Source organism: Eucalyptus grandis, chromosome 2 (genome assembly GCF_016545825.1).
Source record: "Eucalyptus grandis isolate ANBG69807.140 chromosome 2, ASM1654582v1, whole genome shotgun sequence".
Lineage (NCBI taxonomy): Eukaryota > Viridiplantae > Streptophyta > Magnoliopsida > Myrtales > Myrtaceae > Eucalyptus > Eucalyptus grandis.
In genome coordinates this window covers 18,205,408-18,349,586 of record NC_052613.1, presented here as the reverse complement: position 1 = coordinate 18,349,586, position 144,179 = coordinate 18,205,408, and the positions used below count along the sequence as shown (strand labels likewise).

The window sequence follows — 144,179 nt, the reverse complement described above, 5'->3', positions numbered from 1 at the left end:
TCAACTCAAAACCTTGTCCCTAAGTTCTAGGTCATCTTAAAACCTTGTCCCCAAGTTCTAGGTCAACTTAAAACCTTGTCCCCAAGTTCTAGGTCATCTTAAAACCTTGTCCCCAAGTTCTAGGTCAACTTAAAACCTTGTCCCCAAGTTCTAGGTCATCTTAAAACCTTGTCCCCAAGTTCTAGGTCAACTTAAAACCTTGTCCCCAAGTTCTAGGTGATCTTAAAACCTTGTCTTTTAGGTTCGTGGGTCTATCCTTAAACCACTAGGTTCGTGGGTCCATCCTTAAACCATTAGGTTCAGGTTATCCTTAAACCTTGTCTTTTAGGTTCGTGGGTCCATCCTTAAACCACTAAGTTCCAAGTCATCCTTAAACCACGTGGTGAGATTTTCCTCTCAGTCGAAACCCGTTTGTATACGGTGAGACTATCATACTCGGTCGAAACCCATTTGTAAATGGTGAGACTTTCCTCTCAGTCGAAACCCGTTTGTATACGGTGAGACTATCATACTCGGTCGAAACCCGTTCGTATACGGTGAGACCTTCCTCTCGTCGAAACCCGTTTGTATACGGTGAGACTATCATACTGGTCGAAACCCATTTGTAAATGGTGAGACTTTCCTCTCAAATCGAAACCCGTTTGTATACGGTGAGACTATCATACTCGGTCGAAACCCGTTCGTATACGGTGAGACCTCCCTCTTAGTTGAAACCCGTTTGTATACGGTGAGACATTCCTTTTAGTCGAAACCCATTTTGTATATGGTGAGACTTTACTCTCGATCGAAACCCGTTTGTATACGGTGAGACCTTTCTCCTAGTCGAAACCCGTTTTTACACGGTGAGACTTTTCTCCCAATCTAAACCATACAGTTTGTAGGTTATCCTTAAATCAGTCATTTTCCATTTAGTGATTTCATTGTCTTCATTCTATTCCACGAGAGAGAGAGAAATAGAGATAGAGCGAATAAACCCTAGCAAGAGTTTAGATACCAACGATGAGCAAAGGTAAGTATTAGGTACGTCCTTAACCAACCATCATTGCTTTTGTCAAATTCTATTTTCCAAAGTCAAGTTGACTAAAAATTTCAGGTATCAATTTTGTCTTTGAGTGGAACCTCTTCGAGCTCCCACCCAAAGAGGGGCAATATGTTGACACCCGAAATTTTAAATCGACATTTTAAACAATAATTTGCAAAAGTAAAAAAATTGTTTGAAATGAAAAGATAAAAAATTAGAAATAAGGAAGAAAAGAAAAAAAAAGAAAGAAAAAGAAAAAAGAAAGAATAAAGAGCCCAAAAGATTAAAAAATGGATGAAGGAAAGCATAAAAAAAAAAAAAATGAAATGAAAATGAAAAGAAAACAAAAGAAACAAAAAGAATAAAAAAAAAATAAAAAAATACGGGGGCCGGAGGAGGATGGTTTTGGGGGTTTTTCGGTCTCTCTCCCCGACACGATCTCTCGCTCTCTCTCTCTGCGTTCGTATTTTCTGTGGAGTCATCAATGGAGTTCGAGGCGGTTGCAGCAGAACCCCTAGCCCTCCCACGACGTCAATGGCGGCATCTTTCTTGCATTTCTTCTCGGATCATCTTCATGCCATCTCTTGAGCTCGGAGCCGGGGACTTTCTCTCTCGGACGCCCGCAAGCTCTCTCTCCCTCTTGGGGTTTCACACACGAGGCCGGGGGAGGATTCTAACTCGGGAGGAACGGTTTCTCCGGCCTTTTCACGCTCTCTCTCGGGGTGTGGGGAAAGCCGGACGGTCTTCATCTCTTGTTCGGTGGAGAGCTCACGAGGAAGAAAGGGGAATCGAGGAGAGGAAAAGGATCGATCGTCATCACTCCATTCCTCGGCCTTGCGTGCGATTTCGATCGATCGGAGGCGACGGCGGTTACGGCGACGACGATGCCGGTGGTTCTGTTCGCTGGATCGACCCGATCTAAAGACGGCGGAGATCCGCTTTATCTTTCGCCATTCTCGGACTCGAATCTCGGGGATCGGGCTCACCGAATCGGTGAGCTCTCTTTCTCTCTCTTTTGATCCGTTAGGGTTTTGGTCTCCGATTTCTCGTTCGCCATTTCGACTCGAACGATTTTCTTTCAACTCTGTCTCGCGCACCCCGCTGGAACGGCCGGTTGAGGGATTTGGAGTTTAGGGCTCGAATGGGCTTCGATCCTTCGCCGATTCATTCAAGGTTGGTATAGTTTCTTCAACGGTAGTTAATCCCCTGTTTATGCTAGCAATAGTTGCTAAGAGAAATGGGATGTGGTTCCATATTGATGCTGCATATGCTGGAAGTGCTTGTATTTGTCTTGAATATCGGCTATACATTGATAGCATTGAAGATGCTGATTCGTTCAACACGAATGCACATGAGTGATGTCGACAAATTTTGATTGTTCATCTCTCTGGATAAACGTAAATTATACGTTTTCTTATGTCACATGCTGATGAGATTGATGTCTCTGTTTGAAATAATGGCGTTTGTTCCGTTCGATACACGGGAGTGGGAATTTTGTTATCACTAGTCTTCCATCATCTGTGGTTTTAGAGTATGCTGATTCGAAGGACCGAATCATTTGGATGAATGCGTTTGATTGTCTATGCTCAAATTTTTCCAAGTATCTCGTTTAGATCATGGAACCTGTGTATAGGTTCGAACTGTCATTGTTGCTCGTCTTGGCAATATTTCCTGGTTATAGATAAAGTCTTTGAACATTATATGTAGTTCAATTGCACATGTACTGCATTACTTTCCTTTCTACCTATATAGAATAGTACGTGAATCATGTAAATATCATTTTTGTTGCTTAGATTCTTGACTGCAGCATGCAGCAATAGATTTTCATATCTACTAGTGGATTCACAATATCTTTAGCGTTTATTCTTGAGGAGCTTTCATCCTTAAAAAGAAGAGAAGTGCTGCATTGTAAAGATATCCCTGCTCTTGAATTTTTTTTAGAAAAGGATGCATTGCGAATCTGATTAGAATCAATACTTGATTGATTTAGAGTTTGATTACAGTTAGATCTTTTGGTTCTATGATTTTGAACTTGGATGACAACTGTTCTGCAACCTCGGATTCCTGACAGACCTCTTTGTGCGTATGCCCAGAATTGAGTTAGTATATGTGCTTTTTGGTGCTCGATGTCTTCATGAAAGTCAAAGATGGTTTGATTAGCTTTCTAACGAGCTATAGCACGTCTCGATCCGATATCATTAGCTATCTGAAATCTTCTTCGAAAATTAGGAGATGATTCTGAAAACTGATATATTGTAGTTTACTGTTATGCATTGTTCGACCTTGACTGTTTTCCCGATTTTCTACTGAATTTTGTACTTGAATTCATAGATCGGTGTCTCATGAAAAGTTGCTTGAAATGTCCTTGGCTACAACATATAATTTTTCAGAATTTTCTGGAGTTGATTTGATTAGGAAAATGCTCATTAAATCGTCCTTAGTGTGAACTGTCTTGTCTGTGACCTGATTGCTGTTTGCCTTGAATGAGCTAGTAGATGTGTCCAATTGCCTTCGATGTGTTGTAGATATTCATAAAGGGCATTTCAGACTTCGGAAAGACGTATGGCATATCATATTTGAATCTCGTTTGATGTGAATATCATGCATTCATTTGGCTAATTGCAATTGAAATTTGTCATGCATGACATTCTTAGTTCTAAGTCACTTTGCAATGTTAATGACTGTGTGATTTCTTTGCATTCTGATTCGGGTTAAATGTTTACCCAAACTTTTTCCGCATTCAACCTTATGTCATGTGCAAGTTTCACATTTTTATGCATTGTCTAGGTGGTCTTACGAACCATTAAACATGCATTGTATTTTGTTTTGTTTGTGACTGACATGCGCGATTTCACAAATATCAATTTTTGACCATCAATTAGATCTTGATTGGACTTGAACCCTATTAGGAAGTCTTAGGATTCATCTTAATCTTTCAGATGATGTTAATTTTGCATCATTTACATACCATTTGATTTAGAAATTTGTTTCTTTCACTTGTATGCACCTATTCATATGTTTCTTAGATTAGGTCTAGATTAGGACCCCGAAGATAGAGAAGGTGTAAGGCGTGAAGATGGTGGAGGTCGATGTCCATTCCGACCATTGTCATGTACTTTTTGTTTTCCCGACACATGTCTCGGGTTTTATGCATTGTATAAAGCCCGACGAGTTGCGGGTTTCCTTTCTTTCTCGTTTGTTTTCTCTTTTATATTTTTTAGGATTGCACGATAGATTTACTGTTTTTCCTTGATTGCTTACTTAACGTTTTGCAATTTCAATTTCATTGGTTGTTTTCCTTTTTATTTTTAGAAATAAGAATAGCATGAAAATGATCAACCACGCATGATCACTTAGTATAGAAATTGATGATCCTGAAAATATAAAAAGAAACGCATGGACATGTTAGGAAAAGCACAACATACTGTTTAGGTACCGAAAGGGCGCTAATAGCAATATTAGCGTAACCCAAGTCCCCGAACCTAGATATCTGGTTGCGTAGGAATCGAAGGAACACTCCCGACCCTCGATTGGGTTTCTAGCCGACCCCCAAAGTTGAGGCTAGTGGCGACTCTGTATATTTTTAGGTTGTTAAATACCTAGATCATATAAATAAATCCGTTGTCACGCGGGGTATGAGTTTCGATGAAACTCACTATGGTTTAGCATACTGATGTGGGAATAGCCCAAAGGATGAAGTGATGCCATCCTAATGGGTGGAGCTAACTATCGAGAGGGCTACCATGGTAAAAGTACCCTTAAATTCGATATCCACATTTGACTCCTTTTTTAGGTGTGTCGCTTATGTGGGTATGGATCGTGACAACGAGCTTGGGAGAGCTCGCGATCTCGGGAGTGAACTCATGAGAGGCTTGATCCAAGGCGAGGTGATGACGAGCTTGGGAGAGCTCGTGATCTCGAGATCAAGTACCCCTAAACCCGACCTTTCCCATCCTTGGATACCATTTCGAGGGGTGGCGAGATCGGGTCGCGACACTGATATAACCACACACTTGACGATGAAATATAGACCATTCGGCGTCGCTTTATTCTCTCGGGTTTCTCTCTCAAGCAAATACAGCAAATAAAAATCTTTCACATATAAAAGATCTTCTATCTTCCCTTTCCAGATATGATAATTTGAACCATTCAGTGTAACCATTCTACTCGTATTCGTTTCCATTGTTTAACACAAGGCAGAAAAATCAAGCAATAACCTGTTGCTCTGATACCACTCTTATGGGAGAACGGTAATAATTCGAACAATATCGAATCAATGCAGCAGAATAAAATAATCTCTCCTCTTGTGTAAACCTAATAGGAATCGATATAGTACAGTAAAATAAATATGAAACACGCGAACACAAGACGATTTTTTACGTGGAAAACCTTCCTCATCGTGAGGAGATAAAAAACCACGGGACCAGAGTCCACCTGAAAATCTTCACTATCAATAAAATTGTTCTTCTCTAGCAAATACTAGAGGTACATAGTAGCAAACACCTCAAGAACATAATTCTTGGCAATACACATGAACTTCACAAGAGATCAATGATAAATCTGACCAAAAACGCAGGTTTTGATCAATTCACGAAAAACCTGATGTATGGAGCTTCAAACAAAAATCAAACCGTTCAAATTCGATTAAATTGCGCCACGAACATGCTAACAAAATTTCAGCTCAATCGGACCACGAATCGACCTCCGACGCCAGTTTGATGTAAATCAAATATTGCCCCAAACCCCAGATTTTATGCTTTCTCTTTTTCTCTTGTTACTATTTCCTTTTCTGCTGCTACCTCTTTATATAGATAGTGAGAAACCCTATTTACTCATATAACTTAATTATATGAGCTCAAGTCCTTTTTGGGCTTGCAACTCATTGAGCTTCCTCCACATAGGAGTGAACCCAGCTAACAAACACGGCATTCTCCTCAATTACAAACTTTACGTGCTTTGTTAAATGATTTTGACCACTCATTTTACCTAACACAAAGAAACTTTGAATATCACGAGCTACGACTAAGTATCACCGATATTGACACATTATACAACACAATACACTAACACATCATTTATCAAAAATAAAGAATTCCGACACGTTGAGATACGTTGTATATTAAATATATTTTTTTATATATTCATAATAAATTATCATTTTTATCATTATTTTAATCAAATTAATTTGATTCAAATTCACAAATAAATAAATTACAAAAAAAAAAAACCTAGAATGAATTTATAATAAAAAAAAATAATTCACTATTTATTAATATTATTCATTATTTCAATTTAAAAAAATTCAACTTCATTCCAATAATCCACAAAATGTGGAGAAAAAATGAGCAATTCACATCTTTGAATTATATGTCAGACAAGTCAGAAGAAAAAAAACTTTGGGGTGAATTGTGCATAATAAGAAGTAAGAGTCAGAAGAATAGAGAATATTATATTTTTCTTCTTTCCCCATTTATTACTTTCATTATTTTATTTTTCACATATATATACATTTTGACTTTTCATTTAATGAAAATTTTTAAAATTTATCTTATGTATCGGAATCATATATTGAAAACGCATATGTCGAAATTTCAATTCTAGTATTTGAGAATATTGGAAAAGTTAACTAGTTATTTAATTTTCCGACATGTGTTGATCGAATGTCGAACAGTATTGAATATGTATCGAAGTGTCCAATATGATACGAAGACTCATAGAAAAGTCTAAAAAATGGAGAGAGATGCAGTATTCTTACCATGTTACTACATGTTGGATCAAAGTTCAAAAATTATTCGTCTCATTATCCTAATTGGAAAATTGGGAGAAGAGCGTCGGTCCTCGCCCCGAGCAAACTGGATCCGGCCATGACCCGATCCACCGACTGCGAACTGAGCCCAAGACCGGATCACAGCTTCTGGAGGACATTTTCGTCATTGTGCATCCCCCTACCCTGCCTATTTAAATCACGACCCCATTTCCAATCGAAACTCCAAAAGCTTGCTAGGGTTTCCTGGTGCTCCCGATGGCCGCCGCATCCGAACGGCCACCCGAGGCGGAGCCGGCGCCTCTCTCGACCCTTCGATTTGGCCGTTCTCGTTTTCGATCTTTGATAGATTTCGTTTGTTGTTGATGTGTTTTCCGCGATCGACCGCACGTAAGTTCTTCCTGGAAATCCCTCGGCGCGAGCCGTCGGGGCGAATGATTTCGAGGATTTTATGTGTGCGCACAGCGAGATGATCCTGATCTGCTTGAGCCTTCTCCTCTTGTCTTTCTCCCACGGAGATGTGCTCCAATGTAATCGGATTACAGTTCTCCTCTTTCTTCCTCTCTGGTTCTTCACTGCTTCTTCCCGTTCGTCTCTCGACGGGGATGGGCTTAACAAATTTCGAGCTGATTATTCAAGAAAATGAGTTTTTTTTTTTTATTTAGTAGCAGTTTTTTTGTCTAAATAGTGAAATATATTTTGACCCATTTTCCTAAATAAGAGACACGATCGAATTAGAGAAAACCCATTTTCCAAAAATCGATTTTTCGTGAAGTAAACCGAGTACTTAAGAGATTTAAACATTTTTGGAGTTCCTGAATTTTATGAATTCGTGTTTGTTTAGTTTGTATTAGGCGTAATCAAGAGATTTATCTTTTCTTTTTCTTTTTTTTTTGGGGGGTGGGGAATCTGCCACTTTTGTTTTTCAGTTTTTGAAATAAAAAGTTAATCGTTTCATATTTTATGGATAAATAACGTTCATGTCTATTGCAGCGTTTCGTTTTCGATTAACTGTTTGCATCTTTGACGATGGAAATGTCGTTTGGCTCTCGTCATATACAGCACGCCCCGAGTTCGGTAGTACCTTTGTTTTTTCTTGAGAGAGAGAGAGAGCGCGCAAAAGGAATATGGTAAAGAAAGATAAGCTTTAAACTCGTACTTACGCTGCAAATTGCTTTTCCTTGCACAAAAAGTCAAAAACCATTACCGACATATTTAGTGATATCCATTGACGCATTTGCGTCAATTGAAAATGACCCTCTGTGATAATATCCAATGTAGAAAATTCAAGTATGTTGACATGTATGTATTTTAAAGAAATATCAACCATTCTTATAAGATGAAAATTAATTTGAGAGAGTGGGAATATTTGTGAAACTAAGAAATAGTTTAGTCTCCATTTGCTTCGTAAAAAATAAGTGATTTGGAAGACATTTTTCAAAAAGTGATGGAAGTTTATAAAGTTCTTATGTTAAGCCCTCATCAATCAATCTACAAAATTCTTTAAATTGTATCTGATTAAACCTAGGTATTATAGACATTTCCTCACCTCCATCCCGAGCATTTTTGTGACACTCCCAGAAGGTCATCCCTGTGCGGTTAATCTATTCTTTCACCTTTGCAAGCATAAGCATAAATGGACAATCAACATTCAAAGGAACACACGCCATCTATCTTTTGGCACTAGTACGCTTAAAAATCGTTGCCCGAATCTCGAAAATGCTACTTCACTTTCTTACCCTTGCCTTGGTCTATCGTACTTCCATCATCGTCATCTCCATCACTACCTGGATGTGGGATCAACCCCACAAGATGTCCTCCGACACATGCATAAATAGTAATGAACCCCAAGAGTACTAGGCCCATCGGGACTCCTACATCAATGGTCAATATCAATATGCACTAGATAAAGGTGACGTGCAAAAAATTCAGATCTATGAACTCGGACATGTTCCGAGTGAGGTCCACCAAGGCACTGTAACTAATGGAAGAAAAGGCAAGAAGGATTGGTGGCATATCTACTATTGATCTAAAAAATGATAATCAACAACAGTAAGCCTAAACTTAGGAAGCAGAAAGTCCATCAGTCTATACTACATAAACCAATCACTGTAATGGCAAGGAAAGCTTCAATATAAAGCATAGGGATTCATTTGAAAATCAGCTTGTCTGAAAACCTTCTTCAAAAACAACATATCAGATTAATAAGAAAGAAAGATTTTCTAAAGCAAGAAGACCAGTAACTTAAATGGAATTTGAAAATGCCAAGACCATGTTCGAAATGAATTCAACTGCATGATCTTTAGGAGATCCTCATTACCAGTCGAGCATCTCGCATCCATCCGGCATTGTGAGGACATTTGGGGAATTGCTTAGGCATCCGAAAGAATCCAGTTACCCCTCCAAGCATCCCTATTACAATTCGGGTATTATTGTCCCAAGGACCAATGGTATTCTCAAGTGACACACTCATATTATGGTATAGTAATTCAATAATTCAATTCAAAAATACCATTGACCTTATTATTACCACGGAACTCAAGTTTGGAACCAACAAATTGTTATCCGCTTATAGACCACCGAACTTGTATATAACTCATTAGGAGGCAAAACCAAATAAGTCGCGAAAAGAGTTACATCCCAAAATCCACAAAACTTGCACTATACAGGTGTTTTGCACACTTTTTGAAATTGCAAAGGTGGTCTAGGTAAATGGGTTTAAAAATAACGAAATTTTAACATAAGATACACAAAATCCAGAGTAACATTTTCCGTGAAGGTCCCAAAGTCAATTCAGCTTATACAGTGTTATATAATTTTTAGTAACCCCAACCGAAACAGTAGGAAATTCCCGAACATGACAGAGCAAAAAGATAAATGTTTTGCCAACTAAATGGGTTCTTAATAAAAAAAAAATTCTGTGGTAGTTTGGGATGTACTCTATAACTATCATGAGGGATACTCATTTAGATTCTTAATAAAAAAATTCTGTGGAAAATGGAAATTGAGGATAGGTCGGTTTCATGTCCGAAAAACGGAGTTATGGACTTGGCCGTTTTTCAAATATATATTTATCATACGAAATTCGTTTTTCAAATATATATTTATCATACGAAATTCGAGAAATCCGAATTTAAAGTATGTCATAGAACAATAATTAAGGCATGAATTTTATGAAGATACCCTAAGGCAAAATTAGCAAAATCAAGGTCGCTCCAAGGCGGAACCGAACCTAGGCGATATCCACGATTTTTGCTCAAGAACTCTACATTAGAGAAATATGATCTGTTCATGAGTAACAAGTTTACTTTGTGAAAAGTCTCAACAATCAACAACATGAGTTCGACAGATACCCAATAAGTATATGAAGTTAAAATACATGCACTGAGAAGCATTCGGAAAGGTCGGTTTCATGTCCAAAAAACGAATTTATGGACCTGGTCGTTTTTCAAATATATTTTTATCATATTAAATTCGAAAATCCGAATTTAAAGTATGCCATAGAACAACAATTAAGGGACAACTTTTATGAAAGATGCCTCAAGGAAAAATTAGCAAAACCAAGGTCGCTCCGAGGCCAAACCTAACCTAGACGATATCCACGATTTTTGCTCAAGAACTGTGCATTAGATATATATGATTTGTTCATGAGTAACAAGTTTACTTTGTGAAAAGCCTCAACAATCAATAGCATGAGTTCAACAGATACCCATTAAGTATTCGAAGTTAAAATACATGCCCTGAGAAGCATTCGGAAAGGTTGGTTTCATGTCTGAAAAACAGATTTATGGACCTAGTCATTTTTCAAATATATTTTTATCATATGAAATTCAAAAAATCCGAATTTAAAGTATGTCATAGAACAACAATTAAGGGATGAATTTTATGAAAGACACCCCAAGGAAAAATTAGCAAAACCGAGGTTGCTCCAAGACCAAACCGGACCAAGGTGATATCCACGATTTTTGCTCAAGAACTCTACATTAGATAAATATGATCTGTTCATGAGTAACAAGTTTACTTTGTGAAAAGCCTCAATAGTCAATAGCATGAGTTCGACAAATACCCAATAAGTATACGAAGTTAAAATACATGCACTAAGAAGCATTCAGCTTGACTTTCAATCTTAAATTTCAGTTCTGAGGCTATTGTTCAATTTTTCAGTAATATAGACGCATGCTTATTGCACACACGCAATCGCATGTTCGATCGCATATCACTTTACCATAGCATATAGCACACCTAACCATAAACTTTTCCGAATTTTCCAACTAGATACGAACATATATGACATTTATAGGATTCACGGAAAATCTGAGGAATCGCCAAACAACAAGCGAATCATATAAGGAGAAAAGTACACTACAAGTATCATAACTTTGCCCAAAGGGACACTTAAGTGACATAACTTACGAAAGATACACTTAAGTGTTACATTTGAAGAAAAGTGGGACACATGAGTGTCACCTCCAGCAAAACCAGCCAGAAATTATACGTGGCATTTAAATATTAATATTTCTCGCTGGAGAGTTGAGTCAGCTCTAATTCACCAAAAACGACGTCGTTTCGAGTGTTGGCCAAAATAAAACCCTTAAATCGGCCAAAACGACATTGTTTTGGCATAATTTGAATTTTAATATAATATAAAAATTAGTTAAAATAAAAATAAAAATAAAATAATAATATAATTTATATTTCTTAAATAAATAAATAAATAAATAAATAAATAAAAGGGAAACAGAGGAGGAGAAAGGTAGCCGGCGGCGGAGGGCTGAGCCCTCGCCGCCATCACCGGAAGGTGGGGAGGGTCGGCCCTCGACCAACCACCGGAAGCGAGGGCTGCGTGCCCTCGCCCCAAATCTGGGCAAGGGCACGCAGCCCTCGGCTAGGGCTCGACGGCCCCAGCTCTCGCCGCCGGTTGCCTCCCTCCTCCTCCTTCCCCCTTTTTTTTTTCTTCCTCCTCCTCAGCTGCTAGTTGCTTTCCCTCCTTCTCCTTCCCCCCCCCCCCAGGCGAGGGCCACAAGCCTCGCCGATCTGGGTGAGGGTCGCGGCCCGCCTAGATCCGGTGATCGTCAACGGCCCTTGGCTCGGTCGGACGAGGCCGGTGACCTCGCCGCCGGTCGGTCGAGGTCACCAGCCCTCGGCTAGGCCCGGCGACCCCACCGACCCTCTCCCTATGTCGCCGGCCCTTCCCCGACGGCGGAAGGTGGCAACGGTGGCCGCCTCCCCATTTTTTTTTAATTATTTTTTTAAGTATTTTAACTAAATTTAATTTTAAGTTTAATTTAATTAATTTTTATATTATTTTTTACCACGTTAGCCTAAAACGATGCCATTTTTGTATTATTTGGCCATGTCAACATGCAAAACAACGCTGTTTTGCACTCGCTTCACTGGAAAAATGCCACGTATGTAATTTGGCCGGATTGACACTCAAGTGATAAATTTTTCCGATTTTAGCACTTAAGTATCCCTTTCTGCAAAGTTATGGTACTCCGAGAGTCCACGTTTCACCATATAAGATAGAACGGAGGATATATACTTGCCTCTAGGCGAGGGCCACGAGCCCTCGCCGATCTGGGTGAGGGTCGCGGGCCTCGCCCAGATCCGGTGATCGTCGATGGCCCTTGGCCCGGCCGGGCGAGGGCCGCTGACCCTCGCCACCGGGCAGTCGGGTCACCAGCCCCGGCTAGGGCCCGGCGACCCCACTGACCCTCCCCCCTCCATCGCCGGCCCTTCCCGGCGACGGCGGGAAGGTGGCGACGGTGGCCGCCTCCCCCATTTTTAATTATTATTTTTAAATATTTTAACTAAATTTAATTGTAAGTTTAATTTAATTAATTTTTATATTATTTTTTACCACGTTAGCCTAAAACGACGCCGTTCTTGTATTATTTGGCTACGTCAAGTATGCAAAACGACTTCGTTTTACACTCGCTTCGCTAGAAAAATGCCACATATGTAATTTGGCCGGATTGACACTCAAGTGAGTCATTTTGCTCCGATTTTGGCACTTAAGTATCACTTTCTACAAAGTTATGGCACTCCAAGAGTCCACGTTTCACCATATAAGATAGAACAGAGGATATATACTTGCCTCTAGTCCCGAAACGTGGTGTCGTGCTGCTTGAGCTGAGCTGCTGGCTGGTGAACGGAGGGATGTGCGGCGGCTGCTTAGTTTAGTACGAGCAGAGGGAAAACAAGTAAGCGGCTGAGGAAGAATGGACGAAAAGAGGTGAGCGGTGGCTTTTGCATTCGAGCCGCCTCCTTTGGTGCAGTCGAGGGGTCTTCCTTCAGCAGCTGGGATGCGGTTTGGTGCTGGCGGGAGGCAAGACCACCAGCTGTAGGGTACGTGACTTGGAGTGGAAATTGGCTTGGCCTTCTCTCCGTGCGTGACACAGTAGCAGCAATTCGTGGCCGTGAACAGAGGATTGAAATAAAAAGTTAATTGTTTCATATTTTATGGATAAATAACATTCATGTCGATTGCAGGGTTTCGTTTTCGATTAACTATATTTGCATCTTTGACGATGGAAATGTCGTTTGGCTCTCGTCATATATAGCACGCCCTGCGTTCAGTAGTACTTTTGTTTTTTTCTTGAGAGAGAGAGGCAAAAGGAATAAGGTAAAGAAAGATAAGCTTTAAACTCGTACTCACGCTGCAAATTACTTTTCCTTTCACAAAAATCAAAACCATTACTGACATATTTACCGATATCCATTCACGCATTTACGTCAATTGAAATTGACCCTCCGTGATAATATCCAATGCAGAAAGTTCAAGTATGTTGACATGTATGTATTTTAAAGAAATATCAACCATTCTTATAAGATGAAGATTAATTTGAGAGAGTGGGAATATTTGTGAAACTAAGAAATAGTTTAGTCTCCATTTGTTTAAAAAAAAAAAAAAAAAAAATTAGAAGATATTTTTCATAAAGTGATGGAAACTTATAAAGTTCTTTAAGCCCTCATCAATCAATCTACAAAATCCTTTAAATTGTATCTGATTAAATCCAGGTATTATAGACATTCCCTCACTTCCATCCGCCAGCATTTTTGTGACACCCCTAGCAAGTCATCCCTGCATGGTTAATCTATTCTTTCACTTTTGCAAGTGTTGGGTTGAGATTTGGGAAACAGATTCCAAAACGGTGATTCGACACAAAATCAATCACAAACGTAGCGGAAGCGAAGCCCAAGAAATTCATGAATCACCGATCCTAAGGCACGTCACATAAACGAACGTACCTTGTTTCCACAGACTAAACCCCAGTGTTGCAAATCAAAGAGGGATAAACTACGCCGTTCTTCAGAGGATAAATTGTTCTTTAGGAGAGAGCGGTCTGAAAGGACATAAGTTCTTCTAAGAGAGGACATGCGTCAGAGAGCGAACGTAAGTCAGAGAGCAAGAGAGCATAATCTCTCTTATTCCTTTTTAGAATACGTAACCCTTCAATCTCTTATTAATTGCCTCTCTGATTTTTCTTTATTTTTAAATAACTTCCTCCATGGGCCCTCAACTCACGGGCCGGGCCTTTTGGACCCAACATGGGTGGACGAGCCAACTCAGGCCCATCAAAAAAAGAAAAATCCATCATCTCCCACTCGCACATGGTGGTCCAAAACCAACATGGGCGGACTGGCCCTACTCAGGCCCATCAGAGAAAATCCATCATAGACTCCCACTTAACATGGTGGGCCGAACAGAATCCTCTTTTCCTCACTACAACATTCATACTGGTGAATAGTCCGTGCAACCAGCATACTTTAAGAGCTCGTTACCATACATCTGTTAAGAATATATAGCAGCTCATAATGGGCATCACATCTTGAATAGATTTAGTATGCAGTACCCTAGATCGATCGATCACATTTATATCTCTCTTGATCTCTTTTAAACAATGATATATATATAATTGTATTCAAAATTATGATTATCGCAAAGACAGTTATAATTGGTTAACCAGTGAATACAAAACTACAATGTGATTCTCCAAATTCGATCTTCCGCTTTCCTTCAAACTCTCAATTTCAGTTCAACTTGTTTTTCTAGAAATGTCCCATTAGTTCGAATCAACTCATGACCATTGGCAACATCCTAAGATAGCAAACACTAAATAGAAATCTTGAGAATAAGTAAAAGTCATGAGGGCACTATAATTGATGAACTCTTTTCCTCAAGAGTCTCACATGGCATAAAAGTTGAGATCAAACTTTTGCCACTCTTATTGGTCGTCTCATGCATACGTAGTATGAAATACGTATTACGATATTAACTCATTTCCCATGGAGCGTATGTCTACACCTTCAATACCGTACAGATGATAGTTCAGACATACCCAATGTCTAACTTAAGTTCACATATCTACTCATTCATAAAATTCATTAAAACTCACATCTAGCATCATAGACAGATAAAGTAAAATATGTGGGTTATTTTACTTTTGGACATAGTAAATATTATGTCATCATCTTAACACTCAGTTAAGGCGACAAATATATTTTAAGCTTGAGCTCTCAATTATCACCTAGATAATAAGTTTAAAAAACAGTCACATCTCTATTTATCACACAGTAAATAGATGCGATTACCCGTGTGAGTGGACTAATCTTTTATCTGTCCGACATACTTTCTCAACTTAAAGTAATGCACTGAGCATTAAGATGCATAAAGATCAAACAAAGATTCATAGGCATTAATGATGAAAACACAAATTCATCAAATGTGAACACTTAGGGAAATTACAATCCAGTACATCAGACTCTACGCAATCCTAGAGATTTCATATGGCCACAAAACATATCTTTAGGTATTAGCTTTGTCATAGGATCTGCTACCATTCTATGCGTAATATGTACTGTAAGTTCACATCTTTTCGTGCAACCATATCCTTGAAAAAATTATACTTAGTATCTATGTGTTTGGTCTTTCCATGATATTTTGGATCTTTGGTGTACGCTTTTGCTGCTTGGCTATCACTATTAACGACGTGCGGACCCCTCAAGTACCTTAACTTTGCCCAAAGGGACACTTAAGTGCCATAACTACGAAAGGTACACTTAAGTGCCAAAATCGGAGTAAAAGGGATCACTTGAGTGCCAATCCGCCAAAACGCCAACGTGGCTTTTTTTTTGAGCGCCAAAAAACGCCGTTTTGACGTTGACGTGGCCAAAACGGCGTCGTTTTGGCTCACATGGAACAAAATAAATAAATAAATAATTAAATTAAATTAAAAATTAAATTTAGTTAAAATATTTTAAAAATAATATTTAAAAATTTAAAAAACTTTAAAAACTTTAAAAAAATTAAAAAATTAAAAAAAAAAAAAAAAAAGGGAATAGGGGGAGGCGGCCGAGGATCGGCCCTCGGCCGCCGCCACCGCCGGAAGAGCCGGCGACGGCGGGGAGGGTCGCCGGGTCGCGCCCTCGGCCAGGCCCGCGACCCGGCCGACCCTTCCCCGCCGTCGCCGGCCCTTCCGGCGGCGGCGGGCGGCGACGACCGAGGGCGATCCCTCAACCGCCTCCCCCATTCCCTTTTTTTTTTTTTTAATTTTTTTAAATGTTTTTAAATTTTTTTAAATTATGATTTTTAAAATATTTAAAATAAATTTAATTTTAAAATTATTATTTTTAAATATTTTAACTAAATTTAATTTTAAAATTAATTTAATTAATTTTTTAATTTTCTTTTTTGCCACGTCGCCCAAAACGACGTCGTTTTGGCCACGTCGCGTGCAAACGGCGTCGTTTTGGACGCGCCGGAAAAACGCCATGTTAGCGTTTTGGCCGGACTTTGGCCGGAGTGGCACTCAAGTGATCCGTTTTTTTTTCGAATTTGGCACTTAAGTGTACCTTTCGTAGTTATGGCACTTAAGTGTCCCTTTGGCCAAAGTTATGGCACTTGAAGCGTTCTTTTGCCCACTATTAACCAACAATGAATCTGCAGCACTTCCAATAACACCTAATTGATCCAAAAATCTCTTAAGCCAAACATCTTCTTATACGCTGCTGATAATGCCACGAACTCAACTTCCATCATGGACAAGGCTATACACATTTGTTTCTTCCTGCTCCAACATATGGCGCCATTATTTAGTAAGAAAACAAATCCAGAGATAGATTTCCTTTCATCTAAATCTCTTCTCCAATCAGCATCAGAATAGTCTTAGAGTCGCAGATCCTTTCCTTGATAACTTAACGTATAATCAGCGGTTCCCTTTAGATACATTAGTATTCTTTTAACGGCTTTCCAACGTGCTTGACCTAGATTGGATTGGTATCTACTCACCATTCCAACTGCAACACATATGCAGGTCTTGTACACATCATAGTGTACATAAAGCTTCCAACAACACTAGCTTAAGGAACATTTTTCATTTGTTCATTCACTTGTGGAGTCCTTGGACACAGTTTATGGCTCAATCATTCACCTTTTGCAATAGGAGTGTATATGGGTTTACAATCTTGCATACGAAATCGTTCAAGAACCTTATTTATATATGTTTCTTGCGAAAAAGATAACGACATCTTCGAACGATCTCTTGAAATCTTAACTCCAAGAATGTATGCAGCATCACCCATATCTTTCATCTCAAAGTTGGAAAATAACCAACTCTTCACAGTATTAACAAACTCCCTATTACTTCCAGCTATTAGTATATCATCAACATATAATGATATGATCACAAATTGATCTTTGGATCTTTCCTCATCTATCATTGTAAAATCATATGTCATTATGGTATTATGAAAACGTATATACCATTGTCTCGATGACTGCTTAAGGCCGTATATCGATCTCAAAAGTTGACATACCTTTCCTTCTTGGCCTTCTTTTATGAAACCAGCAGGTTGTTCCATATATATATATTTCTTCCTCTAATTCTCCATTGAGGAAAGCAATCTTTACATCCATTTGATGTAACTCAAGATCCATACTAGCCACTATTGCCAGAATTATGCGAATCGAGGTAAATCTCATTACAGGAGAAAATGTTTCTTCATAATCAATTCCTTCCTGTTGATTATACCCCTTCGCCACAAGGCGAGCCTTATGCCTTTCTATCGAGTCATCAGCTTTTCGCTTTATTTTGAGAACCCACTTATTCCCAATAGCTTTGCGTCCCTTTTGGAAGATCAACCGCTTCCAAACTTGGTTTGACTTCATTGACTCCATCTCCTCTTTCATTGCATAAATCCATTTTTTCCTTCGGGGCAATTTAGAGCCTCATTAATATTTCTTGGCTCATCCTCATTTTGCGGAGCAATCATAAAAGTTTCCCCTTCAATGTCAAAACGTCGACAAGGAATACTTTGGCGACTTGTTCGCCGTATGGGAGATTGTACACTTTGCACGCCTTATGCCTTTCTATCAAGCCATCAGTTTTTCGCTTTATTTTGAGAACCCACTTGTTCCCAATAGCTTTGCATCCTTTTGGAAGATCAACCAGTTTCCAAACTTGGTTTGACTTCATTAACTCCATCTCCTCTTTCATTGCATAAATCCATTTTTCCTTACTAGGGCAATTTAGAGCCTCATTAATATTTCTTGGCCCATCCTCATTTTGCGGAGCAATCATAAAAGTTTCCCCTTCAATGTCAAAACGTCGACAAAGAATATTTTGGCGACTTGTTCGCCGTATGGGAGATTGTACACTTTGCACGCCTTATGCCTTTCTATCGAGCCATCAGCTTTTCGCTTTATTTTGAGAACCCACTTGTTCCCAATAGCTTTGCGTCCTTTTGGAAGATCAACCAGTTTCCAAACTTGGTTTGACTTCATTGACTCCATCTCCTCTTTCATTGCATAAATCCATTTTTCCTTACTAGGGCAATTTAGAGCCTCATTAATATTCCTTGGCTCATCCTCATTTTGCGGAGCAATCATAAAAGTTTCCCCTTCAATGTCAAAACGTCGACAAGGAATACTTTGGCGACTTGTTCGCCGTATGGGAGATTGTACACTTTGCACATCATTCCCCATTATGCTCCCACTAGGATTAGATAATGATGATGTCGTCTCATTCATGTGGTTGTAATTGAGAATGAGTTGAATTCAATTCATCATTCCTCATATTACTCCCACTTGGACAAACTACACTAATATCATTATCTTGATCCAATGTTTCAAATAGGGAGTAATATTCCCCTATTTCACCCTTCTTAGGAAATTCATCCTCTAAAAATGTGACATCTCGTGATTCAAATTCAGTTATACTCCCACTTTCCTGCTCACCTATGAACACATACCCTTTCGAGTGTTCGGAGTATCTCATTAAAATACTCTTCTTTCCTTTGGGACCCAATTTCCCAAACTTGTGAGAGGACTCATGAGTATAGGCAGCACAACCCATGGCTTAAGAAAATTTAAGTCCGATTTTCTACCTGTCCATAACTCATATGGAGTGAAAGTAACTGATTTGAAAAGCACCCAGTTAAGTATATATGTAGCAGTTAACAACGCATCACTCCGAAAAGTGATAAGTAAGTTAGCATGCGCCATCTTGGACCTAACCATTTCTAGTAGGGTTATGTTTCTTCTCTCCGCAACACCATTTTGTTGAGGAGTATATGGAATAGACAATTGTCTTTCTATTCCTTTTTCATTACATAATTTTCTGAACTCATCAGATAAATATTCTCGACCTCGATCGGATCTTAATACTTTTATTTTCTTGTCTAATTGATTTTCTACCAAGTTCATAAACCTTTTGAAACAACTTAATGCTTCATATTTATGAGAAATCAAATAGACATATCCGAATCGAGTATAATCATCTATAAAAGTGATGAAATAAACAGCCCATTGCCTTCTTCTCACATTCATTTGGACCATAGACGTCAAAATTGATTAAATGCAGAGGAGATTCAGCTCTTTTTACCTTTTCCAAATAGTTTCCTTGTCGTTTTCCCTACTAGGCAATGCTCACATATGGACAAATCGACTTTTTCAATGTTGCCCAACAAGCCCTATTTGGCTAGTCTATTCATACGTTGTTGGCCAATATGATCAAGTCTAGCATGCCACACATTCACATCATTATCATATGAATTAGGAGACGTGAGAAGGGAATAACAAACATTTGCATTAACATAGTCAATTTTAATACAATGAAACCATCCAGAAAAATAACCACAACCATAGTAGTTTGTATTCAAATACAAATCTACACCTCTATTATGGAAGTTCATATAAAAACCAAGCTTAACCAAAACCAAAACAGACACTTAATTTCGACAAATCTCCGGAGCATATAGAACATCATGTAAGAACAAGGTGCGTCCACCACGCATGTTCAATTGGCAGGTGTCAATCCCTTTAACTTCAGCTCTGGAGTTATTTCCCACATAGATCCACTTAGTTCCAGTTGGTACTCGTCGGAATTCCACGAAGGATCATCTATCCTTCACTACATGGTCTATTGCTCCTGAATTTACAGTCCATAAAAGATTGGATTCAGCCAATAATACAGAACTTGACACATAAGCAAAGTTCTCAAATGTACAAGAGGTGTTTACCTTTTTCGGCTCACAACAGTTGCGAGCATAGTGACCTTTCTTGTCACAATTGTAACACCTCACCCTTGACATTTTCTTCACTTGATGACGTTTTCCTCTCTTGTGTTGGTTAACTCTTGATTTCTTGCAATAAGGACTTGATCCTTTGCATTCCCACATATTGAACGAATCAATACGCTTGCACTTAGAGCTCAAAGCCCTTTCTGAACTAGAACCAGCATTACAAATATCTATTTTCGGCTTAAATGCTGTTAGGCGGTCCTCTACTAGCTCAAGGTAGCGCATGGCATCCTTAAGATCTTCCATAATTTGGTCAAGAGCTTCTAGTGCTTCTTGCTTTTCCAGCACATATTGAATCTTCATATTCAATATTTCACAATTGTTGCCGTTCATATCAGTAATTACGTTCTTCGTTGCTGAAACCATCGATCTGAACACATTAGACATATATGCACGAATAATTAATGCCTATCATGAATGCATCCACTTTGCACAGACCCATCATATCAATGAACAATTTTAAGTAAGGTTTCAGAATCAAAAGATCACTATGTTTCCAATCATCATCCAAAAATCCTAACTTAAAACTATTATTAATATAATTGTCTTATGCAAAATAAATTTTATGAAGTTACAAAAACTTCTATGAACTACCCACAGCAGTCAACAATAACAGAAAGCAAATAATATTTGACATCCAATAGAATAATAATGCTTTCACATAATACAACTATCCACTACACTAAGTAATATATACGAGAGGAAAATAACAACATAGAAAGAGATATTTACACCCAAAATATCTCAAACTAATCTAAGAAATAAATAGGAAATGTCTCTTCTAATTTATCAGTCAAAATATCTAAGAAATTTGAAGGCACATTTGCTAACCATGGAAAAACTTTTGGAGAGCTTTCATGTCGCCTCCAAGGCGCATTCACTCTGCGCCATGTGGTGCTCAATCTAAGGGTTGAAGTTTTGGTTAACTCAATCCTACAGTACTCTCTTTAAAAATCTACTACTAGCCTCCTATAACCCGGGACCACGTTAACCTCCCATAGGCGATCTAACACTACTTGCCATTCAGGTGGAAGAGTGTTCATCAAGGCCGGCACCTTCTCAAAATCCGGCATAAGATAACAATTCCAGATGATTTCCTGTATCATCTGATTGACCCTGACCACATGTGATACTAAATCACCGTCATGCCACCGATAATTAGCTAACTCTATCATCAGCCTTTTAAGTCTTGCTCTTCTTTCGTTCGTTCTTGGGAATGCAGGTATCCGTGCATAACGCATCATAGTTCCTGCAACAAATACAGAACCAAAAAATGGATCACTTATAATCCCTAATGTACATAAGGGAAAATACATAATTTTCCATGATTCATGCAACAAATGCAGAATAAACAATTGATTACTTATAACCCACATAGACATAATTGAAAAAGAAACAGATTCTTTTCTTTTTTTTTTTTTGTCAATGGTCAACGGTAAATCAACGCATGTCAACGGTCAACGCATGACCGGGTCAAGTCAGCGGGTCGGTCAACGGGTCGTCGGGTCAAACGGGTCGGGTTATGTCGGTCGGACTGGTCGGGCCGACCGACCGGCACGTGCCTTGCGCGTGCATGGGTGACCGTAGAATAGTACGAGTCCTAGACACAACCAAACACTATCATACTGGGCGACCGTAGAATGGTACGAGTCCTGGGAAAGCAGTCTCTTTACAAAGCCATGTTACTATTCTCGGGGGCGACCGTAAAATGGTACGGGTCTCCGACATGTAACAACAACTATCTTGAATCACTCTACCCTCTTTGAAGGTAAGTTATTCCGGGTAAGTTCCTTTACCATTTGCATACAAATTGCATTCCAAAATTTTGACATCTTAGTCTGGATCTGGATGTCTCAATTCTCTTCGTTGAATGTTTCACTCTGGATGTGAATGTTTTTCGATCTTTCTCGTTATACTTAGTCTGGATCTAGGTGTTTCGAGCTTCTAAAATCGTGACATCTCCAAGTTCGGACTTGGATGTCTTGATTATTTTCATTCAAACATTTCACTGATGTGAATGTTTGTCAATCCTTCTCATTATACCTTAGTCTCGGATGTAGGTATTTTGAGATTTTCAAAAATCTTGACATCTCGGTCACGGATCTAGATGTCTCAATTTTTTTTCCGTTGAACATTTCACTTTGGATGTGAATGTTCTTACCTATTACGCTTTTCAAGGAATCTGAGTGAGAGTTGGGTACTTGTGGAGTAAATAGGGATTTATCATGTACCTCAAGATGCTTTACCACACTGACTGGTAAGTAACTGTAGGTACGTTCTTTCCTTTGACATCATGCATTAGCATTTTCATGCATCATATTAATTGCATTTTAAAATGGAATTTATTTTCCAAAAAAAATCAAAAATCGAGTCATTCAGTGCATGTACATGGTCAAAATTTAGGTTTCAATTTGTCTTTGAATGCAACCTCTACGAGCTCACCTTCAAAGAGGGGCAGTGTTGACACCTAAATTTTGACGATTTAGTTTATTTATTTATTGCATAGGAAATTAGGTTAATTTTATTAATTGCATAGCATATAGATTTATATTTGCATTTATTTTGTTATTGGCATTTTATTTATTGGACCGGTCGAACGGGTTCAAATTAGTTGGACTAAGCCCACGAAGCGAGCTGGTTGGCCCAAGCCCATGTTTTTTAATTATCTCGTGAAAATAAAAGTTTTGAAATTTTTCCGAGATATGAATATTTTGGATAAAAGCACATGTGTGAAAAAAATATTGCGATTTATCTTTGCGAGATTTGGATTTTCGAGAAAATATTCATCGTAATCTTAAATCTTTATCAATAGTGATCGGTTGGTGAAAATGTATCGCGGATGTAGATTTGAAGGAAAAATCGAAAGCTTATCTCTTACCCCCTATAAAAGCAACCGTGTGTACACGACCCGCCGGGGGGTTCTTTTCTGGACAAAGTAAAAAAAAAAAAAAAAAAAAAAGGGAAGAGAGTTTCGGTCTAGGGTTTCTCTCCGTTTGGAAAAGTCAAAAAGAAAAGACAAGAGTCAGCAAAAAGCAGAGGAGAAAGGACGTGCGGCAGGAAGAGAGAGAGAGAGAGAGAAAAAGAGAAAAAGAAAAAGGCTCATGTTCATCATCTTCTCCGAGTCTCCCTCACCGGTTCCACCTGCCGCCTTTCACCGCGCCGGTTGACGCGCCGCCGAGCCGAAATCCAAACGCCCAGTTCCTCGCCGCAGCCGCCCGAGTTCTCTACTCCGTGACTGGGGCAGTGCCCGACGGCCCCTCCGTCTCTGCCGTTGCCGACGACCCACCGTCTCTCGCCCGTTGTCCGAGCACCCGCCCCGCGCCGCGACGCCCGACCCGCGACGGACGACCCGCTCGCTCCCGCAGTTCCGCGACACCATCGTTGTCCCAATCTCGGCGATCTGCAGCACCAAGTCCAGCGCCCTTGCTCGCCTCTTCCTCGACGCTCGGCTGCCGTGTGCCGCTGTTCCCGCGTGACCCGACGCCGCCCAGCCCACATCGCTGTTGCTCGCGCCTCCTCGGTGCCCCGAAGCAAAGCCCCATGCCAAACGCCCACTTGCTTTGCCTCGGGGAACCCCCTTCGCCGGCGATCCCCGCTGACCCGACGCCCGATTCCGAAGGTGACTTGCCACGAGCAAGCCGTGCTTGGGAAGGGAAAAAGAAAACAGAAAAAGAAAAAGAAAAAAAGGAAAATCAATTAGGTAGTTTTTCTTTTTTATTTACTTTATTATTATTTTTTATGTTAGTTTCATTTATTTACTTTGTTTTTTTTAGTAGGATTATTCCGAATGAATGGTTGAGATTTCGACATGAGACTACCTATGAAATTAGAATTGACAGTCCAATTTTCGCGCCCGAAATCCGACTCGCAATCCTTTATAAAAATCGACAATCCAATCTCAAGCCCAAGATTCGATTCATGATTTAATTTAAAGTTGGCCAACCCGATCTCATGCGCGAGATATGGTTTGTCGATTTTTAGATATCAATCTTATCTTGTTTGATTTCATGGCGTTAAGTTGGTTGAGTCAATCTTATTTTTGTAAATAAAATCCAAAAAAATCTGAATAAGGATTAGGTTTGTTTTTATTATCTTGCATGTTTAGGATTGCAATTTTATTTCTGAATTTTTAAATAAAAAAATCCAAAAATGCATAGGATGTTAGTTTTAAATTTGAATTACATGTTTAATTATTTGGCAATTTTAATTTCGAATTTTATAAAAAAAAAACACAAAAAGAAGTCATCATGCATATGTCATATATAATTAGGACATTGTCATGGCATATTAGATAAAATTGCATGTTTCATTTTAAATTTAGATCATCTTTTTAGATAAATTGCATTTTAGATTTAGATCATGTTTTAGTTTAAATTAGGATTTAATATGACTTAATCCCTAATTTAAATTAGATAGAATCTTAATCTAGCTAGATCATTTCAAATTTCATAAAATTTGGCTTAGGATAAATTAGTTGCAATTTCTAGGATAGATTGCATTTTTAAAATAAAAATGTCATTTGCATGTCATATAGATTTAGGTTCATGAAATGCACGTCATTTAGTGATTATTGTTAGGTTCATTTCTAATTAGAAATTTACCGTCATCAGATTAGGTCATTTGATAAATGTTGCGTAACATATAGCTCACATGTCATTTTAATTGAAATAATCGTGTACGTCATTGCATTGCATCGCACGTCATTAGAATTAAGTCATTTGAGTTAATTTAGATTGCACATTTAATTATTGCATTTCTTTTATCCATGTCATATAGTTTAGGCTATATTGCCATGCCATATCACTACATGTTAGATTAGTAACATTGCATTGCATGTAGATTAGATTCTCATTAAGAAAAGTGAAAACAAAAATTGGGAAATTGCGTGTTAATTAGAAACCATATCTAGGGTTGTTGATGTGGATTTTAATTTAACATTGCAGATGCTTTCGTTGCTTTGAGGTAAGTTCGTATCATTTAATTGCTTTCTTGGGTGTTAAATTGGTGGTTTGCGCACCGCATGAGCACCTCACATGTTAGGAAAATAGATTTAAAATCAATCCAAATTGCTTGCCAAATATTTTTCAAAATAAAAAGAAAGGTACCGAAAGGGCGTTAGAGAAATCTAACGTAACCAAGTCCCCCCCCTTAGTCTCTGGTTCGTAGGAGTAAAGTAAATCTCCCATTACTTTACTAGGGTTTCTAATCGACCCACCAAAAAAATAGATTTGTGACATCCCGATTTTTCTCAATTTTATTTTCAGTCAATTGAGTCGGGCAATTCATCCGTGCATGTAGTTCGTCTCTTAGAGTTGGCCACTCACGAGGAACTAGTTTATTGAGTGAAGTAATTAAGGAATTTTACCGCGTCGACTTGGGGACTGATCACCCTCGGGTTGGATGCAAGAAAATTTCCCCAAAAGCTACTCAATGGATTAGCGAGAAATAAATCGCACCTGATTGAATTCAACCGTAAAATTGGGATTGAACTTAGAAGTTGGAAGCCGGTCATGTCACATACCTTATTAGGATCATTGGATTAATTTATGGACTTTAATTTAGACTCAATTAGAAGAGAATTGATGGAAATTGAGATAATTAAATGCAAGAACTTGACCCCGGCGAAAAATGAATTGGGACCTATTGGAAGATGTTGTGAAGATTTGAGTTAGTGAGAGTGACATCAGCGGTGATGTCATGGTGGAGGCCAAAATTAAGGAGAGCTTGACAAGTGTCGCCAGCCGATTGGCCCACCAAAAGTGGGGGTGTCCCATCCACTTCATCTTCAACCTCTAGCACCTTGGGAAGGGGATTTCGAATTTGGAGGAGAGGGAGAGAAGTGTGCGTGAGAAAAACCAGCGGAACCGCCGAGCTCCGTCCGCCCTTCGTCGCGTCTCCGCCGCCGCCGTCGCACGCCGTCGCCGTTCGCCGCTCGTCCGCGTGTGAGGCCCCGGGTGCGAGTTCGTCGCGTCTCCGTCGCCGTCGTCTCCTCGCCCGAGCTGCTGGTCGCCGTTCGTCGCCCGCCCGTCGCCGCCATCCGTCGCCGTGAGCTTCCGTCCCGAGTCCTAGCCGCCTCCGCCGGTCTTCCTCCGCCCGTTCAGCCACCGTTCCGTCCCCTTCCAAGCTCGGTTAGTTGCTGGAAAAACCAGCAAGAACCAGCTCCTTTTAAGCTCGGTTTGGTCCCCTTTTGTGCTCATTTGGTCTTGATCCGTGTAGGTTTGTCGTCGGCGTCGTCGTGCTCTTCGCCGGAGACCCGTCGGAAAGCGATTCCGGTGAGTTTACCTCACTAACCCGCGATTAGCGAGATAATGATGCCCTAAGTATGTTTAGCTTAAGTTGATTGAGATTAGGTGGAGGGATTGGCTTAATTAGTGTGTATTATATTAAGGTGATTAATTAAGGTAAGGTGTGTTTAGTTTAATGGTTAAGTATGTTTATTTTTAAAATAAACCTTGTTGTGACTTAAAGGAGTTTATTTATGATTTAAATAAATGCTTCGAAATTGTTGAATTATTTAATAATATATCTTATTCCGAAATTCATTAAAATATTATTTGAAAAAAAAAAAAAAAAACTCGAAAAATTTATTTTGACCCCAGTTTGCTCAGAATTTTGTGCCGAGCGCTGTGTTGTCGGATTTTGAAATTGATGATTGGATATTATAAATTGAGCGTATATCGTGAAAAATATGGATATTATTATTATATTAATTTTCGGAATAAATTTAATTATTTAATAAATTCCGAAAAATTATTTTGGGACCCTAAATTCTTAGAATTTCGTGCCGATCGTTGCTGTGCTAGTAGAATTTGAAATTGATGATTGGTTGTGATGAATTGAGTGTGATTGTGATATATGAGGATTCTTTAGAAAACCCTAAGTGTGGGAATTGATGGGAGATTGGCCGTGATTGACCACCTATTAGAGGTCGTGCCTAGCGAGGCCGTGATTAACCACCGATTGGAGGTCGTGCCTAGCGAGGCCGGGATGGACCACCTATGAGAGGTCGTGCCTAATAGGGCCGCGATGAACCACCTAAGAGAGGTCGTGCCTAATGAGGCCGTGATTGACCACCTATTAGAGGTCGTGTCAGTGAGGCCGTGATGGACCACCTATGAGAGGTCGTGCCCAAAGGAGGCCGAGATGGACCACCTATGAGAGGTCGTGCCCAGTGAGGCCGTGATGGACCACCTAATTAAAGGTCGTGCCGAGTGGGGCCGTGATTGCCACTGGTTATCAAGCCTTCCTATAGGGTCGAGATTGGAAGTAGTAATCGATTTGCTAGAATGACATGAAATCGGCCGAGTCGATTGATCGCTGAGACGATCCAAGTGGTTGAATTGTTTTGATGATGTGATTGTACCATGGTTGGTTGGTTATCATAATTGTACGTGGTTGAATTATATAAATTGTGCTAACTCGAGATGAGGCTAAGCCGAGGTAAGTCTTCTATCTTTGTTGTGGCTAAGCTACTGGGCGTATTTACTTTCTAATAGAGGTTTAGGAGGGGTTGAACTTGCTGAGACAAAGTCTCATCCCAGTTTGGGGAAAAACATTACAGACCGTAGATGGCGGTATCCCTGAGATGGATGGTATGTCGACTTTGGGAGGTGGACCAGACGCTAGAGAGTGCTCTTGACCCTTTTTGATGCACATAAACCCTGACCCATTTTTGGTGCATAGTCTCTGGATCCTGTTGATGTTCGTAAACCTTGTAATGATGATGATGTTTGAAAGTATGATGTTTGATTTCGAGTTGATGTTCCTGCTATCCTATCCCGTAATGCTTTTGTAAGGGGTTTCTTAGTACGTTCCGCTTGCGCATTAAAAATTAAAATCAGGGTCGGCGACACTACCTGGGAATGTCGCATTTCCATGACCATGGCGGGTTGTTCACGTGTCTCGGGGTTCGGGGCGTGACAAGATTAGTGGCGACTCCTAATTAAAAAAATTGCATGTTAACAATTCAAACCTAAGTCGCGAATTGGTATGAGCTTGGGAAAGCTCGAGTTAAGTCTAGGCTTAACAATCAATTAGCCAAACCCTTGGTGGTTCAAACCCGAAAAATTGGTCGCGACAAGCGTCGAGGCTTATCTTTCTCTAAAACGATTAACAATGACGTTTAACCAAAAAACAATCAATCAATATAAACAGTAATAGGGAAACATGATTAAAAGGCTCCAATACCAATGTTGGGTTGAGATTTGGGAAACGGATTCCCAAAACGGTGATTCGACACAAAATCAATCACAAACGTAGCGGAAGCGAAGCCTAAGAAATTCATGAATCACCGATCGTAAGGCACATCACATAAACGAACGTACCTTGTTTCCACAGACTAAACCCCGGTGTTGCGAATCAAAGAGGGATAAACTACGCCGTTCTTCAGATGATAAACTGTTCTTTAGGAGAGAGCGGTCTGAAAGGATGTAAGTTCTTCTAAGAGAGGACATGCGTCAGAGAGCAAACGTAAGTCAGAGAGCAAGAGAGCGTAATCTCTCTTATTCCTTTTTAGAATACGTAACCCTTCAATCTCTTATTAACCGCCTCTCTGATTTTTCTTTATTTTTAAATAACTTCCTCCATGGGCCCTCAACTCACGGGCCGGGCCTTCTGGACCTAACATGAGTGGACGGGCCAACTCAGGCCCATCAAAAAAAGAAAAATCCATCAGCAAGCATAAGCATAAATGGACAAGGATCTATTCTTTCACCTTCGCAAGCATAAGCATAAATGTACTAGGAACATTTCGGGGCAATCAACATTCAAAGGAACACACGCACAAATATAAACCAGGCTAATTGTCGCAACCAGTTTTTCGAGTGCACCACCTAAAACTAGGTTAATGGACTACTAAGTTTTTAAACTTAGCTCGGGCTCTCCCAAGCCCATACCAATTCGCGACTTAAGTCTAAATTTTTAAATATGCAAGAGGTTATTATCTAGGAGTCGCCACTAATCAGTTTATGGTAGGTCGATTAGACACCTAAGTAAAATAAAGGGAAATTTATTTTACTCCTACGAACCGGAGACTAAAGATACGGGGACTTGATTACACTAGAATTTTCTAATGCCATTTCGGTACCATTTCTTTTAATTTTCAAAATATTTTTTGCAGGTAGCTTTGGATTTATTTTAAGCTAAATCATTATCATGCAAGTATGGTAATCACACAGATGCTCAAGCATTCAATAAATAAATTGCATCACACAAAGCAAACAAATTTTTTTTTTTTTTTTTGGTTTTCTAGAAAATTAGAATTCTTTTATAAAAATGCAATTTTTACTAAATGACTTAATCTTATTAATATGAAAATTCTAATTAAATTGGCCCATTATGCAAACTAGTTATTATGCACCTCATGACCTAACTTCACTAATGAACAAATTCTGATTAAATGATCCTATTATGCAAACCGGTCAACATGCACCTAGTATTTTTTTTTTTTTTTATTGAAACTCGGAATTAATAAAACCTTAATTAAACTATCTAAAAGGGATGATTTTCTAATTTATTCTAGGGATTAATTTGACTTAAACCCTTTCCTATCTCAGAAAACTATTTTTTTTGGAAAATGAGATAATTAAAATGTGTGAACATTATCTAAAAAATTAATTTAGGTCCAATCCTAACCTATTTCTAAAAAATGCAACCCTAAAAATGTAATCCTAAGAAAATTCTAATTTACTAAACCTACATGTTTGATTTACTAAACCTATGCTCATGCAAAATTTTGATTTTTTTGATTTTTTTTTTTTTTTTAAAAGATAAGTAATTATTAAATAAATATTAAATCTAAGCTATCAACAAAATAAAGGATTAAAATAATCGAAAAAAATAACATGTTATCTCACAGGTTAAATTAACGATTATCTTAACCCTAATTATCGCGATTAAAGAGATCAAAATAATTAAAAATCTGATCCAAGTCTTACGGATCAAATTAGTAATTATAATGATTTAACAATTAAAATTATACCAAAAGCCTAAAATTAGTATAATTAAAAAAATAATCCGATCTCTCGAATTAAATTAATAATTATATTAATTCCGGACAAAATCCTAGCGGATAATGCCTACAAAATTTATTGACATCAAATATTACAACTTAAATAGATAAACTAAAATGAGATAAAATAAAACAAAATAAATAAAAAGAAAAAGCTAAACGACCTAAAGAAAGAGGGGCTTGCTGCAGCGTTGATGGGCGCCGGACGGACGGTGGCCGGCGTCGGGACTCCGGCGGGAGCTGGCGGACGGCGACAGTGAGGGGCTCGAGCTCGGAGCAGCGGCGGAGGCGGAGCTGGACCGCGGGTCGCTGGGTGGCGACGTCGGCAGCGGTGCGGGGCTCGGCTGGCGTCGGGGCGTCGCGGACTGCTGGGCGGCGACGGCGTCGAGCTCCGGCGCAGGGGTGCGTCGAATCGGGCGGCACTCTGCCTCGGTGACAAGCGAGCAGGAGGCAACGGCGTTGGGTCGTCTGGCGGAGAACAGCAGCAGCGCCTCGAGCTACTGGGCGGTGGTGCAGTTGCAGGCGGAGCAGAGGGGGTCAGTGCAGGTTGCTGCAACGGGCGGTCAAGGCGGGGCCGCAAAGGTGTCGGGTGCTGGGCTGAGGCGAGCGGCGCGGTGGCGCGGCGAGGTCAGGAGCGGCAGGCTTCGGAGCTCCGGCGTCGGGCTGGGCAGCAGCAGGTCGCGGGTGCAGAGGCGCGGCAGTGGGCGTCGATCCGGGTAGCAGGGATCACCGGCGGGGGAGAGGCGCGGTGGCGGAGATGCGGCGGAGGCCGGGGGTGCAGTTCGGAGACCAGTGGCGCAGGGGTCGGTCACGCGGCAAAGGGAGGCCACGGAGAAGATGAACAGTGGCGTTTTTTTTTTACTTCTCTTTTTTACTCTCTCTCTCTCTCTCTTGCCTATTCGCACGTCCACTCTCTGCGCTCACGTGTCTTTCACTCTCTCTTTTTGACTTTTCCCTCTTCCCCAACGAAAGAAAGGAGAAAGAAAACAAGCTCTCCTTATTGTGTTTAAATTTTCGACCGAACAAGAATTTCGCCCCCCCTTTTGTTACAAAAAATGGACTTCTCTTTTATAATGATTCCGAAGCCGCTTTGTATGGCATTTTCCGAGCCCATTTCCGGTCACATTAAATCGAACTATAAATCAGACCAGTTGATTTCGCTTGATTACTGATTTTGCTCGAATTTCTTCTTGCTTGAATTTCTTCTATTTTGCAAAAATTCTTGCTCCTTATTCACTTAATTTTTAAATCTTCTGCATTTAACAAAATCCGAATATCCATCGTAATTTCAATTTTCCATGCATAATTAATCAAATCAATTTCCCCATTTTTTTCTTTTTATTTGTTCAAAATGCAATTTTATTTTTCCAAAATTAGATGTAACACTAATACATTTCATTTCTTATTTTATTTACTTTAGATGACATGATTGGGTATACTGAAGGGATTTCAAAAAGGATATATCATCTCAAACTACATCAAAAGTACGTACATGGTACTACCCATTCTTGGGACTGCCTTAGCACACCTCGCCACCTATCTTTTGGCACTAGTACGCTAAAAAATCGTTGCCCGGATAAATGCTACTTCACTGTCTTACCCTTGCCTTAGTCTATCGTACTTCCATCATCGTCATCCACTGCCTAGATGTGGGATCAGCTCCACAAGATGTCTTCCAACATGTGTATAAACAGTAATGAACCCCAAGAGTACTAGGCCCATCGGGACTCCTACATCAATGGTCAATATCAATATGCAATAGATAAAGGTGAAGTACAGAAAATTCAGATCTTTGAACTCGGACATGTTCCGGGTGAGGACCACCAAGGCACTGTAACTAATGGAAGAAAAGGCAAGAAGGATTGGCATATTTACAACTGATCTAAAAAATGATAATCAACAATAGTGAGCCTAAACTTAGGAAACAGAAAGTCCAACAGTCTATACTACATAAACCAATCATTGTAATGGCAAGGAAAACTTCAATATAAAGCATAGGGATTCATTTGAAAATCAACTTGCTCGAAAACCTTCTTCAAGATAGATTTTCTAAAGCAAGAAGACCAATAACTCAAATGGAATTTGAAAATGCCAAGATCATGTTCAATATGAATTCAATTGCACGATCCTTAGGAGAACCCCGTTACCCCCCGAGCATCTCGCATCCATCCAGCATTGTGAGGACATTAGAGGGAACCGCTCAAGCATCCGAAAGAACCCAATTACCCCTCCAGGCATCCCTATTACAATTCAGGTATTGTTATCTCAAGGACCAACGGTATTCCCAAGTCACACACCCATACTATGATGTGGCAATTCAATAATTCAATTCAAAAATACCATTGACCTTATTACTACTAGGGAACTCAAGTTTGGAACCAACAAATTGTTATCCACTTATAGATCACCGAACTTGTATAAAACTCATTAGTAGGCAAAACCAAATAAGTCGTGAAAAGAGTTCCATCCCAAAATCCACAAAACTTGCACTATACTGGTGTTTTGAACACTTTTTGAAATTGTAAATGTGGTCTAGGTAAATGGGTTTCAAAAAATAACAAAATTTTAACATAAGATAGACAAAATCCCCTGGAACATTTTCCGTGAAGTTCCCGAAGTCAATTCAGCTTATACAGTGTTATTTAATTTTTAGTAACCCCAACCGAAACAGTAGAAAATTCCCGAACATGACAGAACAAAAAGATAAATGTTTTGCCAATTAATGGGTTCGGAAAACCATGAAAATTTTATGTGTTAGTTTAGGATGTACTCTATAACTTTCATGAAGGATACTCACCTAAATTCTTATTCAAAAATTCTGTGGAAAATGGAAATTGAGGAAAGGTCGGCTTCATGTTCGAAAAACAAATTTATGGATTTCAAATATATTTTTATCATACGAAATTCGAAAATCCAAATTTAAAGTATATCGTGGAACAATAATTAAGGCATGAATTTTATGAAGACACCCCAAGGAAAAATTAGCAAAACCAAGGTCGCTCTGAGGCCGAACCGGACATGCACGATTTTTGGTTAAGAACTCCGCATTAGATAAATATGATCTGTTTCATGAGTAACAAGTTTACTTTGTAAAAAGCCTCAACAGTCAACAACATGAGTTCGGCGGATACCCAATAAGTATACAAAGTTAAAATACATGCACTGAGAAGGATTCAGTAAGGTCGATTTCATGTCCGAAAAACAGATATATGGACCTGGTCGTTTTTCAAATATATTTTTATCATACAAATTTCGAAAAATCTAAATTTAAAGTATGTTGAAGAACAACAATTAAGGGACGACTTTTATGAAAGACAACCCAGCTGACCCTCCCCCTCCGTTGCCAGCCCTTCCCAACGACGGCGGGAAAGCGGTAACGGTGGCCGCCTCCCCCATTTTTTTTTTTTAATTTTTAAATTATTATTTTTAAATATTTTAACTAAATTTAAGTTTAAGTTTAATTTAATTGATTTTATATTATTTTTTACCACGTTAGCCCAAAACGACGTCGTTTTTGTATTATTTGGTCACGTCAGCATGCAAAACGACACGTTTTGCACTTTTCCGCTGGAAAAATGCCACGTATGTAATTTGGCCGGATTGACACTCAAGTGAATTATTTTGCTCCGATTTTGGCACTTAAGTATCCTTTTTGCAAAGTTATGGCACTCAAGGAGTCCGCGTTTCACCATATAAGATAGAATAGAGGATATATACTTGCCTCTAGTCCCGAAACGTGGTGTCGTGCTGCTTGAGCTGAGCTGCTGGCTGGTGAACGGAGGGATGTGCGGCGGCTGCTTAGTTTAGTACGAGCAGAGGGAAAACAAGTAAGCGGCTGAGGAAGAATGGATGAAAAGAGGTGAGCGGTGGCTTTTGCATTCGAGCCGCCTCCTTTGGTGCAGTCGAGGGGTCTTCCTTCAGCAGCTGGGATGCGGTTTGGTGCTGGCGGGAGGCAAGACCACCAGCTGTAGGGTACGTGACTTGGAGTAGAAATTGGCTTGGCCTTCTCTCCGTGCGTGACACAGCAGCGGCAATTCGTGGCCGTGAACAGAGGATTGAAATAAAAAGTTAATCGTTTCATATTTTATGGATAAATAACGTTCATGTCGATTGCAGGGTTTCGTTTTCGATTAACTGTTTGCATCTTTGACGATGGAAATGTCGTTTGGCTCTCGTCATATACAGCACGCCCCGCGTTCAGTAGTACTTTTGTTTTTTCTTGAGAGAGAGAGGCAAAAGGAATGAGGTAAAGAAAGATAAGCTTTAAACTCGTACTCACGCTGCAAATTACTTTTCCTTTCACAAAAAATCAAAAACCATTACCGACATATTTACCGATATCCATTCACGCATTTACATCAATTGAAATTGACCCTCCGTGATAATATCCAATGCAGAAAGTTCAAGTATGTTGACATGTATGTATTTTAAAGAAGGGTTAATACCTTAAAAAACCCCAAACTGGTACACTTATGACAAATTTACCCCAAACTATTTTTTTGATCATGAAAAACCCCAAACTGGTACACCTGTAACAAATTTACCCCGACTAACTATAAAAAAACCCTAAACTGGTACATTTATGACAAATTTACCCCAAACTAATTTATTTGACCACAAAAAACACCAAAATAGTAAATTTGTGACTAATATACCCTCCAAAAAATTAGATTAATACCACAAAAAAATCACAAAAATTATAAAATGTGACAAATAGAGTGTAAAATCCCAAATTGATATGCCGGTTAATTATCACGTGTTATTTAACTTTATAATTTAACAAGAAAATTTAACTAAAACTAACAGAGGTTAAATTTGTCACAAGTGTGCTAGTTTAGGGTAAATTTGTCAAAAGTATATCAGTTTGAGGTTTTTGGTGGTCAAAAAAATAGTTTGGGGTAAATTTGGCACGGGTGTACCAGTTTGGGGTTTTTCAAGGTATTAACCCTTTAAAGAAATATCAACCATTCTTATAAGATGAAGATTAATTTGAGAGAGTGGGAATATTTGTGAAACTAAGAAATAGTTTAGTCTCCATTTGTTTCGTAAAAAAATAATAATTTAGAAGATATTTTTCAAAAAGTGATGGAAACTTATAAAGTTCTTTAAGCCATCATCAATCAATTTACAAAATCCTTTAAATTGTATCTGATTAAATCCAGGTATTATAGACATTCCCTCGCTTCCATCCGCCAGCATTTTTGTGACACCCCTAGCAAGTCATCCCTGCATGGTTAATCTATTCTTTCACTTTTGCAAGCATAAGCATAAATGGACAAGGATCTATTCTTTCACCTTCGCAAGCATAAGCATAAATGTACCAGGAACATTTCGGGACAATCAACATTCAAAGGAACACACGCACAAATATAAACCAGGCTAATACATTTCATTTCTGATTTTATTTACTTTAGATGACATGATTGGGTATACTGAAGGGATTTCAAAAAGGATATATCATCTCAAACTACATCAAAAGCACGTACATGGTACTACCCATTCTTGGGACTGCCTTAGCACACCTCGCCACCTATCTTTTGGCACTAGTACGCTAAAAAATCGTTGCCCGGATAAATGCTACTTCACTGTCTTACCCCTGCCTTAGTCTATCGTACTTCCATCATCGTCATCTCCAGCACTGCCTGGATGTGGGATCAGCTCCACAAGATGTCCTCCAACATGTGTATAAACAGTAATGAACCCCAAGAGTACTAGGCCCATGGGGACTCCTACATCAATGGTCAGTATCAATATACACTAGTTAAAGGTGCCGTGCAGAAAATTCAGATCTATGAACACGGACATGTTCCAGGTGAGGTCCACTAGGGCACCGTAACTAATGGAAGAAAAGGCAGGAAGAATTGGCATATCTACTGCTGATCTAAGAAAGGATAATCAACAATAGTGAGCCTAAACCTAGGAAGCAGAAAGTTCACCAATCTATACTACATAAACTAATCACTGTAATGGCAAGTAAAACTTCAATATAAAGTATAGGGATTCATTTGAAAATCAACTTGCTTGAAACCTTCTTCAAAAGCAACATAGTAGAGTAATAAGAAAGATAGATTTTCTAAAGCAAGAAGACCAGTAACTCAAATGGAATTTGAAAATGCCAAGATCATGTTCAATATGAATTCAATTGCACGATTTTAGGAGAACCCCATTACCCATCGAGCATCGCATCCATCCAGCATTGCGAGGACATCAGGGGGAACCACTCAGGCTTTCGAAAGAACCTAGTTACCCCTCCAGGCATCCCTATTACAATTCGGGTATTGTTATCTCAAGGATCAACGGTATTCCCAAGTCACACTCCCATACTATGATGCGGCAATTCAATAATTCAATTCAAAAATAACATTGACCTTATTACTACTAGGGAACTCAAGTTTGGAACCAACAAATTGTTATCCACTTATAGATCACCGAACTTGTATAAAACTCATTAGTAGGCAAAACCAAATAAGTCGTGAAAAGAGTTTCATCCCAAAATCCACAAAACTTGGACTATACTGGTGTTTTGCACACTTTTTGAAATTGTAAATGTGGTCTAGGTAAATGGGTTTCAAAAAATAACGAAATTTTAACATAAGATAGACAAAATCCCCAGGAACATTTTCCGTGAAGGTCCCGAAGTCAATTCAGCTTATACCGTGTTATTTGATTTTTAGTAACCCCAACCGAAACAGTAGGAAATTCCCGAACATGACAGAACAAAAAGATAAATGTTTTGCCAATTAATGGGTTCGGAAAATCATGAAGATTTTATATGTGGTAGTTTAGGATGTACTCTATAACTTTCATGAAGGATACTCGCCTAAATTCTTATTCAAAAATTCTGTGGAAAATGGAAATTGAGGAAAGGTCGGCTTCATGTTCGAAAAATAAATTTATGGACCTGGTCGTTTTTCAAATATATTTTTATCATACGAAATTCGAAAATCCGAATTTAAAGTATGTCGTGGAAAAATAATTAAGGCATGAATTTTATGAAGACACCCCAAGGCAAAATTAGCAAAACCAAGGTCGCTCCGAGGCCGAACTGAACCTAGGTGATATGCACGATTTTTGGTCAAGAACTCCGCATTAGATAAATATGATCTGTTTCATGAGTAACAAAGTTTACTTTGTAAAAAGCCTCAACAGTCAACAACATGAGTTCGGCGGATACCCAATAAGTATACAAAGTTAAAATACATGCACTGAGAAGCATTCGGTAAGATCGATTTCATGTCCGAAAAACAGATTTATGGACCTGGTCGTTTTTCAAATATATTTTTGTCATACAAATTTTGAAAAATCTAAATTTAAAGTATGTCGAAGAACAACAATTAAGGGACGACTTTTATGAAAGACAACCCAAGGCAAAATTAGCAAAACCAAGGTCGCTCCGAGGCCGAACCGAACCTAGACGATATCCACGATTTTTGCTCAAGAACTCTGCATTAGATAAATATGATATGTTCATGAGTAACAAGTTTACTTTGTGAAGAGCCTCAACAGTCAACAGCGTGAGTTCAACAGATACCCAATAAGTATTCAAAGTTAAAATACATGCCTCGAGAAGCATTCGAAAAGGTCGGTTTCATGTCCGGAAAACAGATTTATGGATTTAGTCGTTTTTCAAATATATTTTTTATCATATGAAATTCAAAATATCCGAATTTAAAGTATGTCGTAGATCAACAATTAAGGGATGACTTTTATGAAATACACGGCAAGGTAAAATTAGCAAAACTAAGGTCGCTCCGAGACCAACCTTCTTTGAATATCGCCGATAGTCAGCCATCACCTGAGAAAGGAAAGAAAAGACAAAAAAAAATAAAATAAAAATAAAATAAAGGACAAAAATGCCTTTACCTAGTCGGTGAGATTGGGATTCCCTTATTTGAGAAAATCATAGCACTCCAAGCCCTTACTTAAAATAAAGTTCACTTTATATTTTTGTTTGATAAAATAATAGCATTTCAGATCCTTAATCAATCATTGAGATTCACCACAGTGGCCACCCTTCTAACATGGAAGAGACAAGGCAAAAGTCTTAAGGTGAGTGTAGAATAAGCATAGAGTAGGACAAAAAAATGATCCTTAATCGAAATTTTCCCATATTTGTATTATCACAATTATTAATATTTAAATATTTTCATAAAAGATAAATATATTTATTATACATTTATATTTACAAACGCTACAAGTACGGTTTGATATTTTTTTTTTTATACGATCAAGTTTGTTTTAATGTGCAGAAAGAACTTGTGTTTTCGGTGCATTTATATATGCATGTTGATAGGCCTGGGACGCAAAACTGGATCCAAAAAAGACCAGGAGGATCTGCCCTAGTCTTTATCAAACGGTCCTTTGGGGTCCTTTCTATCAAAAAGTACTCCCATTAATTTGCAAAACGGTCCCTGGACCCTTCTTATCAAACAGCATCTTTTCATTTCAATGAAAAGAGGGTTAAAATCGAATACCAAAAATTTAATGTTGAATCTATTCTTATTATCACCTAATAAAACACGAGATAACTCTCTAATAAGTAATGAAAAGAAACTAGTGTCCAAACATTACCGATATAATAATTAGCAAGTCAGCTGACAAATCGATTTCTTTTCTGAAAGTTATGCTACACTCTAAATTCACGATCCCATGATATCTTTAACCAAAACAGGGCCTGACGTCATAAGCTCCGGCCTAATAACTTTAGATGTCAATCTCAAACGGCACTTTAATTAAAATGAATTGACCATGGAAAAAATTTACAGTGACTAATGCTACTAACGACGCGGCAAGGTGGTGACGGTGCATTTACGTGCGCCTCTTTTGCATGTGGTTTGGCAGACGAGGACATGAATGCGATGCATGCAGATTCTGATGCATTCTTTCATTCGATTAGCCCTCTTGTCACGTGATTGCTGCTGCCACGCCATTTATTGCGTACTGCTCTTGGAATTCAATGCCTCTCTTTTCCCCTTTCCTGATACATCGGTCCGATCACCGAGCCCGACCGGTCGACGCGAGAACGAACCCTTTCAAGGATCACGTCTCGATTAGCAGGTTGTTCACGGCGAGCGCGATGGTGCATATGTCGTGGAACGCGGCGTTCATATCGGTGAGCGGCGAGCGGTACCCCATCTTCGACTTGAACCCTTCCTCGCACGAGTCGGCGTCGTTCATCGCCGCCCCGACCCACGCGCTCATGTCGTCGTAGCCCCGGGAGTCGAGCGCCGACAGGGAGTCCTCGATCTGGTCCATGGCGTCCTGGTAGTCGTCGGAGCAGTCCGCCAGGCACTGCCGCACGAAGGGGTCGGTGCGGGCTGCGCGGGCGAGGTCGGTGATGCGGTTGGAGATGGCGCTGGCTTTCGCCAGCGCGGCCCTCAGGGCGATCCTGGCGAGGCCCGGGAGGTCGCTGGCCTCGCCGCCCGTCTCCAGGACCGACCGGCACAGCCTCTTGTTCAGGGTGTGGTCGCAGACCTGAGTGATCATGCCGGAGACGTCGGTGGCGGTGGTCGGCTGCACCTGAGTTGGCCAGGGCGCTAGCAGGGTCAGGAGGAGGAGGAGAAGAGAGGTGGGACTAATCATGATTTGCGAGCGTGGAATTTGCAGTAGTTCTTGCATGTTAAACATGATTAATTAATAACGAAGTGAAGAAGAGATCCTAGCCATGGAAAAGCTTCCCATATTTTCTATTATTATCAAACAAGAAAAAATTGCCTAGCCACTCGAAGCAACCCTATTTTCACGGCCCTATTATGCCGGATAAAAATTAGGATGAACGAACTAAAATTCGACGTGGGAGTCGGATCACCGTGTCTGCGATTTCTTACCTGTGCTGTCAGGAAGAAGGAGGTGTCCAGGCTGGACGTGGAATTTTCGGGATCAGATCGCGAAGTAAGTCGATACGGACAAAATGGACTTTAAATGCGGGGAAGTTGAAATTGCACTATGAAAGTGTTGTATAGAGAGGTGAGCAAAACGTGCCGTTCCTAATGCCCTTCGAATTGCTCCACAATGAATGTGTCAGCAACCGGGACATCGTCGTGTTCAGTCCCGTCGGGACCGGACCACCTGCTCTAGGGGCCACCCCGGCAGGCGGGGTGGCCTTTATCGACGTCCAGGGGATGGCCCTCGCCGTCTGAACAGTTGACTATGATTGATACAATCGCCCCCGTCCTATCAGAAAATCAGGTACGGCGGAATGCCACAATGCCGACGTCTCTATCCCGCGAAAGATAAAAAAAGGTTAGTCATCAACGAATCAAAAACAACTAAGGATACAAGATGTTAACCTCTCTTTGCCTTTCACCAAAATGGCAAAGCCCTGCTCGAGCAGGTTGGGGTCTGTTTGTTTATGTTTTTCTTTTTTGTTTTTAAACACTTTTTCATTTTTTTTTTTCCTTTTTGTTCTTTTTATTCCCCGGGAACAAAAAAAGAAACACAAATAAGAAACACAAATTTTGTGTTTCTTATTTCGAAACAAATCTTAGAAACACTTTTGTATTTCTTCTTCTTATTTTCTTCTTTTTTTCTTTCTTTTTCTTTCGCCGGTCGCCATGGCCATGGCCATGGCCGCCACCCAGCCACGAGGGCCGAGGCTCGCCCGGCCCGGCGAGGCTCGCCGGCCTCGCCTTGGTGAGGCCGACCTCGCCGAGGGCCGGGGCGAGCTCGATCTCGTGGTCCGGCGAGGCCAAGCCTCGCCCGACGGAGAGGCTCGACCTCGGGGCGGCGACCGGCAAAAAAAAAAAAGAAAAAAAAAAAGAAAAAGAAAAAAAAAAAAAATATAAAAAATAGAATAAAAATATTTAAAAATAAAAGAAATAAAAAAATTATACAAATTTACCAAACGTGTTTCTATTTATTTTTTATTCCCGGAACAAATTTACCAAACGTTTTTTTGTTCAAAAATTATTCTCCGAAGGAATAAACATTTTTTTTTATTTATGTTCTAGAACAATTTTTAAACGTAAACGCAAACAAACGCAAGCCTCTTGGTATCTTCCCTAGGAAGTCTATGGAGGAACTTATGAACCCGAAATGCCGACCAAGTGCCGCCGGAGATCAACGCGTGGTAGACGTGCGAAGTTCGATGACGTAGGACCTGATCTCAGTCGAGTGGTACCCCATCGAGTACTGCTTCCGACGGTTCGCCCCAGTGCACCGAGCTGGATCGGTACGATTTAAGCCATTGATGATCTCAAAGCTTAGCAGGCGCATCTCTGCGAAATGACAGCGGGAAATCAGTCTGGGAAAACCGCATCTTAAGTGCTGCGACGAAAATGTGGATGGGGACACTAGTCCACGGAGCAATTTCATCTAAATTTCCTCGCTAATTCCTTTACACGTTCGTCTCACGTCAACGCCGCGTGTTCACGTCCCGCGCTCGATCATCACATTTCCCATCGATATATGCGCCATAAACAAGAAATTAGTCTCGAAATCGCGACGAAAGAGAAGCACACGCGAGTTTTACGTACATTACAGAACGAACTAATGATAATCAAAACTAGAATAGCTTAAAATTCCATGGAAAAGAGCAGCAGAAGAAGAAGAAGAATATCCTTATGGTCTTCTTCCTCTAAGCTCGAATCCTCTCTTTGATCTCTTCTTCCCTGGCATGGATAAAAAAGCCTAAGACTCGTTCCATGACTAAAGCTCGTCGTCCCCATCGGTTTTAGGCCATTAACGTTGCTTGCGAAGGTGTCACCGCCTTCGCAAAACCCCATCCAACCCTTCCTTGTCCCTATTCCAGGAGAGCTTTAACTACGCTCCGACACTTCACGCAGGTTTCCCACGACAGGCTTCCAACGACTTTTCCTTTACTGCCTTCACCCGCCATTTATGACCCCCTGAGACTGTCTAGCCCCTTCTACATAACACCCTCCACGGGAAAACCTCGTTCGCCACTCCAACCTCTCTTCCCACGAGCGCCAGCCATGGAAGGGATCGAGCACAGGACCCTTTCCGTCAACGGCATCACCATGCACGTCGCGGAGAAGGGCCGCGGACCCGCCGTCCTCCTCCTCCACGGCTTCCCGGAGCTCTGGTACACGTGGCGCCGCCAGATCCACGCGCTGGCCGCGCAGGGGTACCGGGCCGTGGCCCCGGACCTCCGCGGGTACGGCGACACCGAGGCCCCCGCCGAGGTGGAGCGCTACACGTGCCACCACGCGGTGGGGGACGTGGTGGCGCTGATGGACGAGCTCGGGTTGGGGGAGGCGGCGCACGTGGTGGGGCACGACTGGGGGGCGCTCGTCGGGTGGTACCTCTGCATGTTCAGGCCGGAGCGGGTGAGGTCGTACGTGTGCCTGACGGTGCCGTTCCGGCCGAGGAATCCGGCGGCGAAGCCCGTCGAGTCCTTGCGGGCTCACTTCGGCGATGACTACTACATCTGCAGATTCCAGGTCTGCTCTTCCCTTCTTCTGGAAACTTTCTTGATTTTCTTGGCCGGATTCCGGGTGGTTTTCTTGATTTAGAAATGGTCGTTCTTGGAGCAAATCTTCAATTCTCTCTGTTTGTTCCCTTGGTTTGGTAAAAAGGGTGTTTATAAATGAAACTTGCATCTAAAAATGAAACTTGCATCTAAAGAAATGCCATTTTCACTCGCTGGCCAGGTGAATTGAACGAAGTAACAAAGATTGAGTTTTGACTTTGTACGAAATTGACAGTTATTTCAGATTACAAAGGAATTTTGGTCAACTGTTCATGTAAACTCCTGCTCTCGCTTAGGGGAGAACGCAACCGTACGTTCGATCTTTTCCTTTCTTTTCTTCCTTGCAGGAACCTGGAGACATTGAATCCGACATTGAACGCCTCGGCGTGAGGAACGTGCTCAGGAAGATCCTCACGGAGCGCAAGCCCGGTCCGCCCATGTGGCCTAAAGGACAAGACTTCAGCTGCCGTCCCGGCAAGCCGATGGCTCTACCTTCTTGGCTCTCGGAGGAAGACCTTGATTATTACACCAGCAAGTTCGAGAAGCGGGGTTTCACTGGAGGCCTCAACTACTACCGCGCCCTGGATCTGTACGATCTCGAGTCACATTTACTTTCCCATGGTTCATTAGTAATTGCTCTGCTTCTTCATTTATGGAAAAGAATCGCAAATACTGTGTTCTCAATCAAGGGTCCTTGTCCTCATCAAAATTTATGAGACACGGTTGACGGTGAATGTCAAATCGTGTTGAGTCATATTAATTCTCATTAAATTTCACCCCCTAGACCTTAACCGAGGAAAGTTCCCGATGGTGCAGGAACTGGGAGCTAACGGCGCCATGGACCGACGCGCGAGTGAGAGTGCCGGTTAAGTTCGTAGTTGGGGACCTGGACATTACGTACACGACTCCTGGAGTGAAGGAGTTCGTGCACGGCGGCGGGTTCAAGAAGCACGTGCCTCTCCTGGAAGACGTCGTGGTGATAGAAGGCGCCAGCCACTTCATCAACCAAGAGAGGCCGGAGGAAGTCAATTCTCACATCCACAACTTCATCAAGAAGTTCTGATCGATGCCGTCTAGGCTGCCTTTCGGTTGTACTTCCGATGCCGTCTAGGCTGCCTTTCGGTTGTACTTCCGAAGCTTGCGACGATTTTCGTTTTCCATTTTGAATCATGACAGGGTCCCTTTCCGTCAGGTGTGATGTAGTTTCTAGCGTTCATTTCTTGCTGCTGCTGCTGCTTTTCTGTTGCAATGCAAAATTTAGACCTCGGGTTAGCTTGGAAGATACCTATCAATGATGAAACGAAATGGCACTTTGGTTGGCCAGGCAAAGCAGCTCTTTTTCTCGCTAGCTTCAGGACATTTCTCAATTCTTAAACTTGCCTTGCGTGTCATAATGCCTGCCAAATTGCCAATGCGTTCAGCAAACGCAGCTAAGAAGTCGTGATTCAAACTCGCGCCATTTCGTTGGTTTGAATCACAAGTTCTGCATGTTAACAAGAGGCACTCTACCGATGCCAAATTTGCCATTGCGAAGCATTGATATTTGGAAAAACACAGGTTGAACTCGACTGCATTAAGTTGATTTGGATCACGAGTTCAGTATGCAGAGAACATTAAGAGGTGAACATCACAGCAGGTCAATAAGCACGGAAGCTCCATGGAAATTTTAGCAAAGAAGCTTGACTCTCACCAAGATACCCTTAAATTCGAGATGTTTCTCCATAAAGCTAACATCTTCCCGAGATGATAAAGACACTCAAGATAAGCCAATTAATTACAGGGAGGAACTTTCCTCGGTTCAACCGAGTTTATCCCTTTTTGCGAAAAGGCTCGTCTCTGACCTGCTGAAAAAATCGGGGGCCGGTGTAGACTTCCATCTATAGCATTGAACGGTATAGACTTCCATCTATAGCATTGAACAATCTTAAATTGCCTATAACTGTAGAAACAAAGCCTGATCCTAAAGCTCTGCTCTACAGTACTCATATACCATGTTCGGCATGAGAGAAATTCCAGATGACATTAAGGGAAACCAAGCAGTAAGCAGAACGTCATTGTGGAGAGTTGTCCTATGGCAACAGACAAAAGACTACACACAAGCTCATTCACCTGAAGTAGAAGTTTGAATCAAATCTAACAACTGCCAACCATCGCATTAAAGAAAGTAGACGAACCAATGTTCCAATTACTTCTAGAAAACACCAATTTCTCATTAAGACGTAATAAGATGAAGCTTTCTAAAAATGAACCTGGTGAAATAAGCATATCCCAACAGTCGATACAAAAAAAAAGGTGCCCATGTTCCTAACTCCAGCCAAAATTTGATGAGTCCAATCGAAATGAATGTCCTGCTCACAAATATCAAAATGGAACTTAAACTCTGAACCCCCTGCTGTTCCTCCTTCCTCTAGCCCTCTCAAACTTTCTTCCCTTAGACCGCACATATGGTTTTGTGTGGCTGTGAGGCACACCAGGAGCAGGGCCGAAGTGCTTCACTGCTTCCCGAGCATTCTTTGGACCCCTGAGAAGAATCTGGAAACGCAAAAAAAATCATGTATCTAAATAATTGCTCCATCTCCAATCTTGGCTTATTATACTTTTACACAAGAAACAGGAAGCATCCATTGACAACTAAATCTTGAACCTCACTATAGTAATCAAAAAGAAAAAGACAAAACTCATATGACCCACCAATGACTTGAAAATGATTTGGTAAGATATTTGCTGCAAACAACCTCAATTGAGTAGGAAATCGAATCTAATCATTCAGACACAACAACTGCTCTTTCTCCTCAAACTATAAATATATAGACAAAGACATATTGTACATCCTGCTAAAGCTGATGGAGAAGAGTGCCAAATAAGAATGTCATCTGTCCAACGATCATTTTCAAAAAATATATATATATATGTCACGGGACGTTAAACACTTTGTTAGGTGAAAAAATTTGGCTGCTGCTGTACCATCACAAGAACATCAGCAAGGGCAATTAAGGGCCTAAGCTCGTACCGTGTTCTGTCCAAGGGGAGCCCGGAGAGCAAGCTGATCAAATGTCAAGCATTCACCACCTGCTTTCTCAATCCTGGCTCTCACAGTCTCTGTAAACCTAAGAGCGGTGACCTTCAAAGCCGGCACATCATAGACCCTGATGTCATCAGTCACAGTGCCCACAACAACAGCAATTTTATCCTCCTGCAGGTCACAGAAGAATCGCACATTATCCCAGATGCAGAAAAACATAATGTTTAACTCAATTCAAGTTCATCATCCACAACAGAGCAAAAATCCGAGAAAAATTGACAACCTTTCCTTGCGTGTACCGGATGAGCCTCGATAGGGAAAGCGGGGCCTTGTTCACTTTGCTCATGAACAAGCGCTTCAAAATCACCGCATTGAACTTGCTTCCAGTCCTCCGAACAAGGAACCGGTACAGCTGTTCAATTCACAATTCAATAGTCAAGAGCGAGGTCTAGCCTCCTCAGGAGGACAAATCTAGCAAATCATATAGCAGGCAAGATATTTTCATTGATATCAGACTTGCTACGATAAAAATTATAGCAACAGATCCTATGACCAAAGAGATGATGCCCATTTCCCGACGCCAAGACATCATCATCAACCACAATACACACGCCTTTTCTCCAACAGATTTACAAAGCCGGAATCATCTAACCTCACTATACATAACTCGATTCGGGTAACGAAAAACAACATCCCAACCTCAATTCTCCACAATAGTCAAATCTGCTACCCATACCCACGGACGCTAGACGGCGAACTACGTTCGTAAAGATCAATTAAACCTAAAAGATCAAACTTGGTCGAATCAAGAGACAGCGAATGCAAGCACGAAGAGATATCGACGACTAAATGAGACCCTAAAAGTCTCAGCTTGCGGACGCGTGTATTTCCATGATTTTCAGAGTTCCGGAAAACAATTTCGATCGCGCTAATGCCGAATCCCCGCCCCACAACTAAAAACTAATGATGAAAAAGAAGACAAAATCGCGCTACGAAGTCACCGACGGACCTTGACGAGAAGCTTGAGGTAGATATCGTCGGACTTCGGCGCCGTGCGCTTGGTCTTCTTGCTCTTGCCTCCCGCGACTAAATCGATACCCTGCAAGAGGAGATCGCCATGAGCTGCTATGCGAGTGTAGCGCTAGCAGAGAGAGAGAGAGAGAGAGAGAGAGAGAGAGAGAGAGAGAGAGACCATGGTTGATGCGGCTGGGGCGAGCTCTCTCTGCTTCTGCTTGAGACGGCGCGCGACTACTTTGCGAGGAGGTAGAAGAAGATGGAGCTAGGGTTTTGAGGAGAGCTTTAATTCGCTAGCGGACCCGGTTCGGTCCTCCTTTTCGGTTTTGGGCCGCGATTCGGGTTGACCCGGATTCTTTATTTGGGCCTTGGAAACTGGGGGCCCTTAGTTAAGCCTTTCTATTCAAGGTGCGTTTGGTCGTCAGGATTAAGCGGGATATTGGATAGGATAGGATAAGAAATGTGGATTCTTCGTATCTATCAGCTGTTTGGTGAACTTCTGGATTTAAAGTCGGATATCACCATGTCATGCTCCATATCGTCATTGTTTGGTGAACTGCGGATTTAAAGTTGGATATCTTCATATCTTATCAAATCTATCGTTTGGTGACTACGGATTTAATTTTGGATATTTTAAAAACACTAACATTAGGCAAGTACAAATTTGCAGGTTTAATATTCACAAAATCATCCAAAACAATATATCTTTTTCAAATTATGATTCTCATTGAATTTCATGATTACGCATCGTAATAATCTTTTACGTTCCTTTGAAATAATCTTTTGGATACCCCTTCAACGCCAAACGTTTTTAGAATAACCTCAATTTCAATATATTCACTTTTAAACATGAATTCTTTCTCTCTTACAAGTTTTTATTTGTTTCCATTTTGTTACAGGTCCAATACCAAATCATGCCTAGGTTTTTGCCAAAGAGACAGAGAAACTATTTATGAAAATAAAAGACAGAGGCAAATAATATTATAGATAATGGTTTTCTTGGCAATGAACATAGAGATAAAGTTTCAAGCCATATCCACCTCTTTTCAAGTCATGGCTACGATCGAAAGGTCCAAAAAGATAACATTAAAGCTTAGAGCTAACCCCAAAAACCCTTTAAAAAAAACATAAAGAAGAAAAAAAGAAAAAGTATGGAGAGAAAACATATCTCCTACAAACTCATAAACAACTCATCATCACTCATTCTCTTCTCTCATCTCTTGGAGAAGTAATTCCACAAATGCTTTCCTGTCTTCTCCTTGAAATCCCAAAAATAGATGAATATTCTCGAGGATCCTTCACAATTTTCTACATAATTTTATTCTATCCATAGTACCTAAAGACATTTGAAGCTCCTCATTGATTTTTCGTTTGTCATTATCCAAATCCTTGGCATGTCCGATGCGGCTAGCGATCATCTCCATTCTCTCGTTAGCCTTTTCCAAGAATGAGCCAAAAGTTCCTGCTATCTCAACTAAGCCCAGCAGCCCATTTGTCACTTGCTTTAGCCCTTTTCTTTTGAAGAATCAGAAACATTTTGTGCCTGAGAAGATGATAGTGGCGGTGAGTTTTGACTTACACCATTGGTTGCCACATTATCATGATTTTCATATTCTTCATGATCTACAAACATGCATGAGCTTCTGAAGGGTCTTCTTTGAGATTTCCTTTGGCACGATCTTTTCCAAATATGTTTGCTAATCGATCATATTGAGGGAAGGACTTCCCTCTCAAAGAAACAACTCCTGGATAGGTCTACAAAGAAAATTATATTATTTTGTTAAAAATGAAACAATTAATAAAGAAGACAAATGAGAAGAAGTGGCACAAACCTTGCAATATTTTGCCAACTATCCTCAGAATGAATATCGACACAATGCTTTTCATGGTCCCACCCAAAGCCACTTTGATTCCTCAAGTCATATATCTGATTATACAACTTTTCAAGTTTTCATTTTTGACTCTATGTGAGGATTACCCTTGATGCCAGAATGAGGGAATTTTTCTTCAAACCACTTCTCTAACATAACCATGTAACCACTCTTGAAGCCGTTATCGGCTTTCATTCCTCGCGTAACTAATTCTTCAAGACTATCTAGAAGTGCATTTTCTTCATCTATTGTCCATATACGTCGGTCTCTCTTTGTTCCCCTTCCTTGAGTTTGACTGAAATTGCTACCTTCCATTCCTAAACAAAAAACTATCTCAGCATATATGTTGATTGAACCACTCCCAGATTTCTTAAAGTAACAAAAAACAGAGAAAAGGAAAAATAACTCAGCATTCAATAATTAGCCACGATATTCAACCCACACAACAAAATACAGGGATCTCCTTCATATGATAATATCTTGCAATTTCTACTAAATACATGGATCTCCTTCATTACTTGAACTTTTCTTACTAGAAAGAAATTTACTTGAGATTTACCTGGAGTGAGAAGATCAATACATAATGTATGACATATAAAGGCATAATCAATAGGGAACAGAGGATCAATACAAGGATTCTGATCAATGCAGGAGTATGCGATCATGTCGGGAGAAGTCTACATTAGCATTCAATATTAGAATGCAACCCACGCCTTTTAATAGGACCCACGACCATACTCAACAAGAGGACGTCAAGCACGGCCAGATCAATGTACAAGAGGTTGCGAGAGTCACAATGCCACAACTTAAGCAAGGACTGGGGCCCTCTTAGTTTCAGAATAAGCTCAGCATAATCTTCCTGCTCAGACCTTTTACTTTCAAACATCACATCCAAGTCCGAACAATCGAACAATCGACAGAAAACCATAATTCAGGCATGACTAACGACTGATCACTAATTCCCAGACATAGAGCATAAGCAGCATTTCGTCCACAATCAAGAGACCGTTTGAGCAAATGCAAAGACTGATTTTTATGCGGAATCTTGAATTCGTGCAAATTTCACCTATGCGCAAAAAATCAGCTAAAATGGACCAACTGCCACAAGCCCAGAACCATGAAAGTAAGATTGACATGTAAGAAATACTCTCATCAGTTTCCTCTGCTGAATGTCATGAAATAGAGAGCTACTCCGGAGGATAGATCAATACACATTAAGCCACAGTCCGACAAACCATCATAAAAAATAAAATAAAAAAGCTTTTTCCCCCATCGGAGTAAGAACTTTGAGGAAAAGTTGAGAAAGTTCGCACTTTTCCTCTCGCTAAGCTATCGTTGCCCATGGTCAACTCTCTGAAGAATGAAAGCCAGCTACAGCAAGGTCACTTTTCTTTTTAAGAAGAGGAGATCTAAAAATAAAGAATACTGCTGATAGTCTCTTGCTTGAACAAATTGACCCACGGCATCGTTATGGCCACAATTTGCATCTCTCATGTGCGGTCGTCGTGGGAAAGGCGTTGGGGGAGGGAGGGGTTTGGAGAAGGGAGAGAAAAAGCACGGCAAGACAGGAACAATTGCGAATCTTTTGAGTCAGCCACCATAGGAACATTGTCGATTCTCCACAATTATTTAATTATCTCACAAAGAGAGAGAGAGATGCAGTAGCCTTGGAAATCTGGGTATTGAAGAACATAACTAAGAACGAACAATTCGCGTTGAAGATATCAAATATTTTGCACAAAAATAGAAAGGCCTTTATAAATCTACAGATTCAAAACTACCAAGAAGACGATCTCCAATCAACCAGCAAAAAAAAAACCTAGAACTACAATTCGACCGACGTAAAGCTGAAACATAGATGAAACGGGAAAACAATCCACAACTACTTTAGAAATCAACGTTAGAGAGAGAATGATTATTTACCTTTGAAAATTCGTCGCTTTCGTAAAATTTCGATGAGAATCGGAGAGCTATTGAGAAGAAGGCGTCGATCTTTGGAAACAAAAAGTCGTCGTGAGTGAACGACGAAAAGAAAAGAAGAAAGAAAAAAGCGTAGGGTTTTATGTTCGGATAAAAGAAATCCTATCCGACCTTATCCCACCCTCGGATTTTTATCCGGTCTATATCCTCATTATATCCGCGCCTTATCCTATCCTAGACACAGTTTCTCGCTTAAACATGGGATAGGATAAAACATATCCTATCCTGGTTTTTATCCGGTCGACCAAACGTAGCCTTATAGGTCTACCTCAAGGAGGAAACACGCGGGAGAACCGCCCTGGGGTGAGAGGCCCACGCTGTCCTCCATATTCCTTCTCTGTCGGGAAAACAAAAATAAATAAAGAATTATGGGGCTTTACGATAGAGAATGTAGACTCCACGTCGGTGTTTGCATCGGCTACAACCGCATAGGCTAGTATAGTAGCCACATGCATCTAAGGTGAGTGAACGTGGGTGAAATGCCCACTGCAAATTTAGCACGCCTTACGGCATTGCTCGGAACCACAGGCTAGCTCTATATCCCCTATTCCGAGCAATGCCTATTAAAAATCAAGAACAATATTTTTCCCTCACATTTTGCAAGCTCGCCATGTTATAATCACTAATTTTTGTTTCTTACATGTGTATTAGTTTTTACTAATTAAAGTTCTTAATATAATAAGTCGCAAAACCGTTGTCCATCGAAAGAATTTATTATATTCATAGCTAGAATTACAGAGCGATGATAAGAAAAATCCTTTTGCATTAGAGCATGTTGTTATTAAAAGTAGCTATAAGAGAATGTTATTGAATTTTTAAGATTTCTTTTTTCTGAGAGGATCAAAGACCCTAAGTAATACCAACCAACTTTGAGAAGGGGAGCTAATTTCGTCGACGGCCTGTCATCGTGTACGACTTGCCAATGCAGATTATCTATGTGAAAAAAGAAGGCCCAATCGATGGATCAATCGGCACAACCGTCACTCTTTTCTCGTAAGTACGAGCTATTTGTCGGCAAATACTTCCTATCAAGAGAGACAGGTTGTCATTGGCGTGATTGAAGGGGTCATGCGACCATAAAAGTGACAAAACGCTCATGGAGTCCGCTTCCAATACAAGCTTCCCAAACCCTTTAGATGCACCCAGAAAAAAATGACATTACATAGGCTTTGAAGGAGGAGGAACAGATGCTCACTATCTAGGTTAAACCCGATAATCCATTAGTCATATTAAGAAACAATTAAACTTGTTATCATTCACAATGATTATGATGTGACGAGTCATTACGGGCGATGATTAGATGGACATGTGTCTAGTGCATCGCCATCCGATCTCACGAAGAGTCCATCCGGAGCTAGCCAGATTCGAAATTACAAACCAAAACTTAATCTAGACTTATGATTTACCATTAAGCCGACAAAAATGGGGTCCAACAGGTAGGAGATTTGATAAAAAGGAGAAGGGGGGATTGCTTGCGAAAACTGTCGAACGTCCTTTTCATCTTTACATCCACTTTCTTCCCGTGAAAGCCAAACGTTTCGTGCGTCGTCTCCTGGTCAATTTCGTGCATTTTCTAGACTTCGATCGCACGTCGTGTGCGTCGGACACTCCTTTTTTTTTTTTTTTCTTTTCAATGACTAAAGAATGTCTTTCGTGTCGCCATGGTCGAGATGATTAGTCCCATTATCTTCTCATTATCATTATCAACACCATCGTGTTAAGAATCGTCACCTTTGGCATCGAATACTATTCTCTCGCAAAGCTTCATTTTCACACCATGAATCATAACTCTGGATTTTATGTAAGGTTAATATCACGAAAAATTTCGAACTAATACACCTTTAGCAATTTTACCCTGTATTAGTTTTCATAAATTTTACTATTAAATTACCGAGTTGAATGATATATGACTGTTGACAAGTGTATTAGTTTGGATTTTACCTTTTATTAGTCATAGATATACTAATTTATAATTTTTGTGGTTTTTATCAAATTTAATGAAAAATAACATACGGTAATGGGGTTTTTAGTGGTTCAAAAATTAATTGAAGTTAAATTTATCATAAATATACTAATTTAGGATGTTTTGTGATTACCAAATTGATTTAGGGTAAAATTATTACAAAAATATCAATTTTGGATTTTTCGTGACATTAGCTCTTTTTGAAATATGCAGTTATAATATAGCTTATATATTAGTTACCATCTATTTAATAGCTTAAATTTTTTTCGAATTGGCCTTTGCAGCATGATATTATAGCATGTGTTGAAAGTTCAAATCCCGATGCTCCCCTCTAAAACTCAATGCTCAACCGGCCAGCACAAAAATAGGAGCCTTGCCCATTTCACAATATCTTAGGCATGTCCCATGCATGTATAAGGCATTGGCTTACGCGAGCGGGAGTATTAAATATGATCCCAAGTCATTTAAACACATGATTATAATATAACTTTTTAGGTCGGACATTCTACTGTCAACGGACAAAACTCAAGTTTTAGATGGGACTTATGACCATTGCTCTTTTACTTTGTGTTTTCTTTTGAGTCTTCTCCCTTTGATTTAGCCCTTTATTTGGTTCTTAGACCTCGTGGAGATTACGGACCTCAATCAGTGCAAAATTACGCGCAACGACAGTTGGCCTTTTTCTTGAAGGTTTCAACGGACACAATTTCTTTTGCTAAAACGCATATGCCTTACCCACTCGGCACGCCATAACTATCAAATCGAACCAATCGAAACTTTATGCTAAAAATTCAAAAGTCATTATCATCATTTGTTTCGCACCCTTTATTATCTCCCATATATAAATATGGCAACACCCTCTCTAACCCTCAAATCAATTTCGCCTTTCTTTCATTACGAGTTCTATCCCTTCGTCGCATGAATTTAACTGTGATCGAAAATGCATAGTGACGATGATCATCGAACACCGAGCTACCGTCGACACAGTAACTTCCTTTTTTACATGTATTTCACATGAAGATTTAATTTTGGGTGAATACCACGAAAAGTCTCAAACTAATTCACTAACGACAGATTTGCCTTAAATTAATTTATTGACCATCAAAAACCCTTAAAACTAGTATATTCTTATGATAGATTTATCAAAAGCTAATTATTTGACGACCAAAACTTCGTGCCTGTATATTTATAATAAATTTACTTTCTGTTAGTTTTCGTTAAATTGGAGTAATATCATGAAAAACCTTAAATTTGTACACCTCAGATAAATAAATAATTCAAAATTTTGATGGTAAAATCTAATGAAGGCTATAAAGTAAATTTATCATATGCATATTGGGATTTTTGGAAATTAAAAAAATTAAGTTAAAGTAGATTTATCACAAACACATTAGATTAAAGTTTTTCGTGACATTACTCCTTAAATTTTTCATTAAGACGCGCTATGATAGTCGGACGATTTTCGGTTGTTCCAATGGCGCCCCTCCAAATTTCTCATGTCGCATGAACGTTCGTCAATGATGCAAATGGATAAATTCGTTAAATTCCCTCGTGACCCTCTTCTCTTCGTATTATCCACCATCTCTGTCTCTCTCTCTCTCCTCCTTCCCTGTCCTGTCTGTCTGTCTGTCTGTCTGTCTCGCTTTCTCTCTCTCCCAAAAAGTTTTCAACTTGCGATCCATTTCTCCCAATTCGTCCATGCCCATTACCGTACCTCCTCCTCCCTTCAAGAAGCTAAAATTATCGATCCGTTCTGGCCCTCTCTCTCCCTATCTGGGTAGCCCAGATTCTTGATCTTCGTTTGAATTTGTTAGGGTGTGAATAGAGTAGGCGGGGAAAGATGATGAAGATGACGATTGAAGGGATGATGGACAGAGGGGTGTTGGAGGACATAATAAGGAGGTTGTTGGACGGCAAAGGAGGGAAGCAAGTCCAATTGTCCGAGGCCGAGATCCGGCAGCTGTGCATCAACGCCCGCCAAATCTTCTTGTCCCAGCCCAATCTCCTCGAGCTCCATGCTCCAATTCGCATCTGTGGTTCGTCTCTCTTTCTCTCTCTGTTACCCTGTTGGGTGGAAAAATCATTTCTTTGTTCTGTTTGTGTTTGTGCGTGTGTTTTTCCGTTGATTTTGCTTATTGGGCACTTCTAGGACAGGATTATAGGATGAATTTGATCGAGTGTGTGGTCGTTTAGCTTGAATTAGGATGACCCTTTTGTCTGAGAGAGCGATGGGTCTGGTTTCCCCAGGCAGATTGTTCTGGTGGGTTTGCGAAAAATTGGCTATGTGGAGGTATTCCTTGTTTCGGTGGAGCTCTGGGTTTTTTGAATATGATTGATTAGGAAATGGAAAATGGGATTTAGCTACAATTCGAGTCGGGAGACTTGTTATCTTTTGTTTGTTTTGTGTTCCAAGCTGCGGCGCATTCTTTTGTACTGGAGGAAATTTTCTATCTTAGTTTGATCCTTTTGTATGGTATGAAATGCATGCAAGTTGAGGTGGATCCTTAATACTTCATTCGATGTAATTTTGACGAATAGAGGGGTGACTAACGCGTTTGGAAATGGGTAGCTTCTCTTGCAGTTTGTTAAAGAAAGTAATTAACCAAACCATGCTTTGGGATATGCAATTGGTGTTTTCTTATGACCACCACTGCTCTTTGTTTGCTGGTCTTCCTAATGCAGCTCTCCTTATACAGGTGATATACACGGACAGTACCAAGATTTGTTGAGGTTATTCGAGTACGGAGGCTATCCTCCTGCCTCGAATTATCTCTTCCTTGGAGACTATGTTGATCGTGGCAAACAGAGTTTGGAGACAATATGTATGCTTCTAGCTTACAAGATATTGTACCCGGATAAGATCTTCCTCTTGCGGGGGAACCATGAGGATGCGAAGATTAATCGTATATACGGGTTTTACGATGAGTGCAAGAGGAGGTTCAATGTTAGGCTCTGGAAAATGTTCACCGACTGCTTTAACTGTTTGCCCGTAGCCGCGCTCATCGACGAGAAGATACTTTGTATGCATGGGGGTCTCTCTCCAGAGTTGCAAAATTTGGATCAAATAAAAGAAATTGAGAGGCCTACTGATATTCCGGACACGGGCCTCCTCTGCGATCTGCTTTGGTCTGACCCTAATCCTAGCACTGCAGGATGGACAGATAGTGACCGTGGAGTCTCGTGTACTTTTGGGGCTGATCGGGTTGCTGACTTCTTGGACAAGAATGACCTTGACCTTATCTGCCGAGGACATCAAGTAAGCCGTTTTTTGCGCGGCAACTAACATTTAAAATGATGTCAGTCATGCTCATTAAGGGAAAAAGTGATGCGAGTAACAATGCCGACCGTTGTGTAAAATGATACTGGTTACTTTTCAAGTTTGAGCCCTTGCGTCTAGTTGCAGCTCTCTAGATCCATATGTATGGAGAACCTTTAGGCTTACAATTGCTAGATATTGTCCGACAGATACGTGAATTCTCGAATTCGATTGCAGGTTGTGGAGGATGGATATGAGTTCTTTGCTAAGCGGAGGTTGGTGACGATATTTTCAGCTCCAAACTATGGCGGGGAGTTTGACAATGCAGGCGCCTTGCTGAGTGTCGACGAGTCTTTAATGTGCTCTTTTGAGATACTAAAACCACTTGACAACAAGGCATCCTCGAGCAAAGTAACTCTTAAGAAGGTATAAACATTTCCAGTTTCTTCTTCATTGTCTACTTGTATAAACACCACGACAAAGACATTACAATGTCGACTCTTTTTCTGACATTTTTTTTTAAGCAGCCTCCGAAACTCGGGAAGGTGTGATATGGATTGGGAGGTTTCCTTCAAGTACTTCTTCAACTTCAAGCCCAAGAAATAGCAACCTTGGTATGACCTTGCATGTATTTACTCTTCAGTAGATTCCATTGGCAAAGAGGAAGCCTTCTTGCTTCAGCAATCGCCGTCTTCCAAATACATGGACGTGTGGTGGCGCTCATTATTGATGTAAGTCTTTGTACAATCTGTAAATCAATCAACACATGCTAATTGCCGTGCAAGTCTGGAAATTTTTCCTTGTTCGCTTCTTAGATTTCTCCTCAAGGTTTTCTGTTTGGAAGCACAAACAGAGAGTGCATTTGGGTCGATCTTGGTTTGGCATTTTTCTTTGTCTGTGGAATGTCAGCTTGTTTTCTTAGAGTTTGTAGATTGGCTCTTCAAAAGAGCTTTTTGTATCTAAACCAGTGGATTCATTCACCTTTTGACAGTAGTAGCTCTAGTTTCAACCATCTTTCGGGCTTCAAAGGACATCCCCGCCATTTCTTGCGTATCTCGATTCTTTTAAGAGAAGTATACGATCGGTCCTTGTACTTTCGAGTGCCTGAACTAGGACTTTGCTACCGTTTTTAGAAGTGTATAGTTTGTTTAGTCTTTTGGATTTCCCAGGTCGTTGTCAGGTCAATTCTATGGTGGCCCGTCGTATTTGACGGTAACAATTTGATCTCCAAACTCGTGGTTGGGAATGTTTGAAACCGTCAAGCATGCATGGCGTTCTTGACACAGCATGAAATGTTACTAATGCACAAATTTGACCGTTGCATAGCCCGGATATGATTAACTCGCCTTATTTTCTTCGGCTTATCCCAAGTCTCGAACTTTATAGCTTCCCTTCTTCTGCGGACCGACGCCAAACCACCAGGACCAGCCGGCCATGGACGGTTCGTGGTGACCCGGAAGTCCCCTGTTCGATCGGTCAACGGTTGGTCTTGACGGTTGGTTTTGTCTGGTTATTTGAATTCTGGAGGGTAGCGTTTGACCGGGTCAAACTGTCTCTTCTTAGAAAATGGATCCTTTGACCTCAGGGAAGATAAGCCGCCGGAACTTCTGAATGATTATCCAAAAACCGCAACGCGAGGCAAATCCACTTGCCCGATTGAGGACAAAATTGAGCAACGATACTATGACATTTCTAACGTCCTGATCGAGACATCAAATCAAACGATTAACGAAGTCCGAAATTGACCGATTCATCCGGTTCAGACGGATAGAGCTGAGCACATTGTCAATATTTCTGAAAAATTTATGTAAAAAGTGATGTCATTATTCGATACATATCGCTTTGTAAACTAGTTTCCGTGTCTCAACGGTACTCTTAACTTAAAGAGTCAATTGGTATGACGACATTTTGGGAATTTTAACGTGTCTTCTATCCAAGCTGATAGCGACTATTTCGTTTTAGAGAGGAATTGCTTGAACACTTTCGTCGGCAAACAAGTCATGCCGTTAACATTCAATAAATAATCCAGTGCTTAACAAGACTGATATGAAGAACCTTCAACATACGTTGAAGACGATCTAATAATGAAAACCATGGTGCAGAAGATAATGGTCTTATTATGATAAAGGTACTAAATTGGCAAAATTTAAAAATGTTTAGAACTTAATTGGCACAATTAAAAAGTTTATAATTGAATTGGAAAATTTTTGATGATTTTCTGGATGAATGAATGTTGAATAACATGTCAAAAGATCCCACATGTTCCAACCCATCGGGACTAAGCCATTAGCCAGCCAACAACACCCTGAGGTAAGTCTAAAAGATTAGATGGATACTCAAAACCTTTAATGGGCAACCACAACAATGCTGTTAACTGTATGCCCTAAAGCAACCATGCCATAGTTGCATGTTAGGGGTTATTTAATTGCAACTAAATTTTTTCATTTATCGTCCAATTTATATGAATAAAGTCGATAAAATCAGCTATGACCGAACATATTCTTAAAATGTGAAGAATATGTGTGACAAATTTACAGTTTTCATGAATCTTAAACAGTTCCCAGTCAATAGATCATTGAGAGAATATTAATGATCTTGTTGAGACCGATGTGTTCTCAAGCTTCACCATTCAGTATTGAATACTTGAGGGAATAATGACTCACAAGTCATTGGTATTGTGATATCTTAGTTAGAATATAGGTGCTTGTCTTGGACAAGTTCACTAAACGTGACATACATAGAACGATTGACGACATGAAAGCTTTTAGCGAGGTCAATATTTGATCGTTCATGCTTTAGTTAGATGTAAGATCCTTACACCTGAGGCACGATACTGACTTGTATGTTGAATGATTATAGTTTACAAGTGTGTATATTGATGCTTCGTCGAATCGTCTATATACTTGATAGTCATAGTTTGTTCACATATGAAGGCACATGCGTGTGCAATATAGAATTTGTCTTCTTGTTATATATAGATATACAAAATTAATGTTCTATGCGATATAATCGTGGCATTGTATTGAAATCCTTGGCCCAGGTTATAATTGAGAATAAATGGTTCATATCTCGCAGAATACATATCAATTAGATTTGTGCATATGATCGAATTGGTGGCTTGACCAATAATTTTAATAGCCTTTATTCAATCGAGACATGGTGAAATAAAATGATCAAATTACACGGTCGTCAAAGATGATAGTGTGCATATGATCGAATTGGTGGCTTGACCAATAATTTTAATGGCCTTTATTCGATCGAGACATGGTGAAATAAAATGATCAAATTACACGGTCATCAAAGATGATAGGTTCATTATGTTCTGAAAACATTTCACTTCATTATGTTCTGAAAACATTTCTAAAAACATTTCACACTAAGTAGTCATAATATATTGCTAGATGTAACTCATGGTTTGCAGGAACAAGAGATTGATATGAACAATTAGTTCTCTTGATTGTTCTAATGTGTTGATACAAGTCCTATAACTCATGGTTTGCAGGAACAAGAGATTGATATGAACAATTAGTTCTCTTGATTGTTCTAATGTGTTGATACAAGTCCTATTGCTACATGAGCGACATGTCCTATTGCTACATGAGCGACATGTCAATACCGTTTGGTTTTTGCTTTTTGACATCTATGTAAGCAAATTTTTTACGGTTTCAATTGACAAAACTTTAACAGAAAATAAATATCATTTTAATATCATAAAACTTTTTATAGGTAAATGTAAGACAATAGATATAGTCTAGAGTTTTTAGTGACTTTTATCCTTTTTAAGAAAATATTTTTAAAATCATCATTGTTAATGTTTTTCGTCAAACAAATAGAAAACGCAAGAGATCATGCTTATTTCCTTGCATGACATGATGACTCATAATCAAATGTACATCCATCGCTCATTAGTTGAGAAAAGCAAAAATTTTGTGGCCTAAGTTTTAAATCGGGTGTCCGACAGTTCAATTTAGGTTTTTAGGAAATCCAAACTGATAAGACGAGTAGCTAAATCGAACCAAATGGATCCAAATCACAAACCCAACCGAACTAGACTCAGTTCGGTTTTTCGATTTTCCTTTTTTCACTCTATTTACGGAAACCGAACTGAATAAGAGGTAAGAAAAAAGAGAGTTCAAATTGAATTTCAATTTGGCTCGATAATTGAGAATTTCAATTTGGCACGATGAATCGATGAATTCAAAATGCACGAAATTTCATGATTCTAGCACCCCTAGTTTTTAGTTTTAACTTGGAAAGTAGCACATGAAGGGTCCACTGAGACATTGGTGGCCAAGGAAAATACTTGAACATTCTAGTGGTAAATGCAGAGAAGGGAAATACAGAAGCTCTTACTAGAGCTGATCAGACATCACAAGGAGCAAACGACACACGGGACTACGTTTACAGACTCTCAAAACCACACACACTCGACTATGCCTTCATTACGGCTAATATTCTACGTCTAGGACCGGCAACGCGCGAGCTAAGACTAGCTCTAGTCGATGCGACAATCGCATAGTTTCCACCAGAGCTTCCACGCCTAAGAAGGACATCCTTTTAACATGTTACAAGGAGCTCGGCACCCTTAAGATATTGGCCGTGTCGGCCCGAGGACAAAAGATCATATGTCGGTGGACTTAAACAGGAGGGGAGCCTTTTGGTCCAACTTCGCCTGTCTGCTCATACGCGTCCGACGCAGATCTTCTCCGGAACCGAAAGGGCTCTCTGCGTCCTGAGCATCACCGCTCATAAGATTATCCAGCCATTGAACAAAGCGATGTGAACGATAATGTGGGTGAGCTAAAGTTGGTGCAAACAAATCTCATCTAAAAACGGAGCAAGAATCATCCGTCGTCAACCCAACGAAAGCATACGGGACCCAAATAGAAACATGAATGTCAGCATGAAACACCACCCACCAAAGACCTAATACAACATTCACAGCTAGGAGGCAAATAGAGATGAAACAGAGCGAGCGCAGAAACTCAGCAGATGCACCTAGCAAATAGCAAATGCAAGCCAGATAGGACGCTCACAGAACGTCAAATGCGCGACGACTCCAGCCAGCAGGCACCGAGCACTCGCATGACATTCCTATATCCTGTTTCAACGATGTTCCCGCTGAACAGGCAGAGAGCCTCAACCGCTGCTGCGAGGAATGGCGGTCTGAATACCCAAAACAATCTCGCTGGCTAAAGACATGATGGTAATGCGCATACCCTTTCCGAATTGGACCACAGGCAGAGCCTTAAGGGCAAAACCCATAAATCACCACAGCTAATTAATCACGCCTAGTGCAGACACCGTGCCTTTTTTCTATCGCTATCACATCATCCGCCCATTTCATACGGTGCACATTTCATTCAGTACCCGATATACAAGGTCGATAGATCGATGATAATGTTATGCGGATCGAGCCAAGTGAGTGCTAAGATGGGCTCAATAGTTCAGATCAACATCCATTATATCACTACCAAAAAAAAAAAAAACAGTTTGAAATAGTATGCTAATCTTGATATAATTAGCATGATCGTTTATGAGGGAACATAGAAGGAAATCATGCATTATTGGTGGGGGTACGTCAACGAGGACAGAAACGTCACTCCACCAGCTGTGGCCGGCCCTAGAAATAATGCGCCCTTCAGAAAGAGACCCTGCCCAATCATTATCCACTACATGGAAATGATCGGGAGGAAAAGTCCAACGAAAAAGACAGAATTGACCCTCCTTCCCCCCTCTCTTCTCTCTCCTCTCTCTTTCTCTCTCTCTCTCTCTCAAGACCAGCGGTCTTCGCTCCGGAGATTTCTAGAGGCTTTCCGACCGTTCGTCTCCGCGATCGCCGGAAGACCCCAGTTTCAACCCGATCGGACTAGACGGAACGATGCATGAGTTGACGAGAGGAATGGAATTCGACATGACCAGACCATCAGATCGAAACTCTATATGAATTGATCTACGTTTATATGTCAGGCTCTAGAATGAGAAACCGGGGGAGCAAACGATTGATGTTACCTGAAAAAGGAGAGCCCGGAGTGGCCGATCCGGCCGGAGAGACCGGGGGCGAGCCGGACTGGTATCCCGGCGGCCTCACTATCGTGATGCTCCGAGTCACCCTCTTCACCGCTTCCTGAGACGCGCCGTCGCCGTAGGATCTCGCATTCGAAGCCTCCGTCTCTGATTTCAACGAAGAAGAAACAACAACAAGAAGAAATCATCACCGACTCGATCATCCTCACACGAAGTCTCTTCACAAAAAATCAAACTGAATCATCGAATTCCTCGACAGTATTTCACACCGCACGCGCATATCCACGCGTGCGCAGTAGCGATGTGATCATTTTCCCAAATCAAATTTAAACAGCTCAGTTTCGCGTTGAGCTCCAAACCGTCGGCGGTTCGAGCAAGGGTTTACGATTTTCGTTAATAGTTACGGGGTTTTCCGGTTTCTTAGTCTCTTTACCCTTGCCGGAGTTCGATCGGGAGCTGAAGGTGTTGTGCTTCCGGAGCTTCCCGAGGCCGCTGTCCGGCGTCGGTCCGGCGACGGTCTCGTCCCAGAGGTGGTCCAGCAGGCCCATGGCGGGCGGCGACGGCCGGCGATCGGGCGGGCGTTAAGGCGGCGTGCGGCGGACGACCGAATTCGGATCTGCTGCTCGGCCCGCTAGCTCGGTGATCGGCTCTTCAGGATGCGGAAGAAGTGTGATATTTATGGAGGCAACGGAGGCGAACAGGTCGCGACGTAGCGATGCGATCTGGACCGTCCGATCTGGGAGGGGAACACTGCATGATGTGGGTGGCAAGTGTGCCAGGAGGTGGGGGAGCCTGATGGTGACGCGTGGGCTCCACGGTGACTGGGACTTTGGAACGGATGGCCGACACGTGGAGTTTGATCAGAGTTAGTCAGAGCACGTGCGTGTCACATGATGATCCATTTTTTTCTTTTTTTTTGGTCGAAGATGATCCATTTATTTTCGGATTAGACTGAGCGCGACAGGCCGCGACGTTAGGTAATCTGTCTAACAAATATTTATGCTTCCACTTCATCTTAATCCTTAATAATTCAAACCCTCTCGACCACCCTCGTCAACAAGTAACACTCCTGGAAAAGTCGACCTTGAGAGTAGACGCGTCGAAATGGGTACACAATTCATTTATAAATTCATATTTATTTAAATAAATTATTAATAAATCAAACCTTATTTCTCAGAGCACTTATAATATATTTTAAAAATAAAAGGACTGAAATATCTAAATTTTAAATAGGTCTAATTTGCTCCCAAGTTTGGAGCATGGCGACTCCCGACAGACATGAGTTCGCAAAGTTTCTAGTACAGCCCCATGAGAAGCCAAAGGCACTTCGTGCCGCCGGACTCCACCGCCGAAGAAAGCGACAGCGGCGCCTTCCCGGAGGAGGCGAGGGAGGCGACGAGGAGAAGGAGGTGTGTCGTAGGGTAAGCCTACATCATGAAACTGTTGTGGCATTTCGGATGTGAAGCAAGTGGAACTCGACGCTCGAAGCCATGGTCACCAAGAAGTAAGTGAATAAGGGCTGTTTGGAACCATCCCAACGGTGCCAAGTCCGATTCTTTGTTCCGGGAATCGCCGCCTAGAATGCGTTTGGTAAATTTTTTGTTCCCAGGGAACAGATTGGGAATAGAATCAAGAATCAAAAAAGTTGATTCTTGTTCTAACGAATTTGAGAATCAAAATCAATAAATTTTCTTCTTCCCTTCGGCCATCTTGCGACCGCCATCCACCATCGCCCGCCACCGCCCGCCACCGCCCGCCACCGTCCGCCACCGCCGCCGCCGGAGGCAAGCCCGACCCCACCGGCGAGCTCGCCGAAGGCTTGCCTGACCCACCGACGAGGCTCGGCCTCCCCAGATCCGGCGAGGCCAAGCCTCGCCGGTGGCAAGCGGGCCTCGCGGTGGCAGGCGAGCCTCGCCGGTGGCCAGCGAGCTCGCCGGTGGCGGGCGGGCCTCGCCGGGGGCCGGGCGAGGCCTCGCGGGGCCGAGCGAGGCCCGCCTCGCCCGGATCTGGGCGAGGCCGAGCTCGCCGGATCGGGGCAGGGCCGGGCGAGCCTCGCGACGCCCGCCCCCACGGTGGCGGCGAGGCTCGCCCGGCCCCATCGGTGGCCGGGCGAGGCTCGCCCGCCCCGCCGGTGGCACAGCAGCCTCGCCCGGCCCGACGAGGTCGGCCCGGCCACCGGTGGGGCTCGGCCGAGCCGCCGAGCCCCACCGGATCGGCTCGGCCGAGCCTCGCGGGCTAGGCGAGCCTCGCCCCGCGCCGCGGACGAAGAAGAAGAAGATGAGAAAAAGAAAAGAAAAAAAGAAAAAGAAAATAAAAAAAGGAAAATGAAAAGAAAAAAATGAAAAAATGAAAAAAGAAAAGAAAACAAAGGAAAAAAGTAAAAAAATTATTTAAAAATTAAAAGAAATTGATTTGGAAAGAATTAATGAACACGGTACCAAACGCAATTCTATTCCGTAATCGAAATTTTGACAATTACCAAACTTAAAATGCTTAGAATCGGTTCCTGGGAACGAATCAAAAATCAATCAATTCGATCGGAATCAGCTCCCGGGAACAGAATCGTTACCAAACGCGCCCTAATCGGCTCACGAGTCACACTTGAAAGGTGAGGCTCAATGTATACAATAGGGAGGTGGTGGAAAGGATGATCTATGCAAACCTTGCACGGTAATCATCTTTATACTACTTTTTACCGTTACTCATAGAAACACAATCGCCGACCGATGGTGAAGATCGGTATGGTCGAAGGCAATGGTGATTGTGTGATGGTTGGAAGTGATGATAATCAACTATCTTAGTGGTGGTCCTCATGCTATGCCGACAAATCAATATCCGATGTGCCACTCCATCACTTCATTGGAAAGTAACAGAATTGTTAAAATTATTTGAAAAAAATATAAAAATTATCCAATTTAAGTTTATCCCATCAACTTGTACGTGAGATTTTTTATTCAGATAATATGATATTTTATCCGAATATATATGAGTTTATTTAGTTCGAAAAATATTACCAAACACTAGATATGATAATTCGTTATTTTATCTAGACTGTCCAACACAACTTAAAAATTGAAGTTGAATCATCACTATAGGGTAGTTGAATTCAAATGTAATAATGCCTAATATGGACAAAAGAGTTGAGGTTGACCGAAGTTTAGAGTTTTAGTAGGGATAATTATCAAATTAGTTATAAACTCATTGTACAACTATCAATTCACTTCCAAACTTTTTTGTTTTATCAATGTAGTATCGAATTTCTGCATGAAATTTTAATGTAGTTATTTCGGCCAATTATAATAAAAAAATGTTGACATGACATCCAGTCATTATCATCTATCCTAACTTTACTAGAGTTGACATCCAACGTGGACATGTGGACATTTTCCAACATTAATTAATCGGAAAGACTATAGTGAAATCTCACGTAAATATATAAGATCATATTAGCAAAATTATAAAGTTTAAAACCGAATCGGCATCTGTAAAATAGATCTAAATTGGGGATTTTCTAGTCCTAAGAAGTTTGCATGTCGTCTTGTCATGTTTCGAGAATATAATCGACATAGAGGCGACATATGTTATTGGATTGAATCAAGGAGATAAAAATGAGTCGAGAGACGTGAATGTTTTGTTATGTTTATGTCACCGGGGGCAGCATCGTGGCCCATCGCATGATGTTGTGCTGGAGTAGCCAAAAGGCCAATTGGGAGAAGCTAAAGTGATATGCACACACGGTCCAGAATGCGCTGTCTGATTATTATTTTTTGGTGCAAACTCTAGTGATACGCGCACGCACACAGCACAAAAAGAGCCTTATTTTTGTCGTCCAGGATTTTTTTTTTTTATCGGTCAATTCTACTCTATTCCTATTCTACACTCACTCTGACTTTTCGCTCGCTCTTGTAGAGCGTGGGAGTCGAAACCCACTATAAATGGGAATTTGTTAAGAAATATATTCAGTTCCATCCGTTTCAACATTCGATCCGTTATGTCCGCAATTTACCAATTCAAATGAAAAATGCAAAAAATTTAGGATTGAATTAATCAAAATAAGTTTATAATTAAATTGGCATAATTATAATATATTTATGACTTTTTAAATAATTTTCCCTACAAACACAGCACAAAAAGAGTCTTGATTTTGTTGCTCAGGATTAATATGAATGGAATTTCTTAGATAATAACTTGAGTTCCATCTGTTTGAACATTTGTTTTGCTATTTTCTGTGGTTTACCAAATCCCGAGTATATTAAAAATATGGGCAAAAGCCACCAAAAGCACTCTAAACTATGCTCAATATGACACATTTGCTCTAAAAAAAAAATCGTGTGTTAGCAAAAATCCCAGACTTATACCTGTGTAACACATTTACTTTCGATCAAAGTTCTGTCAATAAGAACCATTAAAAATTTACCTATATAAATGCCAAAAAGCAAACGGTGTGGATAGAACACTCATGACATTGTTTTAATTGAAAATTATTTAATGGAACCTTGACGGAGGGTAAATATGTCAAATATGCACAAATTTTGGATTTTTAATGTCATAAGAAATAGTTTATGGTAGGTATAGTTTGGGGTTCTAATATCACAAAAATAAGTTCAAAATAAATATGTCACGATGAGCTTAATTTTGGGTTTTGTATGGTTTTCTCCCATCTTATTATGTGTATCTTGTATTATATCTTTTCTTATCTCTTTGGGTCTATATAAAGGACCGCCATTACTTGTATTCGCTGCTTTAGTAAAATCTTCGCTAAGATTTATCTGTGCTACGACATTGTGATTTAGTCCCAAAATCAAGTACACGCCGTTGTGTCTCCTGGCCTTCCCGCCAGTTATTGAAATAGTCTCTCCCAATTATATGCAACATGAAGATAAAAAAAATCACTCAATTGAGCAGGAAAAAAAAAAGACAATTTAATTTAAGCTCACTATCCTACTGACATAATCAATGATCTCCACTTGCATGTAGTAGATTAAATTGGTGTTGGGTCCACCACTTCAATTGGCACTCGTGGCCTCAATATCATCCCACTTGAGGTATGATAAATTATATATTTCGTGGCCCATTTCAACTAACACCAAAAATAAAATAAAATAAAATAAAAAAGGTATATTTATTTATTTTTTTAAATCCTCAAAATGGACCTTATTGTTAAAAAAGGGAAAAAAAATACTCCTCTTGCTTTCTTCTACTATGAATAATGATTCGTCACATACACATCACATTGTCGGTCCTTTTAGTATTATGGTTTCTTAGTTACTTGTTATTTTATAGTGTGAAATCATGGGCATTCCAATGCAATAAAAGAAATGCGATGGGCGGGGTTTCGATCGAGTTATCTTTGATTCCTGTGCAAATTTGATAAACGAACTCGAAATTGGCATAATTGGTTGAACCATCAATGGGATTGGTGGTGCCGAAAGAAACTTTTAGTGTGATCAGTCAAATAAAAGACACGATAACGTATTCATTTGTAAATAGATAAGCGACCATGAATTTAACATTGTCAAGTTGCTTTTAACGTTCCAAAACTTATATTATATGCACCGTTGATTTTGGTTAGCTTCGTTGTTCCATGGAATGGCATCGATGTATCATTGTAAAGTGGCGAACATGTGTTTAATTAGGACAGCTCGTTGGGTAAGAATTGCATTACCAACTAAATGGTGCAAGGACATGTTGACCAAAGCTAACTGCACTAAGGTTACGCATGACAACATTTCTATTCCGGGGAAGAGTTTTTTTTAAGAAATAGTTCTTTTTTTATTTCTGTTCCGGAGGATAATTTTTGAGTAAAAAAACCTGTTTGGTAATTACATAAAATTTCTACTCTTGGAATAGAAAAAGAATAGAAATGCGTTTGGTAAGGCAACAATTTATTTTTTGTATTTATTTATTTTTTATTCTTGCTCACGGATCGCCGACCGTCGGCCGCCGTCATCATCGCCGCCGCCCACCGCCGCTGCAAGACCGGCCGCCACCAACCATCACCGGCGACCGCCGCTGGTGGCCGATCGGCGGGTGGTGGCGGGCGGCGGCTGGTGGTGGCGGCGACAACGGTGGCGGTGGGATCGGTGGTGGCTTGGGCAATTGGAGGTGACTGTGGCAAGAGAGAGAACAAAAGAAAAAAAAAATTGGCCTATTTCCAGAAATTATTCCCGGGAATAATAAGAAACTTTTTTTTTTTTTCAAAATTGTTCCCGAGAATAAAAAATTAGAGAAATTATTCGGGAACAAATGTTTTATCAAATAGGTTTCGTTTTTTTCTTTTTTTTTTTGTTCCGAGAAAGAAAAAAAGAAATAAAGTGGGAGAAACGAAACGTTACCATGCGCTACCTAAGTAAATGACGCAAGCTTGTAGGTTTGAAAATAGCTGATGATAATTGGTAATTGGGCAAAAAGCAGGAGAGTTTTTGGTACTACCCCCAATTTTTTCGCATTTGAGAGGGGAAAGTTGTCCCGACCTCTGCATACCCAGCACCACCATCAGTATCAGGGATTTTAATTTTGGAATCGACAGATTACTAGTTCAAATCACGTTAGCTGTACCCAAATGGCACTACATTATGGTTATATGGATGAGTCAAAGATATGAACTTAATCTTTTACTAGAACTTGTAGGTTGTTGCACGTGTCTCCGAGATGCCGAGCCTATGCACCTGCCCTTGATCATGGAAAAAGACAAATTATCCTAAGGATTATTTAAGCCACCAAGGGGCTTCATTCTACTAAAAACAAAGGTCACTAAATGCTTATCTACTATATTGAAACCCCCCATGTAATTGTAGCTAGGGTAGTCACATTCTTACATATGTCTCTGCAATTGACAAGATCCTCGTCTGCCAAGCTTTCTATCATTGTCTAGTCAAAAAGGTAACGTGCTCCAATGGTCAATCTCCTCCAACCAACTTTTATCTTAACGGGAATCCCTTGAGTAAAGAATTAGAATCGGTCGAATTAGAATTGGTCCTCTGTAGCTTTCTGCTTGGTTGCCTTGTCATCTTAGCCTTGGCAACTCTAATTGCTTTTTTGCAAGCTCAAATCAAGATAAGCCTTGCGAATGTGGAAGTTAAGGTGAGATGACTAGAAAAAGGATAGGAATTGGGGGTCCTCTATTGCTAATTTAGAAAGTTCATTGGCCGTGTCCTTCTTATTTTCTCGAGTGATGCTATATTTTGAATAGAGGTGTTAAATGGGTCACCCATTTATGGACCCGTTTCTAGTTAAATGGGTCGTTAATGGGTCAAGCCTCATTTCCCAAAACACCCATAATGGGTTTTGAAAATAAAGATGTTAAGATATATGGGTCTTAAATGAGTATGAGAACAGACCTATTTAAAACCTATTTATCAACCCATTAAAAATGAACTCATTTATAGGAGACTCTATCTTCTCTATTTAAATTTATAAAAAATTGAAATTATAATTATTTTTTATTTTAATTTTTTTCTTTTCTTTCTTCTTCCTCCAATCGCCGAGATGGCAATGGCTGATGACCGGCCAGGCGAGCCTCAAGCTTGCTAAATCCAGCAAGGCTCGAGCTCGCCGGCGTTGAGCGAGGCTCGAGGCTCACCGATCTGGTGAGCTCGAGGCTCTCTAGCGTGTCGAGTGAGGCTTGAGCCTCACTAGATCCAGCGAGGGCGAGCTCGAGCTCGCCGGATCTAGCAAGGCGAAGGCCTCGCCCGATGCCGGCGAGCTCGAGACTCACCCGTGGCTGGCCATCGTCGTGGCCAATGGCCGGCCAAAGAGGAAGAAGAACAAAAAAGAAAAAGAAAATTAAAAATTAGAAATTATATTTAAAAATAAAAATAAAAATTAATTTAAAAAATAAAAAATAATAATTAAAATTTGATTTTTTAAAATAATTATTTTAAAAATTATAAAAATTGTCCATTAAATTTATGTTGTATAAAACTATTTTAGTAATATCATTATTTTTAAACGTATATATAAGAAATAAGTTTTTTTAAATTTAGTTAAATTGGTCGAGTATAAGTTGGGTCAAGTATGAGTTGGAAAATTTACATTAAGCATAAATGAGTTAATGGGTCAATTTGGGTCGGACCATTAATGACCCGACCCACCCATTTAACACCTCTAATTTTGAACCAGGCTTTCTTGGGATGCTCTTAACAACCTACAATATAGCAAGTGCTTTTCTTTGTGTTGATCTTGTTTTGGCAAAAATTTGGCAAGTCAATCCGCCTGTAGGTCTTGCTTTTACTACTATATTAAGAGTTACTTTAAGTTTTCATTGACCTCCTTGGATGTACTTTATTCTTTTTGTAAAGGGTTAGTATTTTAAAAAATCTCAAACTAATATACATGTGACAAATTTACCCTAAACTAATTTTTTTATCATAAAAAACCCCAAACTGCTACATAATTGATAAATTTACCCTAAAATGGTACATTTATAATAAATTTACTCTTTATTAGTTTCTATTAAATTTTACAATCAAATTATCAAGTTAAATGGCACGTAACAGTTAACTGATGTACTACTTTGGGATTTTACTATTTGTTTGTCACAATTGTACATTTTTTTTGTGATTCTTGTGGTGTTAATCCAATTTAATGGATAGTATATTTATTACAAATGCACCGGTTTGGAGTTTTTGGAGGTCAAACAAATTAGTTTTTGGTGAATTTATTACACAAGTACCAATTTAGGATTTTTTAAAGTATTAATCCTTTTGTAAATGTACCTTGTTATATTACACAAAATTGCTTTTAATAAAAACTACGTTATTTTCACTGAAAAATCATCTAACCAAACCTTAACGGAGAGTAAACGTATGCATAATTACAAGTTTGGAGTTTTTATGTCACAATAAATTATTTAAAATTAACATGTCATAGTGGATATAGTTTGGTGATTTTTTATGTTACAAAAAAATTCAAAGTAAATGTATCACATGGAGAATAATTTAAGGATTTTCATGGTTTTTTCCCATTTTATTGTTTGTATCTTGTTTAATATCTTTCTTTATCTCATTGGGTCTGTGTAATAGACCATCGCTACTTGTGAATGCACTGTTCTAGTAAAATCTTCACCATAATTTATCTGTGCTATGTCATTGTGATCAGTCCCCAGATCAAGTACGTGCCATTGTCTCTCCTGGCCTTCCTACTATTTATTGAAATAGTCTCTCCCAATTATGTGCACCACGAAGTTAAAAATAATCACTCAATTGAGCGGAAACGAAAAGAAAAATTAATTTGAACTCACTATCCAATTAACCTAATCAATTATCTCCAGTTCCACGTGGCAGGAAATTAAATTAAGATGGGCCTACCACTCCAATTTTAATTTATTTTTTTTTGGTCAGTTACCACTCCAGTTGGCATTCGTGGTCCCAATAGCATCCCACTTGAGATATGACAAATTATATACTTACGTGGCCCATTTCAACTAAGACGAAAAAAGGTAAATTTAGTTTTTTTAATTCTCAAAATGGACCTTATTGCTAAAAAAACTCCTCTTGCTTTCTTCTACTATGGATAGTAATTCGTCACGTACACATCACATTGTCGGTCCATTTAGCATATGGTTTATTAGTTTCTTGATATTTTATGGTGTGAAATCATGGGCATTTAAATGCAATAAAAGAAGAGTGCAAGGAAGAGTTTCGATCAAGTCATCTTTGATTCCTACACAGATCTAGTCAAGGAACTCAAAATTGGTGTAGTTGATCCGTGTGTTGCTAGGATTAGCAAAGCTAAAAGAAACCTCTAGTGCGGTGACTCGAATACGCAATAACATATTCATTTATAAATAGATTACGACCGTGAAATTTAATACTATCAAATTGCTTTTAATGTTATGAGCATATTGATTTTTGCTAGCTTCATTGTTCCCTAAAATGGTACTAATGAATTGTTTTAAAGTGGTGAACATGTGTTTAAGTAGGACTGCTCATTTTGGTAAGAATTACACCGCCAACTAAATGGTGCAATGACATGTTTGGAAAAATATAATCTCAATTTGGTAAATTTTATGACTCTACAAACCAAAGCTAACTGCATTAAGTGAATGGTGTAAACTTGTCATTTTGAGAAAAGATAGATGACAAGTGGTAATTGGGTAAAAAGCGGGGATAAATTTTGGTACTATCCCCAAATTTTAGGGGAAAACTACCCTTACCACTGCATACTCGGCATTACCACCGGTGTTAAGGATTTATAGTTTAGAATCGACAGGTTACTGGTTCAAATCACGTCAACTGTATATAAGTTGCATTGCGTTATGGTTATATAGACAGGTCAAAGACCTGGACTTAATATGTTATTAGAGCTCGCAGGTTGCTGCATGTCCCTCCAAGATGCCGAGCCTGTGCACGTGCCCCTGGTCATGAAGAAAGACATTATCCAAAAGGATTATTTAAACCACCGAGGGGCTTCATTGTACTAAAAACAAAGGTCACTAGATGCTTATCTACTGTACTGACACCCCCTATGTAATTGTAGCTAGGGTAGTCACATTCTCACATGTGCCTCTGGAATCGACAAGATCCTCGTGTCTGCTAAGCTTTCTATCAATGTCCTGTCGAAACGGTAACGTGTACCAATGGTCACAATCTCCTCCGACCAACTTTATCTTAACAAAATCCCATGAGTAAAAAATTAGAATTGGTCGAATTAGAATTGGTCCTCCATTGCTTTCGGCTTGGTTACCTTGTCATCTTACCCGTGGCAACTCTACTTGCTTTTTTCGCAATTTCCAATCAAGCTAAGCCTTGTTAATGTAGAAGTTAACGTGAGATGACTAGGAAAAGGATAGGAACTGGGGGTCCTGTATTACCAACCTAGAAAGTTCAGCAACCGCCCATATCTTCTTATCTTCTCCAGCTGTCCTATATTTTGAATCAGACTTTCTCAGGATGCTCCTAATAGCCTACGAATAACAAGCACTTTTCTTTGTGTTGATCCTATTTCAGCATAAATTTGGCAAGTCGATCCATTTGCAGGTAGACTTGTCAAATAGGCAGATCGGGCTGGATTTAGGTCGAATCATAAATAGTCTGACTTAAATCGACCCATTTAACCAATTTATGATTCATTTACTATAGTGTAATTTTTTTAACCCATACCAAACCAACTGACATCAAATCCAAACTCGACCTATTTAACTAAACCTAAGATAATTTATTTCTTTTTTTTAATGGTATTGCTAAAATGCTTTCATGCAATACAAATTTAATGGAAAATTTTTATGATTTTTTTAAAAGTCAATTTTTTTTTATTATTTTTAAGTCAAAATTTTATTTTAGTTTATTTTTTAATTTTTTTTCCATTTTCTTTTTCTTCTTCTTTGGCCGACCACCGGCTATGATGACAACCAACGACTAGCCATAAGCAAGCTCAAGATTGCCCAATGCCGACGAGGCTCAAGCTCATCGACCTCAAGTGAGGCTCACTAGCATTGAGCGAGCTTGAGTCTTGCCAAATGTCGGTGAGGCCTTCGCCTCGCTAAATCCAGTGAGCTTGAGTTTGCTTGATGCTGGAGAGCCCGAGGCTCGCTAGATTAGTGAGGCTCAAGCCTCACCTAGCTGATTGTTGGTCGTTGCCGTGCCAACCACCGGCTAAAGAAAGAGAAAGAAGGAAAAAAAAAAGAAATATAAAAATAATTATAATTTCAATTTTTATAAAAAAGAAAGAAAGTAATTTTATAAAGTGAAAAGGGGAAAGAGGGAGTGTGGAGCTTGGGTTGGAGATGGGTTCTAAGTCTAATCCATTTAAAATCCATTTATTTTGAGCTTTCAATTTTCAAACTCATTTAACTAATTTCTTAAAAAAATAAGTGATCCATATATAACTCATTTACGACTTAAATAGGTCATATATGTATCTAAGACCCATTTTGACATCTCTATCTACAAGTCTTGCTTTTACTACTATATCAAGGGCTACTTCAAGTATTCCATGAAGTTATTGGAATTACTTTATTCTTTTGTGAATTTACAATGCTATATTACACAAAATCCAAGGCTTGCAAAACCCCTTTTCATCTCCCTTTATTAGCTCCTTTACTACGTGCGCATTAACAAATTTAGTTATGCAACTTTTATAAGCAATCCCATTAAGAAAGGAAAAGTTCCAATGAGATATTTTGAATAGAATTGGATTAAAAAAAAAAAAATACACGCAGGTATGGCATCTAACTTCTAATTTTTCTAGTATGCAAGTAAAACTGATTGGTCACATAGTAATAAAGAAGTATCATCAAGATCCATGCTGTATTAATTCTACAATTTAAGCACTGATTTTATGAATAAAAGAAGGGTTGCGCTGGAAGATAGGGGCGACTTCGAAGGCGACCGTGACTAGATCCATCCTCGCCCCACTCCTTTTGCACCACAACATATCTAGTTGGCCCTCATTTCTCTCTGTCTTGAAAGGCACGTGAATCGCGAGCATTTATTGCGAGGTCGGGCCACCATCTTTGCAACGATATTCCCACTTGGATCCGATGCCAGGGCGGCGGGTTATCCACCGCCACCAAATTCATCATGGGCCGGGCCCACGCAAGTATTTTCATGGGCCTCTCCTCTACATTGCTATCTCTTGAGGCGGGATTTGGGCCGGGCCCAAAAATGGATTTGGGCTTTGGCGGGCCCCAGTAATGCCGGCAGAAACCATCTCCACCCCAAAAAAGAAAAAAAGGAAAAAAAAAGAAAAAGACAAATCAAAGACACTGAGACGGCACCGCGTGTAATCTCTCGCCACACGATCCAACGGCCGGGAGAGAGCGAGCGCCCGCACCAGAAACTCCCGTTATATCACGTCACTTCCTCTCCTCCTCCTTCTCCATCGCCCTCTCTTCTCGAAGCATCCATCGATCAACGTTAGTTTGTCAAGCTCCGCGAGCTCCTCGTGCAGGTAAACCCTCTCGCCCTCGCGAACCTTCCTCGCGCTTTGCCGGTCCGCGAAATCCGCTCGGTTCCGATCGGCTTCCGTCGCCGCTCGGATTCGCGATCGTCGACTAGGTAGAGAGGTGATCCGTCGGCTCCGATTCGCCTGCTGGCGTCGAGGTTTTCGGAGTTCTCTGTTTCAGCATCTGCCGGCGGCGCTGCCCGGCGGTCGGAGCTGTTCGCCGCGTTGATTTCCGACGGCTCGTGAGTCTGATTCGGTGCTGCGTCGCGTTTTTTGGATATGATCGACCTGTGTAGTTTGTACTTTTTATTTATTTATTTTTTATATTTTTTTATTGATTGGTTCGTTTTCTCAATTTGCGGTGAGCAGTAGATGACTGTATTTCAGGTGATTTTAGTGTTGCTTCCGGTAAGCTTTAAGAGTCTCCGTGGCGTCCATATATATATATATATGTATATATATATATATATATATATATATATATATATGTATGTATGTAATTTTTTATTAAGGAATATTATTTGTGCATTATACTTTTTGGAGGGTAGACGCGTGTGGTATTTGTCGGTTTATGAGATTTGTTAGGAATGAGATGGGACTCGTGGACGCTGATATCTGGCGTTTGATTTGAGGATATGAGGTGCCCGGTAGAAGATTTGTGTGTTTCTTGATATGGTAAAATTTTCATCTTTTCAGGAAAAGCGAAAATGAGCCGCCGTTCTAGCTGCACAATCTATGTTGGGAATCTGCCCGGGGACGTCCGGATGAGGGAAGTTGAGGACTTGTTCTATAAGGTGGCTGTGCTGCTCCCTTTTCTCAAGATTCTGTGAAGCATGGATTTTTATTTATTTAATCTTTCTACGCATGTTGTCTGAAAATTGATGATATTACTTGTGGGTATGCATAATATGTGCATTGGCCGTGTTGAACTTTTCCTTTTTTTTGGTTTATTTACAAAGGTCAAATGCACATTGCTTAGATCATTGAATATAAGGTTGAAAAGTACATTAATATGATCAAGATTAATGAGCTGGAGGTGCTTTTTATTGGAGACTAGAGAAATGGACACATAGTTAGGAAATATCACTTGATACAACATCCAACCTATGTATCTATGCTTTGGAAGTGCTAAACCTATATGGAGGTTGGGAGTTTCTATGTGTTCAATCAGGAAAAGAGTTTTATTCGGCACACTCTCTTGTTCTATACTTGTTTTTTTCCTTTTTAGGTCTAAGTTCTATACTTGTTGAACATTTGGCTTTAGCACTTGAAAGCAGGCAAAATTATTTGTAATCTAAAAATTTACAAAACATACAGAAGTAGCTTTTATTAGAATTGATTGAAGGAAGGAAATGTGTCTCAGAACTTTTCAAAATATTTATCCAGGCTTTTCAACTGGAAATCACCTACTCGTAAAGTTCTTCCCCCCCGGGGGGGGGGCGGCGGCGCAAACTTTATGTATGTTTATGTTTCTGCTACACGATTCATTATCATGTGCCGAACACTTGCTTTGAAAACCTGGCAAATAAAATGGATTTCACTGTGTAGATGGTTGCAGAGACTTTTATGACCATGTTGTCGTCTATGGAGATTTGAGACTTCTTCTCATTATTTTTGAAGTGCTCCTTTGAATATTTCGTCAGGGACAATCGACAAAATGTGATGCCAATACTCTAATTTGATATTTTCATTCCTTAGTAACCTTTAAATGTACTACACGATTCATTATCATGTGCCGAACACTTGCTTTGAAAACCTGGCAAATAAAATGGATTTCACTGTGTAAATGGTTGCAGAGACTTTTATGACCATGTTGTCGTCTATGGAGATTTGAGACTTCTTCTCATTATTTTTGAAGTGCTCCTTTGAATATTTCGTCAGGGACAATCGACAAAATGTGATGCCAATACTCTAATTTGATATTTTCATTCCTTAGTAACCTTTAAATGTACTACCTTGTGACCATCCTATCGATGGATTCAGTTTATGGTTGTCTCTTGAGCTCTGTTCTGATAATTTTGATTTCTATTATTCACTTATGATTGACAATCTCCTTACAGTATGGGCCCATTGTTGACGTTGATTTAAAGATCCCTCCCAGACCACCAGGTTATGCTTTTGTTGAGGTGAGGATTGAAGTCCAATGTCAGTGGCATGATCTTTTGTTGCTTTTGAGAATATTTGCATAAGTTCTAATACATCTCATCTTTCTCCTGTTATTTGGGATAAATTTTTATGCTAATACAGTTTGAAGACCCTCGTGATGCTGAAGATGCAATTCGTGGTCGTGATGGATATAAGTTTGATGGGTACCGTCTGCGAGTGAGTCTCCTGACTTGGCATTCTACATTTTTCATTTATTTTTCTGTAGAACATTCTCTGTCTTACGTCATGCATAGATTACTCTGCATGGGCAGAAAAGAAGCAAACTATCATTTATTTGCATCTTGCAGGTTGAGCTGGCACATGGTGGGCGAGGATATTCTTCATCTGTGGACCGATATGGCAGCGGAAGTAGCCGTGGAGGAGTTGGCAGGCACTCTGACTATCGTGGTTTGTAGCTTCTTCATATGGTGCCTTGTTAAAATGCATCCTGGCAGATTGAAACTAAAAAACTCTAATCTATATTGCAGTTTTGGTCACTGGATTGCCTTCTTCAGCATCATGGCAGGACCTGAAGGTAAGACTTCATGTCGTATGTTTTCTATTTAGCTTATTGGTTGCATTTGGTAATTTTACTTATACCGAGAATATGTCCAATGAGTAGGATCACATGCGTCGGGCAGGAGATGTCTGTTTTTCTGAAGTATTCCGTGAGCGTGATGGTATGCAGCAAAAAACTCTGTATATGTCTTTGTTCTTTTCATCATCGACATTCACTAATATCATGTGATCTAAATTTTTCAGGTGTTACTGGAATTGTCGATTACACAAGCTATGATGACATGAAATATGCCGTGAGTTGTCTAATACATATTCCATCTCGTGTTGTTTTACCTTGAAGAGTTCCTTCAAACAATTCACATCATATGTTGTTTTTAATACTTCTGTAGATCAAGAAACTCGATGACACTTTATTCAGGAATGCCTTCAGTCGGGCTTATATACGGGTAGAGTGAACCTTGCCTTTTTCCGGGGTGACATTCCAATTTACTTCCTTCGTGTGCTGCTTATATGTTTAAATGGTTCTCCTCTCTTTGTTGTATTTGTGCAGGTAAGAGAGTATGATTCAAGGAGGAGTTATTCTAGGAGTCCCAGTCGTAGCCCCCGCTATTCAAGGAGTCGCAGCCCTAGCTACAGCCGTAGCTACAGTGACAGAAGCAGGAGGTTTGTCTCATTTATGTTGGCAAAGCTGACAATTACTGAAGAAATATGATGATGTACTGTGACTGAGTCGAATCAGTTTGCTTCTGCAGCAGGTCTCCTAGGAAAAAATACTCAAGACGGTCTCCATCAGTATCTCCAGCAAGGTCCGTTTCTTCTAGATCCCGCTCAGGGTCTTATGCTCACTCTTACTCAAGGTAAGTGACTTTCATAATGTTCAATTTCAGTTTACTCCAATTTTCAGATTCCTTTGATAGAATGAGTGCATGTATGGCTGGAATTCGATGAAATTAATAGCTTTCACATACTCTTTGATTGCCTTGAAGACTATAATTGGATACTTTTGGATGGTCATGATTTTACAAGGATTTTTGCTTTTTTTGGGGTGCACTTATTTACCTTTTCATGTTTTGCCCAGCCAGTTGACAATGTGAATTGGGATTAGGGTTCTATAAGTAATGCTTAGCATTCTTGCCTACATGTATAATTTTTGATCCGGTAACTACTCTCATTTGTGCACGTGCAAACTCCGTGTGGTTGCATGAAACAAATATAGCTCTGTTGCTATGCTAGTAAATGTCATGTATGTGAGCACTACCCATAAAAAGTTACATGACCATTGTGTAATTCCATAGTTAACTTTGAGCACTTCATGAAGTTGTGGCATATGCAGTTGAAGCAGTTAGCACATTGTCCTAGCTTCTTTCTGTTTCCTGGGCTTGGTCTCTTTCCAATTTTTATTTGTAATAGTAATCTCAAGCTTTTTTGAATATTTCCAGCATGGTGTATGTTTAAAAATTTTATTCCTGAGGTGTAATCTTCAAACTATGACGATTCTAGATTGCCTCTCTAAATTTGGTTTTTTTAACCAAAAGTATCCATCGGCACATCTGAGCTGCACAATGTCACATCCCTGGTTTCCTTATTCGTCAGCCTACACTTTTCGCTTACCAAAAAGATTTTGAACTATGGAATAGAGGGACAGAAAGATTGACTTGATGGGGAAGTCAGTCTTGTTCATTGCCTTTTGAGTTCTTTTCGGCAGGTGGTTCATGGATCAGAGTTTTCTTCCAATAATATTGCGGTTTGAGAGCATCCAGGCAGACCTACTTGTTTAGAAAGCTTAGTTTGGTCCAACTAAATATGAAAAGGATCATTCTTATAAAGAAAAACATCCCAGCTGATTTGGTGCTTGGTCTGGTAAACTGCATTCTGGGTTTGGCTTTTCTTGGCCATGTATTAATTTGGTAAATTTGTGAGCTGGTTTTGGGCTCTCAGTTCAGTGAGTTGTGGTACTCTTTGAGCTGGATTTGGGCTTTCATTCAAGTTATAGTAAGTTTGCTTTCTTCCTACTTCTCTCATGCAGCTTCCTTTGTGTCTTCATATCACTCAGCTCTGAACTTTACCACCAAGGTTATATTGCACTTGCGGACAATTTGATTCATCCTTAACTTTTAAGCATTCAGTCCACAGTTATCTTAAATCTTAGCTTGCCGTCGCCAAAAATTCCACTCAAAAATATTCTACTGTTTGCCCTCTTTCCTTGTTGCGACTTCTTTCCCCCATTTGGACTCTGAAGATAGGAAACTACTGTGCTATCCCTTGTCATGCCTTTTGTCTTGTTTATGAGACTTGACATGTTTGCTTGCTAGATCAGGAATCTTCTGGCATCCTGGGGATCCCTCATAAGGACCTTCATGGGATGTGGTGCTACTCTGTAAGTTGTTGAGGTAAAAATCCTGTTTTGGAATGAGTGGCTACAGAACTGGAACTACACCAATGTTGAATTAATCGTAAGACATTGTATGCCATCTGGCACTGGGTGTTCTCTGAGTTGTCATTATGCATGGATGTGATGATTTCAAGATAGATTCTAATGCGATGCAGCTGGTATTACGGATCAGCAATGCATGTTCACGTCCAGAAACCGGGCTCGACCCTCCGTCAATGACTCAGAAATTTAGGTTGATTGTAGTGTAAGTGACAGTGAAAGGCAATATATTCTTCTCTGGCTGGAAGAGGATAATGCTTTGGGTTCTTTTTGGAAATTTGACTATGGTCAACTGTGACGTGAGGCAGCTGGATGCTGAGCCTGATCATACTCAAAGGTCTCAAAGTGTTTTAAGTGGTTTACTATGGTATTAACATCTTGACACTTTTGCAGATCTCGTTCAAGATCCAGAACTCCACTGTCACCTGTAAGTGAAAGTTTAGTCGGTTCATTTTTATTCCCTGCTGAGAAGCTTTGTGTTGAAGGAAACTGAAAACTGAAATCTGAGTCAAGATGCTTCCGCATATGCTGCGTTGACACTATCCTCCGCTATCTTTTCATATTTGTACAGGCTTCTCGCGGAAAACATACTAGTCGAAGCTCGAGAAGAAGCTTATCTGAATCTCGCTCACCTTCGGTACTCTCTCTCCCCGGCCCCCTTTTCCTTTTCTTCCAAGTGCGCAGTTGATAATGCATTTATGCAATGTAAGTAGTTCTATGTTGCATCTGATTGTGGTCTTATTTTGTCAGGTTCGATCTAGAAGCCGTTCAGTGGACTCTAGGGAATACTATTGAGAATGGCTTTCTGACTATTCCAGTCTCTTGGGACTTGGGATGGAAGAAAGTTGAAACATCTTTTGGTTGAAGGCCAAGATCCTGGAAACATCAGCTGGTTGAATACATTTCACTTTGTCCGATTGGTGACAAATTCATATGCTTTCAGATCCGGGGTATCATTGGGCAAATTATGTATTGCTTTCATACGTAGTCACTCTTAGTTGTTGCGGACAGACTTCATCGTACCCAGTATTATCTTTAGGAGTCAGTGACATCATTAGACGGTCCGGTACCCATATATAAATCATGTACTATTTTGTCATGTTACAACCTTTAAGCATTCTCTTCTGAGATTAGATTGAGATTTGGTTTGGCAACGTGTTTCTGGGGCACATGCATGCGATTCCGCTGAGTACAAATATTGGTATGACTATCGTTGACCAGGCATTAGCTAGTTATTTGGCCTTTTTTTTTTTTTTTTTTTGGTCTAAAGTTATTTGGCTGTTTGATGGTCGAGCCTTTGTTGGAAAAGTATACCATGTTCCCGCCTGGATTAAGTCATTTTTGCCGAGATAAGAGCGCATCTTGATTTCTAAGTTACATGGCTGGGGACCCCTTTTGCCTTGGTTGTGACTCTGGGGTCCAATCTTTAGAAAATTAAGTTAAGAACGATCTTATTCTTGGGGATAATTTTTATTAAAAATGGATTTTCTTTGTTCCTATTCGTTAGATGAGTTTCTAAGCAGAGATAAAAGATTAATAATGACATAATATTTTTTTAGGAATAGAAATTAGTTTGATAGATTTTCTTGAATGTCTTTTTTCCATTTCCTCGTGCTGTGCTATTTCGTGAGAATTGAAAGCGTTTGATGTAGAAATTGTACATCAATTAATGGTTGCGGGCGGTTAAGGCGAGTGATGATAAAGAGTTACGATTTCTATTTTGTTCTAGAAATGGAGAAGTTTAATTTCTTATTTTTATTTAAAAAAAATTTTGGCCTAAAAACTTATCTTGAAAATAAATAAATAAAATGAAATTACGTTACTAAATAGATTTATGTTCTAAACTTATTTTTAGAAATAGAAAATAAGGAAATATAATGGTCATCATGCACAGTCTGGAGGGTCGACTTCTATGGCTTTGTATGACTTGATGCAAAAGCTAATTGCTCGGTGACGCAGAAAAGGCATGAGGAAGCTATAGGTTACTATCAACAAATAAAAGGCTTAAAATGTTATCATTTTTTTAAATAAAGATCTTAAAAGAACCTTAGTTCAAATAAGGACATAAATTAATAGTGTTTCCCTAGTCCACCAGTTCCTATTAATTGGAATTGGGAATCGGACCGGTTCCCTTAAGAACTATTAGTTCCGAGCGGTTTCGATCTAATTCTAGGCAGTTCGGATGGGTCCCGATTCTTTTGCACACTCCTAGTAGCTACTCCTACTTGTGTTTCTTTTAGCACACCCTTAGTGGCCGCTCCTATTGGTGGTTCCATGGGCGGATCTACTCACCCACCCACTCGGACAGAACCGGTTATATTATAATAATATATTAATTTTTAATATTTTAAAAAATTCGAAATTAGCAAATTTAAAATTTAGGGATTCAATTACCATCTTGTCTCAATTCACTACTCTCCTACTCCATCTCGTCTCTCTTAGTTCAAAATCTCCCTGAGCTCTCTTTTCCTCTTTAATTCACCTCCAGATATACTCATCTCCCTTCGAGTCCTAATCCGAACTTGGCGAAATAGTGAGTTGATTCTCTTTCCCCCCCTCGAACTTGAACTCTCTCTCCACATTGCCACCTCCACATTCATTGTCACTATCGTCCTCTTCGTTATTGGGCTCGTCCCGCTTCTACCTCTCATCTTCCTCCTCCCCATGCTCAGGCCTCCCCCCATTGTCCTCATTTTCGAGGACAAGGGCGAACTCCAAGTCTAAGAATGGCTCATTATTCCCATTGTCCTCTTCATTGTTGGTCTCGAGGGAGGAGCGGGAAACAACGGAGGCGGTGACAAAGATGGTGGTGGTGGTCAGGACGGACGGCGCGAGGGTCGCAAGCACTCGATTCGATAGCCCCCAAGTGTTCGAGTAGCGCTAGTACTTGAGGAGAATAAAGCAACCATGGTCGAAAGAGCCAAAATGAGTCAATGTGAGGGGGGCGAAAAGGGGAAGGCGTGAAGATTAGACCAATTCTATGGATCCACTTGGGAACTACATTGGACTAGCGATCTGGTTCCTGAGTGGATAATTACAACTAGTGGGCGATTCTGAGTTCTAATTTTTCGGAACTGATTCTTAGTGGACGGATGCCAATTCTAGGTCGGAAAACCACCCACCCGGACCATGCACTGTTCTCAATTGTAGGTCAAGAACCGCCCTCTCAGACCATACATACTCCTAGTGGCCACTGCCCTATCGCTAGTGTAGCAGTGACGATGGTCAGAACCTAGGTTATTGCTAAAAACAGGAGAGCGCAATTCGAGTGAGGGTGTCTTGCACAGGTATGGTGGCCTTTGCCCCACCCTAGCTGCCACCCCCGCGGTAATGGGGCAGCGGCTACTCACCTACATGTATTTTTGCTTTATTGTTTAAAAAAAGAAGAAGAAATTTCTATCTTTTTAAATTTAAAATTTTAAATCGAATTTAATCACTTCATGTTGTTATTTAAGAAGATGGAGGGACTTCTAGCCTGTAATAAGTTTGATTTCAAATCCTTATTTAAAAAATGATGCCCATTCATGCATTTATTTAGGATTTTCTCATGATAAATGTACTATAAATTAATTTTTTTATCACAAAACTTCTCAAATTTGTATATTTATAATAAAATTTACTCTTCGTTAAATTCTACCATCAAATTGTTGAATTGAATGGCACATAACAATTGACAAATGTACCAATTAGAGGTTTCACCCTCCATTTATCAACCCTCCATTTATCATCACAGGTGATCAAATTCAACAAAGACTAACAAATAGTCTATCAAACAACGATTTTTGATGATCAAAAAATTAATGAGATAAATTGACGACAAATATATTAATTTGAGATTTTTAATGTTCAAAAATTAATTTAGAACAAATTTATCATAAATGTATCAATTTAAAAATTTCATAATATTAATCCTACCTTAAGTTGATCTCACCGGAACTTTGAATCTTATGTTGCTTTGGTCTCTCAATTCTAAATGTTCACCCAAATGATGAACATTTGAGTCTTCTTGGCTGGTTAGAGAATGATCTTGATGGTCGTAGAGCACAGCACCATAGCTGTTAGGAAAGCACCATCATCTAATTCCATCACATCCACATTATCAAATGCCATGACTGAACACCAAGGCCAATCAAGAAGAGAAAAGGGAAAGCAATAGAATTGCTAGAAATGTTTGACGCAGAAATCACTGCACAACTGAGATCATGAGTTCATTTTTATTTCCCTGATCTGCAAACAAAAGGGCACTTCCCAAACACATTGCAAACCGCAAATCCCCAAAACATAGATCAAGCAACATCCCATATGAACTACAACACTTCCAAGGCCTTCACATTTCTTGCCAATCCGGTTCTCCGGTGGGTATTCTAGCCTTCTTTTTTCCCTGGGGTAGATCTAGTAACTATGCCTGCCCAGCCCGACATAGTTTTGGCGAGGAGTCACCCGTCCACTTTGCACCTAAAAATCCTTCCTCCACTCCGTGATGAGGCTGGAAATTCCCGGGTACTAGGTCCCACACCAGGCGTTCCCGGAGCTTTATCTCATTTTCTTTTTGGCAGATCTTGAATAAGAAGAGTATTTAAAGAAACTTAAAACAGTCCACCACGGCACTGCATGGACGTCGCTTACCAAAAGATTGTTTTTTTCTTGGCCACCCCACAGATTAAGAGTCTGATTGGAATAAGACTCACAGACAGCAAGCATGAAGTATTGTTCAAGCATACATATCAGTTCTGACTCATAGTGTACTTGCAGTTTTAGCTTTAGCTTCATGGGGGAAAAGGGATAACGTTTAAGTCTATGAGTGAGGAGTCCTCTCAGACCCGTGCCTTAGGCGGAAACTGTTGGACCTGATGCCTGGTTCTGATCCACTCGCAGGCTGGTGGAAATGCCAGATGGTCGACTCTCTATCAACCTGGCTCGGTTGGAATGATTGCAAATAATCCCTCTCCCACGCGTGAAAACGACCGGATAGAGGGTTTTCAGGTTCTTGAAAGTTTGTGCCTGAGGAACTTGCCGGAATAAAATAGAAGCCGTTGCTCTGTTCAGATGACGAGGAGGCCACTGAACCCATGTGACTCATTCCTCTGTGAGTTGTAGATCGCCGAGTCCCAGGAGCAATTGGCGTGCGAGAATGACTAGGTTGTTGCTGGTAGAATGCCGGCAGAGCTTGGCCTCTATTTCTAGCTCGAGCATTGCTGCCCGTATAGGGAGGAATCAGCGATGATGGTACTGAGCTCCCAGATCTAGCCCCCGAACTATAGAAAATGAAACATTCTCATTTTAGAAAAGGCGTAAGCAATTAAGCGTGGTAATTTGGTACCATCACACAACTGGCTAGTTGACTTTAACCTGATGATTTCTCATTAAAGGCCAAATATAATTGGCAGCCCACCAAGTGGACTACCTGAAAACAGTTCCTCAATTGAGAGAACGTAATTATAATTCTGTCTATTCAACAATCCAAGGAAACTAAGCCTTCTAAAGCTAGAATAATACTATTATTTGGTGACGGATAGACCAGCAGTCTCCCAATTCCCAATCATAGCAGCTCTAACTAATTTTAAAAGTACTTTTGCTTTAAAGGGAGAAGTACACTCTAGGCATTATTCTCAAATACATACCTGTGGCCAACAAGGAACGGATGCATAAACGATGTGGGTCTTGTTAATTCAGAGTTTGTCCTAGAGGACCGCTGAACAGTAGTAGGTGGAATTGAAGGTTGATCAGCATTACCAATACGCCTGCTGCTGGTCGAGAAAGGAGATTGGTCCCAGCTATGAAATTGAACATCCATGGCGGGAAAGGCATAAGAATTTGGAACTTCACTAGGTAACGATGGGCCATTCCAAGGGTTACTAAAGTTTGTACCATCTGGAATGCTCCCATTGGAACTAGAGGTGGAGGGGTGAATTGGCCCGAAATAAGCAATGTACGGACAGGGATGAGCAGCAGATGACACAGAGGATTGCTCAGAAAACATAGCATGATGCACCCGGAGATCATTATCTGTATTTCGGTGTTGATAAGTAATACACCCTCTACATAACTTTAAAATTAGAAAACTAACGCTCAAGATGTCAAGAAAATCTTACATGCAGGTGCTGAAATTTCCCCCTCACTGCAAAAACATCATATTGAATATCAGAAAGAAAATCCTGTGAAGTAACAACAAAGAACACTGAAGTTCTTACTGCACAGAGAGAGAGAGAGAGAGAGAGATGTGCCCACAAGAATCATAATAAATGATGAAGTTTAAGTCATGTTAATGGTTCATTCATACAGGACCCCAAAGACAAACATGCATGAGCGGGCCCACCCCATTCTCATTGATTCACAAGGTGCCTTTTACCCATAGATATGTCCAGTCCATCACAAAATGAATTCTCTGTTTGACTCAAAGTATACTGATCCTGACTAAATTAAGATATGCTCGACCTATTTATACCCAATAGATAAGACAAACAGAAAAGCGAATTTACATTTATATCAGTTCAACATTCTTTAAAATAGTCTTATAGCTCAACTAGGTTCATTCTGTTCAATAAAAAAGGAAAAGTGGGGAAAATAAAACTCCAAACCGACCTATCTTCCTCATGGATGCAAGGGCTTGTCGACAACACCCTAAGTATGGACATCTGCCACTTAACTCCATGGAAGTCAACTTTGCATCCTTCCATTCATCAATCGCCAATTAAACTGGAATTATGCCAACACTCGGTCGCTATTGGTAATGTGTAAGCCCGTAAAACTTGCACAGAGAATAAATTTACTATCCAAACACAATTGACCAGTCATGCACTAGAAGAGATCAAAAAGGGCGCCTATCAACAACTTCTTATTACTTGCTTTCTTTTCCCTTCTCTCAACACCTAATCTGTCAATGACATCCAACAGTTACATAACCTTATCATTTGCATCCTCACCACTAAGTTTAATTTTATCTAGCCTCATGTTCCAACCCTTTGATCAATGCATTCCACTTCTCACATAAGAAAACAATTAACTATTAAGTTATGTATGCACCAACTGATCATGAATATAAACACCTTGAAACATTTGACAACCATTTTTCAATGGTTTCCTTTGAGTAAGTAGCTGAGATGGTCTTTTCAGCTACCAACAAGAAAACTACAATAAAAATTTCCCCTTTATTTTGGTGCATTTACAAGGTTTACTTATAGGAGCTTCCCACAATTTAAGAAAATATAATCATGAAAAGCTCTTGCTTACAGTACCAAGTGTGGAAGTCTTCAAATGTTCTTCCATGTCATAAATTGAGAATTAAGGGATAATTGGGATAATTGGAGACATAATTAATAAATAATAAGATGCCAACGTTAGAGTTCGAAACAACTCTTACTCAAAAGAAGGCAACCTCGGTAATTGCCCATATGGACACCAGTGAACCCCAAAGGTCTGCAATGACATCCATAGAGTTAACAAAATCAGACAACACTGAAAAAGAAGAATATAATGATAAATTCCGTAAATAAGTGCACAAAGCACAAGTTTGTCCTGAGAACATGACTACTTGGTAAAAAATGATTGCAACACTGAGTTTGCTCCTTTGCAAAATATCCAGGTACCATTTGAAGGTGGGACAGGAATTATAATTGGTCTCGCAATTCAATTCACAACAAGCATGGTGTTAGTATCATACAGGAAAATTGAGAGACCACTCAAGCAAGTAATGTCATGTGAAAGACTTGGGACACAAACATGGAGCAATAAGCCACCACCGTGAGCATCTGCAAGAATTTAGAAGCCCTTCGCAAACCTGTCAACTTTGTTCACTCTAGGACTCTGAATACATCCTAGTCAATGGTACAAAATAAAGGAATGAACTCTAAAGGCTATACTTGAAAAATGAAGAAAAGAGGAACGGGATTTAAATGGAAAATGAAAAAAAAAAAAAAATCAAAATTTTGTGATAAGAGAGCAAAAATCTAAAATTTGTCTCATTTTCTTCAGTCTTCTTCCCAAATATAGTGCAAAAATCCTTCTGACCACATAGTTCTTTTATTGACAAAGCTTCTCAATGAAAAGAAAAACACGTTCATCAGAGAAAGGATAGCCCTAACAGTGCAAGCCCAAAAGAGAAGATTTTCCCAATTTAGCCCTGGCCAGAACCAAACTCCAGTCATTAGGGATAGAAGATACTTGAACAATTGAAAAAACCTACAATTCCAGCAAAACTTCTTTCCACTATGTATGGCCACCAAAGGAAACAAGTGTTCTCAAACGCGGGCATATCAAAGAACCACTGAAGTCCAGCTGGTGGTTCAACCAAACTTGAATCATTATCTAGAAAAAAGATTAATATAACATCTGTGACCCATGCAGAGGACAGATACAAAAAGTTTCTCAGTGGGGGATAATTTGACCAAAATAATACAAATATATCAATTGTGTATGTCTCAAGTGATGAGCAGTGTTGTCACCATGAGCCAAAGAAAAGTAATGTTGTCACACACTACAAATAAACCAAGTGTATTTGTCTCAGGTAATATAAGTAATCCAAAGAAAAGTAATGTTCTCACACTTAAAATCCCTGGCAAAAGCCAATTTGTTAGACGCATCCCTTTATACATGAGAGAGAGAGATATTATAGGGAGAGATGATGATAAGAAGACAATTATGGAATTTCTACTAGATGCGAACATGAAAGAGCACGTTCCCATCCTTCCGATTATTGGTATTGTGGGCTTGGAAAATAACCCTTGTCGCTTGCAACCCGGAGATGGGGTTCGGTTGTGACAGAAGAAGTAGAGTGGCTTTGGCAATTTTAAGAATATGTTCTATTGTGCCAAACCCGTGCCTCTATATGCATTCACTATGACAATTAAGAAGTGACTACAAGGGCACAAAATGTGATATAGAATGGAAGTCTAGACACAGTCATCATAGATATAATATTGTGAGACAATTGCACTTGAACATAATAATTTCTTGGACTTTGCAGAAGTCAATGGAAAACATTGTGGGATCCATTGACAAAAGATTTAATGGAGGGTAAGTAAACTGCACATCAAAATGAATGGGGTTAAAAGTTTTTATTATGAGGAGGAAACCTAACCTAGTGATTAGAGATCCCATAGACTAGGTTCAAAAACAACACATTTTGGAAACTCTAGCATGCACATTGTGTCACATTCCTATGATGCAATAGTGCCTATATTGTCTTTAGGTATGCTATGTTTAATGACTCATATAGCTTGATTCCAATATCCTAGTAAAGTATGGTCGCATGCCTTGATAAGAATCCGTCTATTTGTGTGGGGCTGGCCGACTCTATGAAAATCTTTGAAAATCTTCAAATGTTAGATTTTCTAAAGCATGCATGAATCACAAGAGGTTCAAGGCTCGAAAGAATAAACATAATCGAGAACCAATATTGATTCAGAGATACTCTATGTGAGGTCTATTGTTTGCGTTATACCAACAACTAGTGATTCAAGGCTTAATCCATTGATCGATTAGGTAAGTCCGATAGACTTTCACTAAAGAAGGTTCAAAGCGAAGTTACCTCTTGATGCAAAATTTTTCACATGCACCTTTGGATTTCTTTGAGTCAAAGTTCTGTAGAGTCTTTGATGGGGATGATTGTTGTAATTATTGTTGTAATTATAGGTTTTAATGGCTCAACATTAGTAAGATGTTACTTCAATTCACGTGTAACCATTATTTTCCTTCAAATTATGCCCTAATTGTTGCAATTACGGTTTAATGACTCTTCACTATGGTTTTTGAATTTAATATTGTTGTTATTAAGTGTCAATGACTCAACTAATTCAAGCATACCGACCAAAAACAAAAACTAATACAAGCATAACCGACATGATTTTTGAGTTAATTTCCTTTCAATTTTCTACGGCTGTTTCTCTCATCTATAAATAGGCATGTCTTCTTAGTTCAAAATAACAACAAAATGCCTCAAAGTACTTACTAATTTTTTTGGTAGTCATTGTCTAAGTGTGTCGGTTTTGAGAAGTGCTCAACCGAGTTATGTTCATATAAGTTGATACCAACATGTTCTACATGTTGTATCTTGGGAGACATAATTCGTGAAGTTGTTTAGTATTGTTGGAAGGAACTAATTACCTTAAAGAGATTCAGTTAGTTGTACCTCATCACCGTTTATTTTGTTATCGCTTTTTTCAGATTACGACAAATAGTGTTGATATGTAATTAATATTTCCAACACGGTGAAATGATTAAGGAGGTATGTACAATTTTCTCAAATTGAAACTGACATGCTTTTCAATTGAAGATGAGTTACAAAGTAAAAGCAATGGGGGAAAGAATGAAAGTCATTAAGGTTGTAGAAGAATGCCTCGTAGTTTCTTCTGTTGACACCTAAATTTGGTGACCCATTCAATGTATGGAAAATTGGGAGACTACTATCCCCTAAAAAAAAAAAAAAGCACTATTAATTTGCATTTGCAAATGAGGAGCATTTTTATAAAAATATTAGACCCACATAAATTGCATTATAATTTAACTGGAGCAAATGGGTTCAAGTAAGGGGCTTTAAACTTAATTTAATTATTAGAACAAGTCTACAAAGTAAAAATTCGGCCAAGTCTATTGAATAACCTAAGTGGCCAAAATTTGCATATGAGATGACATGGGAGGTGCGAATTAAGAAAAATTGCATAATCTAATTAAGTTTTTTTTTGGGTAAAAATAATCTAATTAAGTTTGTATGCAATAAAAGCATTATTTTTGAAAATTTTAATTATGGGGGAAAAAGAAAGAGAATACCTCAATATTCTATCTTGAACATATCACATAATCTCTTTTGTTTAATTTAGTAAAGTGGTATCTTAAGTAAAGCCCTAGATCTATACCTATATAAGTATTCTTTCCTTCTAATTCAAAACAGGGGCTAGAAACTAAGAGGCACACATACAAAAGCGAGAAAATTGAGGGAACGTTTAACGAAGGTCCCGAATTTTTTCAAAGCCGCCAAGCCCCACTTGGTCGCTGTGCCTTGCCACTGACCACTGTTTCCCTTGCCACTTACTTGCACCAATGCAGAAGCACCGGCCCAACTTACCGAGCTTCGCTTCGATCTAACCATCTCCTACAAGTTTCCCACCGCTGTGCACAGCATCACCATCGCTCAACTCAGCTTCAGCAAGCACCAGCACACCCGCACCAGTCTGTGGCTCGACTCTGAGCAGCTTCGCATGCATCCGAGTGATTCTCAACGAGCACCAGCCCTTGTCACCGTCATCACATCCTTGAACCCTGTTGCTTGACACTTTCATTGAAGGTTTCTCGGTGCTCCAGATAAGCTTCCATGTCCGCTCATGTCATCACTATCTCGCCCGATTAGAACTAGTAATTAGATATTGCGTATATCCCTCGCGTATTAAGGTGGGTTAGAATATTTAGTTTCCTATTTTAAATATTTTGATTTGTAAATAAAAGTTTAATCAGTGAAATTGAATCTTTAAGCACGAAGATTGGAGCCTCAATTAAATATTTCCATTCTTTGTTTCGGTTGGATAAATTAGGAAATCGAATCTTTGAGACTAAAGATTGGATAGAATTAAATCTTTCCCATTTTATGTACATATCATGAAGTGATATTTAATAATCAAGGTTAGCTCAGTAATTATTAATATAATATAGTGATTTCATTGTCACTTAATCACTAATCATGTAGAACTTTTAGGATATGCATATCATTAGATTAGATGCATCACATAAAATGATATTTAATTTTCTTATTGGTTAAATTCATCATGTGGAATTAGGTAGTTGAAAGTGCTAGTACGAACACCTAGAGGTGAATAAGTATTTAAAATAAATCTTGGCTAATAAATGCATAATAAAATAAGTTTTGAGAAAAAGTCTGAATAAGGATCAAAGTTTGATAAGCGAGCCACCGACTTCTGTAGATGTTTAGAATCTGTTATACGATAGAACAGACTTTGAAATAACATATAAGTATATAATAGACTTAAATATAAAGAGTTAAGGAAAGAGAATGCTGCACACGAAATTTATAGTGGCCCGGCTTAGATCAGAGCCATTCGTTCACTCTCCCACGCTAACAGCTTTTTGGTTGTATTCCACTATGCAATCAACTGAGATTACAACTTTTAGTGCAAACACTTAGCGATAGATCACGCTATTTCACTAAGTCACTCTTTTGGTATTTCTTTCATGATCACAAACTTTTAAGCTCACAAGATCATAAACGTTTAAGCTCATAAGAGACAGGTATATGATCGAAGGTCACTAGACTTTGAATTATAAATTTTACGCTTCGTCTCTTACTTGCTCATCGGTCCTTAGTCTCCTTAAATACTCATCCCACTTCCAAACTAGCTAGTTGGATAAGATATAGAGAATCATCTTCCAATCTACCCATTGGACAGATCTGTATCAAGAAGATTTATTAGCCATTGAGGATAGAAGTAGTCCATTTCCCGATCGCCCATACAAACAGAATCTTGGTTCCATAAGTAGAGCTTCTTCGTTTAGAAAGTTCTTGTCTTTAGGATCCAATTGTCAATAAATTAGATTGAGTCAATCAAATCTATCTTGATGTAGAATCTAAACCAGATTAGTAGCCGTTATATGTTTGGGGGTTGTGTTTTTTGTTCTGTCAAATTTGTCTCGTTCTGAACATGTTTTGTTCTGAATCTACTACCTTTCCCAACTTGTGTCTCATTCTAAACCTTGTCACGTTACGACTTGTGTCTCGTTCTAGGTTTAAATTTTGAGAAAGTGTTATGTCGAAAGTAAAGTTTGAGTGTCTTTCATTTGAAATAGACTTTACAATCTGGACATGTCCGAACATATTCTCTTTTAAACATATTTAAATTTAAGGTCTCGACTTACAATCTGAATAAGTTTAGCTTCATCATAGAGTCTGTCTTATGGTTCTTCCAAGTATATTGAACAATATCCTTATATGTTCTATCATCTGCATAGTCTATTACTCAACCATTAAACACCTTAGTAGCCTTTGATTTATTTTGTCATCTTCAAAACATCATAAGGGATATTCCAAACAATAATTTCATATTTACTTTTAAAAGAAAATCTCAAAAATATTGGCATCCATATCTCATATTGATGACATTCAACATTGCACGTCATATGAGAGTCACATATTTTTAGGATTGATTTTAATGACCTCATCTTGTAGATAGAAATATTAGCATTGTATAATCATATGATGAAATCTTGTCTAGATGCATGCATTACATAGTCGTTTTAATTCTTAGTTAACATACTGCAGAATACTTTGCATTGGACGACAATAAAGTTTGCTTAACGTGCTGAGGTTCTTTACTTTCCTAAGCAATTTATTTATTGCTTTGAATATTAAGTGTTAAATTCTTGCTTGCGCACCCTTGTGCCCCATTACATAGTCATTGACCCTGATCACCCTTTAGCCCTCTGATCACCCATCGCATATTAGTGGCTTAAGATTAAATGATCTAAACTGCTTCAGACATGTTTAAAATAAAGAGAAAATGTACCAAAAGGGTGGTAGATTTATCTTGCATAACCGAATCCCAATCCATGAATCTTTTGATCGGTAGAAGTAAAATACCTTGAAGGCTTAGTACCTTGGGTTTCCAATTAACCTGTAAAAATTAGTGGTGATCTACAATGAATTTATTTACATAGTTAAGTGATTTAATGAGTGAAACTCAAGTTGTGACTGGTATGGACTCGGAAGGGTCTGCTGAACAAAGGTACCTTCTTTAATGAGTTACCATTCATTGCCCTACCCAGTAATCTGTATATTTTCATCGGCAGTTCTATCTTTGAGGTCCCAGCAACAACTTGACAATTCCAAATGACTTGATACCATTTTCTCTTTTTTAAAAAACTTGTTTTTGGACCTAACATGTGTATGGAGGATAAGATGTGCCACTAACAATTATGTTAATGTTCTTGCATATGAGAGTTATAAGGGATGAATTATAACACTTTTTGTTTTGTAGAGAGATGTTGAGAATGCGTTAGATCAATATTGAATGATGTATGCATATTATAAACTGTTGTGCATAACACTAAACTTTTGCATGAATCCTGCAATCGAACCTAGATTGCATATTAGGAAAAAAAAGGATGGTGTTGAGACAATACAACCTTGTCCACAAAACTACGAGACTAAGGATTGCACTTTTCAAACCCTGAACTTTCTTTCTGATACTTGAGATTGCAAGACTATAGGTGGCCTTTGATTTCGAGCTTGGGTGTCAAGAGCACCCGACCCAATCGCGAGTGTGAGATTTGGGCCGGGTATACTGCCTCCAAACATCGAGCCTTTTAGTACAATGGAACAATTTAAGCAACGAGTAGGACTATTATGTGCTATGCTCTAAATTGCGAAGCATTGATCTTGTTGTCAAGGACATTATGCCCAATGGTTGGGATGATCTGTAAAATAATGAGGCTATCTGCACAAATGGAAAATGCAGTCTTTGCCATTGATGTAAGGCTGGATGATAGGATGAGTTCCAAATCACCTAGAGTTAGGGCATCGTTGATTGTTGACACACTCATTTGTATAGGAGTATTTATGCTTTCTAGTGCTTGATTCTTTTATTTGATTGCTTACTAGGATTTCCTTTTCCATACAATGTAATTTGTTTATTTTCATTCAATAAGATGCAAGTTCATCAAAATTTTCATATTTTGATGGAATATTGAAGTAAAAACCAAACTATCCTAATTATAAAATCCTACCAATAAAAATGAGGCAAGGAGATAATTCTGAAGGCTGGCTTTCTTATGTTCCACTCAAAATTTAGTGAAAATAAAAGTTTTAAGCACCTATTTGCCACTTCGTTCCTTTTTGTAATCGCCTTGCATTGTGGCCCGGAATATTTCCATTGCAAATAGAACTTGTTGTGACTTTAAAAAATACATGATGAGATAATAGAGGTATAATGCCTTGAATCATGAGATCCTCAGGATCTATATTTTGCATAAGCCAAGCCACAATTTGTACTTATGATTACTTACATTATATCTCTCAGTACACTTTGTTTTGCGGGGGAAGAGTAAATTCAGAGCATCCATCAAAATGATGAAATGCAAGCTTAATCCTACCTATAGTCCTTTATTTATACACTATGAGATGAGTGGAATAATTTCATGTCCTCAAGGTAATTGGTTTCTGGAGGAAGGTATGCAAATTGAATGATGAGGGCCATTCATTCCTTTATCCTAAACATTGTAGTTAAACTATTGTTTAAGCCTTTTGAGCTTGAATGATTGGAAAATTTTCTTTCGACTTAACCTTGTTCTCGCCTTTGGGGGCGGAATTGAGGTAAAGTTGACATTATAGGTTGAGAAAAATGAAAGAACTTTCTTGCCCTCACTTGAATTAATCTTTGACTATCTTTATTACAGAGGAACTCAAACAAGAATTTAGGTGCCTTAAAGATGAAGAACATTTCTTTTCTCTATCATACACTTTTATTCCTTGTAGAGCCCATTTGAGCTTGCAAATTCATTTCTAAACCTAGTTGGTGATTATTCCTCATATTGCGGCAAGGCTGATGAGTTGACTTGATGAAGTAGCATGGTTCAGAGTGTCGACTGAAGATGAAGGCCACCAAAGTCCAAAATGTTGAATTGTTGAAAAGAAAATACAGCTACAAGTTGAGAAAGCATCCCAATGAGAACTTGATGATTCCAAAACTATCCTTGGTACTAATATGTACTATGATAATTGCATATGGAGTGATTGTCATGCCCCGATCCTTGGGCATGCACCAATCCCTCACTTGGTTGAATAAATAGCGATGTCCTAGGACGCATCATCGACCCTTTCTTTTCAATACGCATGCGGAAGCATATAAATAATCCACAGACAATAGAACAATGTGATAGGAAAGTATGACCTTTTTTTCATAAAAGACCCTTTTTATAAACACACCGGTTTATACATAGAAGCATACAAAAAGGAATCGGCTTTCAATATAAGAGAAATGTCCTAAGATTAACTAGTCGGGCATGCTCACTGATTCTCCGGGCTTCACCTTTGTTGCGACCAATTTTTCAGGTGTGAACCACCTAGGGTTTGGCTAATGGATTGTTAAGCCTAGACTTAACTCGGGCTTTCCCAAGCACATACCAATTCGCGACTTAGATTCAAGTTCTTAACATGCAATTGATTTTCAATTATGAGTCGCCACTAATCTATTTTTTGGTGGGTCGATTAGAAATCCAAGTAGCAACGGGAGATTTACTTTATTCCTACGAACTAGAGATTTGGGTAACGGGGACTTGGATTAATAGATTTCTCTAACGCCCTTTCGGTACCATTTCTTTTATTTTGAAAAAAGGTTTTGCAGGTAGCTTGAATTGATTTTAAACTATCTCCCTAACATGTGAGGTGATCATGCGAGATTGCACAAATCACCCATTTAACACCCAAGAAAGCAAATAATAGAAAATGCCAGGACTTACCTCATAGCAACGAGCATTTGCAATGTTAAATTAAAATCCACATCAACAACCTAGATATGGTTTATAATTAACACGTAATTTTTTTTCGCTTAATTAATGAAAATCATGCAATATGTTATGCAATATTAACTAAATGACCTAATTCTAATGACATGTAATTTCTAATTAAATGGGCCTAGCAAAAATACTAAATGACATGCATTGTATGAACTTAATTCTATATGACGTGCACATGATTTTTATTTCCCTAATAAGCATGCGATCTATCCCTAATATGCAATTAACCTAAATATTTATATTTTTGGGGTTTTCTTTTACGGGAGCAATCAAATAAAGGCATCAACAACATTACGGCAACAAATCAAGCAAGATATCATCCATCTCCATTTAATTTTGGGAAATAAATTGACGATTGTATCTCGTGCATGAGATCGGTTGGCCAATTTTAAAATAAAATCATGAATCGTATCTCAAGCGTGAGATCGAATTGGTGATTTTCCGTACGATTGGGTGGTCATATTTCGAGCGTGAAATCGGACCGTCAATCATATGTACGTTGCAAATTAGGAAGATTTCCCAATTTGAAAGACTATTCGGGAAACATGGGACAAGATAACATCATTCGGGGTTTAATCAAGAATGCAATACCTCAATTGAGCAAAAGCGAAATATTCAAGAATTAATTTAGATGGGAATTTTACCTACCTTGATTGTTGCTTCCTAGTTTGGACGGGTATCGGATCGTAGGAGTCATGATCACTTTGCTTCACGACAGCTGGCTCACAATAACGTTTTAAATCGCTCGCGGCACTCGAACACGGTGGAGAGGCTCTCGGCTTGTAGGGGTTGCGTCAATATTATCGGACACAACCAAAAGTGGGCTTTCTTATTTGGGATGCGTCTCCTCTTAGGAGCCTTTCTATATTTTAATGTAACCCCCAATACAGTTCCTTTGACCCCCGTTTGAAGCTCTCTAACCCGCAAAGGCCAAAAAAATATTTAATGCGAAGAGCGCCCAAGAGGCTTTTGATTTGGCACGAGCCCAGCAGCGCCACCGATGGTAGGATGAAGCAGGGCGGCACGTCGAAATGGGGAGCAGCAGCTTCGTTGTCCACACGGGCGAGACCAGAAAAGCAGCCCCGTTGTGTGGCAAGGCCACAACAATAGCGGAGTTGCCTGGTGCAAGGGACTTGCGATGACCAAATTTGGCTGTTTTAGCGAGTAGGACTTCAACGTCGGGATGGCTTGAATGGACTGAGGTGTCTGCAAATAATTCAAATTGGATCCAACGGAGTCTTTGACCGAGGAAAGCAGCCTTCTCTCTCACTCTTTCGTGGCCTTGTATTCCATTGTGTAGCCTCCAAAACTTCGTGGTTGTTGATCAAGGCTTGACTGGAAGTGAACGCTGTTGCTCTATCATCGGGAAGGATCACTCGGCTGGTCGTTGTCAATGCAACAGACGATCGGTAGCAAGATCGGTGTCAAGGTGCGGCCACGAACTCAGCAAAGTCACGGCCGTGAAGAGCTTCTGGCAGAGCTCTCCTCCACTCGATTCTCACGTGTTTTTCTCTCGTATGAAGAATGCTAGCTTTTGTCCTGTAATGAGTCAATTTATATTGAAAGGCGTAAACCAATGACGAAAAAAGCATATTCTGTTTCCTTCTGTGCATGCGTTGAAATATATTTTCTTTCCTTTCCTTTTTATTGATCGAATGCCGTATATATATATATATATATATATATATATATATATATTTGCAAATCCATGCCCGCAATGCAGAACGTGCCCAACATTCCCTCTCATGCTGATCTTTCAAATTTCCTTTGTGCATATGCTCGTATCTTTCCTCTTAAAATAATGCTGGTCAATTTCTTGCTCCCCACGTTGACGGAGTTATGGGAAAGCGCATAATTTTCCTTCACGTGGATGGGCTTCTCTATGTTGAATCGGTGGCCGCTTACAGGCTGTCCTTCCTTTGCATTCTTTCCCTTAAATGCACAAATATGTTGGTGCCAATAAGCTGGAAATTTCTTAATTGACTTTTAACAATTTAGGACACCCATGTAATATCAATCACCATGGAGGAATTATCAACTTATCCACAGTTTAATGCTCTTGTTGGCTTCAATATTCAAAGCCATTCACCAAAATCCATTCATCGCCGGCCTAACAAATATGCAATTAAATGAAATATTCTTCTAATGACCATATGTTTTGGAATTAAATTATTATTTTTTAGGGGTCAAAATTAATCCTGATTTTTAATGCGATAAATGACTAAATGGATCACCAAAATTTAGGTGTCAAAAACCTTCTAAACTTCGGGCCTCAGGTCCTCCACCACTGTCAACTAGGGACCTGAACATAGTTATACAATAATCAGTGAGACAATACCTCAACAAGTTCTACCCCTAAGACCCGATTAGGGAAGTCAATACGCCTAAAGGCTACCTAAGCACAATCATGAGTCAGAGAACTTACATTGGCCTCAGTTCCACCCTGCAAAGCAGTATCATTTACAGATGTCTCCAATCACATCAATCAATTAATTCATAACATCAAATCAAATCATTGATCAACTGACCTAGTCGATTACATGTCATCTCGACTCTTTCTTTGTCGTCTTATCTTATAATATCTATAAGTCAATCCGTATCAGGACTATTCACTGCTAAGTTGATAGATATATAGTATACCTCGCTTCTGAGATGATCGGGTATACTGCTCTTCGCTAAGCTGCCATATCGCCCGTAGGCTGATATAGTATATTGACATTACTCAATCTAAGCTGGTAAGGTATACTGATCTCTGTTAAATTGCCATATTGCATGTAGGCTAATATAGTATACCGACATATTCAATCAAAACTGATAAGGTATACTGCTCTCTGCTAAGCTGCCATATCGCTCGTAAGCTGATATAGTATATCGGTATACTACTCTTTGTTAAGTTGACATATCGTCCGAGGCGATATAGTATACAATTCAATCATACAATCAATTACATATTTTTATCATTCTCCATAAAATAGCTGTGTGTGGGTACACCATCGGTCTTAGCCAAAATATAATAATTTCACTTTCAATCTCCCACTTCTTTTAATAGTCGAAAAATATATTTTTGGCGCTGTAGACCGACACCTGATAATTTTCCAGTCAATTACCAACTTTAATTAATTTAGGAATAAAATCCTAAAATCACAATTAAATCAATTCGGCACAATTTAGAATTCAAATAAATAAACAGATTGCACGACAATAACCAACTTGTGGATTGGTCTTTCTCTCTGCACCTCTATGTTTTCAATGGGAACATTAGCAGGTGTGGTGGTAGGTGCAGCAACAGCTGCGGCAATAGCTGCGGAAGCAATGGCAGCATTGGCAAAGGCAGTGGCAGCGGCTTCTAAGGCGGCAGCTTGATTCTAGGCCTGCTGTCTCATCATTTCTCGCATGGTGTCCAAAGCCTGGGTGATCCCAATGGTTCCTTGATCACTTGGGGCTGCAACCCTAGCACTAACAGGAGGTGGTGCTACGCCACTAGTGCTAGCCTGTGCTGGTGCTCGACCTCGGCCTCCTCGTGTACCGACCCTGGTCAGCATCCTACCCTGAGTTATGGCCCTAGCAGTCCTCTTGGCGGGAGTTCTTGGCTCCTAATCACTCATGGCTCAGCTTTCTTTATTGGCTTGCTTCCAATTCTAAGCCGAATTAGAAACAGAGTGATCTAAATAACAAGCAAGTCTATCAATTAGTTACCACAAACATGCACCAACATGAATTTAAAGGTCTTTCCTACCACTATCCTATGGTCCATCGCACCTTATCACTCCAATCCCTAACCATTACTCCGATACCACTTAAACGGGGATGTTACGCCTTGATCCTCAGTCACGCACACATCCCTCACTTGGTCGATTAAATAGAGATGTCCTAGGATGCATCGCCGACCCTCTCTTTTCAATACGCATGCGGAAATATATAAATAATCCACAAACAATAAAACAATGGAATAGGAAAGTAGGACTAATTTTTCACAAAATACCTTTTTATAAACACACGGGTTTATACACGGAAGCATGCAAAAAGGAATCGGCTTTCAACAAAAGAGAAATGTCCTAGGACTAACTAGTCGGACATGCTCACCGATTCTCCGAGCTTCGCCTTCTAAACTTCGGGCCTCAAGTCCTCCCTCGCTGTCAACTAGGGACTTGAAACTGATTATACAATAACCAGTGAGATAATGTCTCAGCAAGTTCTACCCCTTAAGGCCCAATTAGGAAGCCAATACGCCCTAAGGGCTGCCTAAGCACAACCACGAGTTAGAGGACTTACCTTGGCCTCAGTTCCACCATGCAAAGCAGTATCATTTACAGATGTCTCCAATCACATCAATCAATCAATCAATTCATAACATCAGATCAAATCATTGATCAATCGACTCGGTCAATTACATGTCATCTCGACCCTTCCTTAGTTGGCTCATCTCATACTATCTATAAATCTATCCATATCAGACTACTCACTACTAAGTTGATAGATAGATAATATAGCTCACTTCTGAGATGATCGGGTATACTGCTCTCGGCTAAGTTGCCATATCACCCATAGGCTGATATAGTATATTGACATTGTTCAATCTAAGCTGATAAGGTATACTGCTTTCTGCTAAGCTGCAATATCGCTCATAGGCTGATGTAGTATACCGACATTCAATCAAAACCGATAAGGTATACTGCTCTCTGCTAAGCTGTCATATCGCCTGTAGGCTGATATAGTATATTGGTATACTACTTTCTGCTAACTTGACATATCCCTTGTAGGCCGATATAGTATATAATTCCAATCATACAACCAATTCTATCTTTTTATTATTCTCGATAAAATAATCGTGTGGGTACACGATCGGCCTTAGCCAAAATATAATAATTTCATTATCAATCTTACACTTTTTTTAATATTCCAAAAATAGATTTTTTTGGCGCTGTAGACCAATGCCGGGTAATTTTCCAATTAATTAGCGACTTTAATTATTTTAGGAATAAAATCCTAAAATCACAATTAAATCAATTCGGCACAATTTCGAACTCAAATAAATAAACGGGCGTACCACAATAACCAATATAAAATTATGATCGTCCGCTACTCCCGGCCCTAATTTTCGAAAAATAAATAAATAAATAAATAATTATGGAATTATTAAATAAATGCAATAAATCCAACTTAGGCCCGTAATGCCTAATTGGACATCGAAACAGACCGGAAAAATTTCAAGGTTCATTAAACCAATAATAGCACGAGTCTAGCTAATGCCACTAACTAACCACGACATACATCAGATAATTAAATTATCTAATATAATCTAATTTAATCTATCCACCTAAACCATGCTTAATTAATATAATCAACCTCTAAGCATCATTAGCGACTATTGAGGATTAGTGAGTTCAACTCACTTGTTTTGCGATCCGTTGGTTCAAAATGTTGGGAATGCGACGGGGACCGACTTTCCTCAAAGTGGGTCAAACTTTCGAGCTCGAGAACCACCTCAAAATGGGCCTATAAGCTTGCTGGAAACCCACCCACAAATTCTTTGTTTGGGAGGTCGGAGGTGGGCTAAACGACTCTGGCACAAGCTGAGGAAGCTACGGGGATGGTGGAACAGAGGGTTGGAAGTAGCAGGGGCGTCGGGTTGGGCGGTGGCGCGGTATATGGTACGCGTGTGGGGCGGTGGGGCGTGCGGACGGCGTTCCGCAGTCACGACGGCGTGCAGCATGGATAGGCAGCTTCTCTGGTTTGTTGGGCTTGAGCAAGGCACAATGAGGAGGGAAAGGAGGCTGCTGACAGTTGGTTGAGAGAGAGAGGAACAAGGTGGGGTTGGAGGGGCCACTTGCCTTATTTTCCATTCAAATGTCTCCTTGACATCACCCATAGCCAATCTGGCTTCTATGGCTGCAATTCAACCATCCATGCACTCATCTAGAAGGTTGAAGAGGTCCATAAGTTGTGGGAATGGGGGGACATACGCATTTCATGGGTTTTAGTGTCAAATGGACACTTAATCTTGCTTCAAAAAATCCAATTTGGCATCAATAAATCCAATTAACCCATCATCGATCATCTCGGCATTTTCTTCACTCATACAATCCACTTACTTTCCAATTTCACGATCTAAAACAATCCTGATCTTTTTCGGGAAAAAACGCTCTAAGCCGACTTTTTCCTAAAAAGTCTTGGGTTGTAGAAAAATATTGGGCGAGTCGACGCTCCTAGAATTAATTGTGACATGACGGAACTTTCAATTTCTTGAAATCAGATTCAATTTCGTAGTTAATTTCAATTTGGTGTGTTTTTAGCGTGACCTAGACTACGGGTAGTTTTTAAGTTTTAGAGCAAATGACCCTTGGTTGATTTTTTCGAGCCACAATGAACCCACTCGACGCATTGGCGACTTTCGATTGTCATGAAAATCTCAAGGATTCAAATTTGGACACAAGGTATCAAAATGATAGAAAAATCACTCTAGTGCCGGCAACGAGAATTTTCAATTTAATGGTGTCACCCACGATTAGCCACACATCTCCTTGAACCGATCTATCTTTGATTTCAAATGAATTTTATATTGTGCCGTAATGGCCTCTAAAGATGAGCATGGTTGAGAAGCCGATTCTTGGTTGAATTCTCAAATCTATCGTATTAAAATTCTTTAATGGCTTCTCTAAATAGTCTAGATATCTCAAGAGTGATAAGCTCTGAGAATAGCCTTATAGGCGCATTGATGAAATGCTCGATTTATTCAATAGAAAATAGGATTGAAAATCTAGGATGTCACAACTCTTCCCCTCTTATAAAAAATTCGTCCTCGAACTTTAAATCATTACAAAACTTAAGCAAGAAGGTGGGGGTACAATTGTCTCATCGACTCTTAAGTTTCCCATGTCGCTCCTTCAGTACCGTGGTGTTGTGAGACCACTTTGACCAATGGAATGGTCTTTGTATGCAGAACTTGTTCTTTTCTGTCCAAGATATGAACTGTCACGCCACAATTCTCGAGCGTACACCCATCCTCAACTAGTCGATTAATAGTGACGTCCCAGGACGCATCGCCGACCCTTTTGTTTTAATATGCATGCGGAAGAATATAATAATAATCCTTAGACAATAAAGTAATGGGATAGAAAAGTAGGATTAAATTCCGAACTTTAAAAAACAACCACACTTATATACATTGCAAACCAGTGCACATATATATAAGGCGAACTACTAAGTTAGATTCAACTTAAACAAGTTCAGAAACAAGGTCTACAAGTAGGGGTGGGAATTCCACAAACTACGAGTCCTCGTCCTCCTCTTCATCATCCCCCACACTCCAACTGGAGCCTTCAGCATATTACACCGAACTTCCGAGATCTTCAAAATTCAAATCTGCTGCATCTACGATCGAGCCCAAAAGGGAATTTGCGGTGCCTTTTCCAAAGGCGGCCTCAGTAACACACAAAGGTATCTTAGACTCCAGTAGGGGACCCTCTCTGGCCATCTTGAGTCGGTGGTACCATGATCTATATCGATGGGGCACCTTGTGGGTGAGACCCGCATCGACCCTAACTATAGACCTCACTAGCTTATAAGATCAGCCCCTAGGGCACCCATGAAATGGAAAGTAAGAGGTTTGCTCTGTGATCTTCTTAGGCCGTCCCAAAAACTCAAGAGTGGCCATCTAGGAACCTAAAATGGTTATACAATAACTAATGAGACAACGTCTTAGCGAGTTCTACCTCTTAAGACCCGATTAGGAAGCCAATATGTCCTAAAGGCTGTCTAAGCACAACACGGGTCAGAGGGCTTACCTTGTCCCCAGTTCATTCTTGCAAGTTAGTATATATATCAAATATACACGATCACATCACATCACATCACATCACATCAATTAGATTGAATTATCGATCAATCGACTTAGTCGATTACATGTCATCACGACCTTTCCCCTAGTCGGTACATTCAATATTATCTATTCTCCAAGATGGTATATCTATTCATCGAGCCCACGTGCATTCTTTAGGTTAATGTACTTAGTCACCGAGTCCACGTGCATTCTCCAAGATGGTATATCTAGTCATTGAGCTCACGTGCATTCTCTAGGTTAATGTACTTAGTCACTTAGCCCACGTGGATTTTCCAAGATGACCTGCCTAATCACCGAGCCCATGTGCATTCTCCAGGTTGACATACTTAGTCACTAACATGCATGCTCTCGAAGAGCTTATGTTACATCCCTTATAGAGTCTCTTCAAATTAGGGTAATTACATTAAAGGAGGAGTTTCAAATGTTAAAAGCTTTACTCGAAGAAGTGCGGGTAAGAGAGTTTATCTCATTTTGCAGGTTTCTTGATTTGTAAAATGCCGAGATAATGAATGAATAACATTTCTTTATGAGCCATGAATTATCCATTTTAAACTGTTGACTAAGCCTACATTACGGTTATATCATAAACACTTTTAGATTGGTATGGTCATACAACTTGTGAGTAAAATCAGACTCTTATTGAGATTATAATAATGTCAAGATCTAGTGTCTCTCTTTTTCCCGCATCAATAGCCGGGATAAAATATCTTTCTAAATGAGAGCAAGTGAAAAGCCCTTTCAGACTGAAAGTCTTATTTAGTATTTTCAAGAGATCCATGCCACGGTGGTGAAAATTATCTTGATGATGATTCCTCTCGGTGGAAATTTAGTGATGTAGATATGGCAAAATGCCTCTTCATAACCCGCAATCAATGATGAAAATGATTGATTCTAGATATGCGTGCTCATTGAAGGATAAACTTGAACTCCTTTATCTCTTTGAATGCGCGTCTATTTGCTCTAGTCGTGTTTGATGGGAAATACTTCCTTAGAGACCAAAAAGTCCTTTATGCCCTGTAAGTGCTTCATTACCTTGGACTTACTTTCGAAATTGATTTCCTTGAGGAGGTTTACCATGAGAAACTCGTTGAAGCCGTAAGTGCAAAACCATAGGTATTCCAATCCCTAAGTGAAAAACCTTTGGCCCTAAGTGCAAAACCTTAGGTATTCCAAATCCTAAGTGGAAAACCTTGGACAATTCAAATCGTAAGTAGAAAACTTTAGACATCTCAAGTCTTAAGTGAAGATTTTAGACAATTTGAGTCCCAAGTGAAAGACCTTAGACATCTCAAGTTCTAAAGGAAAAACCTTAGACAATTCATATCCTAAGTGCAAAACTTACATGTTTCTGGTCCTGAGTACCAAACCTTAAACGTTTCAAGTCCTAAGTGTAAAGTCTTAAGCATACTAACTACTGAGATGAACAACTCTAGGTAACTTCAAAGTCTTAGGATTGAAAATTCTGAGTAGGTTCAAATATTTGAGACGAAAAACGCTAGGTGCCTCTCTTATCCAACGACAAAATTTGAGATGAGTTCAGGTGACTGATTTGAATAATTATAGAGTGCTAGATATTTTTCGTGAAATCTTTAAGCTCCTAGAGAGAGTTCCAGGTGTTTATTTACCAAACCTTTTCGAATATCTACGGCCATTTGGAATATCTACGGTCATTTTGTAGATATTTCGTTAAGAAATCTTTAAACTTTTGAGTGAGTTCCGGGTGTTTCTTGACCAACCCTTTTTTTAATATTCAAGGTGAATTTTGATATTTTGTTAATAAATCTTTAAACACATGGGATGATTTCTAGTGTTTAGCAGATATATCGCTAAAAATTTACGGATAGTTCTAGGTGTTTATCGGTTAAATATTCAAGTTTCTAGATGAGTTCTAAATATTTGTTAAAGAGCCTTTTCAAATATCCAAGATGATTCTAAAATTTCGTTAAGAAAATTTTCAATTTCTGGGATGATTTTCGGGTGCTTATCAGTTAAATCATTAAATACTTAAGGTGAGTTCTAGGTGTTTATCAGTTAAATCTTTTAGAGTATCTAAGCAGAGTTCTAAGTATTAAGTTAAGAAATCTTTAAACCAAATCCTGTGATGACTTCCAAATGTTTCAATCTAAATCATTAAATACTTAAGGTGAGTTCTTGGTATTTTCTGGTTAGATCCGTTCGAGTATCTGGGATGAGTTCCAGATATTTTGTAAAAAAACCTTTAAATTGTCTAAGGTGAGTTCTAGGTATTTATTGGATAAATTTTTTCGAGAATTTGAGACGAGTTCAGGGTGTTTGAAAACTATTTAGTAATCTTCAAATCTTTCAAATGTTTGAGGTGAATTCCAGGTGTTTGTCAGGACTTTTAAAAATTTACTTTTCCGAATCTACATGTACGTATTCCATCTCTGCATTAACATCGATATTTTCTCACATGTCATTGCATTCTCATTGAGATCTATCTTTCCAACAAACAAAGTCATCACACTACATTTGCATTGTTAAATTTTAGGTATCATTTATCTTTGAATGAATCATTTGCAAGCTTCCTTTTAAAGAAGAGCAGTTGTTAACAATTAAATTTTGATGGCCCATTCATTGCAAAGAATATTAGGAGTCAATGTCGATTCCTAAGTAAAAATATTATTAATTTACATTTGCACAGTAGCACATTTTATTTTATTGTAATAGGCCCGCATAAATTGAATTCTAATTGGACCGGATCTAATGGGTTTAAGTAGGGGCTATAAAATTAATTAAATTATTGGACTAAGCCCGCAAGAGTATAAAATTCAGTCAAGCCCCTTGAATACCGTAGGTGGCCGAAATTTGCATATAAGATGCACGTGGGGAGTGCAAATTAGGAAAGATTATCACATAATTAAGTTTGGTGGAGATAGGAAAAGAAATGCCTCAAATTCTTATCTTGAACCTATCACATAATTTCATGGATTCAATTTTGGAAAGGGGCATCTTCAGAAAAGCCCTAGATCTATGCCTATATAAACATTCTTTCCACTCAATTTAAAAAATGACCTTGAACATTAAGAGGCACACAGTAATGTTCTGAGTTCAAATTTTTCAAACTCTCTAATTGCTTCCTTAATTCCATATTTCCACGCTTTAGGCTTAGGCAAAGTCCAACCTACGTGTGAAGGGGGTGTTAGAACATTCAAATATTATATCGCACTGTCATGTAATAGTTTAAGCTCTTAGAACATTAGTAATGATCCTACAAAATCTCACCAAATTATTGCCTTTGCCTTCATTTTCTTGGGTGATAGGACCAATAAATGAACTATGTGCATGATCAGAGCCTAATTTATTTTTAAAATTGGACTAAATCATGTACATTACAAGTCAGAGCTTTTCGTCAGGTAAGAGGTTAATGCGCTCTTGGAAATGACCTAAGATGATGGACAAAAATTGAACTATGGTCTTTAACCGATTTTCTTTATCTGTATCAATTTTATTTGTTGACGCATTCATTTGGTATGTAGTTGATTGGTCCCAAAGAGAACTTCATTGATATCAGCCACAGAAAAGTAAAAGGAGAACATACTAAACTAAATTTATTGATTAGAAGTTCAAAAGCAGATTAGAAATTTAAATCCAAAGGTGGAGTAGATTCTTTTGGATTATGTATAGATAGATCTTGAATGTGAATCAAGATGGAAGAAGTATACCATAACTGTTTAAACTTGGCATGAGTGGATGCATAAGTGTTAAAACTTTCAAAATGTACACTTAAGTGTCACTTTTTAAAAAAAAAATTAGACACTTAAGTACCAACTCCAGTAAGACTTGCCAAAAATCCATCGTGGTATTATTTCATTAATACTAGTTTACATGGCTTGCTGGAATGTCCACTCAGCATCCTTGTCTCAAAACAATGTTGTTTTGCCCTGAAATTTTATTTTTAACATAAATATCAATTAAATTAAATTTAAGAAACTATATTAAAAAGGAATTAGATTTGGGGTCGTGGAGACCTAGGCCCTCACCCTCGTTGTCGTTGCCCCACCCTGGCCAAAAAGGGTTGGTGATAGTGGGGCCTTTTTGCCGAGGATAGGGCGTGGGTTGGCTACCGTTGCCGGCCCTTTCTAGCGATGGTGGGGCAGTGGTGGCAAGGGCCTCCATGACCCCAAATTTAATTCTTTTTTTTTTTTTTATAAAATTATTTTTAATTTTAATTTTGTAATGTTTATATTAAATATCATATTTGAACTAAAATGATATCGTTTTAAGCTTATCTATTCATGTTAGCGTCATGTGGATGATTTAAAAAAAAGAAATTTGTCACATCAGTTAAAAATTTTGCTAGAAAAGCCACATTAGTTGTTTGGCTGGAAATTCTCATCATTGGCGCTTAAATATTCATTTCTTCTTTGATTTTGACATTTAAGTCTATCTTTTGGAAGTTGTGGTACTTATGTATTCATATGTGTCAAGTTTTGCCACTTGAGGTGTTCGCGTCTCGAATCGAGAGGTATCTATGGGCTTCTTTAGCAAATATACAATCTTTTATTTATTTTAGCGTAGTTTGCAAAAGTGACAAAGTGCGTGGGCCAGGACCATTTTTCGACCGTGTTTATGTTGGTTGTGGTGCAGGTGCACGCGATCAATTGTCCATATAAATTTGACAAGATCTGAAAAGATCATACAATATTCTTTTTGTTCCTTTTCTTTCATGTCGGTCTCTCTTACCTCCTTATTCTATTATTCAACAACCTAATTAAGCCGTTGCCTTCTTAACTTTGGTTAGTACTGCTCGGGGTCTCTGAATCGGGAATTTATCGTAGGCACCATTAAAGACATCCATTGTGCACTCACCTGTGGAACCAACTTTAGATTAATTGTTTTTTTTTTTTTTTTAACGACCAGTAAGGTTTTATCGATGTCATAAAAGGAAGATGAGCTACCCTGCTACATGCTGAAGTCATACAACTTAAACAAGACCCAAATGCTAACATAACAGCTTGTAGTTGTGAAAGCTAGTACGAGTACCTAGCGGGGGGTGAATAGGTGCAAAAACAAATTTCCCCGAGAGAAGTGTGTAACTCTAATCAATAATAGATTATGAAAAGGAAATTACACTCTTGTAAACAAATTGAGTTACGATCAAAGTAAAAGAGAGTAGGGAAGAGAATAAGAGCACAGGGTTATAGTGGTTCGGCTTAATCCAAGTCTACGTCCACTTTCCACATTGACAGCCCACTGGCTGGATTTCACTATGAATCAAAAGAGTTGTTACAAAGTAAAGCTTTTCCTTGATTCCATAGTGTAGAGACTCTGCTACACTTCCTCAAGGTCTCACAAAGATATAAACTCTCTTTTGAGTACAAGATTTCGCTCAACAATTGAATTGACTACTCAAGGTTTCACAAAGATATAAACTCTCTTTTGAGTACAAGATTTCGCTCAACAATTGAATTGACTAAGAACAAGGAGCTTTAGACTTTGGAATTCTCCTATTGCGCACACACTCGAACAACCGGAACGTCTTTCTTATATACTCCTTCATGCCATCACACCTGTTGGCACTTACAAAAGGAGTTCTTCTAATCTACCCGTTGGACATAATCAATTAGGGAGATTTCGAGTTATTTAAGAAATATGACGATAGCCCACCAATCCTACTCGCCCATACAATTAGGATCTAGGTTTCCATAATTAGAACCTTTCAAATATACTTTGCCAATCAACGGATTCAAAATCCCTAAATCAATCTCAATTTTAATAAAGGATTCCGACATGCTGTATCTAGCCAAGAGATCTCTTCGGTTGATAGAATCAAATCATCAATGAAATACTCAGTTCCCGGATAAGCCTTCTTGACGGTCTAGAAAGCTGTCAATGATGATAGACTTTGGGTCTTGAGTCTGGCAGTCTGGAGGTCTTTAGACTTTGATGGAAGAGTCTGCAAGTCTTCAGACTAGACTGATGGAAACGTTTTGTCAACTTTAAAACACTCAATGAATTTTTCTCCAACAATCTCCCCCTTTTTGATAGTGGCAAAACTTTCTTGCAGATTTGGATAACTTTGACCTGTAAAACAATACTTAATCAAACATAGATATTTCACAAAGGATAATTGGCTTAGTAAAGATAACATTAAAATCTGCATCCACAGAAGGTAGGTTAGTCTTGTAAATGAGCAACTATCTTTGCCATGAAATACCAATAGTGCTTAAGATAAACAAATGTTTAAACAGTCCAAATCCAAATCCAATCATAGCCAAACAACCAAACACAAAAGTAAAGTCAATCAAACACAAAAGTCAAGAGTTCAAAAGTTTAAATCTCAAATCTGCACCACATCTCTCCCCTTTTTTGTCAGCATTAAAAAAATAGAGATGAAAAGAGAATGGAATTATGATTGCCCAGGAACACAAACAAGCTGGAAATCTCCTAATGACTAGATAATCCCTTCCAGCTTTTTTCAAATCCTCTTTTAGTTGAGCCACATCTTCACCCTTGGCATTTGCTTGAACTTGAAGAGTAAGGGCATGGAGTTGATCATGCAAAAGAAACTGAAGAGGCTTGACCTACATTTTGCAAGTTCTATACTTCGCATCCCAGAGCATAAATTTGGCCTTGCATCTTCAAGAGAACATCAAGCACTCTGCGAAAGTCTGCTGAATTATCGGTTTGAGTCGGCTTACGCACGATCAATGGTGTATTGGAGATGATGGCAAGTCAGCACGATCATGCAGATTGGGCGATGAAACCTCATGGCCTTCCTCAAGAAATTGAGAGGCATAGATGTCTTCTGAATCTGCTGGAGAACGACTTACTCCTTCACTAGTGGCAACAATTGAGGACGTACCTCTTTTCTCAGGATCTCCCCTTGTTTCAATGCCTTCAGGCGGTGAGAAGTACTCTTCATGCTTTGCTTCTTCTTGTTCTCCTCTTTCCTCTTCTTCTTCTTCCTCAATCCTTTCTTCCTATGCTTCTTTCTCCAATGATTCTCTCTCTCCAGTCCTCTGTTTGATCTCGTCCTTGTCTTGTTCCTGTCTCTCCTTTGTCTCTAGAACAGAACAACTTAAGTTCTTCAATGCAAGAGCAAAAATCGTGATATCATTCTCATCCTCTTCATCCTCCAAGATGAGTGTTCTTTTTTTCTTGGATGGAGCAACCATGGGCTCCTTCCCTTTCCGCTTTGCAGCCGAAGAGACTGGGTGAGTCTTAACAGGGGTTTTAACCTTGAATTGCTCAAAAGCCTTGTTAAGTTCCTTTAGACGCATTTTAGAGACCATTTTCAGTCCCACCACCATTTGATCGCATAATTGAACATAAAGAATCCGGGAAGTTGAATGTTCAAATGTCTGAATAACTTGGTGACAAGTGTTGAGTAAGGAAGTTGGTCCTTGTCCTTCACTATTGTTTTGTACATGTGGAATATAATAGTGTGTGGAAGAGAGAACTTTTTGCCAGCGTTAATGGCATACATCAGCTTTGCCTCCGAGTTTGAAACGTCGGTCTTTGAAGTTGATTTGGGTTTGAGGTAGTTGATCACTATCTTGTGAAGCAAAATGTTGGAGGCATTCATCCTCAAATATGAAATCTTTCCTTCCGTCGTTCTATCCTAAACAAGCTTTATCGTCGCGCGACCAATAGACACACTGATTGGTTGGTATCTCCCTCTTTCAACCCCAATCACATCAGCCAATGTATTCATGTCAACCACATAGTCTTGATCTCGAACACTGAAAGAGAATCTATTCGCATCCAAGAAACTTGGATGCGAATAGAAGTAAGCAGTGAGTTCAGCATGAGCCTCTGTCAATTTAGTACAAAACCGTTCTAGTTGAAGAAGATTGAATTTCTCTCTCAGCTTGACATTTAGAGAATCAAGAAAATCAAAGTCCATACTTCTAGGGTTAATCACACCACGCTTTAGCAACTTAGAGTACAGTTGCTTGTGTTCTTTCGAACGAAACAAATCTGTCATTTTGCTTTGGATTTTCGCCGCAACACCCATTCTAGGTTTAAATTGAGTGTACATCCTCTCACCATCATTCCCATCAGGTTGACTCAATCCTCTAACACGTGGATCGCTTGGGATATTTGCAAATGTTTCTTCTGCTGGCCTCGCAGGGGCAATTCCCAATCGTTCCATTGTGCGTAAAAGATAGGTTTCATTTCGATACCCTTTGTCTTTCAAAAATTCATCAATATAGTTCAAAGGAGTACCACTCCTCTTCAAAGCATGGTAAAGCTTAAAAGTAAAAGAGAGCTTTTGAGTTCTTACGGGTTCTGCATCTTCGATGATTTCTTCTTCTTCTCGATGTTCAATATTCTGAGGTCTAGATGGAGGAGATGGACGCTGCTGAGAATATTGTGGGCTCTGCCGCTCTCTAGGAGATTCTTCTTCCTCAGTGAGATCAAAATGTGTAGGTCCCTCACGCATTTGCTGTGGTCCCCTATTTGCGATCCTCGAAGACTTTTTTTGAGATGACATTTTCACAGTCTTTGAGAGATTCCAAGCTTGTTTCGTAAGAAAGATGAAAACTTTTCGAGCATTAAACAAGAGAAGAAGACATAAGTGGAAGATTTGTGCTCTCTTAGGGCTTTTGTGAGTAAAACGAAGAAGAACCAACGGTATATAAGGCAGTCGAAGCGTGGTATACGGAACGTCGTAAAAGGAAATATAAAAATGCATTTAAAAAAAATAACTGCCTTTTCAAAAATTAGATAAGCGTCATTTAAAAAATAACTTTTTTTTTTTCAAAAAGGAAAGATTGCAATAATCACGAAGACTGGGAAATAACATCAATCAATTACGGATAGATGATCATACATTTTCGAGATTTGATCTAAGAGATAAGTTTATAAAATAGAAGTAACTTACAGTCATAAATCTTGATTGTTTGAGTCTGAGTGTGTTTAGACTTTCAGTCTTGAGTCTGAACTTCCTCAGACTTTAAGATATTGAGTCTGGAACGAATAACTTCAAATTGATTTTTCTCCAAAGGCTTTGTAAATATATCCGATAGTCGATTCTTTGAATCAATAAACTGAATCGAAACTTCTCCATTTTGAACATGATCTCTAATGAAATGATGTCAAATCTCTATATGTTTTGCTCTTGAGTGAAGAATCGGATTCTTGGTAAGATTGATTGTGCTGGTGTTGTCGCATTTGACCTTTGTGCATGAATCTTCAATTTCAAAGTCTCTTAGCTGTTGTTTTATCCACATAATTTGTGGACAACAACTTCTTAGAGTTACATATTCTTTCGCCGTAGAAAGAGTTACGATACTTTGCTTCCTTGAAAACCAAGACACTATCTTGTTTCTAAGTAGTTGATAGGTGCCCGAGATGCTCTTTCTATCAACTCGCATCTGCTAGATCGCGTCGAGTATCCAAGAAGAGTGAAGTCTCATTCTTTAGGATATAAGAGACCTAAATTTGAAGTTGAGGCAATGTATTTGATTATACGCTTTGCAACACTTAAATGAGATTCTTTAGGATCTGATTGAAATCTGGCACAAATACAAACACTAAACAAAACGTCGGGTCTAGAAGTAGTAAGATAAAGAAGTGAACCAATAATACTCCTATATAGCTTCTAGTAAACTTTCTTTCCTCCTTCATCTTTGTCTAGCTTCAAAGAACTTAATATTGGTATATCAGTCTTTTTGCAATTCTCCAGTCCAAACTTTTTGACAAGTTCTTTAGCATATTTTTCTTGATGAATAAAGGTTCCCTCCTTCAGTTGTTTCACTTGAAGCCCAAGAAAGAAGGTTAGTTCACCCATCATGCTCATTTCAAATTCATCCTGCATAGACTTAGAGAATTTCTTGCACAGATTTTCATTAGAAGATCCAAAATAATATCAACATAAATTTGAACAAGAAAAAAACTTTTACTTTCTATTTTGATAAACAATGTAGTATCTACTTTACCTTTGACAAAACTATTTTGAATTAAAAACTTACTTAGTTTGTTGTACCAAGCTCGAGGTGTTTGCTTTAAACCATATAAAGCCTTTTTCAGTCTGAATACAGAGTATGGTTTCCTTGGGTTTTCAAAACCGGGTGGTTGTTCCACATAGACTTCCTCTTGGATAAATCCATTTAGGAAAGCACTTTTGACATCCATTTGGAATAACTTGAAATTCTTATGACAAGCAAAAACAAGTAATAATCTAATTGCTTCTAACCTTGCTATTGGCACGTAAGTCTCATCATAGTCTATCCCTTCTTTTTGCGTATATCCATTGTCCATTTGTCTTGCTTTGTTTCTTATGACTTTTCCTTTCTCGTTCATCTTGTTCCAGAAAACTCATTTAGCTTCAATGATAGATTTACCTTTCGGTTTAGAAGTCAATTCCCATACATCATTGATAGTGAATTGCTTGAGTTCTTCTTGCATAGCTTCAATCCAGCTTTCATTAGTTAGAGCTTATTCTATACTTTTGGGTTCTATTTCAGAAATAAGAGCCACAGCACTAGACTCTTCACGCCTTTTGGATTTTGTGCGAATTCCTTCATTAATATCACCAATAATGAGATTTTTGTGATGACTGGACTTATGCTTCCATTTGTTGGTTGATTTGTCGATTGTTGATCATTTTCTCATTTGAATCTTCGACGATCATTTGTTGCTAGTCTTATGAAGTCTCGAGCTACTTCTGGAGATTTAGACTTTGTAGAGTCTGGAGCAGGTTCAGATTCTTCAAATTGAGTTTGAATCAATTGATTTTTCATAAAGTCTTGAAATTTGACATTCATCGATTCCTCCACAAATCGAGTCTTTTTGTTGTATACTCTATAAGCTTTGCTTGTAATAGAATATCCAAGGAAGATACATTCATCTAATTTTTCTTCAAACTTACCAACTCGATCATTTGCATTTTCAATATAAAACGTTTACATCCAAACACATGAAAATACAAAACAATTGGCTTATTTCCTTTGAATAACTCATAGGGAGTTTTCTCAGAATATGCCTTAAAAAAGACTATTAATAATATAGCACGTTGTAGAAACTACTTCAGCCCAAAACGAGAAGAGATGTTGCTTTTAATTAAAAGAGTTCTAGCCATTTTCTACAGCAATCTATTCTTTCTTTCCACGACTCCATTTTGCTCTGGAGTATATGGTGAAGAGAACACATGCTGAAAACCAGATTCATCGCAGAATTTTGCAAAGTCTTGATTTTCAAATTCACCTCCATGGTCTGTCTGTATACTTGAAATAACATATAATTTCTCATTTTGGATATTTTTAGCAAACTTTATAAAATAAGAAAATGTTTTAGACTTACTTGCCGGGAAATATACCCAAGTGAATCATAAATAGTCATCCACAATTACTAGGTAGTATTTCTTACCTCCAATGCTCTTAGTTCTGGTTGGTCCAAAGAGATCCATATGCAAGAGCTACAGTACACAATTAGTGGATACTTGATTTTTTTGGTTTGAATGAGTTTCTTACATGTTTTCCCAACACACATGGTGTGCATAGATCAGACTTTTGGTATGTTAGTTTGGGTAGTCCATGAACAAGCTTATTTTGAGATTTTGGCTATTTGCTTCATGTTGATGTGCCCAAGTTTTTGTGCCATAAATTTGCTTCCTCTTGAATTGAGATTAGACATTGGGTTTCATCTGGTTTGATATCCAAAAGATAGATATCCCATGTCTTCGCCTCATGAAAGACTGAGAGGAGTCTTTACTAGTTCCTGAACATATTCCTTCTTGAAAGTTGATTTTGAAACCGGTGTCGCATAGCTAAGCGATACTCGGCAAGTTGTAGTTGAGTCATTCTACTAAGGAAACATTGCGATCGTGAGCTTCCAATCTTTAAAGTTTCATATCCCACAATTCTTCATTTGCTATTTCCTCCAAAAGAAACTTTTCCACCATTAACTTGTATAAGTTTTATGAAGTAATTTGAATCTCTGTCATATGTCTTGAGCATCCACTATCCAAGTACCATTTAACATTTTTCTTGATAGTGACTTGCATTTAAAAAAGAGACTCAAGCTTTCTTTGGTACCCATATTTTCTTGGGTCCATCGGTATTAGTGTAATATACAGTCTTTGTCCATACCTTCTTAATAGGCTTCTAAACCATAAGACATTATTTCTCAAAATGATATGAGCTATTGCACTTAGATCATTTAAGAACTTGCGACCTACGGAGTTTTAAAAAACTTTTTGGAAATGATTTGTGTAAGAATCTCTTGTAGGTCTTTGCTTAATTCTTTCATTTACTTTAGGAAAATCAATTAGAGGAATGGTTTCAACAATCATTCCTAAACCTGATTTGTTGAAGTAAGGTCTTTGTATTGAAAGAATTTTTCAAATTTCTCAGATCTTGTAGAAAATCTTTTAGAAATACTTGAGATATCATTTTTCAAGAATGCATTTTCTTTTGAAATGTTGTTTGCATTTTCTTTCAAAGTAGTAACACTTTTGTCTAAACTTTTGACCTTTTATTTCCGAACATTTTCCTATTGTTTAAGTGCAGAATTTTTCTTTTAAGTTCAGAAATCCTTTTGAGAGGTTTTGAGACTAAGACACAATTCATCAATGTATCTAGAAACTTTAGTAGGGATTTTTAAATTACTTACCTCAATTTCACTTTCTGAGTCTGAGTCTGAATCTGAATTTGAGTCTAATTGTGCCATGAGACAAATATTGGCATAATCATCATCACTTTCCTCACATTTTGTATCACTCCAAGTTTCTGCTTTAATGCCTTTCGATATTTCTCAACTTTTCCTTTCTTTTTCTTTAGAATGTGACAGGTTGGTCCGATGTGTCCCTTTTTCTTGCATTCAAAGCGACTCACGTCTTTATTGGATTCATCATCCTCAACTGACTTAATCTGTTGCTTTTGAAAAATTTGTTTAGTTGGATTGAATTTTCTCCCATTTCTATTTAGTTTTTTGAATCTTCTTATTATGAGAGCAAGCTCTTCATCATCCATACCGTCTTGGAATACGTGACATTAGAATCATTATTAGATTTTAATGCAATAGATTTCTTACCTTTAGGATCTTCATTTTCATTGATTTGCTCCACTTCATAAGACTGAAGAGTCCCAACCAATTCGTCAATAGAGAGTGGCATGATTCTTTGTGTATCCCTTATTGAGGTCTTATGTGATTCTAATCCTTGGACAGTCCACCAACATTAGCTTGTTTACCTTCATGGGTCCAGAAATTGGTTGACCTTGATATTCAAGACCATTCACGATTTCTGTAAAATGACTAAACATGTCATTGATAGATTCTCTTGGTTTCATCTTGAATGCTTCATATTGACCGAGCAGAATGTTGATTCTGGTTTTTTTTACTTGATTAGTTCATTCATAGGTGATATGTAATCTATCCCAGACTTCTTTAGCTGTTTCACAAGAAGATATTTTGTTATATTCAGTAGGAGATAATGCACAATATAAAGAATAAATTGCTTTTGCATTAAGAGCTTGTCTCTTGGTTATCTCTTCTTGAGTAATTTCACCGGGACTCAACAGCTTCTTTTCCTTTTTTTTTGAGACTGGTGCAGTTTAGGAATGATTCCTTTGTCTACCACATCCTATTCAGAGGATCCTTTGATCTTAGGAATGCTTTCATCTTGTTTTTCCATATGTTGTATTCCTTTCCATCAAAACAAGGTGGTTTGACATTGCTTTGCCCTTCAACCAGACCTTAAGTCAACATACTAGCCATAGATCTTTAACTTTGAAGTAAAACACTTCAACTTAAGTGAGTACACAAGCTCTGATACAAATTGTGAAAGCTAGTACGAGCACCTAGAGGGGGGTGAATATGTGTAAAAACAAATTTCCCCGAGAGAAGTGTGTAACTCTAATCAATAATAAATTATGAAAAGGAAATTAGACTCTTGTAAACAAATTGAGTTACGATCAAAGTAAAATAGCGTAGGGAAGAGAATAAGAACACATGGTTATAGTGGTTCGGCTTAATCCAAGCCTACGTCCACTCTTCTGCACTGATAGCCCACTAGTTGGATTTCACTATGAATTAAAAGAGTTGTTATAGTAAAGCTCTTCCTTGATTCCACAGTGTAGAGGCTCTACTACACTTTCTCAAGGTCTCACAAAGATATAAACTCTGTTTTGAGTACAAGATTTTGCTCAACAATTGAATTGACTAAGAACAAGGAGCTTTAGACTTTGGAATTCTTCTATTGCGCACACACTTGAACAACTGGAACGTCTTCCTTATATACTCCTTCATGCCATCACACCCATTGGCACTTACCAAAGGAGTTCTTCCAATCTACCCGTTGGACATAATCAATTAGGGAGATTTCGAGTTATTTAAGGAATATGACGATAGCCCACCAATCCTACTCGCCTATACAATCAGGATCTAGGTTTCCATAAGTAGAACCTTCCAAGTATACTTTGCTAATCAACGGATCCAAAATCTCTGAATCAATCTCAATTTGAATAATGGATTCCGACATCCTGTATCCAACCAAGAGATCTTCTTCAGTCGATAGAATCAAATCTTCAACGAAATACTCAGTTCTGGATAAGCCTTCTTCGACAATCTAGAAACTGTCAATGAGGATAGACTTTGGGTCTTGAGTCTAGTAGTCCAGAGGTCTTTAGACTTTGATGGAAGAGTCTGCAACTCTTCAGACTAGACTGATGGAAACGTTTTGTCAACTTCAAAACACTCAAGGAAGTTTTCTCCAGCAGTAGTTTCCCGAAGACATCAGTGCTTATATACTTAGGGTAATTATATGTTGAAATTATATTCATGAAAATCTCACTTCTTGTGCTGGTTTTTGGTACATGGCATCATGTCTTGTCATTTCTTTTACTACCAGTCAATAACTAGTTACTATGGATAATATACCAAAGACATCACACTCTACATTTCTTAGGTACCACTTTCAAAGGATGGAGCTTCCTTAGTGTTATTCCGACCCACTCTCTCATGTCTAGGGTCTTGAGTCAAACCACCACCCAGTTCCTAATTGAAATGGTAAAGCAACGTTGCAAGACCCAGATGAAGCACCCTATGCGCCAATGAAAGTCCGACGCACATTCTTCTGCCTGATCGAAATGGAATTAGCTCGATGTTTTGACCCTTGAAGTCAGTGTTAGATCCTAGGAACCTCTCTGGTTTGAACGCCAATGCGTCCTCCTTGGCATCCGGGTCTCTTCCAATTCCCCACGCATTCACCAAAACCTGTGTATCTTTGGGTAAATCAAATCCCATGAATCTGGTTTCCCTTAAAGCATCCGGGTTTATTTCACCAAAGCTTGCAAAAACGGTATTTTTTCCGTGTTATTTTCTTTGAGCTTTCTGGTCAACCCCACAACCTGGCAATCTCATCTTTGGCCATTTTCATGGACTCGGGTTGGCGGAGTAGCTCCGCCATCGCCCACTCGATGGTGCTGCTTGTAGTCTTTGATCCAGCGAAAATATTTCCTACACCATCAAAGACACCCATTTAATATAGACGATCCCAAGTTCTCTAAAGCTCTCTCTCGACATGCAGAGTTCATATCTACCATTAATGGTAGTTCTCATCTCAAACCCCACTGGTAATCCACAACCCTACTGGTAATCCCCCCTGCTGTAGATGGATTGAACCCAGCTACCGATGGCTCTGACCCAGCAATTGACTGCTCTTTCAGTCCTTCTTTTCTTCATCTCCTTCGCATTTCTGGTTCCAACCCTCGTTCAGTCTGATTCTCAATTTTAGACTCAATTACACCAACGATGCCAATTTTCCTTGAATTATCCACCATCTTCTGTTCTCCTCCCTAAATCTTCCCCATTTTCCTCTCCTTATACAGTTTTTTCGCCATCGCCCCAGCATGTCCGAATCCTTTCTGACCTAATTCAGCCGTTACCTTGGGGATTTACTTATGGATTCCCATCATCAGGAAGAGGAATCGTGACTGGCTGCCCTCAGTCACAGAATGGGTCGTTTGTGGTCTGACTACGATATTGAGGTCTGGGACGAATCACCTCCGATGGAACAGCTACAAGAGTGCCGAAATGTGTTTGTAGGTACAATTCTTTCAAATCTTTCTATCAATCTTCAAGCTCTTCAAAATACTCTGAGGCGAGTTTGGCGGATAGAACAAGTTGAAATTACCCAACGTGAAGCTGGGCTTTATGTAGCAACTTTCAAATTAGAAATTGATAAACAGAGAGTATTAGAGGGTGGTCCATGGAACTTTGCTGGTCATTTGGTAATACTTAAGGCTTGGAGACCAAATACACCTTTACATTGCTATGATTTTACTACTTGTGCATTCTGAGTACAAGTTTTTGGACTACCCTTGAGTGGTGTTCAGACCAAATGCTTTGTAAAGCGGTAAAGAGTGTAAACAAAGTATTGGAGGTGAAAATTGATAAAAAGGAGGGAACTACTATCAGAGCTGGCTATGTTCGGATAGAACCTTATCTAGGTCAACCATTGAAAATAGGATAGTTAATTCGAATAGCTGGTAAGGCTATCTAGCTTGATTTTGTTATAAGCGACTTTCTCATTTTTGCTACTCCTGTGGTTGACTAGGACACTATGCTACTTATTATCAAGAAATCCCATTCAATGAATCGAAATTGACAGGCAAAGAGAAAATGTCATTTGGACAATGGTTAAGAGCAGAGGTCAAGGAACATAGTCCCTATTGGCTTATCTTTTATGGGATGAATGCTAATTCTGAAGACACTAAAGAAGTGATACCTGAAACTCCTCCTTCAGTGACCACAAAACTACCGGCGTTACCTCCCATAGAAGTTACAATAGTGGAACATCAATCAAGACCGACATGTTATACTCTCACTCATCAGTGCATCAACAGCATAACCTGTGCCTTTGTCCTGAAGGCCAAAAGTCTGCGATTCCCTCAACTAGCGCTATTATACCTACTGCACAAAAGATGAAAGGAGTAAAGAAGTCCCACTAACTATTAAGGACAGGGACACAGATTATCAGCATTATCACAGCTCGGTAATTCAATCTAATGCAGCTGCTCTGCTTCAGCCACTCCTTCAAGCAAGTACTTTGCCGGTGACTTCCATAAACGCAGCACTACCTCCTTCACCTATACAACAGCAAGGCAATCAGAATTAGATTATGGAGGATGTATAAAAAAAGAAACAAAAGTATACTCGATTATCGACCAAGGAAAGGATTGCAAAGAAACTAAAAAGGCAAATTCCCCATGACTCGCGTATTCCCTTATTTGAAGGTCTTGATGAAAATTTACTTATGGAAACTCATGTTATTTCGGCTGAAGATGACGGTAAGTGGGTTGAGGTGGCTTTGCCTAAAATGCCACCGATTGCAAAAATGAAGCTACTCAGTTGGAATTGTTAGGGACTGGGCCTTCCCCCTCACAGTTCAAGCCCTTAAGGTCCTTGTGGTCAAAGAGAAGCCTAACCTGGGTTTTTTGATGGAGACGAAGAACACAGAGGCTATACTAACTAGACTTCAGCATAGACTTAACTTCCTAAACTCACACTTGATTAATCCTATAGGACTCGCTGGCGGACTGGCTATGTTTTGGCAGTCTCATATTTCCCTACAAGTGGAAGACTCAACTCAGCACTTTTTTGATACTATATGTACGAATTCAAGGAAAGGTATAACGATGAAGTTAACTTGCTTACATGCACCGGTGTTGTTTCAATCTCGCCAACTATTCTAGAAAACTCTTTGCCAAATTGCATCCATCAACTCTTTACCTTGGGTTTGTGCTGGAGACTTTAATGAGATTATCTCTCAATAGGAGAAAGTGGGTAAACGAATAACAGACTCACATCAAATACATTCATTTAGAGAAGTATTACATGATTGTTCACTCATGGATCTTGATAGTAAATGTTGTGCTTTTACCTGGATGAATAATTGTCAGGGTGATGACTTGGTAAAATAATGGTTAGATAGGGTGCTATGTGATCTAAATTGGCGACTAACTTTCCCTGAAGCTGAGGTTTTTGCATTACCTGCTGTGGGCTCCGACAATAGCCCTCTCGCTATTAAATACGAAGCCAAACAAAGCAAAAGATGTAAACCTTTTCTGTTTGAGGCCTATTGGATAGAGCACTAGGATTGTAGCAGCACAATAGCCACTTCATGGGCCTTGGCTATGACAATTGGGCGCAATCGCCACACAAACTTCGGCTGGTCACTTAGCTCTAAATAAATGGAGTCGATGTAAGTTTTCTAATGCCAAATCACGGATCTCAGATTTGCAACAGTAATTACAATTTCTAACTAATCAGACAAGCGGTCCATATGACAGAGATTTAGCCGCAAATTTAAAGCAAGAGCTACAAGTGGCATGGTAGCAAGATGAGCAAAGTATTGGGCAATGCGTTCTAGAATAAAATGGCTAAAGTGGGGCGACAAAAATACCAAATTCTTTCATGCAACTACTATTCAGCGACGACAAAGGAACAAGATTAGTATGTTACTAGATCACAACCAAGAATGGGTTAGAGATGATCACACTCTCAAGGATATGACTATGGCTTTATATTCAAAACTTTATAGGTCGGCGGGACACCGAGACTATGGCCCCATCCTGGATCAATGTTCGAGTGTTGTTACACCTGAAATGAATGTCAAATTAGTTGCTGCGATCACATCAGAAGAGATTAGAAAAGCTACTTTTCAGTTGGGTAAAACTCAAGCACTAGGCCCTGATGGATTAAACGGTCTCTTCTACCAAACTCATTGGGATATCCTAAAGGAAGAGCTTATTCTTTCCGTCTAGAAGTTTTTTCAAACAGGAGTTATGCCCGTTGATCTAAACAAGACCATTATCTCTTTGATCCCAAAAGTCCCTAACTCGTAAAGCCTGGACCAATATAGGCCCATAAGCCTGTGTAACTATTCTTACAAAATAAATCCAAAGTCCTTGCTAATAGACTCAAATCCCTCCTACCTGACTTGATTTCTACCGAACAAAGTGCTTTTGTGAGTGGTTGCCAAATCTAGGACAACATATTAATAGTTCAGGAAGTGCTACACCAACTGAAGACTCGGAATAGGAAGTAGAATTTTCAGGCAATTTTAAAAATGGACATGCAAAAAGCTTATGACAGAGTGGAATGGGACTTCTTGAAAGACTATTTTCTCAGACTAGGTTTCCATCCCATTTGGGTGCAGTGGGTGATGCATTGTATAACGACAATATCTATATCTATCAAGTTTAATGGAGATCAACTTAACTACTTCCATCCTATGCGCTGCCTTCAACAAGGTGATCCTCTTTCCCTTACTGTTCATACTAATGGCGAATCTTTTGTCAACTTTAATACATCAAGCCATTGATATGGGTCATCTTAAGGGAATCCAATTGAATAGATGGTGTCCTACCTTATCTCATTTATTTTTCGCAAATGATGCAATCTTTTTCTTAGACGGGAAAGTTATGGAATGTCAAAATCTAGCTAACATTTTGAACCAATATTGCTTAGCTACCGGTTGGCAGTCAATCGGAATAAATCAAACATCTTCTTCAGTAAATTCTGTCCTACTACACTTAAGGACAATCTAGCACACCAATTTGAATTCTGTGCTTCATAAGACTGGAAAATACCTAGGTATCCCGTCAAATTGGGGTTGTTCTAAGCGAGATATGTTTGCATGGATTTTGGGAAGAGTGAACTCAAAATCAGATGGATGGAAAGAAAAATTGGTATCGAAAGGTGGAAAAGAGGTCCTTATCAAGAGTGTCGTTCAAGCTATCCCTCAATACACCATGTCCATCTTTAAGATTCCTGTGTCTCTTTGTCGGTCTATTGAGCAAAAGATAGCGAGATTTTGGTGGCAATCTGACGGTACAAAGAAGGGTATTCATTGGAGAAATTGGGAGTCACTAAAGTACATAAAGGAGTAGGGTGGTTTTGGATTCCGAGATCTAATTGCTTTCAATAAAGCAATACTTGGAAAACAGGCCTGGAGACTAATCAAGTATCCTTTATCCCTATGGAGTAAGCTATTCAAAGGTCTTTATTTCCACTCACAAGATTTTAGTTGTGCAGCCAAAGGTAACCGCCCTTCCTAGGGTTGGCAGAGCTTACTAATAGGGAGGGACTCAATTTTACCAAAGCTACAGTGGTCGGTGGGGGATGGAACAAAGATTTGAATTCATGAAGATCGATGGCTACCTAGGGAACTCTCGGTGGACACGCAAATAGTAATGAGCTACGAAGGGTAGCTGATTTGATGTTGCCGGATCACAATCGGTGGAATGTTCCTCTACTTCAATAGTTATTTGATGTTGAGGTTACCAAAGAAGTTCTTAACATTCCAGTCAGATCTAATTGTACAAAAGATAAGCTAATTTGGATAGCTACTCCTCTTGGTCGATGATACGTGAAGAGTGCATATCATTCAATCAAATACTCAGCCCTTCTCACATTAGATCATAGTGTATCATCTTCCATTCAGCCATCTCAGCCAATTTGGAAGAGTATTTGAAATCTTAAAACTGTCCCCAAAATTAGACTTTTCTTTTGGTCTATTTGTCAGAATGCTCTGCCTACCAAAGCCAATCTTTATAACAAACATATCAGTTCATAACCCCCCAAATGCATATTATGTACATAGGAAGTCCTTGAATTGATCGAGCATCTTTTTCTACTATGCCCGTGGATTAACTCGGTCTGGTCTCACCCTAAGATTGATATCATTATACTACAAACAAATTCACAATGCATTGTAGATTGGATTGTAGACAAATTTCAACATAAACAGCTCTTACTTGGTATGGATGTTGTCGCTGCACTCCTCTGGCAAATATGGAAGGCGCAAAATAGGTTTATCTTTAGTGGTCAGAAGCCCGATCCTTCTTTTGTGGTTGAAGCTGCTTTCACTCAGTTTCGATTAGCCCGATTAAACCGGCATACCTCCTCTATCGCGACAACCTCAGGAATCAATCTTTCCGATCCATGCTCTCTGTGGCAACCCCTTAATCCAGGGGTGCTGAAGATCAATATTGATGGGGCTTTTCAGATTGCAGATACCACAGGATCCATAGCTTACATTTGTAGAAATCATATAGGTAAAATGTGAGAGTACTAGTATGAACAAAATAAAGGAGTTAGGGAAGAGAATAAGAACACAAGATTTATAGTGGTTCGGCTTAATCCAAGCCTACGTCCACTCTCCCACGATAACAGCCTTCTTGGCTGGATTCCAATATGCAATCAACAAGAGATTACAACTTCGAGTGCAAACACTTAGTAGTAGATCACACTATCTCACTAAGTCACTCTTTTGGTATTTCTCTCACGATTACAAACGTTTAAGCTCTCAAGAGACAAGTATATGATCGAAAGTCGCTCAGACTTTGGAATTATAAATTCTACGCTCCGTCTCTTACTTGCTCATCGGTCCTTCATCTCCTTAAATACTCCTCCACTTCCAAACTACCCGTTGGACAATATCCCGGAGAATCGTCTTCCAATATACCCATTGGACAGCTCTGTATCTAGAAGATTTGGTAGCCGTTGAGTGACAAAGGTAGAATCCCAAATTGATTCCGATTGCCCATACAAACGGAATCTTGGTTTCCATAAGTAAAGCTTCTTCGTATAGAAAGTTCTTGTCTTCAAGATCCAATCGTCAATCAATTAGATTGAATCAATCAAATCAATCTTGATGTGGAATCCAAACCAGTTCACTAGCCGTTATATGATTGGGCTTGAGTTATGTTTCATCGAATCTGGATGTAAAGTCTGAAAGCAATAGACTTTACAATCGAGTCAGACTTTACAATCTGGGTCCGAACATATCTCGCTTCGAACAGATTTAGCTTTATGGTCTGAACACCGTCTGAATAAGTTCAGCTCCAACATAGAGTCTATCTTCTGGTTCATCATTCACGTTTAGTCTGGAATATGTTAGAATGAGCAGACTTCTGATGTAGAACAGACTTTGACACTAAAGTCTGGCAGTCTTCAGACTTTGACACGAGGTCTGGAAATCTTGAGAATATACTTTGGACATGTGTTACGTTCAGTCTTACGGTCGTCTTCACACTTTGACAATATCCTTTACATGTTCTATCATCTGCATGGTCTATTACTTAACCATTAAACATGTTAGTAGCCTTTGATTTATTTTGTCATCTTCAAAACATCATAAGGGATTTCCCTAACAAAATGGTGGAAGGATATAGTTGTCGAGTTACTGCTACCTCAGCTTTGCAGGTTGAACTCTTCGCACTCAAGTCATCGCTGCACCATCTTTTGCGGCTCGGCAAATCTAGTGATCCGCTGATTGTTGAATCGGATTGCCTTACAATGGTCGAAGCAATTATAGATCCTCAGACGACGCCATGGGAGGTTCGGTCGATGTTTGCTGAAGCGACTACTCTCCACCCCTGTTTCTCTCGACTCCAAATTAGGTTTTGTCGTCGTTTAGCCAACTCTATCGCAGATTGGGCTGCCAGGGCCCAGTTGCGCGGGTCTTTACCTTCTTCTTGGCCTACTTTCCCCCCACCTATTTTGTTAGATCTACTTATATCAGATGCTAGGGAAGCGGGATGCAATGTTTCTATAAATTGAATGAAGGTTTCCATTCAAAAAAAAAAAAAAAAACACCCATTTAATATACTATAATGTCTAGCTAGAATATCACTAATATTGATTCTTGTGCCATCATTAAAAAATTCTATCTCGCTTGAAAATCACTCTCTTGAATCGTCGGGTTAATAGTAAAAGTTCTCGTGCTTCACCTGATAAAAAATCCCAATCAAACATAGCAATTTATATGCTTCGAATTGACAAACAAATGTTAAGAGCGCCGACAGATTCACAAAAGAATTACTCATTTTGTGTTCCAATTTGAATAAGATTGTTGATCTCAATCCAACCTCTTCTATAGGCTTAAGACTTGTTTACTAAGGTCCAATGATACCTTCCACAATTGAAATAGCATTTTCAACAACTACTTACTATTTATGAAAACCTTTAACACTTTGAGTTTTTAGAGAACATTGCATAACAAAAAGTTGATACTGGTATATAGATTTTTTTATTCTATCCTGGTTTGGCCAATTCCCACTCATTTTATAATAACTAGCTCGAATGCTCTAGGAAAACACCAGATTGATTTATGGTTTATTTAAGGGTTGCGCTATTTCCACCCCTCATATAACTAACTCCACCCTATTTTTCATTAAAAAAGCAAAATTGCCCTCAATCATTAAATTGCAATTTAAAGTGGTAGACCCAAATTTATCCACTTTCCTTCTTTTTCCTTCTTATTCTATTATTATTTAGAATCTACACCATAATTAAACTTTCACATGTTTTGTGTTTATTTAATATGGCTAGAATGTGTATATTGGAGGCATTTTGTTTTCTTTTTATTTTTAAATTTTACTTTTGCAGAATAAGTTATGTTGAAAAGAAAAATTTCCAAGAAACCTGATTCTTTTTTACATTGTTGAGCAAAGTAATGGATTAATTGTCATATAGAATCTAGAGATTAGTATAGACAACTTTTCTAACAATCTCATCTTCATAAACTTTTATTTTTGTTATGTATATCACCGTCAAACCTTTTCTTATTAGGTCTTCTTCTTTTTTCAGAAACACTTCATGGATGATATTAATTTTCGTTATTCCCATTTGATGAGATTTCACTTGAATTTTTAAAAAGACATTTCTCATTTAATAAGAATTGTGATTTAATTACATTTTACCTTTTAAAATTTTTACATTGGAGAACGTAATTATGATTTTACTTCAAAAATTATTTGTAGGTTTTTTTTTTCGTCGATCATCCCATTATATGTATATGTGAACAAATTGATAAGAAATGATTTAATGGTGACACGCACAACAAATTTTTTAGACAACATTGAAATGAATTTGATTTAATGAAAATTTTCTTTATTAGTTTCTACATAAGTAAATTGTACTATTAAAGCAAAAACATAGTGCCTTTAACACACATGGGATATCCACAATATTATGATAAATAGATCCTAATAGAAGAAGAAAAACTTGAAAAGGAAGGAAAGTGAATAAGTTTGAGCCACCACTTTAAATTGCAATCAAATGATTAAGAACCATTTTATCTTTTTGGAGAAGAGGATGGATGTAGTCATATAAGGGGCGAAAATAGTGCCATCCTCATTTTAATATTAACTACTAAAATTTGTCTTTGACGCATGATGTGATCTTTTGTTTAAATGTCAATTAATTTTACCGCGCCGCTTAATAAACCAAAACGAAACATATTAAATATTGATAATGATGAAGTGAAAACATAGTGCCTTTAATAGACATGGGATATCCACAACAAACCAAAATGAAAAATGTTAAATCTTGATTATGATAAATGGTTCCTACATAGGAGAAGAAAAAACTAGAAAAAGAAAGAAAGTAAATAAGTTTGAGCCACCACTTTAAATAGCAATTGAATGACTTAGATAAATTTCGCCTTTTTGGTGAAAAGTGGTTGGATTTAGTCAAATAAGGGGTGGAAATATTGTCTCCCTTATTTTAATATTAACTAGTAAAACTTGTCCTTGATCCTACTTGTTTAAATGTCAATTAAGTTTACTGCACAACTTAATAAACCGAATTTGACCTAATATCTCTAAGATGGTAATATATGATCATGCCTTTTTGGCCGTGTTAGACGTGGAAGGGAGGAGCAAACTCACCGGAATGATTATGTTTACGTTCTGGGAAGAAATTTTCCGAGGGCCTTCTTTTCCATCGCCCTCAGAATCCAATACCGCATCCAAGAAGTCATTTGTCGTTCTCATCTCTCCCCTTAGCTTTCGCTCCTCCAACCTCTCTTTTACAAAACCTTCAGCAATCTTCATGGCTCGACCCATTTCCTTCGCCATGCTTGCCTTGATCCCCTGCGGGTCCAACCATATCAACCATGGCATGAAGTCGGCTACGTTAGGCTTGCCGCCCCACTCCATGACCCGGTTCATGGCATCGTAGAACTCGGGCCCTTCCTTTGATTCTGGGTCCAATAGATCTCGCGAGAGAACCATGTTGCCCACCACATTAAATGTCAGGAGAAAGAGGAATTGGGATAAGTCGATTCCTTGCACTCCATAAAATGAAACTTTTTTACGATTAATTATAATAAGAGACTGTATAGCAGCGCGTAACATATTAGACATGAAAAAAAATTATAGCTCCAAGTTGTGCAAATAGTTAAAAATAGGGATATAGTCAAATCGACCTCTAAGTAATTCATGAGCTCTACTTGACTTACTATGAATGACGCGATTGAGGTTTCGGGAGAAATTTTTACCCGCGGATTAGACCCAAAGCTTTTTCCAAAGGTTCCACTTCACTTTAAATTAAAGGATAGTGGGGTGAGAAGCGTACAAGAAAGCCCCTACTCCTAACATGCAGAGTTCTACCAATTGTTTATTTCGCAATGGCTTGAAAGAATCCGACGAAGAACCCCTTGCTTGATAGGGCTTGAGTTTAGAAATCCAAGATGAAATCTCGATGCATCGGATGCGGAAAGTGGCCTATTAACTACCAATGTTCAACACGAAAGGTCGAATTTTTTAAGCTCAAGTCAAACTTAATAAAGTGCTTGCTAAGCTTGGTTTCGACTCTGCTTCACTAACAAAACTAAATTAGCATCTAAACTCTTAAAACTTCAAGCTGACTTCTACAAATAAAATTAAGTGGAAAGTTTACTTATGCATGCTTTTGAAATTTATAGAGATGTACATGATACATGCAACGGAAGATATATAACCTTGGTCGTAGCCGAGAGCCGTCAACCACGAATGCCATGTCGTGGCCCTTGAAGAACTCTGCGGCGGCCTGAGCTGATTGGATCGCCATGGTGTTCACAGAACCGAGCTTCAACCACGTGACAGGCCCGTTCTCGGCTCGGAAGCTGTGGAGGTTCTGGTACGGCATGATCCCGAGGTCGAGGATGTCGCCGATCATGGGCCACGCTGGGGGCTGAGGGGGAAGCTTGGTGCGCTTCCAACGATTGAGAAGGAAAAATAGAAGTGCCGGGAGGAGGAGGCCGAGCCGAAAGGGTGAAGTAGGGCAGTACTCCATTGGCCAAGCTTTCAGCTATTGCTCACCCTGCACCTATGCGATTATTGCGTGGAAAACAGGATATAAATATACACTCTTATCCTCTTCACTTCACGAGAAACCAACCCAAAACAATAAAGAAAAAGAAATATATGCCGTCCACATTATAAAAAGGAAAAAAGAAGAAGATATCTTTTGGCTATGAAATGGAGTAAACGTGCTGGTCATGTTGATTCTCGTACATCCATTTCATCGAATTAGGTAAAATTAGATTCTTCGTTTTGATAATTTCAATATTGGTCCAACAACTTATGTGAATTATCCAATCAAATCTTGTACTAAGTTATGCAACTGAGTCTTATAACTTAAGTTTGGTATTCAATGTAATCTCTGGCTACCAAAGATCGAAAATTCCTGTCAAAATTATGATGTCTTGTTCTATCTTGAATTTCATGGACTGCTTTATCAACTTATTTGTCCTAAAAAATCAAATAATTATGCACTTACTTTTGCCTTAGTAAGATGGCATGTCATTTTTTCAAAATTACTATATAACTAATTCGATCATCAATTTGGTTGAAATTTCTGATCTTCCCTATCCAAGGGACTACTTCATGTTGAAACATGATTTTCACCGATGAAATAATCATGTATTTTCAAAGAAAATTATTTCAGCAATCAAATTCACCAATGAGGGTGGCGTTTGATTGTTGATATAAAAATAATCATTTTATATGATCTTGCATTCATTTTTCTTGCCACGTCCCTTTTGCATGTTTAAGCTAGAGGCATGATAGTTCATTAATAGTTAGGTTTCAAAATGAGTAAGTCATCCATTTATCTTATGAAGATTAGGGATCTCCGACAATCTTCAACTAGGGACAATGTCTCATGAGAACCTCAGGCCGATGGCTATTATTTTGATTGACAGCGACTCTATGGTTCTTACTTGGACTCAATTTTCTTCTCGATAATTTTGAACTGGCTTCTCCTGATCAATTAAAGACCCAAACAAGCTCAAAAGATTGCAAGCATCGAGATGAGCGTTTTCGAGTCTCTTTTCTAATGATATAGTTCATGGACTAATTCTAAGTGTAGTTTCCTTAATTTGTATTTTCTAAGAAACATCGGCTGATCCTGTACTGGGCCGCCTAAATGTTAAAGTGGATTTCACAATAGCTGTTCGGCCTAAAATTTTTACGCAAGTTACGTCGGCCTGTTGACTAACTCTCTTTAACATTTCAGCTCAATTGAATAAACAAGGAGCGTGTACCGTTTCCGCACGATTGCGCGGTCTGCCCGTGTCTGATCCGAGAAACTCACTTTCCCTTTTTTATTTTTTATTTTTTTTAATTCCCGTTGCCATCTTCTAATTGCCCATAATTAAGCCCCTAAGCCAGCCACCATCTAATCCCAACTGGACTAGAAGCAAACAAGAATTGAACTAGAGAATTAAAGAACCAAACTAGCTTCCAAACCAGCACCATCCCTGGTGATTTCCACCTAGAATGGCGTGAATACAGCTTGAGGTTGCAGTAAACCATCAGAGAAGGGACCAGACCTTCGCAATTATATGGACACATGAAAATTTGCAGAGAAAATAAAATCAGGAATGATAGACGACAGTCCCCATCTTGTGTGGTGTTCAGTAGGATTGTGTTCATTATTTTAACGTGTCAGTGCTCATATATCCCGTATTCTCTAATTGTACGTGTACATTTTTCTTCCCCACAATACAGAGAATATCAATGATTTTTACACTAAAAAAGAGTTGTATGTTGGCAACTCTTCACTTTAATTCATCCCCACACCAGATTATTCCTGGAGGGTCATTGAATATGTGTAACCTTCGCAATTATATGGACACACAAAAATTTTCATAGAAAATAAAATGAGAAATGAGAAATGAGAAATAGTAAATGACACAAGAAATGGACGTCGTTCGATACAAATGTTGAAACTTGTATTAGTAAAAAGAGTAAGCTGTTAATGACCTACTAGTTAATTGGAGAGCACACTGTTACAATCGATGACACACTTTAATTTCGAGTCCCATAATTACACCAAATACCCACGGTGTTTATGGAACAAATTTCGTAATATACACCAAAGAGAGAGAATCCCTTTCGGTCAGATAAATGGAAGAAAAAGAAAAGACAAAAAAAAAAAAAAAAAAACGACCAAGGGGCCACCAGAACCAATGATTACACTTTCTTTTGTTTTGTATTTGCTTCTCGTGTTGACAAGATTTTCCAACAAGCTCCCCTATTTCTACTAAATCATGAGCTCCTCTTCTATAAAATTATACTACTAGAAGAAGGCTCTTCATTAGATGTTGCTGCTGCTTGTGAAGAGAATTCAACGAAAGAAGACAACAAACTTCATGTGTAGCGGTTGAACACGCACGTAAGGAATCTATTGCAGGTTCGAACCAAATCGAAGAAGTAGTTGAATTTCATTAATTCGATCGGACTTGCTTTGGACTGTGTTAATTAACTGGTTCAAACTCAAGGCCTTATTTTAATGTAAACAGAACTAGAAAAGGGCGGTCAGAGCAGGAAGTGGGACTGGTTTCAGCAAAGGAAGAGGACCGGTTTTTGCTGAAAATTTGCTGGGATCAAAGCTGGAATGGGCCCACTGTAGGCAGCCTGTTGGGTCTGAAATGAGCTGCGTATGAGGCCATTTGACAGCTGCTATTCGTGACCACAAAGGACTCAATAATGACTTGACATTGTATTTGATATTTTCTCAACAACCCTAGGAATAGGCTCCGCTGAATTGTCTGGAAATGGCAGAGCTGAACGTGCTGGAAAAAAGTGAGAAAAGAACAGAGGATAATGAACGCAAAACTATTAAGAGACTGTAATATTTTTCCTTCTTCACAGTAAAACATTATTGAAAGGACGGGCATCGATCACGTGTGACCTTCAAAAGGGAATTTTCTTTTTCTTTCTTTAAGAGTTTGTGGAAAAAGAAATTAGGAAAGATTCTAAATAAAGGTATCAAAAGAATCTTATTGCAAATATGTGCCTCAATAAAGGTATCAAATGAATCTTATTGCAAATATGTGCCTAAAAAAGACATGACATCGTTGCTAGTCAAATAAAGGTATCAAATGAATCTTATTGCAAATATGTGCCTAAAAAAAAGACATGACATCGTTGCTAGTCAATGGCATTTCCCCCTCTATTATTATTATTATTTTGTTTTTTTTCCTTTTTCTTATTTTTTCCTTTTCATCAGTGACTAGTCTTAAGGCCACCGATGATATGTGGAGAGGACCAGGTGAGGGTCGCCCTCACCTTACTCAGGCAAGGCCACCCTCGAAAACCACAGGCTAAGACTCGATTTTGTGTAAAAATTGAGTTTTTCCACTAACTCCATTTAATTTAACTAACAAAAAGACCTAACTTTTTAGATATTTTATCTCCTACACTTAGTATCCTACGTACATTAAGATTAACTAAACCGCTAAAACGATATCGTTTTAACTGAATCCTAATTTTTACGCATAATCTTAATTAAATTAGGTTAAAATTTTTCCATAAAAAGACAAACTCAAAGAAGGAAAAAAAAAACGCAAAAACATATAAAATAAAGAAACATACAAAAAAAAAAAAAACCCATGATCATCGACCTAGGTGAGCATTGTTTCAAGGTAGAATTTGGAACTTGAAAATCGACCGATAAGAACTTATAGATTCCAAGGTTGAATGTATGCAAGATAGGTTATAGGCTTTCAAAAATGAGGAACTTGTTTTGATTTGAGAAGGTTTTAGGTTCTTGATTAGAGGAACCTAGAACCTAAAACCTAAAACCTAGAATCTAGAATGAGTTATAATATTTTTCTTAGTCCATATCTAAAAGTGCTAGTACGAACATCTAGAGGGGGGTGAATAGGTGTTCAAAAGAAATCTTGACAAATAAATGCAAAATAAAATCAGTCGCGGGTAAAGTCTGAATAAGGATTACAGTTTGACTAAACGAGCCACAAGACTTCTAGTAGATGTTCAGAATCTGTTATGCGATGTAACAGACTTCTAAAATAACCTGTAAGTATGCAACATATTTAAATAAGAAGAGTTAAGGAAAGAGAATGTTGTACACAAAATTTATAGTGGTTCAGCTTAAATCAAGTCTACATCCACTCTCTCATGCTAACAGCCTTCTGGCTGGATTTCACTATGCAATCAACAAGAGATTACAACTTTGAGTGCAAACACTTAGTGGTAGATCACACTATCTCATTAAGTCACTCTTTTGGTATTTCTCTCACGATCATAAACGTTTAAGCTCACCAAAGATAAGTGTATGATCGAAGTTCGCTTAGATTTTGGAATTATAAATTCTACACTCCGTTTCTTTCTTGCTCATATCCTTAATCTCCTTAAATACTCCCCACCTTCCAAATTAGCCATTGCACGGTATCCAAAAGATCGTTTTTCAATCTACCCATTTGATCTGTCTAGAAGATTTGGTAGCCGTTGAGTGACAAAAGTATAATCCCAATTTGATTATGATGGCCTATACAAATAGAATCTTGGTTTCCATAAGTAGAGCTTCTCCATTTTAGAAAGTTCTTGTCTTTAATATCCAATTGTCAATAAATTAGATTGAATCAATCAAATCTATCTTGATATAGAATCCAAACTAGATCACTAGCCGTTATATGTTTGGGGCTTGTGTTACATTTTGTCAAGTTGTCTCATTCTGGACATGCTTCGTTATGAATTTGTTAGGTCCTGAACTAGTGTCTCATTCTATATGTAAAGTCTAAGAGTGTTCTGTCGGAAGTAAAGTCCGAGTGTCTTTCGTCTGAAGTAGAGTCTGTGTATCTTCCGTCTGAAGTAAACTTTACAATCTAGACGTAAGTTTGAACATATTATGCTTTTAAACATATTTAGCCTTAAGGTGCGGATACGAGTCTGAATAAGTTCAGCCGAAGCATTGAATTTGTCTTCTGGTTCTTTCAAGTATAAACTTCGACAATATCATTTACATGTTCTATCATTTGCATAATCTATTACTCAACCATTAAACACGTTAATAGCCTTTAATTTATTTTGTCATTTTCAAAATATCATAAGGGATTTCCCTAACAATATTTTCATGTGATTCTGTGATAATCCATGTCATTCGATGATGAATGTATAATCTAGAAGCACTAATCTAAGCTTTCAATTTATGACTAAAACTTTTACTTTATTAACGTCCATATTTTTCGTGTGTTTGAATATAAGTTATAAAGTAAATTATAATAGTAAGTGGTGATCATTAAATGTTTAATTCATTGCAATTGGTCAATTGATAATATAGGTGGAACCTAGGTAGACCCTGGAACCGACTTTAGAACTTATGATAGGGTAAGTTCCAAGTTCTAGGATATGCAGGGTAAGTTCCATGTTCCAAAAAATAAAGAATGTGTTCCAATGGGTAAGTTTTAAGTCTCAAGTGGAACATGTATGAAACCCGAAATCGCTTACCCCTAGCCGATAGGGCGTTGAGGTTGCAGGCACCTCGATGAGGGTTGCAACCCTTGCCAACCAAAGGTAAGGGCCCACACTGCATGTATTTTTTTATTTTTTTTGAAAAGCTTTTAGATTAATTTTTAATCTAATTTAATTAAAATTTGGGTTAAAATTGTCTTTGGACAAAAATGTCCTTTTCCATCTAGAATATTCAACCAGATGGCGAGTTTAGACTTTTATTTGAAACTCCTATGGCAATTTCAGGTCTTTTTTTTTTTTTTTTTTTGAAAAAAAGATCCACTTTGAATCATTTTTGAGAAATTGTTAGAACCTTGGATCCTTATTTGAAAATTTTCCAAGAAATTTGGGTTATGGGACCAAGGACAGACCTAGTTCCTCCAAAATTGGACTAGAATAGGCCAGGTTGGGCTAGTCAAGGTCGTCTAGGGTCAACCCTAGACCAATGCTTGGCCTTACTATCACGTGTTAGAAAGTAGAACAATCAAATAAAACCAACGAAAGTAATATCCTCCAGCATTACACAAAGGAAATCAAATGAGTCATATTCAAGCCCAATGAAGTCAGATGATTTAGTGCAAAATACTTGTACATTACACAGTAAGATTTTATTAAATTGGTAAATTTACAAGTGGGCGAAGAATTGCCAACTATTGAAGGAATTTAACGATGAAAAAATAAATAGTAAATTATCAACTTGTTTGGATGTTTGGCATTATAGCAAAATCTTACCTTGGTAACATATAAAGAGATTCAGCAATTTGTATACAATTACCGTCATGCACTTCAGATGACTAATGTTTGGCAAAATTTTTTAAATGAACGTCTAAAGTGAGGTTATTTTTCCAAAAGATGGCCTAAGGTGGACATTATTTGAAATAGAGGTCCGAAGTTGCCAAATTAGTCTCAAATGAAGACTTGAGCTTGTTGGTTGGCCAAATTTTTGCTAGTTGGCAAGTACTTGATTTTTTTTTTTTTTTGGTGGTCGAAGGGTACCCTTCTAGTAGAGGAAATCACGTTGATTTTTTTCCTTTGGCCCAGAGGGTGGCTAGTCAATTTGGCAACACATGCAGTTTTTGTCCTCCAAATCCCCCTCCATGAGCATCTCACTTTTGTACTTAAGAGTCGAATTGGAGTTTCACCATCTTCTTTAGATTCCACTGCTATGCTACTGGAAGTCGGTGATGCACTAGCAATCGCATTATTGGGTTCAGCATTGTGTTTGAATCCATTAACAGGATTCTAATTTGGATGGGGATCAAAGTCAATCCATGTCAACCTTCGATCCATTCAAGGAACTGGTATTGTTCATGGTCTGTGATTCAAGACTCTATTATGGACTAGTGTCTATGGACCAAGTTGATCACAATCATCCATTTATTGGACTTGTGTAGAACTAACTTTAGGGCAATTTTTTTTTTTTCGACAAGTAAAGTTTTATCGTTGGCTTAAAAGGCAAGTGAGCTACTTGCTACATGCTTAAGTCATACAATTTAAACAAGACCCAAATGCTTACATAAAAACTTGTAATTGCCCAAAGATATTTGGGGAAAATTACCAAAAAAATCATAATATATTGTACTTTTTCTAATTCAGTCATAAACTTTTTAATTGTGTCAATTAAGTCCTAAAGTTTTTCAAGTTTCACTAATTTAGTCCATCTAGCATTTTGATCGAAAATTATCAAAGTAAATGACATCATACTTTTTAGTATTTTAATATTTTTGAATTTATAATATTAAATATTTTTAAATTTCTCTTCTTCATCCTTTTTTTTTTTTTTTCCGTTTTCTTCCTTTGCCAAACCTTGGTGATGGCCGATGATTGGCCATAGGTTATGACTGACAAGGGTTGCCCTTGCTAGCCTTAGGTGAGGTCACCCTTGTTGCCCTTGAGTAAGGCTTGTCCAAACTAGATTTGATAGGGTTGAGCTTTGCCTGAAGCTGGCTAGGTTGGCCCTTGCTAGCCTTTAGGGATGGTTGGCCTCGCCATCTTTGGGCAAGCCTCGCCCGAGACCAACCCTTGTGAAGGTTAACGAGGTTGCGCCTTACCCTCGCTAGATTGGGCAAAGTTGAGCCTCGTGTGAAGCTATGACTTGCCGAATTTGGCAAGGCAGCAAGATCCTCCCTTGCTAGGTCTTGGTGAGGGTAACCATCATTGGTTGTAGCCTATGGTTGGTCAGTAGTCATTCCCAAGGCTCAACAACCATTAGAGAAAGAAAAGAAAAGAAAAAGTATTCAAAAATAAAATAAAAATATTAAAAATATTCCACGTTTGCGCTAGTTGCACCATATAGGATGCCTGACATTTATGTTAGTATTTTTTTTACCAAAATTGATCATATGAGCTCAATTGGCAAAATGTGAAAACGTTTAGGACTAACTTGTATAATAAAAAGGTTTATTATTAAGGGTGTGTTTGTTTCATTGAAAGTATTTTACCAGAAAGTGTTTTCTGGATTTTCAGCCGTTTGGTTCTCTAAAACAGATTTGGTCAATGGAAAATACTTTTTGGTCAACAAAAATATTATATATTATTTTAGGAAAACGAATTCCTCTCGCCTCAAAAGGTGAAAACACTGTCCCTTTTCATCTTTTTCTCTCTTACCTTTCACTTTTCCTCTCTAGATTTTTCTAAGGTACGGACTCCGCCAATCAGCTCACTGAACGCGAGAGTGCGGAGATGTCGGCGGCGAGCATTGCCGCGCTCCGGCGAGATGAGGAGCTGAAGCTTTTCGATGATGTGAGGGTCGGCGTTAAGGGCCTCGTCGACTCCGACATCTCCCGGATCCTATCATTCTTCGTCCACGCCCCTCGGGAGGCCCACGATCGTCTTGTCGACCTCGCGATCCCCACCATCGACCTCGCGGTCATTGTCGACGGCGGCGGTGGCAACGGGGATCTCTGGTGAAGGGTTGCAGAGGAAGTCTAGAGCGTGTGGAAGAGTTGGGGGTTGTTCCATGCAATGAACCACAAGATCCTGAGGGCATGCTAGAGGAGATGATTGGAGGGGTGTCACGCCCTGAACCTCAAGCGCGCGCACATCCCTCGATGGTTGATCAAATTGCAACGTCTCAAGATGCATTGCCTACCCATTCATTTTATTGTACATGCGGAAGTGAAATAAAAACCTCTAACAACAAATAACATGGGATAGAAAAGCAGGATAACAAATTCACAAACAAACATGCATTCATAAACACATTAGGTTTATATACAAAGCTAGTCTATCTACAAAAGATTGGCTCTAAAAAAGAAGCTGTTCTACGACCTACTAGTTGGACACATTTGCCGATCCTTCGGACTCAATCTTTGCAGACTTCAGGGGCTTCGGGTCCTCCATAACCCCATTAGGAGGGTTAGCTGCACCCTTGCCTAGAGCGGTGTCAACCACAGCAACGGGGACATCAAAACCCCAAATAGGACATTCCTTATACCAATTGAGCCCATGGTGATGCCACACCCTAAATTGATGAGGTACCCTTTAAGGTAGGCCCTCATCGACCCAAACAGTGGTCATCATGAGTTCAAAGACCTAGCGACTCCCGGGGATCGGGACATCTATGCTCCACTCAATTACTCCCCAAGGCCGACCAAAATGTTTCGAAGGGACCGTCATCTAAAGACCTGAAAAGATTAAGCTCACGACGGGGTGAGACAATGTTTCGGCAAGTTCACCCTCTAAACCCCTATTAGGAAGGAAATATGCTTAGAGTGGTCTATATGTGACATCTTGAATTTCAGGTTTTATTTTCAATTGAATGAATTGGGTTTTTCATTGACACGTCTATAGTTCTATTCTCTGAGCTGATCACTCATGAGATAACTAGTCTAAAAAGTGAAGCCGTTAAGGGATTTTAACGCAATAAACTTGAGAATTCTACTAGGAATCGATTGCTCGACCGTGCTAGTTTGCAAGGATCATTACAACACAATCAAAAATCGATTAGAGATCAAAGATAGGTCAATTCGACTAAGATATATGATCAAAGTGTGGGTGATTCCACCATATTGCAAAATTCTTGTCCATCGACATTAGACCAATTTTTGTCGCTTTGGTATCCTATGTCCGCATTTGAAATCTCGAGATTTTCACGACTACCGAGAGTTGCCAATGTGTCAAAGATGTGCAATGTGGCTAAAAAATAATTGACCACGGGTCAATTGCACTAAAAATTTATAAAAGTTACTCGGTAGGTTATGTTATGCTAAAATCGCGCTAGATTGAAATTAACCACAAATTTGAACCTAATTTCAGAAATTGAAAGTTCTATCATGTCATAGTTCATTTTGGGAACGTCAACTCATCCTCCGAAGATTTTTCTGCAAATCGAGATTTTTGGCAAAAATTCAAAATATGGCCGTTTTTATCGGAAAATTCAAGGGGACCTTTTTTATCATGTTTTTGGAATGCAAGTTGGTTTTATTGGCAAGGAAAAATGTCAATTTGGTCAAGAGCACCTTCATGGAATTTATGGGGACCGAATTGGATCCAATAGAGGATAAATTTGGTTCAATTTGGCACCAAATTCGTATGTTATGGCCTCCACCACCTTTGGACCACTTCATTGGCTTGCAAGGGAAGTTTGTGGGCTGCCAAGAGGCTGTGGAAGATAGCCAAGGGCTGGTGGGGCCTCTTAAAGGGACAAGAGGATAGAATGGAGGCTTGATGGACCCTCTGAGTGGCTGATGTCCCCTTTCTTTTTTAGCACAGCCCACTTTCTCCATTTTTAGTCCACCTTGAAGCTCCAAAGAACTTGAAAACTGAGCCAACCACCCCCTGCTGTTGCAGGCCACCGCTAGACCATCTATTGTCGCCGCTCGTTGCTCGCACCCGTCGTGCCCTCGTGTGAGCCCATGCTAGTCTGCCGTCCATCCCGCCTATTCTATTGCCATTCCACCTATCCTGAGCCATCCCTGGTCACCGTCGAAGCCCTAGCTGTCACCCGAGCACGCCTTCGCCCACTGTGAAGCCCCGCTGGACCATCACCATCTCTCCTTGTGGCTCTTGGCTGCTCGAGCAGCCTCTCGCCCCATCAACTAAAACCGAAGGCCAGCAAGCTTCCGTGGACTTCAAGGCCTGTTTTAGGACACTTCCAGGCCTCGTCGGGTGTTGCCATTTCGAAGTTTGTCGCTCGTCTCCGCGTTGCCATCGTTGTGGACTCACCGGATCGCAAAACCGATGAGTTTACTCGCTAAACTCTACTTAGAGAATTAATGATCTTAAGGGTTGATTAGTTTAGGATAAGTATGGTTCATGTGGTTAGTTAGAATGGATTAGCAATTTAAATATTTGTCTATGCATGTTAGATGGTTATAACAGCTTAATTAGAGACTAGATAGATCGTATTATTTATGTAGATTGGTTCAGAAATTTTCCGGGCTGTCTTGGTGTTTAATTAGGCTTTTCGGTCTAAGTTCCTATTTATTGTATTTAATTGTATTTATTTAATTATTTATTATTTTCCGGAAATTATATCGAGATAGCCGGTGACTGGAGTTTCGTGCTGATTACAATGGTATGCTTGGTTTATTTAATTGAGTGCTAATTTGTGCAAATTGTGTGGAAATTGTAAATTTGGGTATTTATCCCAAATTTGAGTAATTTTGGTATTTAATTAGAAAATATCGGGCATTGGTTTATAACGCCAAAAATGTATTTATGGACTATTACAAATAGTTAGATTTTTTAAAAGAAAGATATTGAAATTTTGGCTCAGGCCAACTGTGTACCCACACACGATTATCTTTATCGGGTATTTTCAACTCGGTGTTTTGTTAGCTTATGAGACCATTTAGTATCAGCTTTTGCGAGCATATTTATTGTCAGCTTATGAGAGTCCCTTTTGCACGCCAACTTGTGAGAGGAGTATACTATATCAGCGTATGAGCTCGATATGTCAGCTTGTGAGAGCAGTATACATTATCAGCTTGTGTGAGTTAATATCATTTTATTAACTTGTGGGAGCACGATCTATATATATTAGCTTGTGTGAGCTAAGATCGTTTTATCAACTTGTGGAAGCATGATTTATATTTATTAGCTTGAGCGAGCTATTATCTATCTATATTAGCTTGTGAAAGCTATGGCCATATATTGCAGCTTGTGAGAGCAAAGACTGTCTATTTCAGTTTGTGTGAGCAGTGGTCATATCGAATTGATAAATAGTACTGATGATATCAACTTGAGTGGATCGATTGATTGTTGGATGATTTGACTGAGCTAATCGATGAACTGAATTGAATTGATTGGTTGAGTATATGGATTATACTAACTTGCGGGAAGAAACGAGGCGAGGTAAGTCTTTGTTTTGTGCGTGCATAGACTGCCTTTAGGCGTATTTCCTTTCAGTCGAAGTTTAGGGGGTGAACTTGCTGAGACATTGTCTCATCTCGTTGTGGGCTCAACATTTTTAGGTCCTTAGATGGCTACTCCTTCTAAGCGTTTTGGCCAGTCGAAGAAGGTCACCGAACATATCTCTCAGATTTCCCTCCATGGGAGCCTTGGACCCTAGGTCTATGAACTCGTGAGATTTATTGTCTAGGTTGATGAGGGTCTACCCCGAAGGGTACCCCATCAATTCAGATTGTGGTATCGCTACGGGCGAGGTGGACCCAAAGAAGGTCCCCTACCAGAGTCTGAGATTCCTATGTTGGTGCTAGAGATCGCTTTTGGCAAGCGTACGGTTAACCCTCCTGGTGGTGCAGTGGTAGACTTGAGTTCTCCGAAGCCAGAGACCTCGGAGTCTTCGGTTGAGGGTTCAAACGCTTAGAGGACTCGTAGCTTTTTTGTCCTTTGTAGACTTGTAAATATAGACTAGAATTGTATATGACTTAGTCTGCTGTGTATAAAATTGTGTTGTGGTTTTCAAAATTTTGGCTCTACTTTTCTATCCAATCTTTGTGTTGTCTGGGGATTATTTATTCGCTTCCGCATGCGCATTAAAATGAATGGGTCAACGACGCATTCTAGGATATTGCAATTTAGTTGACCACCAAGGGATGGGCACGCGCTCGAGGATCGAGGCGTGACACTATACACAATACAGAGGACTTACCTCGCCTTAGTTCCCTTTTGCATATCAGTACAATTAATATATTATATATGTACAGTAATAACACTCGATCATTTAGAACGTCTCAATTCACATCTCAATCAATCAATCAACCAATCAATAGATCACAAGAGTCCCGATTATAAAGCCAAATCGTTATGGCACGTCCCATACTATGCCACCCAATTTTATCTCATAATCCGGCATGTCAATTTCAATTAATCACACGTTCCAATTGATTACTACCCGCATATGAACAATCTACCGATACACATCGGTCTTCTAGCATAGGCAGGCTTCATCTCCCTTCTTGAGCACAACAACATCCACCGATGCACATCAGGACGGCATTCTCGAAGGAGCATTGGTTTAAAATCTACTGCGACTGGTATCCGTTGTCCAGGGGCATCCTATATAGGGGCAACGTCCTACCAACACACATCAAGGATGGGACGGGTTTACTTAACCATCACACGATCAATCAATCCCAGCCAAGGAAATTGTGCTTTGCACTCAAATGCCTCAATTAAAATAATGAACTTAGCATATTTTTTTCATATTAAAAACACTCGGTAAAATAGTCGTGTGTGGGTACATGGTTAGTTTGGGCCAAAAATGCGATATCTTCCTTTTTAAAAATCCCACTATTTGATATAGTACCTAAAAACATTTTTGACGTTAAAAACCGACGCTCGCTATTTTCTGATTAAATACCAAATTTCATAATTTTGAACGAAATACTCAAAATTCACAATCACCACTCAATTGGACAATTTGACAATCAATTGCGTAAACTAAGCGCACCACTTTGCAATTGACACGAAATTTCGGTCACCAGCTATTCCAATATAATTTCTAGAAAATATTAAATAATTAAATAAATAGCAAAATTAATTAATAAATACAACTTAAATAGATAAATACCAACTTAGGCCTAATAATGCTAATCTAACTATCTAAATGGGCCTAGAAAAATAATGCACCATGCTCAATAAGTAATACAATCTAATTAACCCTTAACTAATCTAATCTAACCACATAATTATCTTAATTAAGCAATTAAATCACTAATCTATCTAAACTAACCACCTAAGCCATACTTAGCTTAAGCTAATCAACCCTTAATTATAATTAACTCCATAAGCAAAGTTTAGCAAGTAAACTCACCGGTTTTGCGGGCCGATGAGTTCACAGTGACGGCGACGCCAAGGCGGGCAAGAACCAAGCCTATAACGACACCAACGAAGGTCCAAAAGGGCTTGGAAAACAGCCCAATAGCTCTTTGCTAAAAGCGGGCCTTCGGTTTTGTCCAAGGGTTGGATGAAGGGCTTCACGGCTGAAATGAGCTGGAATGGC

At 39.1% G+C, this 144,179-nt stretch overlaps 8 protein-coding genes and 1 pseudogene across 18 annotated transcripts; 4 read left to right on the top strand and 5 right to left on the bottom strand.

The window, feature by feature from the left end:
- Nucleotides 1-27,934: 27,934 nt before the first annotated feature.
- On the top strand, nucleotides 27,935-31,095 carry LOC120290546 (cysteine proteinase 7-like). Its single transcript, XM_039306841.1, has 3 exons — nucleotides 27,935-27,958; nucleotides 28,050-28,080; nucleotides 30,656-31,095. The coding sequence occupies exons 1-3, from the start codon at nucleotides 27,935-27,937 to the stop codon at nucleotides 31,093-31,095; spliced, it is 495 nt and encodes a 164-aa protein (XP_039162775.1).
- An 8,319-nt stretch (nucleotides 31,096-39,414) lies between these two features.
- LOC104435109 (pectinesterase inhibitor-like) lies at nucleotides 39,415-39,957 on the bottom strand. The gene has a single exon (XM_010047920.2). It carries the CDS (start codon nucleotides 39,955-39,957, stop codon nucleotides 39,415-39,417), a length of 543 nt encoding a protein of 180 aa, XP_010046222.2.
- A 1,996-nt stretch (nucleotides 39,958-41,953) lies between these two features.
- On the top strand, nucleotides 41,954-44,134 carry LOC104432278 (epoxide hydrolase A). Its single transcript, XM_039307806.1, has 4 exons — nucleotides 41,954-42,776; nucleotides 43,153-43,394; nucleotides 43,622-43,882; nucleotides 43,917-44,134. The coding sequence occupies exons 1-3, from the start codon at nucleotides 42,309-42,311 to the stop codon at nucleotides 43,866-43,868; spliced, it is 957 nt and encodes a 318-aa protein (XP_039163740.1). The 5' UTR covers nucleotides 41,954-42,308; the 3' UTR covers nucleotides 43,869-43,882; nucleotides 43,917-44,134.
- Nucleotides 44,135-44,909: 775 nt separating this feature from the next.
- On the bottom strand, nucleotides 44,910-47,158 carry LOC104432279 (60S ribosomal protein L18-2). The gene is made up of 5 exons (XM_010044741.3): nucleotides 47,020-47,158; nucleotides 46,837-46,926; nucleotides 46,111-46,239; nucleotides 45,816-45,998; nucleotides 44,910-45,337 (listed from the first exon to the last, which is right to left on the bottom strand). Exons 1-5 carry the CDS (start codon nucleotides 47,020-47,022, stop codon nucleotides 45,179-45,181), a joined length of 564 nt encoding a protein of 187 aa, XP_010043043.1. The 5' UTR covers nucleotides 47,023-47,158; the 3' UTR covers nucleotides 44,910-45,178.
- A 7,063-nt stretch (nucleotides 47,159-54,221) lies between these two features.
- LOC104432280 (serine/threonine-protein phosphatase PP1 isozyme 9) lies at nucleotides 54,222-56,923 on the top strand. The gene is made up of 4 exons (XM_010044742.3): nucleotides 54,222-54,691; nucleotides 55,352-55,911; nucleotides 56,149-56,337; nucleotides 56,439-56,923. Exons 1-4 carry the CDS (start codon nucleotides 54,496-54,498, stop codon nucleotides 56,460-56,462), a joined length of 969 nt encoding a protein of 322 aa, XP_010043044.1. The 5' UTR covers nucleotides 54,222-54,495; the 3' UTR covers nucleotides 56,463-56,923.
- Nucleotides 56,924-60,128: 3,205 nt separating this feature from the next.
- LOC104432281 (dormancy-associated protein homolog 3) lies at nucleotides 60,129-62,599 on the bottom strand. 2 transcript variants are annotated; one of them, XM_010044745.3, is made up of 3 exons: nucleotides 62,372-62,599; nucleotides 61,924-62,085; nucleotides 60,129-60,643 (listed from the first exon to the last, which is right to left on the bottom strand). In XM_010044745.3, exons 1-3 carry the CDS (start codon nucleotides 62,484-62,486, stop codon nucleotides 60,549-60,551), a joined length of 372 nt encoding a protein of 123 aa, XP_010043047.2. In that variant the 5' UTR covers nucleotides 62,487-62,599; the 3' UTR covers nucleotides 60,129-60,548. The 2 variants fall into 2 exon arrangements, with proteins under 2 accessions (XP_010043047.2, XP_010043046.1); XM_010044744.3 differs by having other exon boundaries at nucleotides 60,129-60,636.
- A 12,078-nt stretch (nucleotides 62,600-74,677) lies between these two features.
- Nucleotides 74,678-81,072, top strand: LOC104432282 (serine/arginine-rich splicing factor SR30). 9 transcript variants are annotated; one of them, XR_005548014.1, is made up of 15 exons: nucleotides 74,701-74,829; nucleotides 75,520-75,617; nucleotides 76,884-76,949; nucleotides 77,071-77,145; nucleotides 77,277-77,376; nucleotides 77,457-77,503; nucleotides 77,591-77,648; nucleotides 77,731-77,780; nucleotides 77,877-77,933; nucleotides 78,038-78,150; nucleotides 78,240-78,344; nucleotides 79,805-79,877; nucleotides 80,312-80,345; nucleotides 80,490-80,555; nucleotides 80,669-80,689. XR_005548014.1 is itself a non-coding variant. In XM_010044746.2 (14 exons), the coding sequence occupies exons 2-14, from the start codon at nucleotides 75,531-75,533 to the stop codon at nucleotides 80,711-80,713; spliced, it is 903 nt and encodes a 300-aa protein (XP_010043048.2). In that variant the 5' UTR covers nucleotides 74,678-74,829; nucleotides 75,520-75,530; the 3' UTR covers nucleotides 80,714-81,072. The 9 variants fall into 9 exon arrangements, 3 of the variants coding, with proteins under 3 accessions (XP_010043048.2, XP_039161807.1, XP_010043049.2); XM_010044746.2 differs by lacking the exon at nucleotides 79,805-79,877 and having other exon boundaries at nucleotides 74,678-74,829; nucleotides 80,669-81,072; XR_005548015.1 differs by having other exon boundaries at nucleotides 78,243-78,344; nucleotides 79,805-80,345; nucleotides 80,669-80,720.
- A 2,986-nt stretch (nucleotides 81,073-84,058) lies between these two features.
- Nucleotides 84,059-88,473, bottom strand: LOC104432283 (E3 ubiquitin-protein ligase RFI2). 2 transcript variants are annotated; one of them, XM_010044750.3, is made up of 4 exons: nucleotides 87,279-88,473; nucleotides 86,011-86,036; nucleotides 85,540-85,924; nucleotides 84,059-85,173 (listed from the first exon to the last, which is right to left on the bottom strand). In XM_010044750.3, the coding sequence occupies exons 1-4, from the start codon at nucleotides 87,344-87,346 to the stop codon at nucleotides 84,714-84,716; spliced, it is 939 nt and encodes a 312-aa protein (XP_010043052.2). In that variant the 5' UTR covers nucleotides 87,347-88,473; the 3' UTR covers nucleotides 84,059-84,713. The 2 variants fall into 2 exon arrangements, with proteins under 2 accessions (XP_010043052.2, XP_039162317.1); XM_039306383.1 differs by lacking the exon at nucleotides 87,279-88,473 and adding an exon at nucleotides 86,501-87,263.
- A 30,652-nt stretch (nucleotides 88,474-119,125) lies between these two features.
- On the bottom strand, nucleotides 119,126-130,304 carry LOC104434697 (annotated as a pseudogene).
- Between the last annotated feature and the right edge of the window lie 13,875 nt (nucleotides 130,305-144,179).

What these genes read in the sequence shown, in the direction of transcription:
- LOC104432279 (XM_010044741.3), bottom strand. An exon ending in ACCTCAAGCTTCTCGTCAAG is followed by an intron (nt 46,240 to 46,836) that starts GTCCGTCGGTGA and finishes TGAATTGAACAG; the next exon opens with CTGTACCGGTTCCTTGTTCG. An exon ending in TCCGGTACACGCAAGGAAAG is followed by an intron (nt 45,999 to 46,110) that starts GTTGTCAATTTT and finishes TGTGACCTGCAG; the next exon opens with GAGGATAAAATTGCTGTTGT.
- LOC104432282 (XM_010044746.2), top strand. Translation starts at nt 75,531, where the DNA reads ATGAGCCGCCGTTCTAGCTGCACAATCTATGTTGGGAATCTGCCCGGG. An exon ending in TTGAGGACTTGTTCTATAAG is followed by an intron (nt 75,618 to 76,883) that starts GTGGCTGTGCTG and finishes ATCTCCTTACAG; the next exon opens with TATGGGCCCATTGTTGACGT. An exon ending in CCAGAACTCCACTGTCACCT is followed by an intron (nt 80,346 to 80,489) that starts GTAAGTGAAAGT and finishes ATATTTGTACAG; the next exon opens with GCTTCTCGCGGAAAACATAC.
- LOC104432280 (XM_010044742.3), top strand. Translation starts at nt 54,496, where the DNA reads ATGATGAAGATGACGATTGAAGGGATGATGGACAGAGGGGTGTTGGAG. An exon ending in TTATCTGCCGAGGACATCAA is followed by an intron (nt 55,912 to 56,148) that starts GTAAGCCGTTTT and finishes ATTCGATTGCAG; the next exon opens with GTTGTGGAGGATGGATATGA. An exon ending in GCAAAGTAACTCTTAAGAAG is followed by an intron (nt 56,338 to 56,438) that starts GTATAAACATTT and finishes TTTTTTAAGCAG; the next exon opens with CCTCCGAAACTCGGGAAGGT.
- LOC120290546 (XM_039306841.1), top strand. Translation starts at nt 27,935, where the DNA reads ATGGCGGTATCCCTGAGATGGATG. An exon ending in CGGTATCCCTGAGATGGATG is followed by an intron (nt 27,959 to 28,049) that starts GTATGTCGACTT and finishes TTTGGTGCATAG; the next exon opens with TCTCTGGATCCTGTTGATGT. An exon ending in TGTTGATGTTCGTAAACCTT is followed by an intron (nt 28,081 to 30,655) that starts GTAATGATGATG and finishes AGCTCGGAGCAG; the next exon opens with CGGCGGAGGCGGAGCTGGAC.
- LOC104432281 (XM_010044744.3), bottom strand. Translation starts at nt 62,486, where the DNA reads ATGGGCCTGCTGGACCACCTCTGGGACGAGACCGTCGCCGGACCGACG. An exon ending in CCGATCGAACTCCGGCAAGG is followed by an intron (nt 62,086 to 62,371) that starts GTAAAGAGACTA and finishes CGTTGAAATCAG; the next exon opens with AGACGGAGGCTTCGAATGCG. An exon ending in TCCGGGCTCTCCTTTTTCAG is followed by an intron (nt 60,637 to 61,923) that starts GTAACATCAATC and finishes CTCAGGACGCAG; the next exon opens with AGAGCCCTTTCGGTTCCGGA.
- LOC104435109 (XM_010047920.2), bottom strand. Translation starts at nt 39,957, where the DNA reads ATGATTAGTCCCACCTCTCTTCTCCTCCTCCTCCTGACCCTGCTAGCG.
- LOC104432283 (XM_039306383.1), bottom strand. Translation starts at nt 86,595, where the DNA reads ATGGAAGGATGCAAAGTTGACTTCCATGGAGTTAAGTGGCAGATGTCC. An exon ending in TGCATCCATGAGGAAGATAG is followed by an intron (nt 86,037 to 86,500) that starts GTCGGTTTGGAG and finishes ATGTTTTTGCAG; the next exon opens with TGAGGGGGAAATTTCAGCAC. An exon ending in CCGTTCCTTGTTGGCCACAG is followed by an intron (nt 85,174 to 85,539) that starts GTATGTATTTGA and finishes CATTTTCTATAG; the next exon opens with TTCGGGGGCTAGATCTGGGA.
- LOC104432278 (XM_039307806.1), top strand. Translation starts at nt 42,309, where the DNA reads ATGGAAGGGATCGAGCACAGGACCCTTTCCGTCAACGGCATCACCATG. An exon ending in ACTACATCTGCAGATTCCAG is followed by an intron (nt 42,777 to 43,152) that starts GTCTGCTCTTCC and finishes TCTTCCTTGCAG; the next exon opens with GAACCTGGAGACATTGAATC. An exon ending in TACTACCGCGCCCTGGATCT is followed by an intron (nt 43,395 to 43,621) that starts GTACGATCTCGA and finishes CCGATGGTGCAG; the next exon opens with GAACTGGGAGCTAACGGCGC.